The sequence below is a fragment of the Larus michahellis genome, chromosome 12 (assembly GCF_964199755.1).
Source record: "Larus michahellis chromosome 12, bLarMic1.1, whole genome shotgun sequence".
Classification (NCBI taxonomy): domain Eukaryota; kingdom Metazoa; phylum Chordata; class Aves; order Charadriiformes; family Laridae; genus Larus; species Larus michahellis.
In genome coordinates, this window is record NC_133907.1 from 6,338,728 (window position 1) to 6,471,706 (window position 132,979).

Genomic DNA, 132,979 nt, shown 5'->3' on the forward strand with positions numbered 1-132,979 from the left:
CTCCCTGGTACAGCGATCAATAAAAGTTGGACTGGGACAGATTTGTGTCTGTGTGTGTGTGTGTACAAGCCCACGTGTGTGCGTGGCAGGGAATCACAATGACAGAAACTACCCAGCGTGGGAATTTCAGGACAAGGGAGGGAAACTGGTAGAAAGGAACTGAGACAGGGGCATGGGGGTAGCACTAAAACCAAATGTAAAGTGGATGAATTATTTACTGCAAGAAACAATTGTAAAGTCACTTACTCTGGCTCTGTGGATCCTAAATGGGGTCTGCGGCGTTTCTCACACCTCCCTAGCGTGCTGAGTGATTTTTTTACAATTAGATGCATGAGGCTGGGGTAATTTTATAAGAGACTCCAGAAGATCAGTTTAGTATTGATCATGTGCTGAATTTAAAGGCTTTCCACATCCATCTGCTGCTGCTTCTCAGGTGACAGCTCAGCTGGGACCTGGGTGCTCACTGGGTACCTGCGACCCAGAGCCACCTCATTCAGCCGCAGCCTGTGGCTGGGCTGATGCACAGCAGCACAGGGGGCCCACGGCATCCATCACACTGGAGCCCAGTTTAGGAGCCAGCGGAGTCACACGGCTGCTCCCCAGTGAGCCTTTTGATGAAGTCCCCCCAGTGGATCAGTCTGCTCCGCTTCTCCCATCACGGGAGCCAGCTGGTTGTGGGTTGTAGTGGACCATACGCTCATCTAACAGGGGCAGCAACTGCCAGAGATGAACAGAAACGGGGTGACAGGGTATAGAGAGCAGTTTACATGGACCAGCACCTAATGCCAACACCCTGCACCAGAGTGGCAGCACCATAGCACCTCGACCTGCTCAGCACAGCCCCCCGCCAGCTCCCACACAGCCGCTGCCAGGAGCCATTGCCTCCTGCACGCAGCAAAGAGTTGGCCTTAGGAACGGAGGCTCTGAGCACCTGGTGCTACTCTGGATGCTGCGGACACGACTATAAACTGAAAAACCCTTCCTGAGCAGGCAAAGGCCCCTCATTTGGCAGGGTGTGATTGCACAAAGGGCCCTACCATGGGCAGCCCACGCCAGCAAGAGTCTGGAGGAGCTCCCACCCTGGGGAGACGGGGTGACGAGAAAAGGCACGCAGACAGACAGAGCGCAGGGGGGCATACACATGGAGCAGGGCCTCTGCCCCTGACTTGGAAGAAGTGTCTCCTGGTGTTTGCCTTGGCCTCTGCAGGTCTTCAAGGCATGGCATTGCAAAGGATGAGCCTGGACTCCAGAGGCAATGGCCCGGCAGCAGGATAATTGCTGTGACGTGCCCACAAATGTGAAAGGAAGAGGGAATTCAGGCATTATGGGACTGTTAAACATATTGCGTCATGATGAGGTTTTAGTTTTTTCTTTTAATAATATGCATATTTGTCCTGGTCTGAAGGCATGAAATCTGCGAGCCATGCTGTCCAAAAGACAACCTGCTTTATGATGCTAAAATGGAAACTTATAACGTGGTTTTTCAAAACAATACAAGTCAAATGTATGAGAAATCGACTGGTTTACCGAAATGGGGTATGTGCAAGGCAGGAAAAAATGACTCTTCCAGGCCCGTATTTACTCAACAAAAGACCTATATTCAAATAACGCTTAGAGCAGGTCACGGGCATTCTCACAGAGGTTGAGTGGCTGAAAGTAAGGCTACAGCATGAAGAGGCCCTCTTAATCAGTGGAGAGAGCAGAAATTGTACGGACACGCTTTAAAACACCGGGCGCTTCTTCAAAATCCCCAGGCAGAACTGTGAGTCCAAAAATCCGTTTTGCAAAGCCACCGACCGGGGTGAAGTGGGGCCGAGCCGTTGCACAGCTGCCCACAGGTGACAAAGTGCTGAGAGGCAGCGCCCTCGACACAGGGCACCAGCCAGGGAGGACCTCAGCGCACCGTACCTGGTAGATGCTTAGATGCACACCTTAAATCCAGGCATTGATAAGGCATCCGACTCTTTTGCTGTTGTTGTTGTTGCTGCTGTTGCTTTGTTTTCAATAGCTGCAGCTAAACATTTAACCTTTACATTGATGGAATGACCTAAACATGTTCTTCCAGGCTCGTCGGCAGCCAGGCTGTCTCGCAGCGAGCAGAGAAATGCCTTTCCTTTCAGCCTGGCAAATCAATACGCCGCATGGCTGGCAGGCTTGCAGGTGTCCCCTGCTCAGAACACACGGAAGGGTCTCAGAGGTGGGATACAAGCATTTCTCCAGATTGCCAGGTCTAACAGAGAGGTGGGCACGAACCTCCATTTTCTTGGCAAGCAGGAGAAGCGCAGCTCACGATTTGGAAGCCATGTAGTTGTTCCAGCTGGGAGGCTGGCTCTGGCTGTGGCTCTGCCAGCAGCTGAGGCACTTATTCAGCATCCTAGGATTTCAGATGGCACAGAAAGAGTTACAGGAAGGAGCAGCAGAGTAATCGTGAGTTAATATGGTCCCATGTTTTTTATTACTCTCAGAGTATTAAATTGATAGCCTGGTACCAAAGGCCAGAAGTGTCACCTCTCAACAAGATGAAATCTATGTAGCCCGTGGACAGGGGAAAGTGGCAAGATTTATAAAGGCATCCATAAGATTAACATTTGGATGAGTATGTGGGAGAGCAGCGCCCATGAAGTGCAGCAGCAGGTTGACAAGTACCTGCCGCCCCTGCATTTAGAGCCCAGCAGACACCGTTGACTGGGTGCATCCTCCCGCACCGATGCCTGGCTGAGCGGGGCCCCAAAGCCGCTCTACTGCCAGGACCGGGCTGCCAGGGAGCTTCTGGGAGATGGTGGCATTTTGGTAGTGCCATGGGGAGTCAGTGACAAGGGCAGGAACAGGCTACATCCCTGATCTCCTTGGGGGGGATCTCTCCCTGGCCCTACTGGTGGAAGCATCTCCCCTTGGTTTGGCTTAGACCGGACAGGGAGGCTCAGACCCTCTCTCCACCCTCAGCTTTCTGCATGGCTCAGTCTGTGCTGTCTGAGCAAGCACCAAATCTGGCAAGGCAATGGGACCTGGGGAACACGCTTTTCTACAGATCAGGGAGCCGAAGATATGTACTGTTGTGCCAGGAGCCATGAAACGGTGACCCCCAGGCACACCCCATTGCCCCAGAGAGGCCAAGAGGCCCTGAGAAGACCTTGTCCCTCTGTTGCTGCCCCAGGACTCCGTTGCACCATCCAGGTGACCAAGGGCTGTCCCTGGAGACAGCTCCAAGCATCTGGAGAAATGCTTGTATCCCACTTCTGAGACCCTTCCATGTGTTCTGAGCTGGGGACACCTGCAAGTCTGCCAGCACAGCAGAGACACTGGCCACCCAGCACCCTGGTGGCTTTCAGGGCGCACAACAAGGTGACTACGTCTTTGTGCATGGCACAGCATGGACACAGGGCAAAGGGAGTGCTGACACATGGGCTTGTTCGATGTTCTACTGCTTGTAGAGTCCAGGTCTTGGCACCTCGGGGCCTCTGCCCTTCCTCAGCACAGCGAGGGCGATACTCTGGGTCTGCCACAGAAGCAGTGACACCACAGATCTGCCGGGACAGCATGGTGCTCAGGGCCACGCGCTTACCCGGACTGCCTGATCCCGCACTGCACAGCACACACCTCTACGCGTAGACACCACGGCATGTCACAACTGTGTGTGCCCTCGGCCACGTGCCCCATGCACAGTGCTGCAGGCTCACGCACCTGGCGCTGTCTCAACACCCAGTGCAAATGGAGCCATTACCACTGCTGCCTGCAGTACGACTGCTTTGCAATTAAAGGAATGAAATGTTTATACAGGAATAAATCTGTGTTAATGAGGTGAATCCTGCTCCCGCCCTGCCAGGCTCTAAAAAAAGGCTGGGAACTTGGGGGAAGGGAGAAGGTTCAAATGCACGCTGCTCCCAGGCAGCAGCTGGGTCTGGGAAGGGAAAAGGGGAGGGAAAGGGGAGCAAAGTCGGGCAGGTTGATGGTTGCACGCAGGAAGCACCAGTTCTTTGATTTCCCTGTCTGGTTCCCCCCACAGCGGGTCAGCGGCAGAGACCAGACCGTTGTCAGGCTTGCTCAGGCTCAGGAGGTGTTTGAGCTGTTCCCTTCCCTGGGAAGAGGACTGCACCTGGCTCAAAGATTTAGGAAAAGCACAAGCCATACGGACAGCGATGCTGTCACAGAGTGGGGACACGCTGCTTTGGGCCCTTCCACCTCAACAGCCTGTCCAAAAAAGTCCTTTGCTGAAGCTAGCAGCAGGGGCTGTGCAGGAGGAAATCCCTATGCAGGTCATCCTCGCTCTCCTCTATTCCTCAGAAACACTGCGCTAATCCCTGTCGCCTGCCTACACGGGAAACCACGGAGACACAGAATCCAATTAGCTTGAAATCCTGCTCTGGCTCCCGCACAGCATCTCCCTCTGATAGAGCTGTGGAGCTGCAGAGATAAACGGTGCATTAGGATTCCAGTGGGGTCTGGCAAGCAAGGATGGCTTCGGAGCTGCAGCACCAGCCTAGGGAAGGAGCGAGGCACCAGTGCGCCTTCCCCAAGCCTCTCTCCCCACCTCTGCCTCATCCCAAGCCTTCCTTCTTCCCGGCTCGTCCTGCAGCTCCGTTCCCGCTGTGAGCCCGGCTGCGCAGGGTGAAAGCTGAGGACTGTGGCTGGATCCAGCAGGTCTCCAGGATGGCTGACCTGCCACAGGGCCTTCCCCCTCCGCACGGGGAGGTTTTCCTAAGTAGAACCTAAGAGGTTTTCCACCTCTTCAGGGCTGAATGGCATCAAAGCCTCTTGGCTGCTAGGGGTGGCCAAGGTGGCATGAAGCACAGTGCCAGGGCCCAGCTCCTCACCACTGCAGCTGGCATGAAGCACAGTGACAGGGGTTGCCCCCAGGGCATCTCTGTGCCCAGAGGTCCCTTAGGAACCAGCATGATACATGTCACCCTCAGCTCCCCTGTCCCTCCTCCAGCAGGGACTGTCCCTGTGTGGCCGGCTCTCCAGAACGACCTGGGAGACAAACCTGGTCCCAACGCCATAAAGACAGTGGGGAAAGGGACTGAAACAGGTGATCCTGCCCTGGCCAAGCTCAGCACAGCCTGTAGCCACGGCCAAGCAGAGTACAGGGGGAACTGTTACTGGCTGTGCTACACCCTGGCTGTGCCTGTGCCAACAAGTCTCCTGCGCCTGATGCTGCCACAGCCATGCTGCTGTACTCACACTTTTCCTTGCACCCACAGTAAATTACCTGCTTTGCATTTTGCAGCAGCAACTTCAGAGTATTAATTCATTGTGTTGGGTCTTTAACAAACACCATTATCATATCACCAGCTAGGATTATGCAAATCCTGGGAAAGGAATTATTTCTCTCCCCAAAGTCACCTTGATTTATCAGTTTTAGCCCAAAATGAAATAGAAGTTGCTTCGGATAAACTGTTAAACACACGATGACACCCAGGGGGCTGTGATGGCCCCATAGGGCAAAACACACATGCAGGCCAGGCACAGCCGTGCCCAGCTGGGTGACCCTCCATAGCCACAGGTGACACAGGAGCAGCTCTGTGCTGGCCCCCACCATGACTCCTCCTGTGGCAGAGCGCAGGTGGACCTGGACACTGAGGAACTGGGCCCTGGACAAAGTGCTGGGGAAACAACCCCCTTGCGCAACACTCCTGGGATAACACCATGGCTCCGTTCCCCTGGCACACGGCCGTGGGGCAGGTCTGAGTCTGTGCAGAAGCACGTGGGGCTGGAAACATGGAAACTTTCCGAAATCGCGTTAAGGATTGCTCTGGGTCTGCCCCCATCCCTGTCCCTGCTTTCCAGGCCACCACTTCAGGATGAGCCTGTGTCATGCCTAACCAACCGGTGTGTCCTCCCATGCAAGTGTGGATGCTGCTGGGGATCAATGAGCAAACGCGCATCCCACCCCAGCAACCAGCTCTTCAACAGGGTCCTCACATAACATAATGCCTGTGTCCATAATTTCCTTTGCTGCAGAGATAAAGGCTCCCCACCCTTCTGATGGGGCTAGACCTGGCTGCAGTTGCCCCTCAGAACGCAAGGAAGTATTTATCTGATTAAAGGAAACCTTTTTCCCATTATTTGTCAGCAATTTGAGTCAGTCCTTCAGCAGAGGGCAAGAACAGCACCCTCGTAAGAAGAGAGGACTCCTATTCTTTCTCAGGGCAGGCAGCAAGCCTCTGCGACCTGAGCACAGCCTGCTCTTGCAAGAGGAACCAGGCCCTTGGCTAGGGCTTTGTCCTGATGGCCAACAATTACTTTATGCGTTCCGGCTCAGTGCAGAGGGGCTATTCTGAAAGAGAGTTCTGCTTCAGATTCCATTAACCATGGATGGTAGCTCTGTAAGAGCAGCAAAAAGCTCCCCACCATTGACAGACGTACACTCAGCACCTCTTGTGCTTATCACATAACTCTAACAGAGATGGGAATTTCCCCCAAAAAACATACTGTGACAGTGACAAGGATGAAATCAGGCACTGGCGACCTATGGTAAAGTACAGCTCAGTGAAACAGAATTACCACCGACCCAAAACCTGCAAATAAACCCTAAAAAGAATTCCCTGGCACTCTGGCTGGACACCCGCAGGCAGCACACCCGCAGCCCTGGCTGTGGTCTGCAGACCGCACGGTGAGAAGGTGCTGAATCTGCCTTTGGCCTGACCTGCCCAGGCTCTGTGGGGACAGCCGGGGCCAACGCAGAGCTGGGTACAGGCTGGCTGGTGTTTGTGGGGTGGGAAGTTTCAAACCATGAACAGAGACTCTGAGGAGGAACTGAAAGAGCCACCTTGGCCACCCCAGGAGATAGATGCCTCCACCTGGCACAGCAAAGACCAGGGTTCAGGCTGCTCCTCATCTCACAGTCATTCTCATTCCTGCTCTGATGTGTTCAACCTGGTCTCTCCTTGATCTGTTCCAGCTACTCTCACCTTCCTCTCTGCCTCCCCCCTGCCTGACCCCCAGCCCCTCATCACCAGCTCTCATTTCCAGTTGTGCCTGATGTCTTCTGATCAACTCACACCTTCGGTCATACTGCCCTAAACCAGGGTCTGCCAGGCCACCACTGTCCTCGCAAGGTCAGAGGGAAGCTTGGAAAGAGGGACTACATCCTCCCGTCCCTGAGAATCCAAAGGATGAATCTTCCCAGATGTAGCCTGTGCTGCCCACCTTCCAGCTGGGATGGTCCCTCTCCACAGACACGCACCCTCTCAGAGGCAGCTCCTGCTCTGCTGAGGCTGGGACAAGGGAGGCCAGATGCTGGGAAGGTGGGTGCAAAGCTAGAGCGCAGGAAGAATGCAATGGTAGAGACAGAAAAAGGGAAGGCAATTCAATTTTCAGAGGCTGTCCCACCAATTCAGCTCAGAGAGACGATAAGAAACCCATTTCCAGCGATAGGCACCCTAATCCCCAGCCATCCTGCATTTCCATTTCCGAGAGGCGCTATTTCCAACAGGGAGGCATTTTCCCATCTAGGTTTGCTAGAAGGAACAGCAGTGGATTAAATACCAATTTTTCCAGCACTATTTAACTCCTTCGGTGCCTACTCCTGCCACTTACGCAAGCGCTGGAGGTCCAGGGCAAGGGAATGGCTGCTGCGCTGTGCCCCAGGCAGGAGAACAGAGCTGGCTTTTCCCTCACAGGCTCTTCCCAGTGGCCTGCAGCCTGAAGAGACAGGGAAGAGAGGAAAAACTGAAATGCATCAGCAGCGCAGGCAGAGCGGCTTAGATCAGGAATTTATTATTGCTCAAGGCTCGACCCTGAGACTCAACTGTGGGATAAAAGTAATGCAGTAAAGCTTACATCCAGCGACAAAACCATTAGACAGGTCCAAAGCGCTGCAAGACTGACTTAAAACTGCATTTGCAAGAACACAGGCCCACAGAGAAAGAAGGAAGCCAGCCACACAGTGATGGCCATGGCCCACATCTCCACAATGTTATTAGCAATGGCAATCTTACAAGAGCCACCTAACTTCCAGCATCACGCAGGACTCCTCCTGCCACTGGGAAGCCACTAAGCTATGGCATTCCTTGGATGCCAGCAGAGCCTTTCCCCAAATGCCTGTAGCCAGCCCTCTGTGCTTCTACAACGCATCCCAGCCCTCTCCCTCGTTCCACTGCCCTCTGTGCTGAGGATGTCCATTTATCCCGGTTTCCTGATGTCAGGGCTCCCACCCACTATCTGAATTGGTCCTTCAGGCAGCTGAAGGGCCCAAGACTCCCAGCCCTGGCTCCTGTAGCACAGCCGATTGCCCTGGTATCCATGCCACAGAGCAGCTCCCTCCCTCCTCCCAGACATCAAAGTCTCCCCGCAGTGCAGGAATAAAGCTCAAACATTCCAACTTAGCCCGTCCAAACCCCTCCCTTGACCCCTGCTATGAACCGAACCGGGGAGTTTTGCTTGCAGGAGGGAGCACTCTGTAGTCAGAGCTCTCCCCCCGCGATGCACAGCTCCAGCACCAACCACAACGGTCCATTCATCACCCACTAAACAAATGGAGATTTAAGGGCTCATGGCCCTAAAACACAGAAAACAATTCCCTGTGCGTTTTAACGGGGCTGTAATTTATTGGATGAGAAATGATGAACGGAGCAGCAGGGGGCTGGGCCCAGCGCGGGGAGCGCTGATGCAGTGGAAGCCAAAGAGGGATGCAGAGCTGAGGGGCGAGTCTGGGAAAGCTCCCAGGACTGTTCATTGTTGGGGCTGGGGGAACCCCACCATCTACAAAGACCAATTCCCCTCCCACGCCTTGCTACCCCCCCCTATTCGATGTAGGATTTGTAGCAGAGGCTTCTGTAAGAAACATCCAGGTGAGGAAGAAGAGAGTTGAGCACGGTGCCAGCTGTGCCTGCCCTGTGCTCCTCAGAGCCACGCCGTTCTGCAGCCCTTGCTGGTGGTTTTGCAGATTCAAGGCACAAGCAAGAAATGCAAAAAGAAAATGCTTCATCCCTGGGGGAAGAGGAGCACCTGGTGGAAAGACAGAGAGTAAACACGAGCATTACCTCTCCTCCCCCATGTAATCTCCCCACTCTGGAGTTTGAGCTGCATTCAGCAGTAATTGAAACCAGGCTCTTTAACACAGGTGCCAATTACTGCCTGTTAATGCAAGGAGCTCTGATAGATAAAGCAATTACCCAGCTCTGCGAGGCTGGCAAGCACAAGATGAGATGGTAGGGCTACTTATGCTAGCGTGGGGCTTGCAGGGCAGCTCTGTGCCCCAGCAAACCCTCCTGCAGTGCCAGACAGGGCAAGTGCTTGCCCTCTAGCTGCATACCCCCCACACCTTCACACGAGCTAGCAACGTGCCCTTGCCACAAAGAAGGGTAATGACATCCTGGGGTGGATTAGGGAAAGTAGGGCCAGCAGGTCAAGGGAGGTGATCCTTGTCCTTTATCCAGCACTGGTGAGGCCACACCTGGAGTGATGTGTCCAGTGCTGGGCTCCCGAGTACAAAAGAGTCATGGAGATACCGGAGCAAGCCCAGCAAAGGGCCACAAAGACTATGAAGGGACTGGAACACCTCCCGTATGAGGAAAGGCTGACAGAGCTGGGACTGTTCATCCTGGAGAAGAGAAGGCTCAGGGGGGGAACTTGTCAATGTATATAATACCTGAAGGGAGGGTGAAAAGAGGATGAAGCAAGGCTCTTTTCACTGGTGCCCAGTGATAGAAGCAGAGGCAATGGGAATAACCTGAAACACGGAAGGTTCCCTCTGAACACCTCACTTCTTCCCTGCAAGGGTGACTGAGCAATGGCACAGGTTGCCCAGAGAGGTTGTGAAGTCTCCAGCCTTGGAGATATTCAAAAGCCATCTGGACATGGTCCTGGGCAACCACCTCTAGGCGGCTCTGCTTGAGCAGGGGGTCAGACAAGATGACCTCCAGAGGTCCCTTCAAGCCTCAGCCATTCTGTGATTGTGATCTCTAACTATCCACATCCCTTGTTTTCTGTGCCCAGTTTCTCCACCCTTCTTGGCCAGCTGCCTTTCCCCCCCACTTCTCCGCTCAAAGCCCTGCCTTTGTTCACCTTTCTGGGAGTGACGCGGCAGTGAGGAAGGTGGCTGATCCAGGGGTAGCGTCATGATGATGGGGAGAAGACAACGGTAGGTGCAATTCCCAACAAAAACCTGCTGCCCCTTGGTCTTTTACCCTCCAGTAACTGCTGGCCTGGAGGGACAATGCCTTGGGAGAACCTCAGTGGGTGATGACAAGAGGGTTGACCTACCTGGGCCAGCATCAAATAGAGGGGAAATTAGTGTTTCATCGACGACATCAGAGTCTTTTTTACTCTACACAGAGCACCCTTTGCCTCCTGTATACCCTCAGGATGGGCCGGTGGCAAGCTCAGAGGCGTGGATGGGGAGCAAGGAGTGGGAGGAGGCTGGCAAGGTTCCCTCTGCATCATGCTGCGAGTCAGATATGGTGCCCACATCTCTAAAAGGATTTTGAAAAAAAACAGAGGATGCACAGAATAATTACAGATGTGATTTGGAGGCTGGAGAAAACACTTGCCAGGGACAGAATGAAAGAGTTCAGTCTGTTATCTCACCAAAAAGGGAGCCTGAGAGGCGATTTGACTATAAGCACTTCACAGAGAAAAAATACTTGGTGTGAAAGAGCTCTTTGCTAATAAAGGAGGCTGGAGCCTGTAGTCAAGCAAAGTGTGAATAGGAAACACAGCACTGGGCCACGCTACCTGAGAAGTGCCATCTGCTCTGCCTCCTCCCATCCTCCACCCTGTCATGGAAGATATATCAGCTGAGAGACACTGGGTTCGTTACATGCAAATCAGAGTAATGGTATTTCTTACTTGGAGTTACAGAGGGCCCTTAGATAAATGAATGGTTCCTTCAGGCCTCAAAAATCCATGAAATTGCAGGCACAAGCTATAGACAGTACTGCATAAGGAGGGACCCTCGATGCCTGCAAGAAACAGGGAGTTCTCCATCTCCTCAGGATCTGCAGAGGCCAAGAAGAGGTTAGAAGAGGTTCAGGACCTGCTGTACATAACCCAACACTTGGGAGTAGTCCCTGCCTGCAGAGCTCACTAGCAAGACCAGCCTGCGCCCGTCTCACACTTTGGATAACCACCAGCCCCGCTAGCACAGCGATGGAGCCGTGCACTGTATGCAGCCAAGACTTCCCATTTCAGTCCTGGCTCCAATGTCACCAGCCCGAACTTACCAAAAATTGCAAGTCAAATCCTCCAAAACCACATGAAGTTTCTAAAACTATGCCTGTTTTCTTTCCTTCCTAGGGGACTTAGACCCTTCAAGATCATTGGGATCTCTAGAGCCTGTTTTTCCCCACAACCCAGTTTCTAGATCTTCATTCCTGACCTACCTCAAAGGTGAGACTCTCTGTGGAGACCAAACTCCAGCACCTGGGGTTGAATGGTATCACTGAGGACTCACGAGCAGGCTGCAGTTCCTCCCTCTGGGGGAAAACCCCCTGCAGTGCCCGTGCCAAGGCAGCAGACTGAAACACGTACTGGGGCACCCTAGGGCTCTGCCCATGCGCCTCCAGGAGCATCTTTGGCTCTCCCTCTCTTCATCTGAGAAGAATCTGGGCATCTTGGTAGACGGCACATTGAACATTGTGCGCACTGGCAGCAAAGGCAGCTAGCAGCTCCCGCACTGTATCAGAGGAACACAGCCTCAAGGCTGCTCAAGGGGAGTAACTATCCCTTTATGCCAGTGCTTGTTAGTCCCCATGAAGTAATACTGCACGCAGTTTCTGCCGCCAATAAAGGAAAGACACAGACAAATTAGTGGGAGTTCGGTAAAGGACCACCAAGGTACTCGGGGCTTGAAGCACTTGTCCTGTAAGGAAAAGCAGAGGGAGGGAGGCTTGTTCAGCTTGGAGAAGAGACGGTTTTAGGGGGACCTCATAACAATCTCTCAGTACCTACAAGGAAGTTATTTGAGAAGACAGAGCCAGACTCTTATCCGTGGTGCTCAGTGGGAGGATGAGATGATGGGCATAACTATACAGACATGTTCAGACTAGATAAGGAAAATCCTCTTCCTCATGAGGACAGTCAAGCATTGAAGTGGGGGTCCAGAGAGCCTATACAGTTTCCCACCTTGGAGGTTTTCAAGACCTGACTGAATGAAGCCCTGAGCAACCAGGTCTGATCTCACAGTTGACCCTGCCTATGTAGAGAACTCCTGAGGTCCCTTCCCACCTTCCTATGATCTCTAACTCAACAGAGGAGAAGAAAGAGTATCTTAGCTCCAAACTCACAGGGCAGGATGTGGCATGGTGTCAGCTGCCTGCATCAGCTACGCAGCCCCCTCCCAACACACACTCCGCTGCCCTCCCAGACCCTGCCATCCAGGACAACTGAACACTTGCTTCCCCGCTCCTATACTTTCAGAGTTTAAGAAGCTCCTGCTTGGCCAAGGCTGATCCATCTCATCTTCTGACACAGAGGGAGAATTCAAGGCTGCAAGCAAAGTGCTGTGCAGCACATCGTCTCCAACACCTGGCACCAGCTCCACCTCGTTCTCCCTGGGGAGTTCCACTGAAGACCTTCAACAGCTAGAAACAAAGCAGCAGCTCCACAGGACGAGGGACATTAACATCTTCCAGCTCCCTTTATACAGTGAATTATGTCCACACGGTCTGTGCAGGGTGGCGGAGGAGGTGCTGAAACATGAGGTTAGAAGAATTACTGGGCTGAGACCAGGAGAGCGGCTCTTAGCACGTTCATGACGATGGCTCCAATTAGTGCAATTACAGGGCTTGGCTGCATCTTCCTGCTTGTGATTTTCATTAACAATCGCATGGTCAATTCCGCTACTTTTCCCTGGGCCAGCAGCCAGAAGCTGGCAGCAGCCTCTGCTGCTGGCAAGGTGCAGAGGAAGGGCAGGTACAGACTGCTCCCCGGGGAGGGCAGGCTGGCAACAGCGGCCCAGCCAGGCATTCACACCTCCCGGCTCCTGGCGGCACCACCACCGCTCGGGAGAAGGGAGGCGAGAGGAACAGCCACCTATCCCGTTGGAAGAGCAGACTCCTCACAGGAGGCTTCACTGCGCTCAGCACAGCTGGTCCCTCAGCAGGACACACCACCACCACCGCCACCCCTCCGAGCCCCAGACACAGCTCCGTTTTGGCTGCATCACCTCTCCTAATGCAAAGCAAGACAAACAGTTCACACCCCCAAAATACGACTCCCCAGGCAACTGCAGGACACAGAACCCTTCAGATTAGCATGACTCCAGAAAAGTGAGCTATTTCCAAGTACAGGGTGCAGCGAGGAGCAAAGGTGCTTTCAACTTCCTTGGACTGCAGAGACACAAGGCTGTGAACATCTGAACCTGCATACCCCAGTGATGGAAAAAAAAAAAAGAAAAAAAGAGCACAGACGTATGGAGTTAGGGGCAATTATTTGCCACGGCAAAGGTCGCAGATGAACATGAGCCCTTTACAGCCTTCCAGACGTCTGCACCCCGAGCTCCCCTCTCCCCACCTCACTAGGCACCAACCACAAACCACGTAATAAAAGAATCATAGAATTGTTAGGGTTGGAAGGGACCTTAAAGATCACCTAGTTCCAACCCCCCTGCCATGGGCAGGGACACCTCCCACTAGATCAGGCTGCTCAAAGCCTCATCCAGCCTGGCCTTACAAACTTCCAGGGATGGGGATTCCACCACCTCTCTGGGCAACCTGTTCCAGTGTCTCACCACCCTCACGATGAAGAACTTCTTCCTAACATCCAGTCTGAATCGACCCATCTCTAGTTTTGATCCATTCCCTCTAGTCCTACCATTACCCGACTTCCTAAAAAGTCCCTGACCGGCTTTCTCATAGGCCCCCTTAAGATACTGGTAGGCCACTAGAAGGTCTCCTCGGAGCCTTCTCTTCTCCAGACTGAACAACGCCAACTCTCTCAGTCTGTCCTCATAGGAGAGGTGCCCCAGCCCTCTGATCATCCTCGTGGCCCTTCTCTGGACGCTTTCCAGCACGTCCATATCTTTCTTGTAGTAGGGACTCCAGAATTGCTCAGCTACAGAGATGCTCAGCTGAAAGAAGAAAGGGAGCACAGCTTGAGGCAGCCCTGCTGCTGGGCACCAGGCCCCGTGCTGCCGCTCTGCCGCGCTACTCCCGTGTGGTTTGGAGCCAGGCTGGCTTCCCCACAGTAGGTTTGCTGACGATACCTTGTTTGCCGGGCAGAGGACCGGAGGAACGCAGAGGGCTTTACAGGGACACTCTCTCCTTGCCCTCAGGATGTTAACTGTATTGAAATTTCAGCAGGAAGCCAAGCATCTGTTCTTCAAATAAAGAGGTCTCCCAGGGGAATGGGTAGGGGGGCAAAATCAGCACACATATAAACACCTGGTCTTACAGGCAAGAGCAGAGTTTGCAGAAGGAGTGCAGCACCTCTGAGACTCATTCAGCTTTGCTTCCGCTGGTTAATTAATTCAAACACTATCAATATTCAATGACAGCCCGCTATTTCCTTCGTACGGCCGTGCGTCAGTGTGCGTGCGTGGGTCTGCACAGCAGGAACACGCGGGTGTGCGCTCCCCCCAGCAAAGGGGCTGGTGTGCCTGTGCTGCTGCGGGCACACGCGGGACCCCCCCACGCTGCGGCGCTCAGGAGCGGTTCCACGTGTTCAGCCTTCGCGCTCGTCCTTTGAGGAAGGGGAGGCAGAACCAAACTGAGCCACACGATGATTGACTGCACAGAAAAATGTTTCTCCCATCCCCTACAGCGGCCCCTGACTTGGGGCTCATCAGAAAACAGGCTGCACGACCAACGAGCTTCCTCACCCCTCTCAGAAGACCGCGGAGACCACACTGCGGCGCGCACAAAGGGACCTCTTAAAGGCAGGAGGCCTCACAGCCCTGCGCCTGCACGCAGGGCGAGGTTTGCGCAGCGTTTCCAGCCCCAAGCCCACTGCATCGATCCAAGTCTGAAACAGCTCCAGCAATGACAAGATGCCTTGACTACCTTCTGCACGAGGCCAGAGAGCTGCACAGCCACCCGGGGTTATTTCCAGAGGCAAACAGGATCCTACTGGTACTCCCAGCTCCCACTCCCATCCCCTCCGGACACCCATCCTGTCTCCTCAGTAGACTCCAACTCTCTCTCTTCATGCCTAGAGCCTGCACTTCACTGCTATCACTACAAGATTGTGCCTTCTCATTTTCTTTGTGCCATTGCTGCAGCACTCCTGCTTCCTCCTTTAAGTCCTTCATCCTTGCCCCTTTTTCTCTTTCTGGCATTTTCAGCGCACAGTAGGGTTTTTTCCTTGTATGAAAGAGGGTGGGCAGGGGTTCTTTCTTCTTTTCATTAAATGTTAGTGCCCATTCAAGTGAGACGGACAGCGTTCAACAGACAAGCTGTGCTGATTCTTTAACACTCTGCTGCGCTGCCCCGCACCAGCATGCAGTCCCCCCTCACCCCTCCTCAGCTTGCCCACAACTCCGCCATGTTCCCCAGAAGCCACCCAGCACCCTAGTCCTGCTCCTGAGCGAGCCCACCTCCAGATGTAAGGTGACTCAGCTTGAAGGCAGGACTACAATCTCAGCAAAAGTGAGGATGAGGCCCACCAACCTCCTTCATAGACCTATCCCAGGAATCGACCCTAGGAGGCAGGTAGCGACCTCTCAGCTAGGACATATCCCCTTGATCCCTGAGGCTTCTGGGGAGGAGAGCCAGGGAATATGCGGACAGAAAGGAGACCTTCACCATGCCACAGTGGAATTGCCTAGAGAGGAACACTGCCCGTTTTCCCAAAGACTCACAAAGCTTTTACCCCTTCCTTCTTGCCAGTTCCAGCATGGACCCCTGCCAAAGACTTTTGACTTTGCTCACTAGCTGAGCCTGCGAAATCAGGCACTCCTAACTTGCAAGCAATCAAGATTTGTTCCAAGAGCTCCAGGGCAGAGCTGGAGTACGGAGACTCCTCAGGCCATCAGGGGGTCAGAGTCCCAGGAAGGGGGCGCGCAGGAGAGCATCAGGCCCTTCAAACGGAAGAGCATCCCTAAGCAGCTTCATGGTGGATTCAAAGGGGCTCTCCTGTGGCTCTCCGTACAGCCAGTGCTTCCACCTTGTTTCTAAAACATTTCTTGCTGAGAGCACATACTAAAGCAGCCAAGAAGAGAGTGCTCTGCCCTGCACCACATGACCCTCTCCAGCAGAAGTCCTCACCAGGTGACCCTCAGAGCCAACACAGCTGCGCCCTGGTGAAGCTCCGGAGTACAGAGGAGCCTTGCAGACGCAGCAGTCGGTGAAAGTAAAAGCAGAGTGGAACAAGCAGCAGGGAAGGTCATAAAGTGATAGGAAAGCATTCATCACAGACAATTTATCCCTAACTTGTTGCCTGTCCAAATGTAGGGAATGGAAGTGCTTCTGGAAGGCTCAGAGGTGCAATGGGTAGGGGAAGAGAGCCGAGAAAGACAGCTCTGGCCAAGAGGAGAGCCGTGCCTCACTGCTTTAAAGTCAATCTTCGACCGTTTCACCAAAGTACCAACACCACTTCCCCGTTTTGTCATCCCTGTCTCACCTCCGCATCTCCTTTAATCACAGCCTTGACATTTGTGAGGGAGAACTGGTCTCGGGTCACTGAGAGTGGTGAGTTCCACTCACCACAAGTCGCAGGATTTGCCCATCCTCCATCACGGTGCTCCCGCTGAAGGAGCGATGCAGAGCGGACAGACACAGGGGCTGTGGGTGAGCCAATGCCAAGCGAGCAGATCTTGGATGAAGAACAGCACCGCTGGCAGAGGGGCTGTGGGGAACATACACACTGTGCTCCCTCCCTTGCAAAGTTACGGCTCTCACCAGACGCTGTTACAAAAGCAAGATAAACCCACAAACAATAGGATCCTTTCATTTTCCTTTTACGTTTCCCAGGCAACACCAAGCACTCAACAGCAGTTTAGAGTGCAACAGCCCCCTATGTTTGGTCAGTTAATGGCAGGAAGATGAAGAGACTTAAGCAGAGCTGCTCGCTGCTTATTGTTTGGTAACCCCAGTCAGGCAGCTGCAGCAATGACATTTATACCCAACACTACGCTGATTTTAAATGCAAACTTCTATGTTGGAGCTCTGAAACTCCAGTGAAGGACGTGCGTTTCCATTCTTAAATTACAGATCTACAGCTACCCCTGCACACATGGCTGGGAGCGCGTGACAGCACCATGAAGGTAGGTGCACATAGAGCTCAGCAGGAATGTTCCAGGCTAGAGAAAGCAATTTAGATCCAGGCCTGTTACTCAGACTAACATGCTGATGCGCAGATGCTAAAAGAACCCCCAGCTGCAGCAGAGAGGCCTCAGTACACCCGCAGCTGGTCAAGCTGCACAGGTCCTGATAGGACTCCAAGAAAATCCTTTCTTCAACCAAAGACGACCCCTGGTCAAAGACGACCCCTGCCAAAGCATGGGGTCTTTAATGGCTATGTCTTTAACGCATAGCTGGGCACATATGTTTAACATTCCTGCTGGGCACATGGTTTTGTTAGCATTCCTGCTTTGGTCACTTGTGGAATGAGGTGCTGAAGGGTAAACAGTGTCTATTCTCACCTCTTTGTAGCATGCTTGGGTGGCCCATGAGCCTTCACCTCACAGAGACCTGACCCAAGGCTAGTACACAGATGTGTACTCTGCTCATCACACAGTTCCTGATCTAGCCGTTCAAGTAGAAGGTAAAGGAACTGCGAATCAGTGGCTAAATCATAGGCAAGGTGACTTATAGACTCTTAGCACTCAAAGACTCACAAAACTATCAGGGCCCAAGAAGAAATTGCATTTTCCAATTATGCCAACCCAGGGGCTTGTGCCTTCTCCCTCTGATGAGTTATCATGCAAATTTTTCCATGCCTCAAATGACGCTTCTCTTACCTTTAATCTCTGAAAAGAGCAAAATTTTACTGAACAAGGAAACAGACATCTACCTAGCCTCGCTGGAAGCAGGCAGCTGGCCACCGTCCAGGGCAGGGGGCAGAACTAACCGCTTGGCCCAAGAGTGAGTGACAGTGCCGCATGCCTCACCAAAAAGTTGTGTCTAGATCAGAAATGCAGAGTGTGGACACTAGGTTCTAGGGCATCCCCTCTATCTTAAAGGGGAAAGGGGACTGGAAGCAAGAGACTACTGGGCTCCACAGTTCACAAGCGCTTGCATTGGCACAATCAAATTTCATCTTCAAGCCCCGTATGTGGTATAAATCCTGGCCTGTGAACAAAGTCACCTTTACCTTGGATTTACAGGGACCTGAGATCCCAGCCCGAGAGTTACACCGCAGAAGGATGCCTGAGGTTCAGCTCCAGGAGGGTGGGAAGTGAAATGCAAAGAGCAGCTGCAGTATCGCTAAACGCAGATCTCGTGCAGAAAGCATCACTGCCCCACATCAAGTACGGAGTATTTAGTGCTTGGGGCTTACACCTATCGCTGGGGTAAACAGCGTGAACCCTGCTGGAAGCATCACAAGTCCCAGCTATTGGAAAATCCAGCTAGGGACAGACCAAGCCATTCTCAGCTCCAGGTATCCTACTTGAGGCTCAAGATCCCTTGGTGTGCCAGCCCAGCCGGGAACTGCTGGTTCAGTAGCTTTACGTGAGGTAGTTGCACCACCTGCTGTCTGCTCTGAAGCAAGTTACCAGTGTCTATTAGAACATCATTAAAGATCATTATTAACAAAACTTTTCTTCTTCAGAACTAGTTTTTTGCAGGACATGCTCTTGATTCATCTTGAGTCATCAAGAAAGACTTCATATCTGAAAACTATGACGCAAGATCAACAGTGGGACAGTCTAGCCAAAACGGTTCAGGTTCTCAAACAGAATATGAGAAGTTCACTTTAATACCCAGGTCCTCTCAGGAGCGAGACTGCACTGCTATCCCTTTGGGAAGTGCTCTCAAGTTATTTCCACTCCAAAAACTCCAAAAGCTAGTCTTGAACAAAACTTTCAAAGAGGTGAAAATTCTGACATGCAAAAAACCAGCCACCTGCCCAACGCCACTTGTGGCTTAGCAGGAAAGAAAAAGACACGTCTTAAATCCCGCACCATTCCACTTTCCTGGATGAGGCAGCAGCACTAACTGATGCAATCCAATGGGGGCAAAGCGGTAAGATTCCTACAAAAAGCCACGATACCAAAAGTCGTCTTAGGATACGGTGTCTTGTTCACACATGAAGGCTGATGAGTCAGCCCTCTCTCTTGGCTGGCACAAGTATGACAGGTTACAGGAAGATGCCCCTAGCTTTAGAGATCAAGGATCCTGTTCATGGGCAAGTATTTTGTGTGCCAGGCCTCAAAAATAATTGGGCACGCAGTAGCAAGGTCAGTGTGGGACTAAAAGGAAAGGAGTTCAGAAGACAAATGACCTCTGCTTGATGAAGCATAGGTGCACAATATGCAGACAAAAGGGAATCAGAAAAACAGTTTATTTAAAAAACAAAATCCCCCCCTTCAAATACCCACGTACTTTCTGATAAGCTTATTGCTCAAGCTTGATCGCCTGTGATACCGCTCGCTCTCTCCTCGGCCTGTAGGGCCAGAAGTACTCCTGCATCCCTGTCCTTCTTCCAGCCAACATCATTTGGCTATGTTCAATTGGTCCCAAATACCAGCATTTAATTCTCTCCTTACTATGCACGCAGAACATGGGAGGTCACCAGGCACAAAGGCTCCTTCTCATTGGGACAAGTCTACGGATTTATATATATAGTCATCTGCTCCTACCAAGATGGGAGTTCCTACTTAGCAGAACCATAAAGGAAGTACGGGGAGGTATATCTACCTTCTCGTTTGAAGCCAAAGCCTAAACAACACTAAATCATCCCTGAAGCACTTAGCCTGCAGTCCAGACACGTCCATGCTCATTCTACTGCTCACGGTCTACACTCTAAACGTACAGCCTTCAGGATTCCCTAATAAGCTTTCTATAGCGTTTCCCAGTCTCACCACACCATTCTGCTTCCACTGAACCAGGGCTCATGTTCCAAATTTGCTCTCTGTGAAAGGGATATGGCCTGTTTCTTGTGCAGCATCTACAGACCCACGCCGTAGCAGAACAGCAGGACTCTCCCACCAGGCCCTGTCTCTCCTTTGGCTGGTCACAGACAGAGACGCTTGGACCTTCCTCCCAGATAGCCGTCGGGTAGGTTTGGTAAAAACAGAGCAGGGGGTTGTGTGCTTCATGTTCAGTCAGTGGTGTTGTGGAGTTTCAACATCCTCTTCCTCCTCCTCACCACGGTCAGTGCGGCGCAGCAGCAGCTCCAGGTCAGGGTTGGAGCTGGCCTCTTTGTGTGGCTTCAGAGCATTTTCACCTGTGTGCAGACAGCCCATTAAGTGACAAACTTGCCCGAGTACCCATCAAACCTGGCACTGGCAAGGAGCTGGAACTAGACACAGCTCCTCGTGACACTACGAGAATGCCTACAGAGAAACAGAAAGGGATTTAAAACAGAATCACCTTTGGAATTCATGGCTTTGAGAATGACATGAAGGGAGATCCCTGACAGACAGACAGCAAAGCCCAGCCAGTTCAAGAGACTGAGGCGGTCTCCCAGCAAACGTGTGGCGAGGAATAAAATGCAGATTTCCTGTGGAAACAAAAAACACGACAAGTGGCAGGGCACGACGTGAGGAGAAACGCATGGGATGTTTTACTGCTCAAGCCTAGATCAAGACGCCAGGCTGATAATTTCCATCAGCACATTCTTCCATGTGCAGAGAGTTTTTAGAAACAGAATGACCTGTTAAAGTGGGATGTGGGATTTTAAGTCCTCTGACTGCACAGCTTGGCTGCATGGGAATGCTGTGATTTGCGGTTCAGACAAATTTCACATGTCACCATTCAGCTCAAAAGTAGGCACGCTGCATTCCTCAAAGGAGGGGAGAACGTGCCAAACTAGGTTAAAGAGATAACTCAAACCAGTGGTTTGTTCATAGCCAGGTCAGATGCAAGAGTGTGCCCTTCTTACCCCTCCTCCCTCCCGCACCATGCATTGCTCATGAGGCCCACGTGTTTTAGCTCCAGATGCCACCAAACTTCAGACCTCAATGGTATTTTTTATAGAACAGCCACAAGTCTCTGCCCCTTGCCGTCAGGGACCAAGGGACTTCACTGCAGAGACTGCAGGGCAAAGCATCAAGCTCCCATGCAAGGGGAACAAAAATAACAGGAGATGATTTCTAAGGCCCTAAGGAAGTTCCCACCACATGAGGACCATTAGGGATGACTCAGTACTCGCCTTCTAGTATTAGCACAGGAACCATGCCTTACCTTAAAAATGCCAGCAATGGAAAGGGTGAGGCTAGATGTTCTGGAAACCAAGAGGAACTCAGAAAAGCCTAGACCAAAGGCAAGAATTCCACCCAAGAACAGCTTCCCTACCAGAGAGAACAGCATTCCTGCTTCATGGAAACGGAAGAGCTTCTCTGATACGGACAAAGGCAGGCCTAGGAACAAGACAGTGAGTAGCAGAGTACCTTTCCCAACTCCCAGGACTCCTCACAACAAGATAGGGGTGGGCTGCTCACATTCCAATACCAGGAGGATGTGGAGCCAGTTCTTCATGGCCCTTACTTCCACAAGTGTGGCAGGCAGTCTTTAATGTTCTGCCAGCATAAGGTACATCTGGGTCCTTACAATTCCAGGTCTCTACTTTGTCAAGTTCATAGCTGTTCACTCAGCTAAATGAATCATCTCAAACAACAAATTGCCAAGCAATCTCCCCAACCACTCTATAAAGCTATCCCTGCTTTCTCTAATTAACTCACGCACCCTCAAACACCGCAAAGAGTGGCAAGAGCCCCAGGAACATGAGCGGCTGCAGATGAAACATGATATCAATGGGATTCTGGAGCCCTGAAAGAGGAGAATCAACAACAGACCAGGTAGCAACAAGCTAGGGAATAACATAGCTCCTAGAGCCTTTATTAGTACCATTCCTAGACATACACCTTACTTGTAACGCCCACGCCTGCACTGCTGCAGAGGCCAAGCCACCTTCATCACCCACCAACAGATAACCCCTGCCCCAGGTTTAAACACTCCCTTATACACAAGATGTTCTGTTTCTGCAGTAAGGGCTACCACCTCCTTTTTCCCCTCCCCGTTACCAGCACCACCACCCACTTCCTAACACCCTACGTACCCAGGTCAGCCTTCTGCATAAGTATCTGCGTGAGGGTCCAGCGAATACCCCCAAGGAAAGACGCACACAGCACCAGCACGAAACCCTGTGCGTTGAACTGTGTGGACTTGTAGGTGAACATGAAGAGGCCCCCAGCGATGAGCAGAACCACCAGCAGCAATGCCACCCTCTGGATGAGAGCAAACACAAAGTCACCACAGACTCCTGGAGCTGAACAGAGACAGACACCTCCTCTCTTTCAGATTCATCCACGTAATTGCGTTCTTCCTCTGCTTATACGTTTCTGGTACGTGCACTGCCTGCTTCCCTGGGCATGAACTTCTCCCTCCCTAAAGCGTTGCGTGGGACCCTTACCAATTCCTCCAGCTTGAAGAGCAGTGAAAAAAGCAGGATGAAGAGAATGGCAGAGGATTTGGTCATCGTGTAGCTGTAAGGACCAAAACACACTGTCAGTCTCATCCAAATTAGTCCTTCCTAGCAAAGCAGCATTAGGAACCAAATCACCCACTTCTACATCGCTACCAGCAACCTATCACGGACCCTGCGTGCCAGCCCCACCACACCATGCACCCACTCAGGAAACTGACCCCGACAAAGCACTTTGTAAACCCCACCAGAGGGCTCCCAGGAAGACACTGTTTGTACTCACAGGGAGACAGTGACGTATAGGAAGCTCCAGTTACTCAGCCCAATATCCAGGGAAGTTGACAGAGCTAAAGCATCAAAGAAAAAAAAAATCCTGGAGTTAACTGTCTTCTAGTACATTAAAAAAAAAACCAAAAAAAAAAACCAAACACAAACAACCCCCCCACACACAAACACACAAAACCAACCAAAACAACAAAAAAGAACAATTCTGCTACTCGACCACAAACAGAGAGAGCAGAGCAGGCACAGAAAAAAACCCCCACGTTTCCCTCGGGTTAACTCATCAGTGCCAACGCAGCTCAGATATCCTCAGCTCTTTACGTTTCTGTCCTGTTGCCTGTGATTGAAGTTGGGCTCTGCACTGCGCTCGCTGAACACGTGTATGCAAAAGTGCAGGAATAACCTTTGCCCTCCCTGTAACCCAAAGCCAGCACAGGTTTGCACAAAGTGTTTTTTGAATGTATCAGCGCATGATAACTTGTAAGTCCGAAGGGCACTGCAAGAAGCCTGAAGAAGCAAGCCTGGCAACCACCCTCAGCGCACACCCTTAACGCTGGTGCAGCTCTTGCTACAGTCTATTCTCCCTCGTATACAAACTTCCTACCACAGGAAACAGTTTTACTGATCCATGCTGAATGGCAGCACTGCTACAGACGTGGAGAAAGCATTTTTCAAGAAACCACAGGGCGCCTTATGCAAAGGCATTGCTGGAGATCTTCAGAGCAGGTGCTGTCCTGTGGGACGCAGCGTGACGATGACGGAACGAGCACAACACACAGGCACAGAACTGCCGGAGCAGCCGGCGCTCTGTGCTCCGAGTGGGAGCTTCACCCCTTGGGCTCAGCTACAGCAGCTCTGCGTGTTGCGTGTGATGAACTTGTGGATCATAAGGACCAAGTTCCAACTAGAGAAAGATCCAAAATGCGCATGGCGTGATACTAACGCTAACCAGAAAAAAATAACTTGCAGAAACAACTTATGGCGGCTCTGTGACAGATTCTCATTGCGTGTTCTCGTGTGCCAGCGGCTCCTTCAGAACGATGCGTCCAGCAGGGCCTCTCCGCCTTCTGACTACTGTGTGTAACGGACAACACAGACAGCTCGTCTAGACCGGGAGCTTTAATTAGCACCTGCACCTGGTAAGGAAACGCTCTGCCGCCCGCAGCGCCGGGTCCCGCCGGCGCGATGCTGTCCCCGTCCCCCACGGCAGGCGACAGGGCCTCCCCCTTACCCCGGAGCCCACCCCGCGGCCCCGACCCCAGAGAAGGCCCGAGAGGCCGCCACAGCGGCGCGGCAGCCCCCCCCCCGCGCCCCGCCGTACCTGCGGGGGCCGCCCGGCGCAGGCAGTCGCCCCAGGAGAGCGCGGCCCGCGGCCGGCCGGAGCGGCAGCGCGCCAGGGTGCGGGCGATCGCCGAGAGGCCGAAGATGAGGAGGAGGTGCAGCAGGGTGACGAGCAGCGGGAAGGGGAAGCTCTGCGGGACCGACAGCCGCCGTCACTACTGCTGCTGCTGCCGCCGCCCACCCTCCATCCATCCCTCCCTCCCGCCTGCCCGCCCGCCCGCCGCCCCGCACCTTCATCAGCCACTTGTTGTAGAAGGTGATGCCGATGGAGAAGCCGTAGTAGAGCAGCACCAGCGGCGCCGTCAGCGCCGCGCCGCCCGCCGCCGCCATGCGCCCGAGGGCGGCCGTGAAGGGCCGGCGGGGCCGGAGGGCGGCGGGTAATGCCCGAGGTGGGCGGGGCCCGCGGCGGTGACGTGTCGGCGCGGAGGGGGCGGGGCCTGAGCCCAAAGAGGCGGAGCCGGCCCAGGCGGAGGAGCGCGATTGGTTATTATTGTGACGCGTACAAAAGCCTTGCGGCACCGCCCCGCCCCGCGCCGGTGGCCACGCCCCGCCCACCGCGGACTCCGTGCGGGGAAGGAGCGGGGGCGGACAGCCCGCACCCCCCGCCGCTCCGTCCCCGTCAGCCGTAGTGGTAGACGAAGTCGTAGCTGCTGGGCTCCTTGGGGATGGGCGGCGGCGCCTCGGGGATCTGGATGTTCTCCAGGTCCAGGAGTCTCAGCTTCATCTCCATGCTCAGCAGCGTGTCCAGGTCGCTTTTCGTCAGCTCGCTGGACATGTCCTTCCCCAGGAGAGCGTTCAGCCCATCAATCCAGATACAGTACTGTGGGGGGAGGGGGGATAAAAAAAAAAAAAAAAAAAAAGGATAATTCACAACTCCACGTTATGTTGAATCTTTCCATCCATGCAACAATTCCTCCTATACAGCTCCAAAATGGGAAAAGTGGGAGGGAGTTAACCCATGGGGAAAAAACCACCCAACCCCAAAACAGTGCCCAGACAGGTTTCCAGCAGAAGTCAGAAGCCTAGAGATAAACATGACCCCATTGCTCGAGGAGCAGGACATGAGTTTCTACTGTGGCGTAACAGCAAAAAAAGCAAAGCTATTTTAGGCACCAATGTCTTACAGAATGGGGAAAAGAGAACACCTGACTGCATAGAAGGAAAGAAAGTAGCAGTCTAGACTAAGGGAAATTAGTGTAGGAATTAATTTTTTTTTAAAAAAAAAGGTAACTGGGAAAAAAAATTTCACACTAAGCATCAGCAACATTTTCTAAGAATGAACCTGGTGGGAGACATCCTGCTCACGCCTTTAGTGAGAGGCAACTGACCCTTCTTAACCTCTGAAGTGAATTGCTTTATATTCTACTGCTTAACCACTATGTTTCTTACCTCATATTTATTAGGTGCAATGAAGTTCAAGGTCTCATCAGGATCGTATAATATCGAGAAGGCCAATTCTAACACTTCCTGAATGGAAAAGAATCTTTCACTCATTGACTGAACAAAACATTGCAGCACCTCCTGCCTGCTCACCCAACAAGAGAAGCTGCCTCAGTGCCCTTTCCCATATCAGTATTCTGATAACTCCAAATAGCCTACAGCACCATCACACTACGTTCACAGCATCCAGCAATCACAAACTGTACTAGGAAAAGGCCCGGGTACGAGATGGGTTTTATAAACAATACACCTGAAGTGTGGAAGACCATTTGCGCCTGTTGCTTGCTTTCACAGTCTTCAACTCTACGGCATTGGATATTAATTACAGGCAAAAAGGGAGCACTTACCTTGTTCTGTTTCAGTGCACTTTTCTCCTTCATGTGCGGACAATCCTTCCCTGTGACAATGGCTTTGATGTCTGCAACTGGAACTAACAGTGAAAAAGTAAAACTCACAAGCAAGAAATCCTGATCATGAAAAGACAGAACTTTGTTTTGTCCTTGCAACTGAGCACTGTTCCTGCAGCTCATTACAGCAGTTTTCCAAAACACATTACCAGTAACACGTCCCTACAGTAGGCTGTTATAAGAAATACCAAGCAATTCCAAGACTCAAAGGATTTGGGCAAGGACCAAAAGTTGATCTCATCTCAATCAGGGCTTCAGCCACAGCTCTTTTTCTTTCGTCTCTAGGATGGCATTCCTAACAGCCTCTAAACAGCAGAGCACAGAACATTGCACGGTGTGCTCACAGCAGTAAACAGGACTTACTTTTTTCCTGTAGAGATTCGAAGGTCACTTCCCCCTGGGCGTTATCTTCCAGATCTCCATAGTGTAGCACCTTGTGATTCAGAGCCAGACGACAATACCAAAATCTTTCTGGAACACGCATCAAGCAGACTAAGCTGAGCAAGACCATCCACATAAGGTCTTACAGCCACTACATTATAGTCACCCCACCCAACCCCTCCACTCCCCCAATCCCTCAGCACTGCTTCCTGCTCATGAGGGGATGGCTGTATTCTTAGAAATGCACATCTGCTCCATCCCAAACTACTGGCTGGTACAGACAGCCCAGGTAACCAGCTTCCCTTTCTAGCAACGCACCTGCTGACAGATTCATCCACTAGATCTTATTTGCCTACAGTTCTTCACTTAAAAGAAAAATGCAGTAGATGCTGTCAACTTACCTTGTCTTCTGCGATTTCCAATTTTTCGAAAGCTACTTCCCTCACAAAGCCTGTTCAGGCGCTGTTGCTTTATCAGCTCTAAGATCTCAGGTTGGATTTTCTCTCTCAGCTCCCTGGCAATCAAATATGGAAGAGTAAGCGAAAAATGGAGATAACAGCAAGCACAGAAGGCAACTGTTTTTGTTAGGCACTTACACAATAGGTGGTGACTGGAAGTCATCTTGGCTCATTCTCTCAGACTGGCGTAGTCGCAGAATCTCAGAATAGCTCAGGCTGCGCAGTTTGCTCTTGAACTGGTCCAAGGAGTTTGGTTTAGAGGGGAGAGCCCGTGTGATCTGTTCCCTCACAACCTGCATAACCTAAAGAGGTTGGGCAGGGAGAAAAGCAAGTCACATTCTTGCTGCTTAATGGCAGCAGAGAACCAGGGCACAGCTCAGTGGCAGCAAAGAACTGACATAGAATAACCGGGTCCAGGAGTGTCAACCTACTAGTGATTTTGAAGATTCAGAAGAACAAAAAAGGACCTCAGGTCATGCCAAATAAAAGTTGGACCATCCTCCCTTAAAGCCCATGTCAATGCCCTGTCACACCTTCCGCACCCTACTCTTTAACCAAGTGTGCCGGCCAAGTGAACACGTGCTGTTCTACAAAAGATTCGACAAAACACCTCTTTCTCCCCTCTGACCTTATTAAAATCTTCTGCCGTCGCCCTCATTTCTTTCCAGGTCTTGTTCAACAGCTGGATGCAGATGGCAAACAGCTCCTCGAATGCACGGTCATGGGTGAAAAACATGGGGTGATAGTCATTCCGGCCTTCATTGGCTTCAGGAAGAAACGGAAACCACAACCTTGTGAGCATACTGCACAGGAGCTACTAAGAGTAACTAAAAATCCACTGCAGTGACAGAAACCCGATGGTGTGGAATAGTACTAACTCAAAGAGATTAAGACAGTTCAATGCTTCGTCTCCCCATAGACAGTCTATACTGGGAATGGCAACTGTCCCCACACTTCACCATGCAAGCCTCTGACTCATGTGCCCTTTTCATAGTAGTCCGCCCAGATGACTGCTTGCAGTTGTTTCCCACTCTCCTCTGGTAGAATTTCTTATAGTGGTTAATTGTCTCAGAATGCTCTTTTGAGACTGTCAGAGCCAATAAACTTTTCTCAAGTTCATGATGGTTTCCAGATTCATTTTTTGTACAGCACCTTGCTGAAGCTTCAGGAGGTTGAAGCTTTCTGCTTATCTCAGTTTTTCAGGAAAATCAGAGTGCACACAACAAAATTTCTTACTTTACTTCGATACTGGTATTACCACTGGGACACTGGCAGTGCAATTCCAAGCTCCCCCTGTCCTTACATGGCAGAAGTGAGACTGAGGTGCAAATGCCTGTGAATATTGGGCAGCCTGTAAGCTTCATCCCAGCAACTTGGAAAGCTGGGGTCATAAACGGTACTTACGGAGTTCCCCAACCTGCAGGATCTCACAAAGCATCCTGGTAAGCTCAATGGCACTGCGCCCAAAGGGACACTCATGCTTATCTTCTCGACTGCTGTTCTCCAGAACAATCTACAAGAAGAGGATGCAACACATGCTAAGAAGAGCTGCTGAGGTGTTGGTATCTGCAAAAAACAGCAGCTTCACTTACCCTGATATAGGTGTCCTGATGAAACTTGGCCAAGTAGAGCATGTTGTCCAGTGCCAGCATCCCTGGAGGAGTTTGAGTAAAATCCATGGCTGGATTGATGTGATTCTGTGAAAAGAGTGTGTAGAAAGAACCCAAACAAATTAGCTCAAAGAGATTCTGTAAGAACCTTTTCTGAATGAATTTTACAACCACCTGTCCATCAAGCACCCTCTCACATCTATCCAAGAAGTAACCTTGGACACCCGCTGACATTATCCAAACTTTCTAGAAGAGATGCTGATTTCCAAGTTCTTCAAAGAACAGGTGCATACAGTAAGTAAATATCTCCAGAGACTGTGCGTAATGCGCCCTGGCGTTTAACAAATCAGCAAGTTCATAATGATCCTCCCTGGGAGTCCGAGTGTAGCTGAATTTCTACAACTCAGATACAGAAGTGTGGTAAAGCAAACAGCTATCTCTGTTCCTTATTTCCCCACAACTCTGATGGGGATGCTTAGATTGCCTTTACGTGCTCTACAGTCAGCACCCTCTCTAGATGCATACAGTGAATCCCAGCATCTTGTAGTCCTTGGTGTACATGGCTTTGCGTTTTTCTGTTCCACTGCCAGGGACGGTGTTGCTGTCAGACTCTGCATCAAAGGCAATTCTTCTCAACTCGAATATGATGTCTCTCTGCGCCTGAAGGACAGAAGGCGGGGAAATAGTAAACGCGATCAATCACTAGGGCAGTATTTCCCATAATGCACAGTTCCACCTCTCTCTCCAGAGCTCACACAGTGCATACAGAGAAATGCCAAAGGTCATTAACATTACGTAGGACGAGGCAATGCATTTCAAAATGGCAAGTTTCAGCATATCGGGTAAAGCAAACTATTTGTTTGCATTGCCCCAAGTTTAATTAAAGGCAATTTCCAGGCATTCAGATAATGCTAAGACTCAAGACTATAATGGATCTAAGAACCAAGTAACAGACACGTTAAAAATGCCCAGCTTCCTTGTATACTGCAAGGAAATGGATAAAAAGATGTGCCCTCCAGAGAGGTGGCGTAAACAGTTTTACAGCTGGCATCACACTGCTCAAGAAAGGAATATACGGCTTCCAGTGACCATGTGCATCTCTAGAAGTCCCACAGCATACAGCAGGACAGTCATGAGCATACCCTAGTCTCAAGAACTACAATGTGAGGGGTGGTTTTGAAACTTTATGCACCATCTACTTCAAATTCTATGGAGTTAAGGAGCTTAGGAATAAGGCCTCTTGTATGGCCTATTCTGTCATATATTACTCAGCTCTAATAGTGACCTGGTCATTGGGATCCATCTTGGTCATCATTCTTTCTTCCAGGAGATTAAAGGTCAGGACCTGTAGCACATACAGCTGATGTGCCATTTCTGTTTTAATTGGGCGGTTTCCTCTGATCACATGCTGCAAAATAAAGGATAGGGTAGAAATGTAGAGAATACAAATAAAAACTGAGGTATTAGCTGTAGGCACATGCTAGGCTACATGTACATCTCTGTACATAAGGATTCATCTGTTTAACCTTCATAGTCTATCAGAAGCATAAGGATAACGCTCTGTAATAGCAGAAAGAAGCATCCCAATAATCCCCATTTGAATAAGTGGCTCCAATTTCACCTTTGAAAGAGTCACTTTTCTGGAAGCGCCCTGAGGGCAGCAGAACTTACACTCTGCACAAGCGAAACCTCTATTGAGAGAACATTAGGAAGCGCTCCATCATTCTGGACATACTCACATTCAGGATTATAGACCTCAGGTGCTTCTGGGCAAATGCATTAGCCATTTCCTGTTGTGGAATTTAGAGATGAAATAACATGAGTGAAACATAAACAAAAATCCCACATTGTGCAGAGAGGAGAGAAAGGAGGAAGCCCATGAACTGGAGATAGCACTGGCACACAACAAAGTGCTTTCACTACAGACTGTCAATTTGGCATGGCATCTCACCACAAAGCAAGCATGAAGTTGGGATGCAAAGGTCATCTTTACCACGGCACAACTCGTGGACGGCTCCCCTACAAAACATCATTAATGTGGAGAAAAGCACTAAGGTTGTCAAAGAAGTGAAGAAAATTTAGCTGAATATTGGACATCTAATGACACTTTGATATCAGGAGATATGGCAGCAGGGAGCATACTGTGGGTTGCCCAGAAAAAGATATCTGTCACCTACAAGAGGTTCCTTCAATTAGCACTTCCCAACTTTCTGTACCTAGGTATACACCCAAGATAACAAGGGCTAGAGGATGTAGTTTTCAGGTCTCCTCCCTCTCAAAAACTGTCCTTCCGACATTTACATTTGCTTTTTCTCAGTTCCTAGAGAGATGTTTAGAAGTCAATTTAAGGACAATTTGCAGAAGCACTTCAGTTTACAAAAATAAAGGGTAAATAATTTTCATAGTCAAAGGAAAGCTTCCAGTTTCCCTCTTTACTGCATGGCTTCCTTCTCCAGCTGAGGAGGGTTTCCCGACCACCAAGTCATGACGACAAACAGTCACAGCAGATGCAAGTATCTGCTGCAAACCTTCAGTTCTGGGACCAATTACACATGCACCTGCAGAAATCTAACCTGTGCTTTCCTTGTAAATTGTGAAGATTTTTAAAATACCAGCAACCTCACTACAGCTGCAAGGAGAGTGGCAATGTCGAGATGGGAGGATTATCAGAAGTTCACTGTTATAAGCAAAATCTCTGGGAACGAAAAAATCCGGTAAAACATGTATATTAGCCTCAAATCAAGTCCCTATTATCACTTTTGCTCCAGACAGAAACCTCCTAAACCAAGTAAGTGATATGCTGGCTGATAGCCAAGCCATAGTGGCCGCAAATTCAGCAGCGCTCACGTTACAACTGAACTGAGTCAGTGGAAGATATCTGAAAAGCATCTAGATGAAGTAGGAAGTGGATTCAGAGAGTCATTATTTTTCTGAGTCATTATTTTTTACTATGATTCGTGAGATGTGGTACCGAGAATAGAACAAGGCCGGCTGTTAGGATTTGTTCATGCATGCCACACAAAGAATCCTCACTCTGAAGGAATTAGTTTGTACATGGGACGAAGTAACAGGAGACTGAAGCAGATAAACAGTGGGAAGGACAAAGACAATTAAACAATTCTAAATAGCAGAGTAAGAAGCACGAGCACGCACACAGCCTAACCACTGCTAAGGGATCTACGTTCTGCTGAGAGTCCAATAACGCCCACTTTGCCGCTTGATGGCGTTACAGAATCACAGAATCATTTACGTTGGAAGAGATGTCTTGAGATCATCTAGTCCAGCAACATCAGCCAGAGCAGGCTGCACAGGACCACATGCAGTCAGGTTTTTAATGTCTCCACTGCTGGAGACTCCAAAATCTCTCTGGGAAACCTGTTCCTGTGTTTGACCACCCTCATATTATTTTTTTTTTTTTCATTTGTGTGTGTGCACGTTCAGGTGGCATTTCCTGGGTTTTAAGCTGTGCCCATTGCCTCTTGCCACCTCAGCAGGCGCTATTGAGAACAGTCAGGCTCCCTCTTCTTTATTTCCTTCCATCGGATATTTATACACATTGGTAAGACACCCCTGAGCCTTCTCAAGGTTGAGCAATCTCAGCCTCTATTCATATGAGAGATATTCCAGTGCCTTAGTCTTCTTCCTGGCCCTTTGTGGTCATGTGGATTGTGTCCAAGGGCGGGGCAAAAGTGAAAGATCCGTTGGAATTTTGTTTGCTGTGAAGTTTAGTATCTTGGCCAAATTACCAACAGAGGAGGTGTTCTTCCTTATTTTCATGTGTTCAGCATATACATTCATTTTAGAAATTATGAAACATTTATTGAGACCATACTTTCCCCTCTGAAGGCTCTGCATCCTTGGCAAAAGGGGAGTATTCTCTGTGCCACCCAGAAAACCTTGCCACTAAGATACTGAAGGTCCCAAATCAACCTATTAACAAAGAGTGGTGATTCCACAGGGCAAAAAAACATTCTTATAGTACAATTCCCAAAGGAAGAAGTCACAGATTAGGCAGAAGGTATGCCCTAGCCACCAATCAGCACTAAATCTTGTGACTCTTCACAGACAAACAGCTCTACCTTTAGAAGGACGCAGCTGGATATGAAACGGTCATTAATGCAAGTGAGATTTGGGGTATAAACTCAGGCTGTAATAAGTTTAAGGAGACACAGACTGCTAAAGAACTGGTTCCGGTTTTAAAATCGGTTCACCTGGTCAGTCTTGTAGTAGCAGTTTCCTTTTATGATCATCTTTATTGTCTTTTGTGCACAATAAGTCATTCAAGATTTCTCCTGCTACTGATTCTTCTCCCCTTCACAATCTGAGTACATCCCCAGGAGTCCTCCCGCCCTTCTCCCTGGGCCCATCCACTACCTGAAGCCTGTATGCACCATTTCTGAGATACAAGGAGGCATAACTGGAGAAAAGCTAAACATGCCTACAGTTCCGCATGACCAGCCCCCAGGCTTGAGTTACTTACAGTGATGGGCAGGTCTAGCGGGTTAAGCAGCTTGTCCTGCTGGCAGAAAGCAAAAAAAGGCACAAAGAGAAGCAGACAGGATTTAGCTCGGAGTCCAGAAATAAGGCACAAACAGGGCACTAGAGAAGAAAGGCTTAACACAGCAAAGCTACACAATACAGACATATGCACATCTTGCACGTAGCTGAGATCTTGGGATTTTCCTCAGGCAGGACAGGTGTTTCATTTCTCTCATTTGCCAGCAGGAATATCCCCCTATGACCTCCGAAAGGTCCCTTTTTTGGGGGAGGTGGAGGTGGGGTGTTTGTTTAGTAAGTACATACAATCCCAAGGACTCTACCCAGCCTGCCTCTCCCATATGGAATTAACTTTCTTTAAAAAAAAAAAAAAAAAAAAAAAATCCATGCTGTATAGAGAATTACTTTCTGTCTCTCCAGGCCCTTCAGATTCCTTTCTGAGCATCTCCTAAACTTAGATGTGCTGCTCCAGAATACATTATTAATGGGATGGTACTTTTTCTCCTATGTTGCCAAGCTGGAACAACTACATAAGTTCTTGGCAAGGTCTGAGGTCTGCCTTGCCCAGACAATACGATTTCTGAGGCATAAAGTAAACAGCCAGCCAGTAACCATCGTTCAGGTTTAAAGACAAAAAGCAAGAACAAACCTGTCTCTTGTCCTCAGGTGCCTTCAGGAAGAGGGCATTGATAAGGGCGATTGCATATGTCTGAATCTCTTGGTTTGAGCTGCAGAAACAAAAATGTCAGCATCGTAAGAGAACAGACAGTATAAAACATTACAGCTTGCTGCTTTGCCTGCACTGTAAGGACATTTACCACAGCTCTCTTGCATTTCAACAGACAAGCAGGATTCAGGTAATCTACTTTCATGCCATCCAACACTTCATGAGACCCGCAAAAAGCTGTCAGAAATTGCTGACTGATAGCCCCATTATTCAGAAGCTAGCGCAGACTGCAGCCCAGCCAAGCTCAGAGTTCAGCACCAGCACGGTTTGTTTCCAATGCTGAAACTATCTCTGTAAAGCCTACTTATGCTGCAGTCTGTTATATGGATACAGTTAGAAACTTATAGGGAGCAAGTTATTTTTCTCCCCTATGTCAACGGAAGCCACTAAACGCAAATGGAACTAAGGGGAGGTATACCTCTCTATGGTGTTGCCTTCCAACCTCAGTAATTTGGCCCAACACACACATCTTTTTCTTATTTTCACTGAAAAGCTCCTTCAGGTAAAGGGTGCTCAGTCCCTTCCTAGATCGTGCACAGCACGTGGTTTCACGTTTGATACTTTGAATAAGCTTCCAAATGCCAATCACACCCTTTTCCACCTCTACCTTGACGCTCTATCAAATCCAGTTTTGTTTCTTGCTATACTATTACTCTTGGGAGACTTCTGCAGAACTTCAAGCTCTTCTGATTAACAGAAGTCCAGTGCATCACCTAAAAGAATTTGTGTGTGTATACTTTTTCTTTTAATATATATGAAAAAATTAAGCTTTTATAACACATCTAATGCTAAAACATCTTTTAGCTTAAATAGCTGTTTTCCCCACTTTGGCATTTATCTCTGGCATATCTGTGGATAACAACCATATTCTCTCTTCTATTGCACCTTTCCAAATTTTTTTTCATTTTGGTCAATCTGCCATACTTCATACATTCAAATATTCATGCATCACCCTAGGTTTTCCTTGGGCCTACACACTTCGCAGATCTCTGAAGTCTTGTCACTTCACCTCTTTATCCTCCTTTTTGGGGTAGGAGGCTACCTCTTTTCACTACACTGCTTTCTTTTTGGCACAGCAAAACAACTTTGAAATTATTTTCTCCTCTTCTAACTTGTCTCCATGGACCTGTTCTTCCAGAACCTGTCCTCTGTTAAAGATTGTTCTCTCCTGATGGTCTTGCCAAACAAACACTGGCAAATTCTGACTCTCCAACTTCCCTTTCTACAGCATTCCCTGCACAGATACTTTCTTCAGCAACCTTCTGTGTTCTGGAAGCACTTAAGCATATCGGTATGTGTCTTGAACAAAGATATTTTGCTTTAACAATTGCACAAGTGTGTCCAGTGTTAGGACCAGGCCTGTGTTTTACTAAAACAGAAATTATAAAGCTGAAAGAACATACACTCTTTGCAGAACAAAGTCACTGCAGTGTTCCTGAGAACTCGTTTAGCTTTTCTGTTAACCAAGTTCGAATGTAGAAACACTCTAAGCACCCAGTGACGTTGATGCCATACATTGTTTGCACTGCAGTTTTGTTAAATTACTGTTCATTGTTTAAGGAATATTAGTCATATTCACAAATGGTGCTTTTCCACCTTTCCAGAATTAAAAGGCTTGAGAGAAAACAAAAACGAAAACAAAACTACTTAAAGCTCTAAAAAAATGCATGTTGCTTTTTTTTTTTTTAATGGAAGAGTAGAACTGACCTAGACAAACAGCCTTAAAAGCTAGTTATTAATTTGTCAACTCATTTGGAAAGAGTGGAAGGGGAAGCGTGGGGGAAAAAAAATAAAACAAGAAAAGCCGTTGTTTCTTCCCTAACATGCAGGACAAAAACCAGAAGACGATGAGCTCTTAGATTCTAGTGGAGATAATTCAAAGAGGGTTGAAGGTGACAGCTGACTGGATGCAGAAGCTTTGGGAAGCTGTTTTAGTAACATGCACTGAACACGCTTGTGCAGTTGTTAAAGCAAAATATCTTTGTTCGAGACATATACTTATCTGCTTAAATGCTTCCAGAACACCAGGATCTCACTTTTTTTAAAATCTGTTAGAAATCCTAAAGTTCAAGTAAGATGTCATATCAGTAATACTTTAACAATAGCATCTTTAAGTTATTGAAACGTAAAAGGATCTAGTTTCAAATTAACAGACATTCATAAAATCGATTTAAATCACTCCACCGTTGGGTGGACACTCACACTTGCAGATGAGAAATGAGCTGCCCCACGGTGATCTCTTCTGCTATCTTCTGATACAGAGTCTGACTGTTTAGCACCATGCTTTCTAGAATGGCTAGGGATCGTTGGAGGATGGAGACATCTACCATAGGCTGACTCACATACCCTGCAATCTAAAAACAGATGAACCAGCAGGTCAAGAGACGCCCATCCAAGAAATTTTTGGCGAGTGAGACAAGCTAAGGGGAGACAGGGCTCGAAGCTGGGTGCATTGCGCTCTCAGTGAGTACCCAGCTTCTCAGAGTCATCCTGCTTTCCTAGAAACTGCATTAAAGCACAAAAATAAATAGCATCCACTCACCCCCTCTACCCAAACTCACCTGTTTGATGAAGGTTATTGAGACCATGTCCCAGGAGACGATACCATGGTCCATGAGCTCCAAGAAGGCAGTCAGGGTGAAAGCCAACATCTCACTGTAACTGAGAAAAAGAAGAATGTAGTCACGAAACATCTGGTAGCAAAGAAAAAACCCGTCCAAGCTGAACAAGCTGGATAAAAGAAAAATGTCACCACCTTCTCCTAATAAAATAGGCTACAGTTTGGCAGCTGGGGGAGCAATAAAGTATTTGCATTTATGAAAATAATTTTATTGTTTTCTGGAATCATATTTTATTTTTCCTGATGACAACTACAAATTAAAACTAACAACAAGAAGTCCCTAGTTCCGCCACCAGAGACTCTCAACCACCTGGATGAGTACCTGGCTAGTCAAAGGAATAACAGAAGCAGCAGCGATGCAGTATTTATTCCTGAGCAGCGCAAAGTATCACTACTCAAATTCAACACTTTCATGTGAGGCGGAAAATAAAAATAATCAAGCCCAACTAAAAACCATCAAACCCCAGAATATTCAGTACAATGACCATCAGTTGAAAAAAAAGATCAACTTGAAAAGGGGAAAGCTTTTTAAGCTGATCAACTGAAAAATTACACCATCTGCAAACGCTAGGTTTTTCAACTGTTGTCACATTTGAGCTCCAGAGTAAATCTATATCACACAACATGCAAAAATCTTTGAAAATTATAGCCCCTACACACACAAGAAAGCCAAACAAACATGTCTTAACATCAGAGAAAAACAAAGAAAAATTGTCATCCTGTAAATACTGGGGCCAGGCTTGAACCAAAACGAAAGCACAGCATGAACTGTGGAACATGTAATACATAACCACAAGACAGAAAGGTAAAAAAGACGGAGGGAAAGATTGCAAAACATGCTGAAATCATATTCGTTGCTAATATGCAAGAAAATAGAAGACCTGTAAGTGTTACGATGATAAGTTATCAAGACTTTAAAAGTACTTTTAATAGAACAACTACAGCGGTAAAGCCAAGTGAATTATTTGCATCAGAGTTCACTGTGAACATGCTTAGGGAATCCCTGAGATCAGAGTTTGGGATTTTTTTGGTTTTCAAGAGGGAAGGAAAGTCTTTGAATCTGTCATTTGAACACCACCAGAAGACATTCTGGAACAAGGCATTGGTATGAAAAACAGACCTCCAGGACCAGATGATATTCACTGAAGAATTCCAAAGTTACCATGGTAAAACAAAACATTGTCAAACTGGTTATTGTGCTCTGCAGAAAGTGGCCAATATAATGACAATTTTTGGAGAGGACTCAGGGAAGAATCTGAAGGACACATCAGGCATTTAGGTATTTGTAACCAGAACGATAGACAGAATCTACAATAAAAGAATAATACCATTAGAAGAAAAAGAAATATTTAACAGGGCGGAATTGCTACGGCTTTTATAGATGTTTCTATCTATATGTGTATTGGATTTATGTGGCAGGGTTTTGGTAGCCGGAGGCTGCAGGAAACTTACTGGGACAGAAGCTTGGTCCCACTCTCCACAAGCCGTGTCAGCACTGTAATTCCTTCCATGTTGATGAACTCTGTGGCAAAGGTCACATCTGCTGAAAGTTTAGCCAGTTCCTTCATGGCATCCAGTCGGGCTTCCATACTGTGCGACTGGATCCTCTCCATCAGCTGTCGGGCTGCCCTAGACTGGGAGGAAAGAGGGATGATGCCAGTTACAGACTGGTCACCTGCAAACTGAGTTCTGCCAGCATCAGCATTCTGTCAGAGGTCCACGGGTGGGCAGAGAGAGCACAGCGAGGGTAGGGAGATACCAGCAGTGACAGGATGAGTACCAGCAGTCAGCAAGTCTAAGACAGACTACAAAAGGCTGCGCTCAGCAACAGTTACAGCCAAGCAGGAGGCCACTAAAATGCTATTTTACATGTTAGAGTAAATGCTTATTTTTCTTCTTCGTGAGGTGAGTGGAGGTGGATATAGAAATACGGAGTGAGACTATGAAAGAAATACAATGTCAAAAAAAAAAAAATATCTCTCATAGATTCAAAGAAATGCACAAGCTCATTTTGTGTATCCACACAACTTTCTGTAAGATTTCTCAGACATAGATCAATGACATTCCCTCAACCATCTCTTGCCCGAATAACTTCTTCCTGTTCTACTCAATCTCAGCGATATGCCATGACCCTTGGGATAAAAAGGGTTTAAGAATTTCAATAAAAAGGAAGCTGTGGCAAGTCTGCAAAAGACAACTGTGAGGTCACAATAGCAAGAATTCACTAGGAACAACCCCTTCTGTATCAAATTTGTCTCTTATGTTAATTTCTGCATTACGTCACCAGTACTGTTACTTTCCGACTGATAATACTAACTGCACTCATACTGAGGATGTGTCTGTCAGGTGCTTTACAATATGCTAATCTAGGAGATACAATAAAAACGTAGACGGGATTTATTTACAGAAAATCCTATAAAAGGGCAGAGCATCCAAAGGAAAGACATGCACCACAACCACGAAGGAAAACAAGAGTGTGTGCCTCATTGTGCAGGATGGCCCTCAACAAAGGCAAACAACCCCCCTACAATTTAGGGAGGAGAAAAGAAAAGCTGAGAGACAAGGAACAGCGTGTCATACAAGGATAGCTACAGTGAAAAAGGGACGTGAGTAAGCATTTACCGGGGAGACTGCCAGCTGTAGGATAGTTCCATTCTTGATGTCACAGCGAGTCTGAAAGAAAACATAAACTTTAAACTGCAGAAAAGTGGGGGGAAAAGAATGCAACTGGATCTACAGCACACATTTGTATGCAGAAGGGGTTCCTATACCACACAACCCTACTGAGGGTATTGAATTGAGTCACTGGGTCCTCGCACCTATGGGCATGCAAAGGGAGAAGCGCAAGGCTCCTCAGTTGAATGACACCATTCAAGTCTGGGTATTTTTGATGGCAGAGATGTTGCCCCTCAAGGATTAACGACACTATTGTTCCACGACACTACTCCAAGGCATTCTGCACTCCTGCCCATGACATCAGCAAATTGCTGCCTCTCACACTGACCTGCTCTGTGATGTACAGCTGAGGACCATCAGCATACCGCAAGGTGTAGTATTCGGGGTTTGGCAATGACCACCTGGCAGAGGAAGAAGAAGGATACATAAGTTTCTTTCCCTTCTTTCTTCTGGCTCTCAATTAGGAATAGGAGCTTGATCTCAGGAGGGTGGAAAAGAACTTTCAAGCAAAGCTTTGTCAATGGAAATTAGGTTTCCCAAAGAGGAGAGAAAACACCTTCCTCTTGAGGGGAACGGAACTTCAGCCCAGTCTAAGTCAAGCTCTGTGGAATATCTGAGGAGGCCGGCACTTCAGAAACAGCAAGACGGGCCAATCCTTAGAGATTGACCCTAGGGGCATACATATGCACTCACTCAGAATTGGAATAAAGATGCGAAGCCTCCGTTTTCCAGTAGATCCTTTTCTTCCCAGTTTAAAACCTGGCCCATTCCACGGCCAAAACTAGCAGCAGGCAGCATGGATTGTGCTAGCAGCACATTGACAATCAGCAGAGACTTTCCACAGTACTCGAGCAAGATTTGTCCAGGGGACAGACTCTCTCCGCAAGGGTTCACAAAGAACTACTCACCCATCACAGACCTCCTTGATGATGGATGCAAGAGGCCTTTTCTAGAACAGAAAGAGAGAGTCCTCAGTAGCCATGTTCCTCTCAACCAGAAAGGAATACTGCCAATTTCCATGCTTCCCACATTCCAGTATCAAGGTTGTGTGCATTTCCTTCCCATCTGGGTACCAGGTCTCACCTGATCTATTTCCAGGAGCTGGGCATTGGCACCCGGCCACTCAACAGCTACTTTCACAATGTCCGAAGGTGGTGGCATTGCTCCAGACTCCTCCAGGTGCCTTTACAACAGCATACACCCCCACACCTGTTAAGAGAAAGGACAGCGAGCAGCTCTCTGAAAATTATTTCAATTGCTACATTGCATCTAACACCAAGCTTCAAAACACTACATAAGACCAGCCTTATGGTTTGCTGGGCCTGCTAGGGACAAAATATCCAGAGTACCAGAGATCAAGGCCTCATATTAAAACAGCACATTTGAAATTGTATGCCCAACCTTATCACCTAAGGAATATTTCCGAGAGCTTGCTGGGGTACCCACGCAAGGAGAGTCATTCTGACGAGCTAAGCCCCATCTACCCCCCACCGTCTGTACTGCCAGGTCAGTTTACAGGACTAGTAAAGCAATAGCTCCGTAGGCTCAGCTACCGTCTGTACGTGAGTGAGGGAATGTACTGCCCAGCTAACCTCCCTCCCACGGGCTGGTGTTTACTGATGCCCCATTCATATTTCTCGGAGACCTTGATCCACTCAGGACACCCAAACAGGCTCCTAGGCAGAGTGGCGGCAGCTGGCTTTATCCCATTCCCTTCCTATAACATCATAAATCCAAAACATGAATATCCATCACAGAAGAAAAGTTAATTCAGCATTTACTCTGGAGGTCTACCTTTCACTCCTTTATCTGCCTTAGAGCATAAGCTTGTGCTCAGGGTTTGGTCCCAGAGAGTTGTCAGACATGCTGGTTTGTGCTTCATCTGGTAGTAAGAGGCTGTAAAGAAATGTACTTGTTCAGTTCCTTTTTAATCCTCCCCTGGATGGAGGGTGTAGCCCTGCTCTCTCCCACAGAGCCATAGGGAGAAAGTCACATGGGAGCGAGACAACCCTCCCCATCAGCAGTTCTCAGGAGCAAAGGCTTCAAGCTGCCAAAAATGAGATCTGACCAGACAGAGAAGCAGTCCTGTCCTTAAGGGCTCCTCCTGAGACTCGATTTCCAGCACGCCCTGAATGACATGGTAAGCATCTGAAGAAAAATTTCCCAGCTCCTATGGAAACTCCTATTTCTCCTACTGGGGAAACCCAATCCCCCTTTCCCAGAACAGAGATGAGATAGTGCTGAGCAGGGACATTGTTTCATGATCAACGTATTTTCACAACTTCCTTGATCCACTAGGAAAGAGACGCTAAGACAGGCTAAGATCTGAAAGGAAACCAGCAGCCTTTGGAATTTTCCTGATGCAAGGCAAGCAAAGAAGAGAGAACCTTCCACAGATCAGCAAAGACCAAGCAGCTGAACAGATACCTGGCCCAGAAAACTGGTCTACATGACTGTCCTGGAAAACGGAACTTCTATAAAATTACCTGAGTCTACCACAAAAGGTGTACGTGCCTGGCCTGTATAAGATGTTGACCATCCACTGACGATCTCAATTAATGAAGCTCATCTGCCTCTTCCTTCCCTCACAGAGACTGGTATCGCTGCATGGAGGGATATGAAAACTCAGGTGCATTAATGTCTCTCTGCATTTGTACACGCACAAATCCCTTTATCAGCCCCTGTGACTATCTTCTCACTCCAGCTGAGGCAGCTTCCTCACCTAGGAAAACAGAATGCTGCGATCTCATGGTGCAGCCTTCTGAGATGGTCGCAACATTATCACCACTCCTGCCTGCTGGAATTGAGGATGAGGGGTGCAAGTTTAGCGTTTCTTTCATAGCATCTTCTGGAAACGCTCAGTGTTATCATTGCAGCTAGCCTTGCCCTCAAGTCTCCACCAGATCAGAGACACTTGCTTTACAATGAAGGCACTTGCTGGAGAGAGAAGTTGGCCATTCCCCTATTAAAACAAGCATTGGTTACCATGAGAAGCCCTTCTGAAGCTGCCTTGCTCAATTTCCTCTATTCTCAGCGTGTGTATGGTCTTTGCAGTTCCTGCAGGAATCCAGGAAGCCTGAACTCCAAAGGTCTCTGGGGCTTCAGCCAACCGAAAAGGGAGACTGATATTGCACGTGCACAGGAACACCATCCTCCCCAACTCCGACGACAGCCAGACTTTGTCCGCTCTGCCATCCCTCCCCTTGGAAAGCACCTGGCAAGCCAGACTCGGAATTTCATGATATTCTGAAAATGCAGCGCTTACCCCAACTGACAGAGATGATTACACTCAGTACTCCTGGCCATCTCTTTCCTTTTTAGCATCAATCCCAAGAGCAGCTTAAAACCCATAAAATTATTGTCAGAGTAAACACATCTCATGCGGAGAAGTGCCAGTCAAGTCAGGTTCAGCTTTGCCAGTTTCTTAAAATAACATCTCCGACGTTTCAGATAAGCAGCACAGCATTAGCTCCGACTAACATATCAAGAAAGAGCTGACCTCGGAAAGGCAACAGACTCAGTGCATCACTCAGGCTGAGCAGGTCTTGGGGGCGATGATAGAAAAGCATTTATATGATTCCTATCATGCAAAATTGCAAGTTACAGTCAAGCAGTTACACAAACAACCCCTGACATTTTACTCCCTGATCCTGGAGGAAAGACAACCAAGCCAACTCCCGCTGCAAGATTCACTCTGGATAAAAATTTTACCACTCTCATCTTAAAAACAAAGCGGAAAGCTTGTTCTTCAGAGAAGGTGCATCAGGTGAAAATCTCCAGCTTGGACAAGGTGAAGTCACAGAAAGGAAGATTGCTCATGTAAGAGCTCAATTAAATCAGTGTTTCAAAGAAGCCTTTGCAGCCTGCAGAGCTGGGCTAATTCACAAACAGAAAGCACTGAGCGTATGGCGTCCTATGGAAACGCTGTCTCCAAATCCCATGAGCATGTGTTAACATACTCCTCTTTCTTCACAAATTTTGATTATCAGTATTCTGTTCTCTCACTCCAAGACAGAAACATAAAATCTACTCTTTGCTAAGAAAGACATGTTAACTTGCTGCAAATACATTCTCAAGAGGCCTCTCACCCGAAAGGCGTACACAGCTGCTAGTGCTATTTTCATACCCATTACAATCAGTAAATTGGACTCTAATCCGTTCTTCTACGCTCAAACTGAAGCAGCTGGTCTTCTTTTGTCCAAAGTAAACTAGGAAATCAGGCAATAAAGCACAAGGAACCCAGGATGAGAATAGCACCTCGCCTCATTGCATAAGCAGAGCAAAACACTTAGGAATCTGCATAAAGACAGGAATGCTTTGAACCCAGATATATTTAGGAGACCGCAGCCCCCTGTACAGCACTCACCACTGGGGTCAGTATCCATAGCAAGCCTACCTATACCAGTTATCCTCAGCCTGTTCACAAGTCAATGCCCAATACCTGATATTTCTAAGGACAGGAAAAGTCTGCCAAGCATGCTACGCTGCAAGTCAGAAGAGTCGCCTCCTAGTTCTAAAAATCTGACTTCCTCTTATGTCCAAGTACAGTGTAATACAGAGACAAGGCAGAACCAAGAAAGCCTGCTGAACCAATGCAGTCTGTAGCACCAGCCATGAGACTTCAGAGCTTACCCGATCCTTCTGTCTCGCAAAGAGATAGATGAACCCAATAAAACTACAAGTCAGTCTTCCTCGCTTCCTTTTCCTGAATTACACACGCTAAAATCAATAAATAAATTTAAAATAATTTATACTTTCAATTAGCAATAGCTCAAACCAGACATAACTCATCAACTAAATCTTTAAGCACACTATGGCAATCGGTAGTATACAAGCAGGAAGCAATTTTCGGTTTTATACAGGGAGACAGCAGCCGAGCTGAAATCCATCAAAGATGAATTCACTCCGCTTCTGCAGAGCGAGTTCCTTCATACAAAGTAGTGGTGCAGGGGGAGCTGCAAGGCAAGGAAAAATCAGCAGAGCCACTAATAACACACTATTCAAGAGACTTCTGAGAAGCTGCAAGCTAAAACAACTACAGTATTTCAAACAGAATTTCCCTATTCACCAACTCAATCTTCTTTTCATTGCAGATAGCGAACAACGTGTGCTGCACACAGAATGAAAATGAGGAGGATGAAAGAACGTTCCATGAAAAACAAAAGCCGCCTGGTAGAATCCCCCGGTCAACAGGCGAATAGCTGCCGCTTCTGAAACCTGTAGATGTGATAAAACATCCCAGTCAGTTCTCGGCAAGTTCCCAGCGGTCCCAGCAGGCCAGAGGAGAGGTGGAAGCCCCGTCAGCGGAGTGACCAACTGGACAAGCGTGCGGAGGCGGCAGCTTCCTTGGCCAAGCAGCGTACGAGGGCAGCGGAGTCCAACCTGAGGGCGACGCGGTTTTCTACGTTACCTCACCGAACGAGCAAAGGGAACCATGCTTCCCCAGAGGAACCTCAGAGCCAGGTGGCTCAGACTGTCAATCTCTGGGATCCTACATTTCTCCAAAGGCCTTCCACGGCCACACTCTAGCTGTAAACGCTACCCTATGGTGGGACTCTCACCTTGCGCGTTCCAACACCGCCGGGCAGAGATCACCTCTCAGCAGAGACAGAAACCGATAGCAACAGGCAAAAGGAGAGAACTGCTTTTTTATTGTTTTTAATCAGTCAGGGGAGCTGAGAGCAGCTCAGCAGCTCCCCAACCTCGGGCCAAAACTCAATTTACGGCGCTAAACAATTTTTTTTCCCCTGACCAAGCGCTGCCCGTTTTAAGCCCGGGGGCCGCTGGGCGCACCGCGCCCTCCTCGGCCCGACGGCGGTCCCTTCCTCGGTCCCACGCCTAGGAGCCGGGCCGGGGCGGCGGGCCCCGCGCCCACCCAGAGCTCCGGGAGCTGCGGAGGCGGCGACGGGCTCGGAGTCGGCCCGGCGACCCTAGGCCAGAGCCCGGCGGCGGGGCGGGCCGCCGGAGGGAAGGGCCGCAGCGGGCCCGGGAAGGCAACACGGGGCCCGTCAGCCCCGAGGCCGGCGGCGCCTGTGCCGCCCGGCTCCCCGCGGTGCCGCCCGCTCACCCCCCGCCCGCCGCCCTGCGCTCACCCAGCCCCGCCGCGGCCGCTCCGCGCTCCGGCCGCCCGGCAGCTCCGCCGCGGCCCCGACGAGGCGCTGGCTGCCCATTGGTCCCGCCGGCTGTCACTCAACCGCCTGTCCACCGCCGATTGGACGCCGCGCGCGCGTCACGCTCCCGCAGCGCGTCGCCGTGGAGACCGCGGGCGGCCGGCCCCGCCCCGCCGCGGCGCCCAGCGAACCCCCGTCGAGCAGCGCGCCCGGCCCCCGCTACTGGAAGCGCGTCAATCGTGCGCCGGAAGGGGCGGGGGCGCGGCGGCCGCGTGCGGGTGGGCGGGCGGAAGTGGCGGCTGCCGCGCGTAGGAGCTTCCGGCGGGAGCGGGCAGCAGCGGGAGGGAGCGAGCGAGCGTGTAACGGGAGCAGCGGCGGGAGGGACCGTGGAGAGCCGCAACCATGGTGAGCCGGGCGCCAGGGCGGGCCTGGGGAGGGGGGTCGGGTCGGGTCCATCCCGGCGCCCGGTGTAACGGCGGTCTCTTGCAGACGGTGGGGAAGAGCAGCAAGATGCTGCAGCACATCGACTACCGCATGCGGTGCATCCTGCAGGACGGCCGCGTCTTCATCGGCACTTTCAAGGCCTTCGACAAGCACATGAACCTCATCCTCTGCGACTGCGACGAGTTCCGCAAGATCAAGTGAGCGGCGCGGCGGGGGCACCGGGCCGTGCTCCCCTCCCCTCCTCCCCGCCCCAGCCCCGCTCCCTGGCTGCCCGGCCCCGGGGCCGCCTGCCCACCCGGAGCGGAGAGCCGGCCCAGCATCTGGGCAGCGGCTGCTGCCGGCTTCGGCAGAAACAAGCGATAGTTTTAAGTCTCGTTTGTCAGATCCCCAAAGTGCCATGGTTCAGGGACATTTTGTTTCAGTTCTTTCCTAATAATACGTTGTTGACATCACGTGAAGGGCTGTTTTGACCTTTATGTGATGCCAGCGTAGCCACTGTAACAGTTAATCATCATGGGGAAGACGCCACAGAGACAATACGCATCTTGTCTTTAGTATTCTCTCTGCACTTAAGTTGAGGCACACAAAAATGTGGTTTTTACAGTAGGTTCTCCCCTCTGGCATACACTTGTCATATATTGTATAACAAATTCAAAGAGCAGTATTGATTGTTTATTTTTTTCCTATGCCTTGCACTGTTTTCTTTCTCTTTCACTAGACCTAAAAATTCAAAACAGCCAGAGCGGGAGGAGAAACGAGTCCTTGGTCTTGTTTTGCTGCGAGGAGAAAACCTGGTGTCCATGACAGTTGAAGGACCACCTCCAAAAGATGTAAGGAGAATGGGCACAGAACTAAGGAGAAGGGGAAGGGACATCTGATAAATTTGCTTCCTTGCAGGGGAACACTGCTGCGGTATTGTCCTAGACTTCCAGATGCTGTTGTGACTAGGTCCAATGAATTTCACTGCAGGAAATTCTAATCCCGTTGCGGGCTGGGACGTTAATTGGACAGAGGAGGGCCGTGGGCATCCCTAGGGTCTGAGGGCTTCTGTTTTGATCTGTCTTTCTTTTGGGGGGGTCCGTTTTCAGACTGGAATCGCCCGGGTACCTCTTGCTGGAGCTGCTGGAGGACCTGGAGTTGGGAGAGCGGCAGGAAGGGGAGTTCCGGCTGGTGCCCCCATGCCCCAGGCTCCGGCGGGATTAGCTGGCCCTGTCAGAGGAGTGGGAGGACCGTCCCAACAGGTGAGTGGCTACGACCTATTAAAAAAGAGTTGTCTGGTATATTCTGGGGTGGCTTTTAATTCTTGATGTGATGTGAGAAATTGGCGGAGTGGAAGAACTGTAATTTTAGTTTCTGTTACCAGGGAGTTTGAGCCTAGCGAAGCTTTTCTGGTACTAGATCCCCCTAGGAACTCAGATGTGATGGAAGAGGAGGCTTGAAAAGTGCAGCTTCTTGCACAGAATTCAAGTGGTATCTGTTGAATTGTATTGTAAGTTTGTAGTAGCGTGTAATACATGAAGAAGAGGCTGGTGTAATTTTCTGAAGGGATAATAATTTAAATCTTGCTTATTTTTAATTTATTAATGTAAAGTAGATGATGTGCCGTTTCTGTGAGCCTGTTTATTTTGTTTACAGGTGATGACACCTCAGGGTCGTGGCACAGTTGCAGCTGCTGCTGCAGCAGCCACTGCGAGCATAGCAGGAGCCCCGACTCAGTACACACCAGGGCGCGGGGGTCCTCCCCCACCCATGAGCAGAGGAGCACCTCCTCCAGGTAGGAATTACTCTGTAGCTAGAGTGGGGCAGCAAGGAGCTCATGTTATGTGCCAAAATTGGCGATAAAGGGGTTTCTGTCTGAGTCTGATGAAGATCTGATGTTGTGGAAGGTTATTGCGATATCCAACTCGTGCCTTGACTATTCAGCTGGATTGACATGCTTGTTCTTTCTCTGGCATAAGGAATGATGGGACCCCCCCCAGGCATGAGACCACCCATGGGCCCACCAATGGGGATGCCGCCTGGCCGAGGTGCGCCTATGGGAATGCCCCCACCGGGCATGAGACCACCACCCCCAGGAATGAGAGGTGAGCAGAGGTTATCTTCTTACAGCCCAGAAGCTGTAAGAAGCCGTAACATAACTCAAATGTTTGAAGGGTGCTACGTTTCAATGCCTCCCTAGCTATGCTAGTGGTCAGTAAATGCATCTGTGTCAAAAACTGGGTCCTGAGGCCACTTAGAGCATGGTGAAAAGGCCTGGTTTAGCCCTCCTTCCTCATTCCTCTTCAATGTTCAACTCTTGCCTTTATTCCCAGGACCCCCTCCACCCGGAATGCGTCCACCAAGGCCATGATACTCTATAACGTACCTTTGACCTGTGAGAAGATTGATCAAGAGAGTACACCGAGCAGTAGCACCTGTCAGAACTTTGTTATGTATAATTTATGTTTACTGCTTGTAAAATTTGCCCTTTTTAATAAAGCTGAAAAACCCACTGCTTTGAGTCACTGTTGCACCAGTCTGTTTCAGGAGTTCAGCCATCACTGTTTACTCTATTGCACTTCAGTCACCCCAGAAAGAGAGCAGGTTTGAAGCAAAAAGATCAATTTGTATTGACAGCTCTGAACTTAACAGTTGGTCTGTACCACTTAGGTCTATATTAGTCTGTGCTCCTTACAGGAATCAACTTCACCAATTTTAGAAATAGGCTCTAAACCATAGAACTCCTTTTCAGCCATATTAATTGAGATCGCAGAAGCGTACGAACAAAGCAGTAAGTGTTCTCCAGTTTTTGCCCTACAGACGACTTACATGAACTAAAACTCTGACAGAAAGATGTAACATATCCCAGCTCTCAATTGCTCTAGGTAGCCTATAAAACAGAGCAAACTTTTTAGAAAAAAAGTAATCTTTTATTGCATGGGCTGATGAAGATGTTTTCACACAGGGTCTTCAACCAGGTCTTAACGAGCACCCCAAAGCTATTCCAGAACTTGAAGAAAAACTTCAATTTTACTGAAGTTGTCTCCTTGCAGTACAAAGAAATCCAGACCCTGGGGAGAGCATGCCTGAAATGCATGCATTGTCCAAACTACCCCCCTTTGGTAACTGCCAACAGTTCTTACTTTCTTTTGTACCTGAAAGAGAAGATATCTGAAATTAATTACACCAGTCCAACTCTCAGCACTAAGGAACAGCACTGAGCATTTTCTAGTAGCCTTGGAACGTGCTATTAAAGGAGTATCCTTGATTGCCCCCAGCATCAGACCTGCAGTAGGAGGGTAAACTACTGCAGAACCAACAAACCTTTTATCAAGGACCTTTAAAAAAATCACAAGATGAGGAAAAAGAAAGCAGGAAAAAACCCCCACCAACTTGAATGAGAAGGTAAAGGGAGCTATACCTGGACTTGGATTTGAAGTTTCCTCCTTTCCTACGTTGGGCCACACCCAAGCGTTTTCGGTCTTCAAATGATGGGCTTTTAAAGAGAGAGGGAAGGGGGGAGGTAAGACAAAACCACTGAAGTATATCAACAGCACAGGTACTTCTTGCAAGAATCCCTTCTCTGCTCTGCCCACCTTTTCCCCCAATATCAGTCGAGGTATCCCCAAAAAAATCCAGAGGTGCAAAAAAAATCCCACCTACGAAAGTCTGGACTCATGTGCTACTGCTAAGACATTACCCGGCACGGTACTGCTTCAGCGCCTTCCTGCTCGTGTTGGTAAGCTCTTCGTCAAACACAGACTGTTTTTTCTTCCGCTTGGGACCTAGCACAGAGACAAGAGTCAGAACGTCTGTAAAGAGCTGTAAAGAGAAAGCCATAGCATCATCTTGTTTATTACAGCCCGTAGCCTTGACCACAACAATTAGCCAAACCATCAGGAAAGGCAGTGACTCCTCCCCGCAAACACACAGCCCAGCCATTCCTCTATACAAATTAGTTTAGTTTACCTATTTGTTAGAAAGCGCCTGACAAAAGATAAGTCAGCTGTAAAACAAAAGTCTCCACCTGCTGGTGCTGCTGCTGGTTCCTCTTCTGGCAAGGCTCTGGCTCGTTTTGCTCGGCGATTCCTTTTTGCCAGCCGCTCAGCATACATTTGAGATTTCAAGATTTCAAACTGTGACCTCTCCTCTGGCTGAAAGGTGTTAAAATGCAAGTTTACAGTGACGTGAGGTTTTGCTAAGGGAAAACTAAAATAGTCCACCGAGGGTCCCATTTGTCTGTGAACGTACTCACCGTCATTTGGACTTTTTTCTGTTGGTCCTGCATAAATTTCTTCCTTTTCTTTTTGCCTCTTAATGCTAGGTCAAACTCCTGCAGGGCTTTAGCCACTGGAGAGACAAAGAAAAACATCGATTAAAGAACCTCTTAAAGTACAGACCAAAGTCCAGTTGCAGCTATGGAATTTAACGTGGCAGCAGTGTCACAACTCACATTTTTCTTTCTTCCTCTCTTCACGGGTCTGGAACCAGCTCCGCTCCAAGCCCTCACTCGCAGTCTCTTGTTTTCCTGCCTCCAGCTGCTTCTTTGCCCTATTGATCTGAGATAATTCAGGCAAGAAGTAAGCTCATGGTGGCTAAAAAATCTCTCTTTCTTCCCTTTCTAAAGCAGGTAGGTTAAGTACATTAGGGTAACCTCCTTACGCACTATATCTACCCCAGATCCTAAAAAAACTAAGGTAAAAAAAAAAAAAATCCTAAAAAACCCCTTACCTGGGCCTCTGACTGCTGCATCTCACGTTCCTCACGCTCCAAGCACAGAACCGCATAGACATCTTTTTCTAGATTCTCAATCTTCTCCCGAAATTTTAGTATGACATCTGAAAACGATACAGTGTGAACATCAGAAGCAGCTCATGTAAAGTCCATCTTGTTTTTCCGCACCTCTTTTAGTGTCCCTCTGTACCATGATATTCCCTGCCTACTGCTCTCCTGCTTTTTACCTCCGTGAAGCACATACCTTGGGGGAGAATTCTGGCTTTCACTGGTGTTTTGGCAGTTTTCACAATATCCTTCAGCATCTTGCGCTCTTCCTCCCCCACAAGTGAAACTGAACGACCAGCCCTGCCTGCTCTTGCTGTCCGACCCACCCGATGCACATAGTGTTTGGTGGTGTTGGGCATGGTAAAATTGATTACCTGTAACAGAAACAGTGTTAGTAGGGAAACAATTTTAAAGGACTGATTAAAAAGCTCAGTACTGCAAATACTCACTGTTTTAACACCTTCAATATCAAGTCCACGTGCAGCCACATCTGTAGCTACCAGAATATCAATCTGCTCATCCTTGAAGCGCCTAAGCAGAGATAGCAAGTGCATTAGCAATGAATACAGCAATCCCTTTCTGCCCTAAAACTTCCAACTCTTAACTTCTTTTTTTGCCTATGATTGCCAACAAAGCCTGCTAATACCTGAGTGCTTCCAGCCGCTGTGCCTGAGAGAGGTTCCCATGAAGCTCCCCAACCCGCAGACCCATCAGCCCCAGTAGGATGTGCATACGGTGAGCCTGTTTCTTGGTCTGGGTGAAAAGCATCACATGATCTGGGAAGGTTCGTGTCAGTAGAGCTGAAAGAAAAAAAAAAAAAAGTCCTCTCAGGAGCCTGCTTCATAGTCACCTACCAGTTCCAGCTTGTCTTTGCTCATCACTAACCTGATACAATGGCCTCACGGTCCCCCTCTCGGTTGGGTCTGATCCGGATAAATTCCTGACGCAGGAAAGGGGCAACATCTGTGTTGCTGTTCACAAAAATTCGGACAGGATTTTTCAAGGAAACAGAAGCCAAATCTTTCACCTACCAAAACAGGTTAAGAAAAAAGAAGGCCACACAATCTGTTAAAAGACTAGACAAACTTCCATTCAGCTTTCTGCCTCCATAAGCTTCTCAGCAGCCTGTCTTACCTCCTCTGTCATTGTGGCAGAGAAAAGCATTGTCTGACGGTGGTGGGAGCACAACCTGATTATTTCCTTCATCTGTTCCTCAAAGTATTCATCCAGCATCCTACACAGGAAAAAGAGCAAGGTAAAGCAGCTTCATCTGGTTCTAGCTAAGAAACGTTACTTCAGGTAGGGCAACAAAGACTGCCCTATAGCCCGGGAAAGCAGAAAACTACCACCTCATTTTTCACCGCTGTCCTGCTTAGCCTACCTGTCCGCTTCATCCAATATCAGCACCTCGACACTGCTCAGGTGGAAAGAAGGGCAGTTGTGGAGATGATCAATCAGTCGCCCAGGAGTGGCGATAAGAATGTCTGGCCCAGAGCGCAGAGCTGCTTCCTGAGTCTTCACATCCAGGCCACCTGAAAGAGAACGAACACGGACTGCTGACTCCCTGAGCAGGCTGCAGCAGAGTACACAGATCCAAATTGCCTGAGGAACGGGAAACAACTCAGATTAATACCATGTTCGCAATCAGACCCCACCTTTTCTTTCTCAGAAACCAACAAACAAAAAGTACGGCATGGTATTGGAAAGTGAGATTTTAAACCATAGCACACCTGCCTTCAATAACCATACAGCCTCCAGTTTTATTACAATTTCCAGTTCTATACAGCAGTTTACAGCAAGCTGTACAGTTCACAGAAGCAACTTAATACTCACCTACAGCAAGGCAAGTTGTGACGCTGCTGAACTGCGCCAGCTGTTTTGTGACAGAGTGCACCTGAATACCCAGTTCTCGTGTTGGCACTAGAACCAACACCCGTGTTATTGGAGCCTGACGAGGTTTGTAAATCAGGCGCTCAAGGACAGGCAAGATGAAGGCAGCTGTTTTACCTAAAGAAGAAAATTAAGAATTACCACTTATTCTGAATAGCTAATTCTCCGTGTTTCCCGTGCCCTGCTCAATCCCTACCTGTCCCAGTAGCAGCACAGGCACAAATATCCTTCCCCAGAAGACCCACCGGGATACAAGCCTTCTGAATTGGGGTTGGTTGCTTGAAGCCAAGAGCTGTGATTGCCTACAAAGGAGACAGAGAAATTAAACTCCGTCTCTGTTACAGCCACAACTGCAGTACTGCATCCAGTGCTGGGCTCCCGCATACAAGAGACATGAATGCACTGGAAAGAGCCCAGCAAAGGGCCACAAAGATTATGAAGGGACTGGAGCACCTCCCATATGAGGAAAGGCTGACAGAGCTGGGACTGTTTACCCTCGAGAAGACTTGGAGAGGATTTTGAAGGGAGGGTGAAAAGAGGACGAAGCCAAGCTCTTTTCAGTGGCACCCTGTGACGGGAGCAGAGGCAATGGCCACAAACTGAAACACAGGAGGCTCCCTCTGAACACCAGGAAACATTTTTTCACTGCAAAGGTGGCTGAGCACTGTCACAGGTTGCCCAGAGAGGCTGTGGAGTCTCCATCCTTGGAGACAGTCAAAAGCCATCTGGACATGGTCCTGGGCAACCTGCTCTAGATGGCCCTGCTTGAGCAGGGGGTTGGACAAGATCACCTCCAGAGGTCCCTTCCAACCTCAGCCATTCTATGATTCTGTGACAAGTCTCACTCAATATAGTGTTGACATATTGCAAATCAAAGAATGGCTTCCATTATTTGGGAATAACAGCTCCTAAAGAACTCTCACACTAGCTTCCATGTAATTTCTTTTTCAGAGGCTGCAAAGAGAAGAGGAATTTACTAGTTCAGATTGGTGGAGGGCAGGCTGTACAATATTCTTCAGAGTAACATATGTAATAACTAAACTAGGAAATACCTTTAGCAAAGGTCGTGAAAGATTCATGTCCTGGAATGACAAGTTATCATCATATTGAGAGGCATCTTCAAAAAAGCTCTCTGCTTCCTAGAAACAGCAACGATAACAAAACTGGAACAACACAGGCAGCAACACAAAATGTTATCAAAAGGCTCTGGGCTGGTTTTGAGCTACAGTTTGCTAACCAACGTCAAATTCCTCCAGAAGAAATGCTGGGGAATAACAAAGTGTCACTTACCTTTTCTCCCTTTTTTGATCTCTTACGTTCCTTCACTTTCACCGTATCTACAGAGAAAAAGAAATGGGACGAGAATTAACAAGCACAGCTAAACACAGAACAAGATACAGTGACTACCTTCATCTCATACTTTTTGCTCTGAATGAGTTATTGAAGGAGAAACCTCAGAAACAAGTACTGGCATGCAATGGAGTAAAATGCCAAGCAAATGTCCTTCCTCAGGGACAAGTTCAATTAAAGCACTACATTACCATTCAAAATAAACTTGACCAAAATCAGAAGGAATGTTGTAGAAGGAAGATAACAAAAAATAAGAGGTTCTTGCCCACTCCCAGCAAGGCTTCACTACGGAATTTTCTCTGGTGAGCCAACAGTCTGTAAGATTCTTGCTCCTGACCGTCTGTCGTGATTCAGGCCCAGGCTGCAACTAGGACCACGCAGCCGTTTACTTACTGCTCTCCCCCAGTAGGACAGGGAGAAGAGGGAGAAAAAGGAAAACAACCTCATGGGCTGAGATAAAGACAGTGTAATAGAGCAGTAACGGAAGAGAAAATAATAATAATGATGATGATAAAAGAATATACAAAATGAGTGATGCAATACAATTTCTCACCACCCGGTGATGATTGCCCAGCCCATACTGAGCAGCAAGTGCAGACTTCTGCCCCACCGGCTAGCCCCCACTTCTATACTAAGCATGACATTTATGGTATGGGATATTCCTTTGCCCACCTTGTCCTGTCTGTGCTCCCTCTCAGCTTCTATGGGAAGCTGAAAAAGTCCTTGACTTAATATAAGCATTACTTAGCAACAACTAAAACAATATGGGTTACCAACATTGTTCTCACACTAAATCCAAAGCCCAGCAGCTACTAGAAAAAAAATTAACCCTATCCCAGCCGAAATCAGGAGGCTGTCTCTCTATGTACTGCTGATACCTGCTTTTGTGAAGATAGTTTCATCATCCAGTGAACACTGAGACTCCACATCTTCTTCTTCTTCTTCATCCCTACTGAAATCCTCACACTCTGTCTTCTTGGTCTTATTACCCTCAGTCTCCGCATCTCCATCTTTCGCTTTTGCTTGTTTAGCTTCTCTTTCCTAGGAAAAGATTTTTTAAAAGTTTTTTAAAAAAGGATAAAAAAGAAGCTTCAATCCTTGGTGACCTTTTGTTTGTTGTTATTATAAGGCCATTCACATATATACGGTTTTGCATAACCTTAAGCATTAACAATTCCGCATTCTTATGAGTTCAGCTACGCATCAGGTTGATGATCAGAGGGCTGGAGCACCTCTCCTATGAAGACAGGCTGAGAGCTGGGGGGGTTCAGCCTGGAGAAGAGATGGCTCCAGGGAGACCTTAGGGCCCCTTCCAGTACCTAAAGGGGCTCCAGAAAAGCTGGGGAGGGACTCTGGATCAGGGAGTGGAGCCATAGGATGAGGAGTGACGGTTTTAAACTGAAGGAGGGTAGATTTAGATCAGATATCAGGAAGAAATTCTTTACTGTGAGGGTGGTGAGCCCCTGGCACAGGTTGCCCAGAGAGGTGGTGGCTGCCCCGTCCCTGGAGGGGTTCAAGGCCAGGCTGGACGGGGCTTGGAGCAACCTGGTCTGGTGGGAGGTGTCCCTGCCCAGGGCAGGGGGGCTGGAACTACGCGATCTTTAAGGTTCCTTCCAACCCAAACCATTCTACGTGTGGCTGCACACCGCGTTGAGGTGCTGAGCCATGGTTTGAGCTCTGCAGCTCAGGGCACTTTCAGAGCTGTGCCGCAGCAGGGAACGCAGCAGAAGCCCAAAACCCACGCCGGGATTTTCAGCAACGGGAGAGAAAGGCTCTGACCTGGAACTTCCTTTTCTGTCTCACTTTCTCAATCTTCTCATCAAGCGTCGTGGCCGCTCTCTAGGCAGGAGATCAGGGCAGAGGAGCGGTGAGGAGCCCGGCGGGGCGGCCCCAGGCCCCGCACCCGCTCCCGGCCCCAGGCCTCACCTTGCCGCGGAGCTGGCGCAGCGCCGCCGCCCAGGCGCCTTCCCCGCCGGCCTCCGCCTCGCCGAAGACGAAAGAGGCGCTGAAGTCCCCTCCGGCCGAGCCCCGCCGCCTGGGGCCCGGCGCCCGGCGCGGCTCCTGTGGTAACGGCAATGAGCAACGATCGCCGAACGGTCCGATCGGACCGGCCCAGACCGCGGCCCGATCCGCCCCAGCCCCCACCCCCGGCCTAGACAACAGATCCTGCCCGGCCCCACCTCCTCATCCTCGGAGCCCCCGGACTCGGGGTCCTCGGGACCCGCGTCCCCCTCCGCGATGGTGCCCACCAGGCCCAGGCCCTGCAGCATGGCCGCCCTCCCTCACGGAACGGCCCGAGCCCGCGGCCGCGCGTGCGCCCGGCCGGCCCAGCCCCGCGCCGGGGGCCGGAGCAACGGCTGGTCCCGCCCTTGGGCGGAAAGGAAACCGAAAGCAACGGCGCTGGGTGGGGACGACGGGACTAGGGGAAAGGAGCAGTGTCGGGGGCGCTGTCCGCCGGGGACGACCGGTACTGGGGGACGGTGGGGTGTGCTGCCCGTCGGGAGTGGGGAAGGGTGAGGAGGGGCTGCCTGCCAGGGACGGTACCGGGGCGAGGGGCGGGGGTTGCTGCCCGCCGGGGCCGGGAGACGGCCGGTAGCAGGGAAAGGAGGGTGGGGGTTGCTGCCCGCTGGGGCCGGGAGTGGGCCGGTATCTGGGGAAAGCGGATCGGGGATTTTTGCCCGCCGGGAGCGGGCCGGTACCGGGGCGAGGGTGGGGGTTGCTGCCCGCCGGAGCCGTTACCGGGGACGGGGGATCGGGAGTTACTGCGAGCCGGGGCCGGGAGCGAGCCGGTACCGGGGGAAAGCGGATCAGGGGTTGCTGCCCGCCGGGAGCGGGACGGTACCGGGGAAGGGGAGCCGGGGGCCGGCGGGGCCGCTTATGGGCCGGTACGGCGGAGGGCTGGGGCCGGGCGGGGGCAGGAGGGGGCCGATACCGGAGGAGGGCGGTGGGCGGCGGCGGGGCGGGCCTTACGGGGAACTGGAAAGCGAAACTTTCGGCGGTGGCGGGGCAGTACCGGCCGGTCCCGAGACGTGCGGGAGCGCGGCACACCCGAGCACGACGGCGGCTGTGTCGCGGTGCAGGAGCCCCGGGGAGCCCCGACGCCCCAGTGAGGAGTCGCCGGGCCGAGCGATGGAGAGAGCCGGGCAGGAGCCGTGTGGGCGGCAGCCCCGAGCTGGAGCCGGGAGAGGTGAGGGTCGGCCGGGGAAGGCTGGGCAGAAGGTCTGGGGGATGGGGCTGGTACAGGGGGATCCGCTCCTTCCCTGCCTCTGTACAGTGACATTTCCTCTCAAGCCTAAATTCCAGCATTTACGTATTTGCCCCCGGAGTCTGGTTGGGGCATGATGTGCTGCAATAATCTCTTTGCTGGCTGTGTGTGACGGCATTCAGCACTTCCCTAAGTATTCTGTTGAGAACATGATAAAGGCTATATGATCTATGCTTTCTGCTACTCTGAGTGGTCGGACTTTGTCCAGAAGGTCTGCATTTTAACTATACTATATACAGTCAAAGTCAGCTGCTGCCTTTGTCATTATTTCAGTGACAGCTAACTCCCGAGGAAATCCTGCCCTGTGTGGGAAACTTCACCTCTGTCCTTTCTTATTTCTGCTTTCTGTTCTGTGGAAAAGGGTTTCATTTTTTTAGTGTCTTCGTGGCTTAACAGCTTAAGTGAACCCTAGGCACGGCACTCTTTTTAGCAGTTAGAAAAAGGGGTATGAAGGAAACCCCAATTTGAAAGGCTGGGTGCAAATATAATCGTGGTTTTCTAATTTGATTCCGAATGTCCAAACCATGCTGACTATCAGGCCAAAATGCTCATGCGTTTGTGTTGGGAGGCAGGTTAATGTGGTTGATTTATAATTAAGGAGTGTCTTATTTTATTTATTTTTTTTCTTAAGGGCACACAGATCACTGGGATACTGGCTTTATGCGAAGAGGCAGAAACAGAATAAATAATGTTTCAGGTCAGACAGCTCAGTCAGGGGAAAGCCCCCAAGCAAGTAATTATACTCTTTTACCTCAGCAAAGAGAGGAGAGATTTGGTGGTACGACTTGGAGGGTTCCTCAGTCAAACAAGAATAAACCAAGAAACCAAGGTGGACTGGCCAACAGTGGAGCCACAGGACACTGGAATGAACAGGAAAATGAAGGAAGGAGAATGAGGTATCAAGGTGGACAAGCACACGAGAGGGCCAGAGGACCCTGGAATGCACAAGATGAGGGTAGGGGAAGGAGGTATCAAGATGGACAAGCACATGAGAGGGCCAGAGGACCCTGGAATGCGCAAGAAGACGAGGGCAGGGGAAGGAGGTATCAAGATGGACAAGCACAAGAAAGGGCCAGAGGACCCTGGAATGAGCAACAAAATGAGGGTAGGGGAAGGAGGTATCAAGATGGACAAGCACATGAGAGGGCCAGAGGACCCTGGAATGCGCAAGAAGACGAGAGTAGGGTAAGGAGGTATCAAGATGGACAAGCACAAGAAAGGGCCAGAGGACCCTGGAATGAGCAACAAAATGAGGGTAGGGGAAGGAGTTATCAAGGTGGAGAAGCCCAGGAAGGAGCTAGAGGACTGAGGAACGAGCAGAAAAATGAAGATAGGGGAAGGAGGATGCAGCCTCGGGAGAATCCTCATTCCTACCAGAACCCTATGCCAGGTCGTGCCCAGGTCAGTGAGCAGCCTCAGCAAGGCAAAAGGATTGGCTATAAATTCCTAGAAAGTCTCCTCCAGAAAGACCCTTCAGAAGTTGTCATCACACTTGCTTCCAGTTTGGGTTTGAAGGAACTTCTTTCCCAAACAGCTATGAAACCAAATTTCCTTCAGCTCGTTTGCCAGGTGCTTCAAAAAGCATGCAGTTCCCGAATGGACAGACAGAGTGTCCAACAGCTGCTTGGAGTGGTGAAGGAGTCCAACTTTCTCAAGGTCTGTCTGCCACAGTATGTGTCTGACATGATAACAGAAGCAGTCCCTGCTGTACGTCATCAGTACCCTGTGCATATTAGCAACATCATTTCACTTCTTCAGGACCTAATCAGTATTTTCCCAGCCAGCTCTGTGCAGAAAATCTCTGTTCTCTTGACAGTCTTGCCAGCATCCATAAATGCCCTGAGAGCTTCTGGTGTGGACATCCCAGAAGAAACAGAGAAGAATCTAAATAAAGTCCAGATGCTCGTGCAGCATCTACAGGAGAAGAGACGTGAAGGCACGTTAAGGGCTGATAACTATACTCTTATGCAGCCTCAGACTGATGGTCAAGAAGAAACCTATCGTACAATGACAATATATCCCACATATAATGAGGTACATCGTGATGAGAAACCCTTTCTACGTCCCAATATTGTTTCTGGAAGATATGAGAGCACCAGCATTTATCTTGACACCCATTTCCGGCTTCTGAGAGAAGACTTTGTAAGGCCTTTAAGAGAAGGTATCTTGGAGCTTTTGCAGAGCTTTGAGGACAAAGGCTTGAGAAAAAAAAAATTTGATGATATCAGGATCTACTTTGACACACGGATTATTACCCCTGTCTGTTCCCCAACTGGTATTGTTTACAAGGTCCAGTTTGACATAAAACCATTGAAGTTTGTACGATGGCAGAATTCCAAACGGTTGCTATATGGATCCCTGATCTGCATGTCCAAAGATCACTTTGAAACATGCCTTTTTGCCACTGTTTCTAATCGTGATAATGCAGATCTTGCACATGGGATTGTGCAGCTATGTTTTAATGCACAGAGCCAGGCACTGCTGGCAGAGGTTCAACCCTCAGACTCCTTCCTCATGGTAGAGACAACTGCCTACTTTGAGGCCTATCGGCATGTGTTAGAAGGGTTACAGGAAATCCAGGAAGAAGATATCCCCTTCCAGAAGTACATCGTGGAATGTGATGCACAGGTGGACAAGCCAACATATCTGACAATGGATACTGCCTACAACTTTGCACCCTTGATGGAAGATCCCCCGTCAGATGAAGAGACCAACCCTGATCGTTTGACAAGGCAAAGTGTCCATGTTCTAGATCCCATGAAGTGGCCTTCAATGGAAGCCTTGAGATTAGATGAGTCTCAGATGCAGGCATTGAGTCTTGCACTTACCAAGGAGCTGGCTATTATCCAAGGACCTCCTGGGACTGGTGAGAAATATTTGCTTTAAGTTCCTGTCATTTAAGTTCATTGAGTTCTCCTGGATTCCCCATTTAGGGAAATTAACTTCAGAAAAAGCCACCTGTACTGTCTCCATATCTTTAGTCTCATGCCTGATTGATGCTTGAGTAGCCCAGTTAGCATGAGCTGTGGAGAAGAGCTTTAAGTATCCTGATACCCGTATCTGATCTGATCATTGCCAACCTAGTTGCAAGTAGACACCAACTGCACTATTGGCTCCACTTATGTATCGGGGTGAAAATATTTTCAACCATCTTTGATAACATGATACCTCTTGCTGTGCAAGAGCCCTACTTGTCTTCGTAGCATGTTAGAACACTGTGAGTGTTCAGCCATGATCCTCTGGGTGAAAAAAGCATTACAAAATTAACTGTAATTGTTTTGAACGGTACCTGAACTCAATAAGCACCACTGCTTGAATTCCGCTAGTGTGCAGATGTTTCCTGTGCAGCCAAATGTCATGTGTGAAGCTGCTATTAGAGTGGGATGGGGAAAGCAGTGGCAGAGGAAACCCTGGGTTCAGGTCCAGCATATTAACCAAAGACAACATTCTTGCAGAGTATGGCCTTGCTCAACTACAGGCCAGAAAGACAGTGTCATGCTTCTTCATTTACATTTTGTAAACTAGTTACCTCTGGGGTCAGCTCTCTTGGCACAGGTCAGATTTGCAGCCTAGAAGGAAGTCTTGTATCTGTTTTTGATGATTGCTGTTTTTCAAGGCAGCCCTTAGAGGGCGGATTACCCTTGTCTGATTCTGAGCTTGTTTTGCAGGGAAGACTTATGTGGGTTTGAAGATTGTTCAGGCTCTCTTGACTAATAATCATGCGTGGCAAAGCACCGTCCAGAAGTCTCCTATCCTTATAGTTTGCTACACTAACCATGCACTGGATCAGTTCTTAGAAGGTAAGAGTACCTGGCAAGTATGATGGATAGAAATTACAGTGTAACTCTTACTCTGCCCATCTTGTGGGGTGAGGATCTGCCCTTTTGGCTTTTTCTAGTGACTCTAGCCGCGTTGATACACAATAAGAAAACTTCACTCAGACCAATCCAGGGCAGCATTTGTAGACAAAGGGTGTTCTCCCTACCCCTTGTCCTACTGCAGAAACAGAACTTGCCTCTTTAGTACTAATATTTCTTCTTCATTCCCAGGAATATACACATTCCAAAAACATGGGATGGTGCGTGTTGGGGGCAGAAGTAGCAGTGAGGTCCTGAAGCAATTCACCTTGAGGGAGCTGAGGAAGAAGTGTGGATTCCGATACAACTTGCCAATGCATCTCCGCAGAGCCTACGTGAACGTATGTGCAGAGTTCACCGGAGATGGTGGGACTGGGTTGCTTGTGCATTGGAGAAGCTAACTGAACTAAACTTCCTCCACACCTGTTCTTTCACCTTGTCTTACACTGAAATCAGCCTCTTAATTCTTCCATCTGTTTTCACTTTATCAGTTTCTTGTCCTGCAGTTTCTGAACTTTGCTTCTCTGAGTATGATGATGCCTCTCTTCTCTTTGTTATGAGTAGATAACCAATGAGATGAAGCAGGCTGAGCAGGAGCTCCATGAAGGAGCGAAGCTCTTGGAGTGCACAACATATGGAGTTCTGCATGAGCGCCACTTGGAATCATGCATTGCACCCCAGCACTGGGACAGTCTGATGAATGGTCTGGTAAGAGAGGTCCCTTTCTTCTCAGTCAAGCAGATCCAATGTATACTTACTACCCTTTCTGCTAATGAGTCTGAGGTTCCCCAAGCACACTTTTTTTCTGCTAAAAAAGGACTGAACAGCAAGCTGTACAAGTAACAATAGTCTAGACCAGGCGGGGCAGGCAGGGGCTTTAAATTTTACTTCTTTAAACTGCAGAGATTCTAAGTAATCTTTATCAGCATAAAAGTACAAGTGCCCAAATGAAAGCCTCCTAAACGGAAGGCGAGGAGGGATGCTCTCTCTGAAGATCTGAGGCTGCTCAGACTTTCTGTCTCTGGAGGTCTCTTGGGGATTTGTCCTAGTTATCTGCTGCTGCGAGGTGCTGCTTTGGCCTCATCTGAAGACTCTGAAGTGCAATAGGACTGTCTGATTTGACTTTCCTTATATTAGGATGACGATGAGTTTTACTACAGTGCTTCACAACACTCGATGATGCTGGAGTGGCTGGGCCTTGGTGTAACTGTCTTCACCCAGAGTGCTGCAGAGAATATAGGGGCTGAGAATCCAGGTAAAAAAAACCCAAACCAACGAACCAGACATTTGCCCCCCACCCCCAATCCTCTACAGGTGTGTTTGCCTAAGCAGTACTTATGTGCCAGAAAAGAGACACTGCTACTTAACAGACACTGAAAGATGCAGGGTACTGTAAGGTAGTGGAAAGAAGATTAACACTAATTTCCATGTAGCAATCTGATTGCTGTGCTGTGATTCTGCTAGAGTGGCTGTGGCTTACTGCATGTGACTGGTGACTCTCACAGGTGGTCAGCAGGAGAGAGAGGAGGAGTGGGAAGGTGAAGCAGAAGAGGAGCTTTTGGAGATCCCAGAGGAAGCTGACCTGATTCAAGCTGACAGAGTGATTGAGGATGAAGAAGCAGCAAAGCCTCAGGGAAGGAAGGAGGAAGAGCACAGAGCTGTTGATGAACTAGCCAGCATGATATTGGCTATGAAGCTGGAGAATGAGGAACGAGGAACAGCCCAACCACAACAGAATACTACGCAGTGGGAGGTAATTGTGTGCACTAGCATGCTCTGGCTCTGCTTGACCGTGTAAAGAGTAACACGGGGATGCTAATAAAGAAGAATCTTTGTGCTGTAACTGCCTATTGGGGAGTGCTTTTTTCTGCAGGTAACTTCTGGCCAGAGGAAGAGAATGAAACACAAGATGAAGGTTGAGCTCCGTAAACTGAGCGCAATGACAGAGTTAGAGGCCAAAGCTATTCAGAATGTGTGGCAGCTGGACCTGAGCTCCCGCTGGAGGCTTTACAGGTGACAAAGCTATTTTGCAGGGTCTCTCAGGCAAATGTTTCCTTTGACTATTCCAGTTTGCAAACTCTTTCTGTCAAGCCATGGTGTTTCTGTCTGTATCGATTCAGCTCCTTATTGGAACATGCTTGGTCTGCTTCCCTGTATTGTTTGGACAGTGCTGTCATCTCCACTGTGTGTATTTGGGACTAAGTACAGATGCTAATAATCTCTTGCCCAAAAGACACAAAGGAAGTTTTGAAATGAATCCACTCAGAACTTGTGGATCACTATCCTGTTCCCCTTGCTGTATGTGATAATGGCACTTTCTTCTCAGGCTTTGGCTGCAGACCTACCAGGGCTTTATTCGACAGAGGATTCTGCAGCATGAACGGCAGTATCAGGCGGCAGCAGAAAGACTGACAGAACTGAGGCTGCAGGAAGATCTCTGCATTCTCAAGGAGGCCCAAGTTGTGGGGATGACAACTACAGGTGCACAACAGTTGGGAAGCAAACCAGTATTGCACTGGATCTAGTAATGGTTAAAGGACCTTGTTGCCAAAAGATCGGTATCATGTGCTGCTTGACAGCCTGGGTTAGGCTTCCTGTTAGTCTGCAGCCTTCTTAATCTCTGACTCCATTTGGAAATGTGGCTATTTTGCGAGTTGTCAAGTAACTGCGTGAGCAGTTTCTGTGCATTCTTGCACTGCCTCCATTCTGAACCGCATTCTTCTAATAGAAATGCTCCACTTCTTGTGCTCAGGTAAAGCACAGCTAATATCTGCACTGCTACCCCCACATCACCTTCTGGTGATGGTAGTCTAAAGGTCACCGTAATACGACCCTTTGGAAAGACAATTTTAGGTTTATTTATGTGTGTTGATCAATATATTGAGTAGGCATCTTATGTCTGAAGAGAGGGTTGGGTAAGGGCCAAGGCAGGCACAAGATTATAATCCCCATCCGCCTTCCTTAATAACTCTTCACGCAGAAGCCATTCTTGGTATGGTGCTGTTTTAAAGTTTAAAAAGCTGAGTCTTGAAATGGGGAATCTTGGGCACAACCTCAGTCTCTTCTGGGACATGGCCTACTCCCCTGCCTGAAAACTCTTGTCATACTGCCTGCGTGTAATCATTCTGCTAAGGTTTACCTTCTCTCCTTGCTCAGGTGCTGCCAAATACCGTCAGATCTTGCAAAAAGTAGAACCGCGAATTGTCATTGTAGAAGAGGCAGCAGAGGTCCTTGAGGCTCACACCATTACTACCCTGAGTAAAGCTTGCCAGCATCTCATCCTCATTGGAGATCACCAGCAGGTAACATCCGTGACTAATGCCTCTAAGTGTTGTGCAGATGAACTAGAACCTTTCGACCAAACACCATATGTGAAACAGGGGCCAAGACTTACTGTTCCCCAGCCTCCACAGATAGCACAGGTCCTGTCTCCTGTAGTTTTGGAGCAGAGCTCAGGTGGAACTTGTCTTTCAGTGTGATACAATTTTACATGTACTTGTATCCACTTTGGTTGTGACTGTATTTAACTTTGATAATTTAGCACTTCTGCAAGAATCCAGCCTTCCTATGGGGAACCAGTGTCAGAAAAAGACAAGTGAAAAAATCTTACTAACACACAGGAAAAGTGCTAAAACATGAACCTCCTATCCCTTCTCTTTCAGCTGCAGCCTAGTGCAAACGTTTATGACCTGGCCAAGAACTTCAATCTGGAAGTCTCTCTCTTTGAACGGCTGGTGAAAGTCAATTTCCCCTTTGTCCGTCTGAAATACCAAGTGAGGAAGAGCTATAAAGAAACTCCATTGCATTTGCATTTAGGTTGTTTTAAGTTTGTGGTACACTTAAGTATGCATTTCTACTCTCAGAGCAGCCTAAAAGAAAAGAATGTGCTATTAAATTCCCAAAAAGAATGGTAAGAGCTGTCAAGCTGCCACAGTGTACCGGTGTATTTCCAATTACTCAGTGATGTTGTCCACAGCACTGTGGTTCCCATATGTTTTAGTGCCATGAACGTGGCTTATTGCGGCATCTGAAACTTCCAGAACTCTGGAGACTGACAGCACAAGTCTTCCTAAATTGCTTTAATCATCTGTCTTGGTGCCTGGAGAAGTTAATTCTACTTCCATCAGACCTGTATTCAAACCACCTTATGTAGTGGTTAGGGTCAGGTGCTGGCCTTTGTTATCTATAACAGTGTTCTTAAATTTGCACTGAGACCAGTGTTATTACAACAACCTTCCCAAATTATTTTCTTGAAGATACTCTGCTACTACTGCCCCTGTAATTGCTGGTGGTGGCAGCGATGGGGCACGGGAGGATGGGGAGTGGGGAGGTGCTCCCTTCTTGACTCTTTCTGGGAAAGCATACTTGTCTGGTATTCAGCCACAGTCTGTACAGTGGAACAAGAGAATATTGACAAAGAAATATGGTGCTTCTTCCTCAAGACTGATACAGCTGCTTTGTGTTTCAGCACCGCATGCGACCTGAAATTGCCCAGCTTCTCACTCCTCATATATACCAGGAGCTGGAGAACCACCCCTCTGTCCTGAAGTATGAGAACATAAAAGTGAGTTTTTGGCAATCTAAGCAATTGGTTTTGTCCCCTGTTACTGGCTAAAATGAGTTTCTGTAAAATGTAGTGTTCAAGGATTTCAAATTCTTGATTGAGAATCCAGATCAAGTTCAGTTATTGAAAATCATACCTGAATCAAGGAAATGTGTGATATAGATTTAGGTAAGTAATTAGGTAAGTAATGCCAGAGTTGTTCTGGCATTAGCAATGGTGGACACTGGAAATGGATCCAGTACTGAGGACTTTAAAAGAACAGTGAAAAATGGACCAGAAGACCTGTAGGAGACTGAAAGCTATGAGGAAGCTTTAAATGAGAGACTTAAAGCATAACATGTGAAACTCCAACGTAAGATAGATGACTTGATTACTGGAATCCTCCTTCCTTGGGTCCTCTGGGCATTTGACGAATACACAACATCTGCAAACAAGATCTATTCAGCCTAAAAATAGAAAGCATTCACTTACCGGCTAACACACACAATAAACAGCTAGAATTTAATAAGTTATAAGCATTCGTATGCTTGCCACACTGTAAGACACTTGGAGAGTCTCTGCTGTAGTTGGGCAGGTACCAGTCAGAAGAAGCATCAGCCTCTGCTTCTTCCTTAACGTTACTGAGTTTCTGCCTTAACACTAACTCCCTGTTTTCTGATTTGTATTTCCCCACCCTAATTAGGATTTCATATCTTTCCATGTTGGTGCTTTTCTTGCATCTTTGAACTATTAACAATCCTATCTCTGTCTGTAAATTTTACCTTTCTTACCTTGCATAGCCCCGTTCTGCAGACTTGCTCACAGCTGTCTGTCACAACTGAACTATTTCCCCAGAAGTCTGAGCCAAGGTTACAGTGCTGAGCTGTATCAGAGCTAGGCTTTGGATCTCTGGAACATGAGCGACTGAATACCCTGGGAGAAAGAGTTGCAGGTAGTTACAGAAAGAGGATTACAGTAGCTTAGCCTATGTAAATCTCTCTTCATGAAAAGACAGTACTAATTAATTAAAAGCTCTTTAACTGCGTGAGGAAAGCATACTGAAAACTATAGCAGAATGCTGAAGCCAGATGAGAAAACTGATAACTGAAGACGATTTAATTACTAGAATAACCTGTCTGTGAAAGTGGCAGGCCCTTGAAATCCAGATCAAGTATTTTGTAGAAGATGCTTTAGTTAAACAAATAAAAAAGTAAACAAAAAAACCCCAAAACCAAACAAAACTCAACCAATCAAAAAAATAACCAACAACAAAAACCACGCAACCACTTAGGAGACCACAAAATTTTACCCCATTTCTCCTATGGGAAGCTACTCTGGAGAATCTTATGGTTCCATCTGGCCTTAAAACCTCAAGATACCAAAAGGCACCAAAACTGAATCTTCCCATCTAGTACAGTAGCCAACATAGGTGATCACTGAATTAAACCGTACAGCAGTGGGCACTATGGACACCTTGGAGAACGAGAGATCTGTGTTTGATCTACAAAAACTGTTCTTTGCTGATCAAAAGAGTCTCTGGGGTTTGGCACGCAGCCCAAGAATTTCTTATGGGTAGAAGAATTCCAGTTAACAGGCAAAAAATAAAGATCCCCACTAACTCAAGGCAAATGGCATCTTTGAACAGGTAAGCAGACAACTCTATGCCCCTTGAGCTGGTGAGTGACCACTGGAGTCCCTAGAGTTCCTGCTTTTCCTGGTGGAAAAGCAATTGTCCTTCCTCTCTGTTTTCACTGTAGTAACAGAGAAGGCATGTTTTTTTGCTAGACGGTTTTAGGCACGTGCTAAGCCCCGTGCACTGGTAACTTACTATCTTTCTCCCACATGGCCAAAATGAGACAGTGTTCACACCACAAACCTGAAATGGAACTATGATGCTTTGAGAAATGTTACTAGCACCTTATCTTCCTTTTCTATAACCTGAAAAGATACAGTAGAAACAACTCTGAAAATATAGGGAATAAAACCATCCACAGAACTGATTTCATATTAGGATACTGAAATACTACTAATAAGCTGAAATGTGATTAATAAGCTTAAATTCCTATCTGATGAATATGCTACGGAAATCTAAGAGGAAATCACCTAATGTAGTCTTCTCCTTAAGAGTCATTTTCTAATTGGGAACATGGAAACAGGCTGCAGTGAAGGAAGCTAGAATTCTGACATTCCTTTCTTTTGTTTCAGGGTGTCTTATCTAACCTCTACTTTGTGGAACATGACTTTCCTGAGCAAGAGATCCAGGAAGGGAAAAGCCACCAGAATCCACACGAGGCCCAGTTTGTAGTGGAACTGTGCAAATACTTCTTGTGTCAGGATTATCTACCTTCTCAGATTACCATTCTCACTACTTATACTGGACAGCTTTTCTGTCTGCGTAAGCTCATGCCAGCCAAGACCTTTGCAGGTGTGAAGGTTCACGTAGTAGATAAGTACCAGGGGGAGGAGAATGATATTATTCTGCTGTCACTTGTGCGGAGCAACAAGGAGGAGAGAACTGGATTCTTACAGATCTCCAATCGGATCTGTGTAGCATTATCCAGAGCTAAGAAAGGGCTGTATTGTATTGGAAATATGAGAATGCTTGGCAAGGTTCCTCTCTGGAGCAAGATCATTCACACCCTTCGGGAGAAAGGTCACATTGGCCGCTCACTGATGCTTTGCTGTCAAAACCACCCTGAAACCAAGACCCTGGTATCTACAGCAGCAGACTTCAGCAAAGTCCCAGAAGGAGGCTGTAGTCGTCCCTGTGAATTTAGGTTGAGTTGCGGACACGTTTGCACAAGGGCATGTCACCCATATGACACTCAGCACAAGGAGTATCAGTGCCTGAAGCCATGTCAAAAGGTGCTTTGTGCCAATGGGCACCGCTGTCCACGGTCGTGTTACGAGCCCTGTGGACCATGCACGGTGAGAGTAGAGAAAACTATTTCTAAGTGTGGCCATCTGCAGATGGTGCCATGCTCTACTCCGGAGAGTGAGTTTCTTTGCCAAGAACCTTGTCAGAAAAAGCTGGACTGTGGACACACGTGCAACAAATTCTGTGGGCAGAAATGCACTCAGTGGTGTCCTGAACTGGTTACAGTCACACTGAAATGCGGCCACAACCAGCAAGTTAAATGCTGGGTCACTGAGGAGATGAAACATGAGAAGCCTGTGGAATGTAAGACAAAGTGTTCTGTCATGCTGCAGTGTGGTCATGCATGCTCGGGTTCCTGTCATGCCTGCTTTGAAGGAAGATTTCATCAGCAATGTAGCAGCCCCTGCAAGCGCTTATTGGTCTGCTCCCACAAGTGCCAGCAGCCTTGTACTGCAGAATGCCCTCCCTGCCAGCGGGAATGTGAGAACCACTGTATCCACAGTAGGTGTAAAAAGAAATGTGGAGAGAGCTGTTTTCCATGTGCTGAGCCATGCGAGTGGCAGTGCCAGCACTACCAGTGTACCAATCTTTGCTCTGAACCATGCAATAGGCCTCGCTGCAATGCACCATGTGCTAAGCTTCTCAGCTGTGGTCATCCTTGTATTGGATTGTGCGGAGAGCCCTGCCCAAAGAAGTGCCTTGTTTGTGACCGTGAGGAACTCACCCAGATCTTTTTTGGCTTTGAGGAAGACCCAGACGTTCGATTTGTGCAGCTTGAAGACTGTGGCCATGTCTTTGAGTCCCAAGGCCTTGACCATTATATGGATGAAGATGATGGTGTCATCAAGCTGAAGGTGTGCCCTATCTGTCAGACACCTGTCAGAAAGAGTTTGAGATATGGCACCATTGTGAAAAGGCGGCTGGAGGAGATAGAAAAGGTGAAAGAGAAAATCCAAGGCCCAGCCCAGGAAATTGAATCTAACAGACAAAGGCTGCAGGTGGCACTGACAGGGAGTGCTGTTCTGCAGAAGAATCTACCCCTTAAGTATCTCATGCTAGAAGATAAACTTAAAGCTTCTGATCTCTCCACAAAGAGTATTGGACTAATTGAGAACCAGCTTAATCTATACAACCACATAGCTGACCTAACCAACTCTATGAGCAAAATCAATGCAAATGAGAGAAAAGGGCTGAGAAAGCGGCTGGATGAAGTCCAGGAGTGGCTGGATAAGCCGCGTCTCAGTTTCACAGACCAGGAGCTCTCTGACCTGCAAGCCGAGCTCCAGAGACTGACCTATCTGCTGAGCCTCTTGGCAAGGTGCGAGGGGGCAAGGGGGATGATCACCCCAGCACTTGCAGCAGAGATCACCAGCATGCGTCAGATCCTGGAAGGGACGAAGAAGTTCACGGAGCAGGATGAAGCTGCGGTGAAGGCAGAGCTGGAGAGGGTCTGCGCCGCCCTGCCTCTGTCGGGGCTGGGCGTCTCCGAAGCTGAAAGGGTGCAAATTGTCAGTGCCGTGGGCTGTCCCCGCGGCCACTGGTTCAAGTGCAAAAACGGGCACATCTACGTGATCGGGGAGTGCGGGGGGGCGATGGAGAGGAGCCGGTGCCCCGAGTGCCATGAGGTGATCGGGGGCACCAACCACGCGCTGGACAGTACCAACAGCCTGGCCCCCGAGATGGACGGGGCCACCCATCCCGCCTGGTCCGAGACCGCCAACAACCTCCTCAACTTCGAGGAGCTCCGCCAGCTGCAGTAGCGGGCCCTTTCCCTACCCCTCTATCTAATAAAGTCTATCGCAGCGCCATCGTGGCTCTCGTCTGTCGGGGCGGGGTGGCGCCGCTTCCGCCGTTGCCCGGAAGCGGATGTGACGCGGGTGCCGGTGAGGGAGCGGTGGGCGCCGGCCGCAGCCATGGAGGCGCGGGAGCCGCTGCGGGAGCTGGGCGGCGCGCTGCGGGCCGTGCTGGCGCGGCTGCGAGGTGGGAGCCGGGGCCGGGCGGGGGCCGGGCCGGGCCCAGCCGACTCTCCGCTGGCTGAGGTCTCTCTCTGCCGTTACAGAGGGCGAACCGAGCGAGGGCCGAGAGCCGTTCGAGCTGCCGCGCTTCTGGGACGCCCTAGGTACGGGTGGGGGGGCAGCGGCCGGGGTCGGGGCGGAGCGGGGCCGGGTCAGGGCCGATAATGGAGCGGGGCGGGCCGGGTGTAGGCTCCGGGCGGAGGGAGGCCGGGGTACGCCGTGCCGGTGCCTGGCAGGGCTCTGGCTTGCAAGCGGGATCCCCGGAGGGTCTCCAGCCCCTTGCCAGGGTGTTGGGGTTGGTAGAGCAGCCGCCGTTATCGAACAGTCGTCACGACTCGGTTTTTTTAAAGCCTTTGGTCCCTGTTGGAGTCTCGCGGCATGTCCTGGTGAAGGTGTCGCGGACCAGGGCACAAAGCGTGGTTGTGGATATCAATGCCAACTAGGAAAAAAGCAGATGTAGGACACACCCAACGTGCATGGCACAAATACACCATGGAATTTTGTCTTCTGTAGTGGGATTTAGTTTTATGTCTTCATATTGCTTGGAAGGAAGAAACGGTAACCAAGCGGTAGGGCAGAGTGGCATCAGAGATGCTGCTCATCCAGCTGCTCTGTTCTCTTCTCTTTTACCCAAGTTCCTTTCTGTCCTTTTATTCCCATTGAATCCTTTCTAGGTCAGACATTCAAAGTAACGTCACAGGAAGCTACAAAGCTGAGTCTGGCGTTCTCAGGGCCTCCACTGACTTCTGCCGAGGTGAGCGAACAACCCCCCAGACTGTGATGTTGCAGAGTGTGAGACGAGTTTCAGGTATCTCCTGATTCACTTGTCTAAACCAAAGTCATATTGTGCAGCACAAACAAGGGATGTCGGTATGGGCTATGTATTCTAGAGTGTGTTAATCCAATTCAGGAATTGCCCAGAGAACTAATTTCTGTAAGTTAGGGAGACATGCCAAGTAGGAGTATTCTTACGTTCTTTTCTTTAGCATCTATAGCTGGTAAGAGACAGCATATTGGACAATACAGACCTTAGATCTAACAAAGAACATGCAATATTTGTGCTGTTAATTGATCACACCTGTGTTTGGAGAAGAAAAAAAAGACCTGCAGTTCAGAATAATGATCTAAGCTACTACTTCCTCTCTGATGCATGACCACCACACCAGGGCATGCTTTGTTATCAAATCATGAGGTGGCTTATCATGTATACAGCTTGCTTACTGTATCTTCCTGTTGCACTGTATTTGTTTCTCAAGCAAGATAGGTGTTACCGTGCTTCCCTTTTCTCAAAGCAATCCGAGTGTAAGTGATTGCTTGTGAGACTTTCTAAATGCAGTGCAGCCATGTACTACTCACGATTAATCCTTTTGCCTATCCATTTTCAGGATTGCCGGAAACTGAGTGAGGATGTCCAAAATGCCATTCTTGCAGTTGCCACAGTGTACTACTGGCTCCCCAAGGGCCAAGGTGAGACAGTGACAGCAGGGCAGTCACCACTACACAGAGTGGTGGGTCCCTCACCTCTGTATGAAGAAACCAAATATTTCAGAGCCTGATACGAGATCTGGTATCTGCAGGGAAGCAAGTTATCATGAGCAGGTAGTCCCATTATCAGCTGTTCTGTGGAATTTGCAACATGTTTATGAATGAATCACTTCTGTGTCTACTCCTGTAGATTTCCATCTGTGAAAGAGTGATAACGTAGGCAGTTGTATCGTTGACTGGACATTCGTATTTATAAAGTATTGAGATTCTTGTCCAAAGTCCTTTTGGAAGTGGGAAGCACATTAAGCATGTTGCTTCCTTAAAAATATCTTCCTTAAAAAAAGTATCTGTGCAAACAGAGCAGTCTGTGTGTTCATCTTTGGCAGTTGCTTCCTGTTGGTGCTTTGTGTCAACTTCCTTGCTTTTTCTCAATCTCAACCAGGTACTACTCTTCGGAAGATGGTACGAGATGCTACCACCGAAGTCGTGGAAGGAATGATTCAACTCACAGAAACAATTCTCAGTGCTCCATTGGAGAGGTAGTAATTTTCCAGAAAAAAAGGAAAAAAAAGTTAAAATTATACTTGTTAGGAAGCAGCATGTGCAGACTGCTTCCTAAGGGAAGGGGCGAGGCAGAAGCAGAGCATCATTATGAGGCATGAAGAAGCAGTGGCCTCATCAGCAGAGGCCCTGTGCCCCAGTGCCTGAGTGAGCAGAGCAGTGCTGGTGAGGGTGGCGAGGTTCACCTGAGAGTCCAGATCATCAGACAAGCCCATAGTGATGATGTCAAGCTGGAAACACAGCCCAGCAAGTCAGGGTCGAGTCCAGAGAGAGTAACCAGCATCAGACACCATCCAGTGATCACCCAGCATGACCATTACGATGAGTCGGGTCTGAGGTCAAGGCAGGAAGGTCAGATCAGTGTGTGTGGATCCACGTCAGAGTCAAGAGGGTATGAGACTGGGTGCAGACGTAACTGCTACACATCTGCGATGTAGCACAAACCCGGCCCAGTGAAACAGCCTCTGGGTAAAAGCACCTCGTAGGGTAAGGAGGGGCTGGCCCACACTTCTGTCTTTCTTCACAATGCCTCCTGTCAGCAGAGGAGCTGACCTTGTATTTAAGCCAACTAAACTCTTCAGCTGAGCTATCTAAACCTAGGAAGGTGAAATACACTCAAGGCCCTGACAGTATGCTGTTGTCCCGGTGACTGAGTCGGGTACATTTGCCTACGTGGAGAATAGATTTTCCTCCTGTCTGTGGCAAGGAAAGATGCTGGGAGCAGGATTCCCATGAAGGTGCTGGATAGCGTTTGCACTGTTTGGCAGTTTTTGCCCTTGGAGTGGACTGTTACACACAAAGATTGCACAACTTTATAAAGGTAGTAATTGGACCGCTATGGACTGCTTCCTCTCATTATGGATTGTATGCTACCGCCCTTAGGCGGAGGTCAGCAATCTCTGATACAGACTTCTGATTGGCATGGATTCTAAAAGATAAATAATATGCCTAAGCACCTTGAGAGGCTTCTGTAAGAGGCTCCCGCTTCTTGTTCCAACACATAATTAAACTCGGTAGGAGCCAGCACTCTCTGCTTTACACAGACATGAGATACTAGTGATAAGTTGGTTGGTGACATCTTTCCAGCAGAGCTTCTACTAGCACGCATCATCTTTGGTGCAGAAAATAATAACACAGTCTATCAGAGTGCGGTTATTGAGTCTAACTTTGGGTGGCTTTGTTTTGTTTCAGCTTGTCTCAGGAACAGCTCATATCAACTGGTGGCGTGTGGGAGGCATGTGAGCAAGTGTCTAGCCTGCCACGAGGTGAGCATTGTACTCAGTGAGACTAAGACGTGTTGTCTTGGAATGTCAGTTGCCTTTGCAAGGGCATTCTAGCTTGTACAGTGAAGGCTCGCTCATTCTACAAAACCCAGCTGTTCCTAAAATGTATAAGCTTGGAAGCCAGGCCAGACTCTGCATGGCAACAATGCACCTCTGAGCTCTGCAAAAAGTTCGATCCTATAATCTCAAGATCTAGTCATTGCAAACCTAGCTGAACATTGTTGCAAGCTGATCCGAATCAGTGCAGTGACACAGTTTTCGTCCTTTTGCTCTTGCAGATAATCAGGCAGCAGTTGCGTCAGCTCTGGCTGCATGTCTAGGTGTGGTCAAGGATGCTCTGGAGGAGATGGAACACGTAAGGAAGCCCCTAAGCCTTTGAGGAACCTGCAGTGATGGTTCAGGGATGGAACACAGGGGTTGTTTTATACACAGGCTTTGATTTAAACTTGTTCTGATATGAGCTAGATTATTATATTCTGTCTGGATCTTAATGAGTTTTTAAACTCAAGCCTGGTTTATTTTGTATACGGTTTCTATAAAGCCATGTCCTGAATTGGGTGGGGAGCGGGAGGGGGCAGTTTAGGTTGATGTAAGAATGGCACTATTTGCCAGGTTCTTCTTGTTTGCTTTGTTGGAGTGGGGGATTAGTTTTTCTTAATCCAGTCCTGCTCGAGTTAACAGAACCTGGCAACTGAGATGATGGTTGGAGAGAGATTCCTCCATAAATTATTTGTATGATTTCTAGATTATGGTTTCCCTTTTCTCCTGGATATTGCTGGAATTGATGTCAGGCTCTGAGCTTTCAGTGCATCTGTGTTCAACAGGCTCTGGTGGAAGGGCAAGACCCCTACAGTGACATCATGGAAGACGAAGAGTTGGGCTTTCGGGGCAACAGAGACACATATTGGTCAGAAGCTGACCGGAAGCTGCTTAGCTCCTGCGTGGGATTAATGAAGGCTTCTAAAGCTTGCCTGAAGAAGGTCTTGGGTGTAGTGAAGGCTTATGGCAAAGTTGATTCTCCAGAGCAGATCGCTCAGCTGGATGATCTTGCAGACATTGCTAATGAGATCAGTCCAAGGTAAGCAGGTCTCTCCCCATGCTGCTTTCTGCTCCGGAGCAGTCCTTGTCTTTCTTGAGATCTAGAGAATGGATTAGGAAAACCTTTATGATATCGAAGCTGTGAGCAGGTGGTGGAAGCAGGTGTGGTGGGAAAACTATTATGGCATAGACTGTTGAGAGTTGTGCAAGTTAGGAGAGGAACCTATGTTGCAGCTTGGGGTGGAGCTGTGGCCATGTCTCACACTAAGGTGTGAGTGGCACGCGGATGTCTGAGAAGGCAGTGAGAAGCACCCCATGGGTATGACTGACTTTGTCTCCTTGTCACACACGGCAGTTCCTGACTTACATTCAGGGTGAGTGTATGCTTTGACAAGGATCCGTGAGTTGTGCTATCATGACCTTTCTTCCGTTGCTCCCCTCTCTTCAAGTGTTGACGAGCTGGCACTGAGCATGTATCCACCTGTGAACGAGTTGGCTGTGCGACTCAACGTAAGTATCCGCAGCCTACATGCGGGTCTACACACTTGGCTGTAGAGAAGGGGAAGAAATTGAATTGTATTATGTTACTGTCAGGGAGAGGTAGGTGTTAGTGATTGTCTCAGTAACAGGTTCTTAGGGATGAAGAGTCCGCTTTGGTTCTTGCACACTTAGGTTCATTCAGAAGGAAATGCGTTCGTTGTCTTTACTTCTTCAGGGAAGAGCATGGCCGCTTGAGCTTTGGCTCTGAACTGTAATCCATAGAGACGTACAATGGCAGTACCTCAGTAAAGCGAGCTCTGAGGCTGTGGCATCTCTGCTTTATTCCTTAGGTAATGTAGACTTGCTCAAATTAAGTTATCTAAATTAAAAATACAAATTAAAAATTCTCACAGTGAGCGTGGTTAAGCACTGAAACAAGCTGCTGAGAGAAGCAGTGGAATCTCCATCTTTGGCAATACTCAAAACTTGTCAAGGCTCTGAGCAACCTGACTGAACTTTGAGGTAGGCCTTGCTTTGAGCAGGAGGTTTTACTAGATGAATTCCAGGGGTCCCTTCCATCATAAATTAAGTATGTATCTTCTCATATCTGAGGTTTTTTTTATACTTAATTCTGATTTCATGCCTTTGGCCAGTGGCTTGGTTTTTGGGGGGTAAAAAAAGAAAGTATTGCTTAATATCAGATTGCATTACAGTCTGTCACTTATACTTCATGCCTTAATATCAGTTACCAATTTCTAATAGGCTTGTCTTTTTAAAGAAAAAAAACATTTTAACGTATGCTTTAAAAAATAGCCTGTCTTTATTTTCATCTGTCCCAGCCAGCAGTAGGCTCGGAGACACTCCGAGCATGGCAGTGATAGATAATGTCTGCATCAGGATCTGTGGCAGTTTTACTCATTCTTGGCTGTGTTGGGCATTCCTGCACCCCCCTTTCTTTTCCAATACTGCTGAGCCCCCTTCTTTCCATGTTTGGCTCACTTTATTTTCCTTTTGTTTCTTTCTAGGCTGCTAAGTTGGCCTCGGTATTAAAGAAAGTCTTAGAGATTACAAAGTGAGTATGAGTTACGGTTTTATAAGCATGTGTTCCCTGCTATGAAGGTTGGTATCTTTCTGCCTCCAGTCAAAGATGAATCATTTCTAGACAGTAAATGGTGGCATTTTGGAGTAATTACGATGTTATCCAGTCACAAAGGGATGGGAGTAAGAAAAGGATGGTAGGGGTGAAAGTGGTTCCCACTGAAGACACACACATATGCATTAAGGTTTGGGACTAGAGACATGGATGTGGGTTCTTCCTTGCCCGAAGCGCTCTGGGGCTGTAGCAGTCCTGTCTTAATGCTGTGGTAATTCAGCACTTCACAATACCCATGTGTTGTCTGGATACATAGGTATAAGACACCCAGGAAGGTTTCCTAATGAATTTCCTCCACTTTTGCAGGACAAGCCATGTATGTCCACCATCAGAGGAAGGCTGGGTGCAGTTTCTAACTGATGCAGTAGATCACAACGTGAACAAAATCAAGAACTTCACACAGGGTCAACTTTAGCTCTTCCATCTCTACATGTGTTGCTGCCACTGGCTCTGGCAAAAGCTTTTCCAGGGAATCTCGCTGTTCTTCAGCTACTGAGATAATGATGAGAACAATGTTTTTAGGAGAGAACTTTAGTGCCACTTGGTAGAACTTTGCCAGGAAGTTGCTTTTTGCTGTTGCAGAAGGTGTCATTTTGCTCAGATTCCTGGGATGGTGCAGTGCTGCATATTAATGCTGTGAATGTGCCCCATTCTTCAGACATTACAACTGCTATGGGGTTCAAAGAACAATAAAATATTGCTAGATTTGCATGAGTGGATTTATTTGTTTTCAGGTGGCAGAGGAAATATACAGAAGGAAAGGGTCTTGCTTCTTTTGCAAGCAGCCCGATGAACCATTAAAAAATATGCAGCACTGCTGCTATTTCCTGTCTAACCTTAGAGAAGAGTGAACTATCTTCCTCTTTTCTATTTCCTCAGAAAGTAGTAGAAAATATTATTTACTACTTTACCAAAGTGAAGGATCGGTATAAGAGTTGATCTCTAGAGAAATGCTACATCTATCATCACTTTAAAGTTCTAGGATATCCTTTTTTTGCCACGAGTAGGGAAAAGTGATTAAGCAGGGGTGGGTTCAGCACGTATGTGTGGTGAGAAATGCAACATCTGCTCAAGCATTTAGCCCATCTTTGTCACAGTAAGGTTCAACTCCTAAAACTGGAGAGGACATAGTGACAGATGGGAGATAGTTGAGTTTGTACAAATAATCAGTCAGACATGGTTTTAAATATAACTTTAATTAAACTGTTAACATCTATACTTGCCTAAGATCAGGGCACAGATCATGACCACTCTTGTAAGCAGGACAGCAGGACCTGTTCTAAGTTGGTCATCAGGCAGCTGCAACGTCTATAGTTTTGTAGCTCTTCAGGTTCTGGAGTTGAAGGCAGGTAAGACGTGCAGTGAGTCTTCGGGGCCCTGCTTGGATGGGGGTGAGTGGTATTTGCAGCTCTTGGCTGCTCTCAGGTTGCACAGAGCTCAACCTGAAAGGCAAGAAGGGATTATACAGGAAGCGCGCCTCTATATTTCTAGTTCCCAGGGACCAGGAGATGCATTTGCTGGGCAGGAGTGTGGTGCCAAAAAAAGGAAAAGAAAAAAAAATAATAGAGAAGGCTACCACAATGGAACTGTGATCTGACCGTAGTTTGGGAAGGAGATATGACTGGAGGGTTGAACTCCCCGTGGAGGCATCTAAGGTTACTTTATCCTAATGCAGCTTCTTGAGAGAAACATGGAGTTTTTTTCATGTGAAGGGGAGCATCCCTTTTTGCATGACTCTTGGCTAAGTCAGGTTTGCCTGGTTCTTCAATACTTAAAATTGTACCCAGGGGCTGTCGTTATTGCCGACAGTGGGTAATGGGTGGAAAGATATGTCACAAACAGTATAGTTTTACCCCACTTACGGATGTTCAAGTGGCTAGCTAAAAAGCAATTGATTTCTTGACAGCGAATAATTTCTAAATTTCATCGCTCATTTCAGTGACCTGTTGTCTTAGTTAATGTGTATTTCTGCTGAAGCCTTGTGGTACTTCTCATTACACTTTTTGGTGGCAGGCGGCTTTCTGCTGTCTAGGCCTTTGGGGTTGAAGCTTTCACGAATGTCATACTGGCGTCAACTTATGTATTACACGTCTGTTGAAAGTTCTGTTATCTGGCTTTTTTCCTTTTCGGTGTGAAAATTTGTATTATCTGTAAATAAAGGATGGGATGCCTGGGGCTTTCAAGCTGTAGCAGTGCCTTCCTGCCATGTTTTGCCTGCTTATTTTTGGGGAGAGCCCTTCTTGTGCAAGAGTTTCTCTGGCTTGTATTGTGTCTCTTTTTCCATTTACCGTTCTTAAATCAATCCGTTTGCAATTACCTGTACTTCCTTTGTCTGTAAATGAGCCCTCGTCCTGCAACCACTACCACACACTTCTCCAAAGGTTCGAAGAGAGGATTCAGGAGGCTGATCTTCACTGTGCTTGGCTGATACTGTACCATGTTTTCTGGAAACTGTTGAAAGGAAATGAGATGAAACTGAGAGAAGGAAAAAGATTCTTCTATGATTAAAGGGAGATAAATGATCTTTTTCGTGCCAGAGGTCTCAGCCTGAGATGCCAGAAGAGGCAAAGTCCAGCTTACTTTCTTCTCAACTACAGTATGCTGCTGTAGTTTCCTTCTTCAGCCACTGATTTCCAGACTGGTGAGTGAGTTAAGAGTCATCGGGGTTTCCTTATGCTCACACATAGACAAGGTAGGAGTGGGAGTACTGTATACGACAGTGTGGCACAACTTGCCTTTCCCAAACTGATGTCTCCGTGCTTTGAAAGAAGACAGCATGAGGAGAGCCACTCAACCCAGCAGAACTTTTTTGCTGCTTGTGACTGTGAAAGCTGTTTTCTCACTACTGCAGTAACAGAACGATAGACTGGTCTAACCTCAATAGCGAGAGGGGGGTCACAAATGCTGATCTCTTCCTGTGCGAAGTAGACGTAGAAGGAGTCCTCGTCCTTCAGCACGGCGGTCAGCCTGAGCAGATGGTTCTCTCCCAACTCTTTTCTGTACTGTGAGTAAGGCACAAAGACCTGCAGGCTGTTAGCTGGAACACAGAGGAGTGAAACACAGATGACAATGCGGATGATAAGGACAGTCTGGACTTAGCCTGCATGGTACCTTACGAGTGTGTAGTGCCCAATTTTGTACTAAAAGCTGCAGCATTTAAAAGCTTAAGTGATCCCAACTGGATTTGCAGATTCAAAATCTCCAAGGTGATGTTGCCGACGTATTTTATTTCAATCACCTACAACCAACTATTCAGCCAGCCTTTTGTAAACTTGTGGCTAAGTGCATTTTTCCTGAAGTGGGAGAACTAGATATACTGTTCTAGCTGTGCACCCACTAGAGTTCTTACCTTCATTGCTTTTGAGGGTAAAATGAAACTCTTCCTTCCAAAGCTGAGTAATGGGCACACCATTATAATGTAGAGACTGGGCCCCAACTACCAGGTGAGTAGCCTTTTCTCCACCACTGTGGTTAAACACGTCAATGGAAAGCGGAACATCTTGTCCCAGTGTCAGAGAACTCTTCGACCGGAGGTGGATGAAAAGGTTAACTGGCTCTTCAAGGGCAGTAGGAATGAAGCTAAACTGTGTTTCGCTGCTGATGCTGGTTGTCTCAAGTTTCTGTATCTTTCTGTAGGCTTTGTCAAGTACTTCTTTTTCCTGAAGAGAACCTGTCACAAAAAAGGGAGCACATATTTTAGTAGTCTTTCCTGTTTACTAGCGTGAAGCAGTAAATGCAGAAGGAAGGCGTTGAATTATCCTGGCAGTGTTGCAGATAACTGTTTCTAAGAGCATAGCGAGAGACGCTGTTGTGCTTCTGGGTGGAGCAGTTCGAGAATTCCAGTTGACAGGACATTCACTAGATGTACCTGAAAGATTTGACTTGGAAAGATTTGTCATAGTTTTTAAAGCACCTTAGTGCTAATGTCTGTCAGAAAAGAGAGGCAGTTGCCTCTAACTATAGCTGTCGCGGGGCTCAGGCCTGTGTTCCCTTGTGATGGACGGCAGCCAAGGAGACAACATGCCGTAGGCTAAGATAAGGTGGCAGGGTTGGGTCAAGGAAACAGCACTCAGTAATAGATTGTGAAGGGGGAGCTGCCTTTTGGGGGAGGGATTTAGTATCTGGGAGCACAACAGTCCTTTTCAGAAAGCTGGAGTCTGAAATACATCTTTGTATGTTACAGGGGTAACGGGAGGTGAATGTTCAGAGTATACAGGTAACAGAAACCAGGAAAGAAGGTTTTCCAGACAGGAAAGTGCCTGGTGAAGAAAGACCTGGCCTTCTTGAGAGCTGGTTAATGTAATTGAGCAGGATGAAATTTGGGGCATGACCTGCGCTTTGATTCTGTAGACAGCAAGAGTAAGGTGTTCCTGTGCCATTCAAGAATGGGAGGTAGGGACAAGCGGATGTCGCGGATGCTCTGGGATGGCTCTGCTCTCTAGCCCTTTGCTCTTTGCGTGTAACACTGGCAGGGAATGTGCTCAGCCACTTGCCTACCCCGTACCTTCAGGATGCTTGTAGTTGTGTGTGATATCCTCACAGCGCTCACTGCCCACACTCTTGGTGCTGATGTTGTTGCCAGTGTACTTTTTGCCACCAAAAGCTGGCTTGAGGGTGTCATCTGTTTTTTGTATCCAGACCTGGCACTTGGCATTGATGGCAGCAAAGAAGTAGCAGACATCATAATCAACATCTGTGTCCCCTTCCTTGATGGCTTTAACAGGGGCTGGCCCACAGAAGGATGCACCTGAAGAGAAAATGTGGCCCAGTTAAGATTCAGGTGCTTTACCAACTAGACCTGTGCCTAGTTTAGATCTATACTGGGAGCGGTGAAGTATTTAGTTTAGGAGGACGTTAGGGAGCGGTACTGTGATAGAGCTCTTAGGGCTACACAAGCTGCACAAACCAAACAGATGAATGATAATTTAGTGCTTAAAGTCAACAGGTTGAGTCCCTGTCTTTTTGCATCCTTCCATTGGAAGTTGGGGAAGGGAGGAATATTGAACTGCTTTATTTGCTCCTTGCTCCACTCCCCCCGCCCCCAGCCCATCTTTGATATCTTGCCTTTGCTTTTTTCCTGGCAGGTGGCATCCAGTGCCTGCCACCCATTGTATCCCGGTGGCAAGTCCGCTCGAGCCATCCAGCATTCGTTCCAAACGTGGAAGGTCCTGCAAGAGACAACATCACTGCTTATGCCGAGGGACTGAGCCCTGAGGTACAGTAAAGTTTTAGCCAAACCACAGGCAATTAATGCTCCTTTGAAGGAGCTCAGTGTGTGTTGAGGACAGCAGAGACCATGGCTTTTGACACAAGTGGAGTTTCTCCAGCTGGACTGGGCTATCATTCTTCCTTTGTGGGCCCTAGTAATACGGCACTTTTCAGTTTGAGTTGTGACGATGTCTCAATAACAGGTCATGTAGACAGGTTCTCAGCTGAGGTGTCTCCTGTCCACCTCCCTGCAGCTGTTCATCTCTTTCTTTTCCCCCTTCTGTCACTTCCTAGATTAAGGTATTGGCTCAAATTCCTGCTTGGGCCCTGCCACGTTTTCTTACCAGACACGGGCACTCTTGTCTTGTGGAAGCAGTGTCCCATCTTCATCATAATACTCATCCACACTCAGGTTGCTGTTAGTGTTGTGAGCCCACGTAAAGCCTGTGACCACCCTGGTAGGAATTCCCAGGCACCTCAGAACTGCGCAGAAGAAAGAGCTGTGAATCAGTTGTGCATCCTGCCCTAAGGGTGCCTCTGCTGATAACCGTAGGGCCTTTTTTGGTGCTAGGTCTATTAGGAATGGCACCAGGCCTGCTGTTTGGTCTTTGCAAGAGGCATTGCCCCCTCAGGAAATAAGGTGCGTTAGGTGAATGGTGTGTACTGACACTCTTTTATCTCAAAGCTAGCAATGTTGATGAGGAAACCCTGAGCATCTCACCTCAACTAAAGATTAAAGGTTATGTTACTGGGATCTGTGTTAATCCAGGAATTTAGGGGTATGCTAGAGGTTCTGCAGACCAAATAAGGCTTTGCTCAATACAAAAGTCTTTGGCCGCCGCTGTACCTGAGCACATGACTGCAGCAAACACCCAGCACTGCCCGTAGCGGACTGGCTTGAAGTGCGATGCAACCCACTGCTGGAGGATGGGGCTGCTTCCCAGCCACTTGGAAGGGGGTGTCCCATTCGCGTATTGCCCGGTCCCATATTCTGTCAGGATCCCTCTAAACTCATCGCAGTTCAGCTGCAGGGAAGGAGGAGAGAAAGATGGATTAAGGAATTGCCTCTCTTTGGTAGGTACACCTGATGCTGTTTGAGGAAGCTACTCCCAAGGCAGATGAAACCAAAAGGATTTTTTGTGCAAAGCGTGAAGGTCACAGCTGAGCAGTACAGGTACAACAGTCTCCCCTGAGATTTATTCAGTAAGTGTACTGTCACTGCTGAGAAACTCCTGCAGCACCACTTGTCTGCTGCAGGAACATCAGGAAGGGCTGGAGACGGGCAGGAGGAGCTGTTTGGAGCAGCCCTGGGCAGGCTTCCTCTTTGGTTGCTGTAAACTGGGATTGAGAAGCTGCTGGCCTTCGCTCTGCATTCAGGTTTCCCCTGCCAGGGTCGGGGCTGCTCTCTGCTCTCCTTACCATGGCAGCGACTGTGCGGCAGATGTAAATAGGGTTCTTGCGCTGGGTGTGATCCTTGTCTCGTTGCTGGCGTTCGCCTACATCCAGCAGCATGAAGCAGATGTCAACAATATCCTCCTCCAACTGAAATAAGAACACATCATTTTAGGAGATTTGGCCTGAACATTTGTTCTCTGGACTCCCTGCCAGGGTTTGTAACCGTGCAGGTGATTTCTCCCTTTCTTGCGTAAGTGGGCTGCGGAAGAGAGCTCCAGGCAGAGATTTGGAGGGGGAGAACAACATAGTAAAGGCAGACCTACAGCTTTATTGAAGCGAGGTGGGAACGTATTAGCCTGATACTGCATCCCCTGATTGAGGGAAAATGATGCTTTTCTGGAGCACTCTCTAGGTTGGCACAGAGGTGCTTCTGTGATCTGGTGGCACTAAAGTGGAATAAAATCCCGATCTAATCGCTGGCTGCGTCAGGTGGCCTTGGGCAAATTGGAAGATCTACTTGTCCTCACTTTGCCTGTAAAATAGAGACAGTATTACTAAGCTCTGTTAAATGCTTTTATATCTGTTGATGAAAGGAAGGCACACAAGGCCCAGATAGAGATCAATGCATTTCTTCGTACATATTACATATATTGGGTTATAGGACTGCATACACAGGTCTCTGTTCTCCTGTACAGTCTTAGGCAAAGACAGTGAGTGTAGAGAACAAGTTCTTTCATCAGAGTCACAGTATGGAAATGGATAGTGTCCTGTACACACGGGAGATATGCACCCTTCCTCTGCTGGTGGCTGTGAGACAGCACGGACATATTGGACCTCTTGCTTACCTGACTGAAGTCCCAAGGTTGTGCTAGGACTGCATTTTCAGTCCCCCAGTAGATGATACCCTCTTGGTTTAAAATATATTCCTGCCGCTGTGCCTCGTTAGCCAAGAACACCTCATCATCTAGATTAGAGGAAAAAAAGCATCAGGAAGAAAGCATTCCTGGTCCCAGATGCACTTGCATCTCTCTCATATCAGCAGACTCCACTTCACTTCATGGATTTCATCAGTCCCTGGCATTCTGCCCTGGAAAAATACCACAGATTCTGAATTGGACAGGAAAGAAGAGTTTCCTTGTCATCTCTGTTTCCTTATTCAAACAGTTCCTCCAGAGCTAGACCATTGCGCTAGCTAGCTCTTTTACTTTCCTGCCTCTTGTCTTCTCTATTCCTAAGAAAGACACAATGGCCTTAATCAGAACAGTCATAATCTTGACTCATCTTTAAATCTTTATTATAGGAAACACTTTATCAAACCTTTTTCCCATAGCAGGAGGACGGGGCTCCGGCAGTGGAGTATTCCAGGAAGGAGGCAGAAGTGCGGAGGCACTTCCAGCTTTTATTAGCCCCTGCCTCCTTGCTAAGGTGCTGTGAGGAGCAGGGCAGGAGTGATGGGGAGCACTAGGTGAGTCAACCGCCGCGGAGGCAGAGTGCCAGAGCTAAAAAGCTGTGTTTGTGAAGTGACTGATCCCAGCCTTTCTGCCTTTCTGTTTCTGACCACGTACCTTGGCACCAGGGATTAAAGAGAAGGGTGAAGTTGCCCAGGAGGCGGTGAGACTTGGAGGCATGTAAAAGCAGAGTGTACTGGCCGATGGGAGCGTTGGCAGGCGTGTTCACAGAGATGATCCAGAAGCATGGATCTTGTTCTTCCACTGCTGCGCTCCACTGCTTCTTGTCTCCCAGGCTGGAGATGGGAAATTCAGTCTGGGTTCCATCTGCTTTGGAAGGATGTGATCCTGCAGCCAGAGAGATCTGTTTGTGGCCATTCCAGACATGCATCCTCACCCCGTGCAGCTTGCAGGGACCTTGTCTTGGCTCTCTGGAGCCATAGCTCTCCTTTCTTGAGAGAGTCGTAACTCTTTAGCAGCTTAATGCCTAGTGGATCTTCTAAGGCTAGTACTGCGCTCAGGCCTCCATGTTTGAAAGAGGGATGTGTATTTCATAGATTTGTAGAAACCAGGAACAGCCAGAACGTTGCAGACCTGCTGCTCCTGGGATTCAGTGTCTTGTAACAATGCTCAGATTACGGTAAAACAAGCTGGGGCTGAACGCTGCTGCCCTTCTCAGGGCACCCACAAGAAAACACTCTGTTGCAGAAGACACCTGTAACAGGCTAGCTAAGTTTCAACACTCCTAAACCAAAAGGATAGAGAAATCCCGTGAGAACTTTCAAATCACAGAGTAGTGAACCTGCCTGGGTTGTTGTGCTGCAGTGTCTCTTCTGGAAGGAGACCTAGTTTTGACCCTGCGGTCCCAGCAGCAGGAGACTCTACTCTGCCTTAGATGAACTGTTTGTTCACTGCCCTCACACTTCTCAATGTGGGCACCTTGCTCCAGCTCTGGGAGATGGCTTTTGCCACCAGCTCTGTTCTTCCAATGGGTGGAGGACCAGAGGTATGGTAATGATGTTACCTGTCTGTACTATGAGGGAGGTCCTCTTCAGCTGCCGCAGGTAGTTGTGTAGTGGAGCTGAGAAGCTCACAGTGATGGTGAACGGCTGCCCCCGCCTCACAATAAGCCTTTCAGTGCTGATTTCTTCTGTGTGGTGGTTACTGTTGTTCATTGTGATCTTTAGATCACAGTTTTTGATGCTCACACCTGTAGAATGAGACAACATAGAATGAGTTTGGGGTTGAGCTGCCTACAGTCTGGCCTGGGGCCACATCCTGAGACACACAGTCAGCAAATCGTGTGTTTCTCCACTCAGACAGTGCCCCCCTGCCTTTCAGATTTTCTGCCCAGTAACTGTAAGGACCTTCACTGAGCTTGGTTGCTCTTGTGTCAAGTGGCTAACGAGCTGCCTTTGCTTGTACCTTAGCATCACCAAGTGAACCAAGTGATTATGCAAAAGCCCAGGAAAGGACACGGAGCAGACCTGAGCATTCAAGTGATACAGATGTTGTGGTTAGCACTGAGCATGCACTGTGGCTGCACTTGGACTCTTACTCTGTGTACTCAAGGGCACCAACGGCACTCAAAGCAGCATCTCTCCACATGGATACATCATTGAAACTGTGCACAGGAGTCAAACTATTACACCCCACTTGCAATGTGGGAGCCGGCAGTTACTGCACTGTGTACGTCTGATATGCACCAAAGACCAGCCACTGGTGCGAACTTCACTGCTGGTTCCAGCGCAACGTGGCTGTGTAGTCCTGGAACTATGCTGGATCGCAGCAAATCAAACACCAGTTGTTCCTTTTTTGCACCGTGTCTCACACCCAGAGCTGCAGGAGACAGAAGATCTCCTCCTCTCTCCTACACAAGCATCATACACATCATACGCATCATACACATCGTACATACTATACATGCTTCTGTCCGGCACCAGAAGAGAGAAGAAAATTGTCACAATTTCAAGCACCCAACTGCTTGCTCGATGGCTGTAGTGAGATCGTATACTTGCGCTTTTCTTCTGGTTTTGGTGGTGTTCTTAATCTTTCCAGACTTCATGCTGAGAAGCGGATAACACCCTAGATTTTTCTCAGTTTTGGGATCATCCTGACCTCACTTATGTCTTCAGCTCCCAACTCCTCACTAAGATCCTTGAACCTGTGTGTTGTCACTGCTGCCCCTTATATGACTCATGCTGTCACCTGCCTCCCCTTGCTAAACCAGGCTTCTCCCTTTGTTCCAGCTAAAAAAAAAAAAGTATAAATTCCAGAGTATTCCCCTGCAACGTAAAGCCATTGCTCCTGTGCTGAAGCCACAACTACTACTCTGTGGAGTTTTCACTGGTTTGCTCTCTCCTTATGTCTAACTGTCCTTGTCCTCTGCATTGATGCCTTCTCCCATCGCTCTTGTCTCTTCTGTGTTTGTTGTGGGAGTCCCACTGGATTCTGTGCCTTGTTTCTTTTTTTCCCATATGGATTTTGTCATGTGCTGTTTTCAGTGAGTGATTCTGGTCTGGCTTTCAAATCCCTTTGCGGCTGTCCCAGTTCATAGCCCTGCACCAGTTCAAGCTTTACAGAGCCAGCTCTGACCTCGTGTATTTTCTTCTCTGTGATGAAGATGTCTGTTCTGGCTGTCATGTAGACCGGTGAGTCACGTGCAGTCTGACTCCCTCCCCTTCATATGACTTCTCATGGATCTTATTGTCACTTTGTCAAGGTTGCTTGGAACCCAGACCCTCTCCTTGCTCAAGTGGCTAAAACTCGTCATCTCTCTGCTTCCGTTTTGTAGCCTGGCATTCCTCCCCCCACCCCCATGTTAAGGATAACCCTCTTACCTTTGCTCCCAGACTCTCCATGTCTGCCTTAGCAGCCTCTCGCTGCTTCTCTCAAGCTCCAGGTAGGCATTGATACCTGATTCTCTTTACTGCCCCTTTTTGTCCGTTCCTCCATGCAAATTGAACTCCCTTAGCCTTTAGAGCACTCTGCAAGAAGCCCACCTCTTCTACAAGCCTCGCAAACACTGTCTCAGAGCAGGGACAGTCGTTCTTCCTGACAGACAACTGGCAAATGCTTGGGGCTAACCCAAGTGATTTTTGCTTACCTTGGCCCATGTCTAGTTCCCTGTACCGTGGCAGTCTTCAGCTCCTGCTTGCTCTGGTGGGCAATGGCTCCTTTCTTCAGCTTTCTTTAAAAATTATCCACTTGCGAAGTTGTTTGTTCGATTTCTTTATACAGGGTGGGACGTGATGTTGCCACTTCAGCTTATCTTGCTGGCCTGCTGTGCGGTTGAGGACTCTCTTATCTCTCGACCACACTAAAGAGCAGAAAGGGGTGACTTTTCCTAGCTACAGATGAGGTTAAATTCCACAGTGGGATGCGAAGCCTTTAAAGACAGCCGGTGACAATTTCTTCAAAGAGCTGTGCATTGGGGACCCCAGAGAAGGAAATGCAGATCTTAACTTGGCTCTAAATAACGTACAGAATGTAAGCGTTGAAGGGCTGCTCTCCAGCGTTGTCCCTGAGCTACTTAGATCCTAAACCCTTCAAGGAGTAAAAAATAAAGGCCAATACATTCATTGCCTCTGTGCCTGACTCAAAAAAGTGAAACCACTTCAAAATGAGGAAGCTTGTTAAAAGCAACAACTAAAAAAAGTAGAATTTCTGTAGCATAATGCAGACTGCAGATTTGGACTAACTATGTTCTTAAAGTTGCCGTAATATAAAAGGAAGGTCACTGCGTCGATAAATAATTGGTCAAAAGACAGGAAATAAGGCAGCAGAAATACACAGTTTTCACTGTGGAGTGAGTCACCAGTAGTTCTGCAGACATCTACGATCTTCCACAAGTTCATAAATAATTTGAGAAGCTGCTAAAAAGCCAAGAGGTGGCAAAGGTTGCTCAGTTATTCTGAGCAGTAAAGATGAGGGAGGCAGCTATGGAAAAGTTGTCGAGGAACCTGAAGATACTGAATGTCTAGGCCATAAAATTGCAAGTAGAGATCAATGTAGACACATACACAATAGGAGAAGGGGACCCGTATCTTACCTAAGCAGTGATGCATTCGGAGGTAGTTGTAGCCACTCCAGAATGAGATTTGTATTGAATAAATATTCCAGGATTTATACTAGATAGCTGCTGCACAACATGGTCCGGTGAGCTTGGTGTTTTTCTTAGTATTTGCATATTAAACTCTACAATTGCTTGCTTACACGCGTCGTTTAAGCTAAATACAAACTCTCGCAGTTTTTGTCATTTACAGCATATATTCGCATAGATCTACAGTATAGATTCACCGTCACAGAATTGCACAGTGGCGGAGGTTTGAAGGGACCTCTGGAGGTCGCCTTGCCCAAGCCAGGTATGTGTCCCGTCACCGCTGCCTTGTGATGGCTGTGTATACGCGTAGTACCATCTCTTGGCCAAATTGGAAACTGCACGTAATATTTGCTACATAGGATGCACTGATGAGCACTTTGTAAACTGTGAACGGAGAACTACTTATTGTCCCTTTGTATCTTTCATTATACCAATATGGGCTAAAAAGGCCCATTAAAGAGGTTAACACCCAAAAGAGACTGTCGCGTGCGGTGCCCAGGTGCTTGCCCTGGCGTTCTACCTGGTGAGAATTTGCGATCGTAAACTAGATGCCTGAGATTTTCCATCTGAAAGAAACAGGAATTGGCCACTACAGAGGTTGAAACATTCAGCAGAAGTGCTGAGATTTCCTAGTTGTGAATCACCTTTCTTTCTGCCTGGAATATGGGTTTCTCATATGTTGGTTTTCTTTCAGCCGTCAGTCGTTGCATCTGTTAGTTTAAATGCCATTCACATCTGATCCAGCGTTTGGTAAAGGCAACCCCAAACCACTGTCGGCATTACTGATGGTACTCGGATGCTGCGGCTGTTTCTGTATATTGCGATTGTAACTGCGCTGTCAAAAAACGCGTTTGGATTGTTCCGCTATTTTACTGTGCGCAGCCAGCAATTTGCATGTCTCTGTGCAGGTGCACGTAGAAGTATTTGCGTTCCTTATATTTGGGTGGTTAAAAGGCGGTTACGCTAACGCTTTGGAGTAGTATTTCTTCCGTGCACTCAGCGTAACTGTATTTGGAGTTGTGCACAAAGGTTCTCCGCTCTTCCCGGCTGCCCAGCTCATCTCTGCTGGTAGCGGTGTGTTCTGTGTGAGGGGGCGGGCAAGTGGACAATCCTTCAGATACAATGACAAGTAGCTCTACCGTACGGGTGCTCCAAAGGTGTTGCCCTAAGATCCTCCAGCAAAGATCAGACACTTCAAAAAAATAGTATTTTTTTCAGCAAATTCAGTGACCTTTGACTTACTTTGTCTTGCAGATTTGTTTTGAGGGTGGTTCTTTCGTATGCTTTCTATATGGCTATTGCTTACATGTTTCTGGCTCCAAAAAGAGAAAGTCTTTTCAATAGGAACAGCTTATCTTTGCTGGAGCTCCAGGAACAACGTTTGTTATGACATACTTTTGGAAAGACTGGGTTTGGTTTTTCCCTGCAAAATCCACCTCTCCTCTAAGTCCTTCTCACTGATCTCTCCAGTCACAAAGTCAGCTTGATACCAGGTTTGTTTTTCAGGCTTACTCTTATTCAAGAAGTCAAAGCGTGTGAGCTTAACCTGTCCTTTGTTATAACACGTATTCCAGCCCATTGTCCTGTACAGTTGCTAGCTGTGAACATAATTTGCTCATTCATTTAACACACGTTAATCGTGCTGCTGAGATGTACCACTGTTTGTAAAACTACAGTTGTAATAGATGAGCATTCTGCTTATGCTGATTTCAACCTCTGAACTAGAGGCTGCAATGTTGTTAACATCAGTGTTAGCACGCGTAACCTCATGTGCAGCACGTCCATGAAATCACCCCAGTGAATTCCCTTCTTCATTGTAAGGATTTGGTAAGAATCACTCACAGTTAACCGCGTCCAAACCTATACTTGTCTCTAAAATGCAACAAAAGCATAAGCCTGTGCAACTTGCTGGACCGGATCAGAATGGAGGTTCGTCCCATCTCACCTGGTCTCTGGCAGTACACAGCGCCAGCTGCCTCGCAGCAACGCGCATCAGCTTCACCCCAGCAAGTGAGGCGTCATCTCCTAGTTGATGATTTTCAAGCCTGAGTGTGTCACGATACGCAAGATTTAATACCACTCTTGAGAGTTCTCGTGAATGATAAATATTCTTTGTAGTCGCCGCCTCCTGTCTGCTTTGCAGTCTAACGTGTCATTAGTGGGAATCGCCGAAACACAAGGTGCTGAAATCTCAGCTGAGCTCCCTGTTTATGCTGAGGTCTCCTTCTGCACGTGATATGGCTGATGTAAAACTCTGCACGATGACAGACTGAAATGGCTTTCCTACTGTGTGTTTACCAAGCTGGATCTCACCGAGTGCTATATTGTCATCCGTTTTGCCTTGTTTGGGGCCCTCTGATGTTCCTCATAGTTTTTTAGTCGTCAATAATTTAAATGGCTTTATGAGCAGATTTTGTACCCTTTTTGCGCTCACTTCTTGCATTGCTTCCTCCAAAAAACTTCATCCAGGTCTAGGCAAGTGTTGTCACTCTTTTGTATCCACCACACCCCTTGCCACGCTCATAGAAATCTAATGGAAAAGTGATCTGTAGAATCCTTGAAAAGCATCCATCCTGCCTGGATATTACTGTATTGCTGTCTTTATAGTGCTTGGGGATTCTCGTTTTTTTACAGGTCTAAGCATAAATCCATAAAATTCTTTTGTCATCTTTATTACCTGTGAAAATAGAAGCTTAAAATGTTATGTGAGCATCTTTAATAACTGGGTCTCTTTCTGAATGTTGTGATCAAAAAACACGTACATCTAAGTTTCCCTTTTATTGTATTTATTTCCGGCTCTTACATGGCACATGCATGAATTAGATGTGAATTTTCCTTTTCGGTGCAATTTCGTGTTCCTTTAGAGCAACAAGAAATGCTGACACCGTGCCTTTTGGTTTGTCTTGTATGGTGAGCAGTGACCTCCGCGCTGAGTACACAGGAGTGATAGATACCAAGTGGTAAAGCAACGCAGCTTTGGTGACAGCCGAAAGAACCAAGGCATTGGAAACCACCAACTTCGGCAATTTCTGTTTGTTTTGAATCTGTAAAAGGTTAGTAATTTAATTGACTGCCTGAATCAAGCCTCTAAAAACTTAGATCAGGAGAATGGAACGACGGGGGGAAACGATCACCATCCTGGAAACTGATTTTATTGTCTTTCAAGACCAATTCATAGTATGAATGTGTCGTATCAGCTCGTGCTCACTTAATTTTTTTGGAGTGATCAGAATGCAATGAAGGCTGGGTCAGCCTCTCGGGCATGCTCAGATTTAAACTGCGTACTTATAAAGAAAAATACTGATAATTAGCCATATTTTACTCCCAACAAGTCCCATTGACTTCTGACTAAGGGCCATGTAAAGATTGTAGGTTTGTCGAGAGCTATTTAAACCCTTCCTTGGGCACTTACACATTTTTCTCTGTAATAATCATTAGTCTAATTGAACGGTTGTCTTACATCTAACGCAGGAAGAATGTGGATTTCTTGTACATGGCACCGGCCAGATCTGCATTTTGACACTGGAACTGAGCTGGGTGTGGGTGCCGCGGGCGGTCAATAACGCTGACACCCCGAAAAGCCAGCGCCCCCAAGTATTGCAGAGCTTGGAACCTGGCACGAGCGCTAGGGCTGATTTTCCTTTGAACAGCAGGCGTCCCTTTGCAAAGAGTTAATTAGGATGAGGTCATGCCAAGCTCGTGTGACAAACACTGTCTGAAATTTCCTGAATTGTGTTTAAGAAGAAGCACCGAAGGGATTTGAATGGCTTGGTTGTACCGCGTGTTAAATGTAATAACAGTCTGCATTCCTGCAAGATTTAATGACGTTTTGTGAAATATCCTCACTACCTCAAGGCCTTTTCTGAGGCCAGTGGGGGATGGTATACCCTGACTTTCCAAGATCCTGCAAGAATTAATTGATAGGTGCAAAGCTACCTGTTCCCCTCTCCGGTGCCTGGAGAAATCTGAATTCCTCTGTGTGTGTGTGTGTCTTTGTGTGTGTGTTTGTGTGTGTGTCCTTTCCAGTCTTCATTCCAGTCTCTCTGGGCTGACGAGTTTTCACAAGCTTCCGCATCCCTTGTAACTATATGCGTGGGTGGCAAAATATTGTAATTGATGTGATAAAATAGGAGTTTACATGTTTTGAAGGTTTTCTTGGCTTTAAATCAAAGGCATTTAAATGAGACCTCGGTTTAATCTGTGTCACAGAGTCAGTTTGTGTCCGGGAAACCTTCATTCTGGGGGACGTCGGGACTGCATTGCTGGACAGTAGTAGTTGTCAGGAGGAAAAGGGCAAATTATCTCTTAGAAACATTCAGATCTTTGCTATTTTTGGCTTGTTAACTCTGCAAGGCATAAATGGACACAGTGCTGGGATTTAGATATGGGCGGCATAACGCCTTCTTCATGGAGGACGATGAACTACTTTAAGCACCTTTGTGGAATGAAGATGTGTGACTGCTAATTGTGCATTTTCGTACATGCTTCTGATTATATTGTCCTGAGCCTTTTCTTCCCATCCTGTGCTTTCTGAGCACTTCTGGAAGTCTTGCAAAGCATCTGCCTTTGCAAACAGAAAAAATCAGTCTTTTTTTTTCCTGCCTGCCTTATGGTACCTGCGTGAAAGGAAACAGGTGGAGCTTCTTCTGGCAGAAGTTAGGAGGGCAGATGCAATGGCTTTGTAAGATCCGGTAAAAGGCTGGGTGAAGTGTGTGGCAGCAGGCGTGGGCAGGCAACAGCCTTGAAGGCAGCGCCAGTACAAACCGAAAATACACGTCGGAGGCTGCTTTTTCTCAAGTGGTCTCGTAGGCAAGTTTGGCCAATTCTCCCGGTAGTACAGTCAGAAGTTTCTGACCTGGAGCAAAGTAAAAACACCCAGCGTTTCCCCCAGCTCCCCCCTCCAATTTTATCAACATAATTAGGACCGATGCATTGTCTGATTGCCTGGGTTGGTTGTGGCTTCCGATCACGGCTACTGGCTATTAGTCCTAGAGCAGATTCAGACTAGTAGGGGATGAGATTACGAAGCCAGAGAGCACTGAAACACACACATTCATTTTCTCGTTGGGAAATTGCTGGTGTTTATGCCTAGCAAAGCCTTTGTAAATGCTCGAAGGCAGTTGCTGCATATCCTTATGAAGAGGATACAGTTTGTGGGCCAGTAGGATAGCTCAGTCAGTTTTTCCTGCAATAAATCTTCCAAATTGGCACCTTTGTCCTGTCCGTCATTTGTATTTAAAATGCGATGAAACATAGCAGTCAGCAGCAGAGTCACATGTAAGTCCCAAAAGCTTTTAGCTGTGCTTAAGTTAGAAAAGTTACAATAGAAAGTATTTAGGTAATTTCTATACACAAAACAGTATAAGTATCAGTTTGGGCTTTGTCTGAAACTGTTTCTGGAGCTACTTTGCGAAACTGAGAACCTAAGTAGGCAGAGTGTTGAGAAATTTACTTATTCATCACATCAGCTGCATTTTGTTCTCTCTTTTTGCCTAATGGGAACAGGAACCAGTTTTTCCCCCTCCTGTAAACTCTTTTTAAAATCAACTTTTCTTTTTTCTTCCTTCTTTTTTCTGAGTTGTTGGTCGCCATTCTGGCATTTGTGGCTCCACCACTGCATAGCACCAGTTGCAGTCATATTCTCTTAGCTGAAATGCATTTTGTTTAGATGAAAACAGAATGATTTCTTGAGTTCAATATTCTCTTTTCCTATGAATTCTGAACATTTCTCATGTCCTAACGATCTAACCACCTGTAAAAATAAAAGTTCTTTATGTTTTCCTTTTACTGCTCATTAAAAAGAATAAACTGAGGCAAAGACTTTTTCTTGCCATATCTTCTATAAGAATGCTGTGTATATCTGTGCAACTACATAAATAATATATCTCTAAAGATTATATCGGCTTAGATAAAACTAGGAATGATACTTTTGCGTATGTGATTGATAGAAGAAGGAGGCTTTAGCAAATGAAGGTTTAAGATGTGGATAAAACAGTATGGTCTGGAAGAGAGCAGATTTGGAGATTTTATTAGTGCACCTGCACTGCTTCCGAGTACACTTGCTGTGACATCTCTAATTCCCCAAAATATTTTGTGACTTACATGAAAATTTCCATGTATTCTTGCCTCTGTGGCTTTGTCATACCCGAATGCTGTTTTATCCAATAAGAAATTTCATAGAATCATAGGGTCGGAAGGGACCTCTGGAGATCATCCAGTCCAACCCCCTGCCAGAGCAGGGTCACCCAGAGCAGGTGGCACAGGAACGCGTCCAGGCGGGTTTGGAATGTCTCCAGCGACGGAGACTCCTCCACCTCTCTGGGCAGCCTGTGCCAGGGCTCTGCCACCCTCAGAGTAAAGAAGTTCCTCCTCATGTTGAGATGGAACTTCTATGCTCAAGTTTGTGCCCATTACCTCTTGTCTTGTCACTGGGCACCACTGAAAAGAGCCTGGCCCCATCCTCCTGACACCCACCCTTGAAGTATTTATAAGTGTTGATAAGGTCCCCCCTCAGCCGTCTTTTTTCCAGACTGCAGAGACCCAAATCCCTCAGCCTTTCTTCCTAAGAGAGCTGTTCCAGTCCCCTCACCATCTTGGTAGCTCTCTGCTGCACCCCCTCCAGCAGTTCCCTGTCCCTCTTGAACCAGGGAGCCCAGAACTGGACACAGCACTCCAGGTGCGGCCTCACCAAGGCAGAGTAGAGGGGGAGGATGACCTCCCTCCACCTGCTGGCCACGCTCTTCTTGATGCACCCCAGGATGCTTCATGGAAGATGCTGTTAAAATATCAATTGATTCAAATACAATTTTGCATTAAAATGCCAAGTTTATTATCCAGAAACTTCTTTGGGAGAGAGTGATTTTAGAGATGTAGCCAGCTGAACAAGATTTGGGGTTGAACCCATAGTAGAGGTGCTACAAGACATCTCTTGCATTATATTTTACTTGTTAAATACCTTTTTCCCCTCCCTCCGGAGCCAAATGCTTTTTTTTCTTTCCTAGTAGAGCCAACTAAATTAAGCGATAATTAAGGCTGTATGAGGAGGTGAATTTGTAAGATGTGTATACATGAAAATTTGCATAGTGCTTAACTATAGTGTGTCAGTGGTAGAAATGCAATGTGTTTTGGCCCCAGTCAGGTTGGCTGTGGCGATGATTTATCCTTTTATCTTTGGAGAAGTTTCATTCATTCCTTTAGTTCATCCAGAAAGAACCAGTTTGAGACAGGGGTGCATTGTGTGAGGAGCTGTGTGTGTAAATAAACGTGTCTTAGTCCAGGTGACGGATCACCTCTCTACTGCTTAATGATGTTCTGCTTCATTCCTGTTTTCAGGAACAGCCGTTCCAGCCTGTCGTTACTTCAGGTGCTCTAGTGTTTGCCGCTCCTTAGTCAAGGACACGTCTCTTTTATCTGCTTTTGTACTGTTACTCCCAGTCATTTCGTTGCCAGCTATTTCATGATTTATAATTTATCACGTGATTGAATCATGATCTGAATAGGGAAACTGTGAACTGAGTATCGTTTATTGAATAGCTTCTCATTTTTTCCAGTCGTAAGAAGAGAGTTCTATTGTAACACTGCCATATTTTATTGCTGTATTTCCCTCCTAGTAATTAGATGAGATGATTAATTTAATTATACAATTTAATTATGTCAGCTACTTGGAGAGTACTTTGGCTATTACTGAATAAAACTTATATTTAGTGAATATAATTAAATTATATTCCATGAAGCCTATGAAACCAGTGATTTTAAGTGGTGTTCCGTGGAAATCCAGCTGCTGTCATTGCTACAAACTTTAACGCTGAAAACCATCGCACTTGATCTTCTCCTTCAAGTTAAATTATATAATGATTTCCACGAGTAATTCTATTCATGAAGGTCCATAAAGCAGGTTAGGGAATGAAAAAGATGACACTGTCTTTACAGTAGAGTGTGTAGTACCTTTTTATTAATTTCCATTCGTATTACATCACTTTACTTTGGTTGAGTAGTCTGCATTTCTGCACTCCCCGTCAGAACGTATGAACACTGCGCCAGGCTCGTGAACGGAGGTACAGGCTGTATCACTGAGCAGGAGCCACATCAAGCATCACAAATCCCTTGATGTCTGAAAAACGCTTGCAAACCAAGTCCACCTGAAGCTGCCTGGTTCCGCTCTTGTAGGGAATGATTTCAAATTCAACTGTTGAGCTCTCCATGGGGGCCATTCTTGCCACGCTAAAAGAGAGAATACATGTGTAAGTTCAAGCAGGTGAAAAATTCTTGCTACGTATTCTTCAGAGTCCCCAAATCTGACAGTATGGAAAGGAAGAGCCAGAGTAAGTGGCTGCTGTGTTTGTAGGCTCCTAGCACTGGTGGACATAGCCTTCCATGTTCACAGCCCACACAGCACTACCCTTGAAGAACTAATCAAGCTGTAACGGATGTGGTGGAATAATTGCAGTTCTCAACCTGTGATAGAGAATTAGGGGTTGTATCATGAGGGCAAAAGGTACTGAGCGCCTGAGGAACGATCAGAAGGGTGATCTTTAGAAGAGCCCAAATCCTGCTGCACGTATTACCCTCAACACTCACAACATTACAGTACTCTAGATACAATCACGCTGTGTTTTGGTGTGGTAAATATAATTGCCTGTTGATTTTATGTCCATAGTTAGAAATGACTCTTGGCTGTCCAACACAAGGAGGCTGATGGTAGCACCAAGAAACAGAGAGAACGGGGGAAAAGGGCCTCTCTGCTCTAAGGAGGTACTGAAGCTGAGTGCTCCCGATGCTGGTAGGGCAAGTTAAGGTTCAAGGTCAGGATCTAGACCTGAATTTTGTATTCAATGGAAATAAAGCCTCAGTGATTCACATCATTATCCATATTTTGCTATCTTTTTTTTTTTTATTTTCCCTCTCACAGGTTCTTGGTGCTAACTCCCCCTGCATAAATATTTTGGAGACTTTAAAAAATGTTTTTAAACTAATAACCATGGAGGAGATGGGAGAACAATTTCTTATTGGTACGATATCAGTGGACACATTTTTAAGACATTTCATTACAGTGCATGTCCTGGCTCTTTAGTAATTTAATATCTGAAGGCAAAAGGGATCATCATTTTCTCTCTTATCCTTCAGGGATTGATTGGTTTTCCTTTTGCAAACCACAAAAAGAGGAAAGTTTTAAAATTTTTGGCCTTTATATAATCCAGTCACTAAATACAGCACTTCGGGTTACATGCTGTTAAAAGCAGGCCATCTCTCCACTCCCTGAGCATTCTGTAATTCAAAGCTTGGCAAAGGAGGTGTGAAAAACTCCAACTTGTACACAGAGAGTACTTACATGATGGTATTTTGCCTAAGGTTGGTGCAAACACAAGTCATGGGGTTAACAGAATCTTTTTTAAAAAAAACCACTTTTATTCCAGATTTCCCACCAAAGGGAACGAGCTATTAGCTAGAAATAGCATGTACGTACTTGATTCTGAGTTGTTCTTTGAGCAGGCCACTACCTTCTGCTCTCAGCACGCAGTCTGTCACCACCTCAGACAGGGGGTTGGTGAATGTCACCTGGACGTTAACAGGCTCGTGTACCACCGCTGGACCAAGGACCTACAGAGAGAAAACATTCTGCTCAGCCGCGGCATTAGTCTCACTTTTTTCTCATGGTTTTCTCTTTTCATTCCCATTGCAAACCACTTACCCTCTTGGGATCTCCTGGACAGGAAGGAGCCAGGAATTAACACATGTACATATTTTTGGGCGTCAGAGTTCAGGCTTGGATCAGCCATCCAGTGTGGCTGAGAAAGAACAAACTACTGTAGAATCTGCCATTTCGTCTTAACTTTTTAACTAGGTCAGCGTATGGTGTTACGTGTAACACCGTGTATGGTACTTATCAGAGCGAGAACAGAATGAGAATGCAAATATGAACTTGGCATATACGGTTAACTACTGTAGGCAGCTTTAGTCAAATTAGCTTCAGTTAGGCTAAATGAAAGGTTTAGGATAAGAAAACATTGGAGGTGTGAGACAGAGGCGAATTGTGGTGTCTCAGGCAAAAAAAAATAGAACGCCAAGCAGCAAATAAACATACTCATTACCTTATTTTGACTGAGATAAAGTGGAATTGGTGAATCTTTGTAGATAATGTAATATTAATTAGCATAATGGAGAAGTCCAGCACCCCAGTTGCGTTTCTCTGTTATTGACTGTATGTTTATACAGAAGTTTCAATCAACAGAAACATAAACCCTTCCTGAAACTTAGTCACCGAACTGAAGTAATTTAATTGAGGTGCCAGCCCTATATGAGCCGACTCTGCTACTTGCATGATACAGCGCAGAAGGCTTTTTACAAAGTCTCACTAGAACTTGGTATTCAGAAATCGCTGGACCTACAAAAATCCAGACTTTTTATTCCTGTGTGTAACTTTGCTTTTCCTGTATGGTGCTAGCAGAGTGGTTTGGGTTAGCTGATCTAGTCCGGAGGCTCTGAAGGACTCTGCGAATTATCGTACTCCCTCTGTGTTGTTTACACTGCAGTAGGTAGATGGCACTTGATGCCATCTCTGATACAGCGCGTGAATGCGCCGAACTGTCCGAAACAAGTTATGTGAGTTGGTGTGGACGTGATGGGCCAGGCAAACCCCCGACTGTCCCCGGGCAGACAGAGCGCGAGGTCTTTCGTGTAGGCTGAGAATTGCTTTTTATCCACTGTACAACATTGGCCAGAAGTAATTCTGAAGCAGGGGAAAAAAAAAAGCCTTCAGTTCTAATTATTAAACATTTGTGAAGATGTTATAGAAGGTGAAAAGTGCCACTTTTCCTGATAAGGTGAAAGAACTTCCTTGAATATCAGTAATTAGCCTCACAGCCCCAGGTATTATCAGCTAGTCAGTGAAGATGTCTTTGGTAAAAATCAGGCTTTCTAAATAAACTGGAAGAGAATGATCATACTGCCCTGACAAAGTGGAGTCCTAGATGTGGACTAGACCTGTCTCTCTGTCTGTCTCTCTGGAGATGATCTTACCTTGTACCCCTGAGAACTTTATCAGCGCCAAGGATACCACAGCACAGCTATGCCTTGGAAAGGTTTGCTTTTCCTTCGTGTATTTCATTTCACTTGTGTCATACAGGCGATTACTAGAGCAACAAGGTCAAATCACCCTCAGGCATGATTTCTCTTCCCACACTCCTTCCCATGAGGAGCAGCTGGAGTAAGGATCCTTGTTGCTTCTTCTCAGCACGTCTTTCTAGGGACACAAAGGGGACCGGCTTTTACCTTGATGGTGAGAAAAGGATCCTGAAGTACAATATCCTTCTCCACCAGAAGCGAGGCTCCCGGCTTGGTTTTACACACAGCAGTCACTAGGATCTTCCTGTCATCCATCAGAGAGTTTTTATACTGGGAGTAGGAGATCTTAAATGAAATCTCTTTCACTGGAATGGAAATAGAAATAGAATTTCCCCCTTTTTTTGTGTCTAAGTACCAGCTATCTGTAATCTACCCGTGTTTTCAGGAGCGAGGATGCTATTGCCCTAGGGCTGTCCATTTGTGGGTGTTGACAGCCAGTAGACAGGAATGATGCTTGTGGGTGACTTCTACTTACATTCACATCAAACACTAAATGACCAGGTACAGTTCGGTAGCTGGAGAGTTCTGGGGATGGATGTATGTGGTAACCCTTGCTGGTGGCTTTTTCATTTATCTGAGGAGCTTTTAATGCTCCTTCCTTGCAAAGAAAGCGTAAGTGCAAAGATGGGTTGGTTGAAATGCCCGTGCTAATGCAGCCGTTCAGCCTCTGCCTTAAAGCCTCTGCTGCCAAAGGCGTGGGCTTATGGCTCCCCATTAATTTGCCTTTTTACTTTGCTTCTGGGGAGCTGGTAGCTGAGTAGTCTCCGGTGTGTGCCTCTTAGTTGTTCTCTCTTAACAAAAAAGGTCATAATGTAGAACTAATAGTGGCTGTGCTGGGTCAGACAAAAGGTCACCCAGCTCAGTATCGTTTCTGACAGTGCCCCAAAGCAAATGCTTAAGACAGGGCAAATATGTATGTTTCTCTTCCCCTGAATACCCTTAACCTCCAACCTGTGCAGGTCACGTACTTCTTGAGCCGTTCATTATTTCTATGTGATTTGGCGACAAAACAAAGCTATGCCTTGTCCTAAGCTGTAAGAAAATTAAAATTACCTTCTTCAGATCCAAGTTTAATAGACCTCGACAACTGCAAAATCTCTGCTTTTGGTCTTCTGGTGTAGAGAATGGCTGAAGCCCTCAGTTTAACCTTTATGGTCTTGACATCTGAGATCAAGTTCCTGAGTGCCAACGTAAGGAGAATATCCTGGCCGATTACAGGAGATGCATCAAGGATCAGCTTCCCTGAGATAGTGGGTTTTTGTGCAGGCTGTCTCAATGCTGCTGAAGGTCGTCTTCCAGGTCTTGTAATTTTGGCTTTTTTTCCAGTGCTTCTCACACCAAGCAGCTTCAGTGCTTTTTTATACACCCGCCTTTCTTTCAAGGATCCTGCTTTGAAAGATGACATGGTCAGAGATCTCACGCATGCTGGAGAGAGTACAAGGCAGCCACAATACGGTTCAGGAAAGCCGGGGAGGACAAAGATACACAGGAGGAGAAAGTGAGGTCTAACCGAAATGCTAATTTTGACACAAATGCAAACGAATGCCTGTCAGCTTTAGCTGGCTGTTTGTGCGCACCTCTTAGAAGCCGTGAGCAGTAGAAAGATAACTCCTGGGAGAGCGCAGTTCTGCAGAGGCTGGGACAATTGCCATCTCTGCTGAAATTAAGATGGGAAAAAAAATCCTTTTGAAGAAACTCTCCCCAAACAAGTCTCCAGAATGGCTATTGCTGCATGTCATAACAGAAATATTCTCACCAGTCGATCAGAACAGCTGGGACAGAATGTTTTACAGAAGTAGCTTTGACTTTGTATTGAATAAGTTAGTATTTCATCAAGGGCCACAAAGGCCATGGTGAATCACTGTCAGCTGGCAACGAGCCCTAAGATTTTGAAAAGTCACAATTACTTTGCTCCAGAAGAAGTAAAGAAATTAAGTCAGGGCTCGATCCAACAAAGGCCTGAATTCTTTTCACTTCCGACCATCAGTAGCAAGAAAACTGTAATAAAGAATTTACCTTCTGGATATTTGTAATTAGCAGTGACATCCACACGGGAGTTGGTGCCCACTGCTTTGGTGCTGATAAATTTTCCAATCTTCTTAGTATCAGAATAAATTCTCTCTTTTCTTTTCTTGCTATAGTGAATCCAAGTAACATAGTCAGCGTTTACTGCTGCAAACGCAAATGAGCTGTCATAATCCAGGTTCACATGCCCTTCCTTAATGGCTCTGGTGGAGGCAGGACCACACTGATAGATGCCTGTATTAGAGAGAGGGAGAAGTTAAATGACAGCCTATTGCGAAAGAACACAAATCCTCCTGCTGACAGCAAGAGGGAGAGGTAGTCTCTCCAAAGACGTGTTTGAATAAAGTGCATTGTTTCTATGTGCATTACGGTAACAGCATGGCCAGAGATTCCACATGCATTTTCTATCACACGGCAGGAGCAGAGAGGAGGCTGTGAGGCTAATAAGGTGTAGGGAGAGCTAACACTTCTTATGATGTGTGCTATGCCAAATGTTCTAACCCTCCGAAGCTTGCAAGGCTGTGTGTAAGCTGGCTGGAGAAAGGAGAGGGGAGGCTGGGAGCCGTCAGAAGTACCATCAGACTGACGAGATGTGAGTCATCAATGCTGCACGTGCGTTGAGAAGAACCAGGAAGCTAAATTCGGTAAAGATAACAGTGGGGAATGAGAAGCAGTTTATCTGGAGTTTGATGGGATTTAAATGGGCAAGTAAATGAATCTTTCGATGGAGCTCATCAAACTAGATCAATGGAGTTGTGTCTGTGTTAGTAAATAAAATCAGAGCCAAAGTGTGAACCATTGGTCACCCACACTGTTTACTTGCTAGCTTTTTCCCCCCTTGTCAATGAGGAAGTTTTCAGACAGTGGCTGTGAAGAATTCAGGGAATGGGGCAGACCAGGGTTTGTTCCCAGCAGGGTGTGCTGTTATTTTGGTCTGGGAGAGGGAATTGAAACACAGAAAATTCCATTTAAATATAAGAAAAAAAACCTTTTTCTACGAGGGTGGTCAAACTCTGCAGCAGTTTGCCCAGAGAGCTTGTGGAGTCTCCATCCCATGAAATATTCAAACCCAACTGGACGTGGTCCTGAGAAACCTGTTCTGATTGACCCTGTGCTGAGCAGGGGGTTGGAGTAAACAAACTCTAAAAGTTCCTTCCAACCATAGCTATTCTATGTCATTTTATGAGTCTGTGTAATGCTAGGGGCTAAGAAAAGCAAGGGTGAGATAAGTGAATTGCTTTTGAGGAGGCAGAGAATCAAAAGCAAGGTAAGAATTAGTGTGCTGTTAGGCAATCCAGAGCCTGACAGAAAAGCACCCTACTGGAGACTGATATGGGTGTTGCTTTTCTTGCGCGCCTGAATTAATCCACATCTCCAGGGAGTAGATAGAAGAAGGTTGTCCTGAAATTTCAGTAGCAATCTTCAGGAGTAACAATATCTACAGCTTTTTATATTTACAGCAGTGTTACCTTTGCTTTTTTCCTGGGGCGTTGCATCCAGAACCTGCCATCCATCATAAAAAGAGCCAAGATCTCTTCTAATGAACCAGCTTTCATTCCAGACGTGGAAATTCCTGTATGGGAGGTAGAATAGGGAATCTATCATTCATGCAATTAATTTTATATTGAAAGATTTGGATACGTTTCTCATGCAAGCAAAAAATAACCCTAGTCAAGGGAAGGAAAACTCCTCTGTGGAGAGACTGTCTCCTTTCTCGAGTACCTCTTTCCACCTCTTTGCCAGCTTTTTGTGTTCAGATCTCTGAGAAATGTTGGGATGTTATGAAAAAAATAATGTTAAAAGGAAAATAATTAATTGCCGAGTCAAGGATTAAATTCTGGATGTTCCAGAACAACATGCTGTACAGCCCAAAGCCTCCTGCGCACATTGCCATCTGTGGGTGTTTATCCGCGGTTGCTTTCTACTTCGTGTCACCCTTGTCGCATTCAGTCCACATGGCGCGAGGTGTTTGGTGACTGAAGCACTGATGCATGTGGTATGACACACATGTGCACTTGTTGGTCAAAAGCATAATTTTTCACAGCTTTTCTGAGATGAAGCAGCATGTTCTTCCTAAGGGATGGGATGAAATTTTTCTCAGCTGCATTAAACATGTTACCTTTGTTTTAGAACCTCTCGCTATTGTGCAAGGGATGTATAATGGTAATGATGAAAGCCTGAGACAATCAACCCCACGTAGCACGGGAGCTGGGTCTAAAACTTTTGGGCTCCTGAGAGTGCTCTGCTCCAGGAATCGAGGGACAAGCTGATATCAGTTTGGGGCAAGAGGTTAATCACTCTTCAACTCTTTTTGGAAAAATTTAAACTTTCAGACAGTAGAGACAGAATTAGCAGTTATATTTTCAAAATACATGCTGAATAGCAATGGTACAAATATCTCCTCAGTTAATTCTTCAGAATGATGAAACTAAGCACGAACTGTGTTTCTGAGCACTGCTGATTCTTTGTTATGGGGTTTTATATCACTGGGAGCATGAGGTTGGGGTGGTTTTTCAGGAGCATGATTCTAGATCTTTTAATTAGAGGAGAATATAATGGAAGAAATACTAAGAAAAAAAAGTTATATTTACCACACACTGTCTTCACTCAAGTCCAGGGTCTTTCCGGAAACGTCAATGTACTTATCAATACTCAGATTTATATTCGTGTCATGGGCAGAGTTGAAGTTTGTAATAACACGAGTAGGTATTCCCAAGGCTCTCAGAACTGCGATACAGAATACCATAAAAGTTCTGTAAATCTATTTTACAGGTATGTAGAAAGTATTTTTCTGTTTCTCTTGGCAAAGCAGGCTAGTGTGTATGTTTTCAGTGGGGAAACAAACCCTCAGAAACTTCTTTCTCAGACACGATGTGTCACAGTCGTTGTGCCCAATTGCTCTGAAGACAGTTCTGCTCACAGGACATTCTTAGCTGCCATGTCCTTTTTAATAAGAGTTAGATTAACCCATTTATTTTAATCCTTCGTTCTTCATCCTGTTCTCTCTCCCATTTTCTCCCTGAGTTTCTTTCTCTGTTACCTGCTTCATTTTCCTCTTCCTCTCCGAGACGTACCTCTCCATTGCATTGGTTTTCCTTTGTATTTTCCCCAAAGTGACTCATGTCTCCCAGAGCAGCTCTGAATGGAAACTGCTAGGATGAAATGCTTTGCCCGACTTGCAGCTCCCTTTACAGGTCTTCAGACCTGTGATTTGTTTTTGCGTCACCAGTAGGTAAGGCACAACAGTAGAAAGCTGGCATTGTGAGGAGACAGACTTAAAAGAGCACTGATTTTCTTTGAATCCTAACTTTGAAACAGGAAAACTCGCTCTTTTCACCATCCCAGCCTGGCAAACCACTTTGCATTTTGTTTGATGACTCACAAGACTGGGGTACAGTATAACTCAGGCTGTTTAAAATGGAAGAAAATAACGCTTCATGCATGGAGAGCACAGGTTCTTCACTCTCTCTGCCGAAGCTGAAACAGCTTCAACAATAACATCACAAAGTTAAAACTACAGAAATTCTAGTAAGCTTCCTTTCTGATAGTGTTCTTCATCCCTTCGTGTTTACCTGTGCACATTACTCCTGCAAAGACCCAGCACTGGCCATACCGGACAGGTTTGTATCTCCCCCTGTACCACTTCCGAAGGATGGTCACGCTGCCGCTCCACTGCAGGGGGTTGGTTCCTGAGCGGTACTTTCCGTTCCACTTCCCTTCCACTACTCCTTTTTCGTCATTGCTGTTAACCTGAAAGAGGTGAAATTGCCTAAAGCGAGTGCTGTCTAAAAGGGTGAAAAGGACCACAGCTATAAAGGAGGCATCTCAGATAAGGAATGTGTTAAGGCATGGCTTATCTATAAAATGGAAAATTTTTCAGTTGCCTAGTTGTGCATTTCTATGTTTGTGAGGATGGGGGGGTGTTGAGGAGGTGTAACTATTTGTGGAAGGGAATGCACACCAGCCTCGCTGAACGAATCCCCCTTAAGTGAAGAATACTAAATACATATATTAAGTGCAGCCGTACCAACACCAGTTTTCCAAAATATTTCATGCTTCTTTTGGTGTTCGAATGAGTTAGCAAATGATTTCAGAACGGACACAGGCTTTCAAATTTACTGAAAAGATCTAATGGACTGATAATCTATTAGGAAAATACATCTGAGATTCAATGTTCCCCAAAAGTTCTTGGAAGTGTTCCTTCAGTTATGAGCAAACTTTTGGGAAGAAGGTAAATTAAACTTTAGGGGTATTTTTCCTTGAGAATAAATCTCCATTTTACCTCTTCTGTAGCTATTTTGTCGAGGAAAATTAGCTACTCCTATAAAACGTTGAGGCATTCACAATAAAGCATTGGGGTTTTTGTTAGTAGGTGCATTGTACAGCCGTAACTAATTGATGACTTTACCATAGCACTGATAACCCTGCTCACGTAGATGGGATTGTTTCGGTTGGATACATCGACAGCTGGATCTTCGTGGTGGTTCAGGCTTCGATCCAGTATAGACAAAGAGATATCAAGGATACCCTCTTCAAACTGAAATCAAAACAAGCGATATATTAAAGGCTAATTCAAAAATAAACCCAAGGATAGACTCCCCACCTATTTTCCTTCTCCTGGCACAATAGGATGATGTTGGTGATATACGCATTTTCTGTACTTTTAAAGAAAATAAGGCCAAGAAGAAAGCATAAGCACTGGGCTGCTGACTCTCCATAGTATTTTAAAGACAGCATGTTTATGAGCATGGTTTGGGGCCACAGCTACCAGCGTTCATGAAGACATTGTGTGACCTGGTGGAAGGGACAAGACCACCCCAGGTCTGTCTCAGCAGGCTCCGCACCGTCCTGCATCCCACCATGCCCCTGCAGGTACCCTTCTGCTATGAAACCTTCACTCCGATGGGCTGCCTTCACTGTGTATCAGATGATCTGAACTGAAAAATACCCCACAAAAATAATTATTGTGGATGAGGGTCACAGAGGCACTGTGTTGGGCCCAGAGAACACCAGAGTGAAGCGCTGGGCTGTATGGATGTGGTCAGGCAAGGACGCCACTTCGCCTCCGAGACAGAGAGCAGATCTGGCCCTGTTTCCTTCATTAGTGTAAAAGTAGCCACAGTGATCAGGAGGGCTAATGGAAGTGCTGTTTGTGCAACTGCTGGTGCAGGTGTAAGGCATGAAGTGGTGAGGAATGGTTTTGACTGGCCCGGGGAGTTGCAGGATGGCTGTAGTTAGGACTGTAGTTGTAGCAGCTGTGCTTAGAAGGCCAAACTGATCTTCAAAAATTCCAACTCATGTTGTTTCAGTTGAATAGATTTGGGATATCCTTTTAGCGTCTTCTGCCGCATTACCAACGAACCGTGTCAATATTTAGATGTACGAGCCTTGCAATACCTAGAGGTTAATATTGGAGTGGATTTCTTTGCCCTTTACCAGGGTGAAGAAATGAGTAGAATTTTACCAGTTCGTGTAATAGGCAGAAGAAAACTAAAATTGTGCTTTGTTTCTTTTATTTCTGTATTAGCACATGCCAGGACAGGGGAAATGATCCTGATGCTGCTGTAATAAGTGAGACATACATCTGCAAGAAAATAATAAGTGAGAGCAGAATACTGAACTCTTATACTATGAGGTAATGATTCACTCTCCTCAAGAGCCTATTTACCCACTGTTCTTATTTTCAAAGTTCTGGAATAGGTGATGCTCTTTACCTGTCCATAGTTCCAAGCTTCTTGTTGAATACGTTTTTCCAATCCCTGAAATATGATTCCACTGTCATTCAGGACATACTCCCGTCGCTCCTTTTCATTAGCCATATAGACGTCATCATCTAGAAGCAGAATGAGACACACTGGCTGAACGGGGAATTGTTTTGCTGTAACTGAAAATCTCACTTCAAGGGGAGTTCTAGGGAACAGGTCGGGCTGTCTGCGCTTTCAGGGTTAGGACTCCCTGCTGTTCCTCTGTAATCATTTAGAGAGAGAATAAAATAAGCACGAAGTTCCTTTGAGGCAAACTCACTATGCTCCTGTCCCTTCTCTAATCTCAGTCTGTGTCTTACTGGTAGATATTGCTTGGTTTACAACTGAACCCAAGTATCAGAGGGGAAAAAAATTATAGAATAAATATTTGGAATGTTCCTTGCCCCCGATTTCTTATTCTACAAGCAAGAGGCTGGACCTTTGATGCATTGCAACACTGAAGAAGGGGCAAAAACATGATCCTTGATGCTGAGCTTTACTGTGACACCCAGATTTCCTGGCTGAGACAATGAGTTATGTGAAGGACACGACACATCAAAACATACTTGGACACCAGGGATTGAAGAGTAGCACAAACTGGCCCAGGAGTGTTGAAGAGACCTTGTGGTTCCCAGAAACCATCTGGAGTTTGAGTTTGTATCGTCCGATGACAGCGTCGGCTGGGCTGGATATTGTGAAGTTGATGCATCCGGGCTCGCTGGGCTCCCGGGTTGCACTCCAGCCGCTGGCACTCTCCTCGGAAAGGCTGAATACGGCCTTGGTCTGCTGTGATTCCGATGGGGATGGTCCTGCCAGAGGAAACAGGGACAGCAACTCTGAATGACAGCTGTGGGTGACGAACTTGGGGTCAGCGATGATCTCCGTTCCATATTTTTTTTAATGACTACATTGAAAGAGTTTGCAGCTTATCAGCTTGAATGCTTATTCGGTGTAAACTAGCTGTGCTCCCATCCATAGGATCGGACTATGCAGCCCTCTGCGTCGTGTGCAGGGCCCAGTAAAAGTGAGTACACCTGTAATCATTCTATGAGTGAGGACGCCTGCTCTCCTGAAAACCTGACAGTTCAAAGATATGTAGTCAGGATGAGCCACGCATTGTAATACACATTTCATTAAGAGTTAGCAGCTACCTGGAGAATTTTTTGGAGAAGGCTTTTGGGAAGATACAGATAGGAGTCTGATAAAAGGGGTCGTGTAGGCTCTTCTAGTAACAGGGAACACATGAAGTTAATCAAGGGGAGTTTAAACTGGTGAAGTAGAGTCAGGAGAGGAGACAGATGGGGGATGATGGTCTGGGGGAGGCTGAGCTGTGAAATGCTCAGGGAACTGCAGAACGAAGACAACTTGCAGCGTTGCAGGTAGGTCTGCAGGAGCAGAGACAAGCTTGTTTTTAGAATGGGGCTGGCGCCTAACTTTCTATTAATTATTACCTTAACTGTCTATTGCCTTAAGGTACAGATTGAACTTTAGAATGGGAACTCCTAAGCCTAAAAAGACAATGAATCCTGAATGAAAGAGGATAAAGCTTAACGATGTGGGGATGGACCACGCAGAGCTGTAAGGCATTGGTGTTTTGGAGCTGGAGCGACTCGGAGGTGAGGTGAGTGCCATGGGGAAATTACCTGTGCTTGCAATAAAGGTGAAGTTGTCCCCAGGTTCTGCTGTTGTTTTGAGGTTCAGAGTGATGCTGAAGGCCTGTCCTCTCCTCAAGATTGCTTCTGTGCTGCTGTAATCAGCGGTATGGTGTGCAGCTTTGTTTAGTTTGGATTGCCAGTTGACGTCGGCTACTTTCAGGGCTAGAAAGGACACAAGGCAAGTTAATTAAAGCGTTGTTCCTTCAAACTTGTGCATCTCTTCAGCTTGTCTAATGCAGTCATTTTTGTTATATTTATATATACGTTCTAGGAAAACAGGAAAATCCACTGTTGTTATTAAAAATTGCAAAATAAACAACAACTTAAATGACCAGCTAAAATATCTTTTCTGCAGGCGTCTTTCAGAGACAGAAAAACCACCTCTTCAGAGAATTAATCTTTGATTTAATAAAATAAAATAACAAAACCCTGTTGTACTTCCGTAAGACTTTGTTAAAGGTTGAAGACTGTTCTGTTCCACCGTGTTCCCACTCTTTTTCTGTGGGAATCCCTGGTTCCCAGAATGCTTTCTGGCTGTACAGAAAGAAATATCAAAAATGTCACGAGCAAGTGCGTGTCTGATCCTGGAAATACTGTATGACAGATGATGGATAGAAAGCTACTATCTTCATTGTCAAACTTGCATGTTATCTTGTTGCGTATCTTGTATCTCAGTTAATTTATAGTCTCGTTGCTTGAAGCTGGGTGCTGTTTCTCTGTTGGGAAAAGATAACCAGCAGAGGACAGACGGTAGGATTAGGAGTGGTGTTTCTTGAGGCAGTGCTGTGGGTTGCTCTCTTGTATCATGATAGGTTGCCCACTATTTAAAATGGGACACTGAAGCACAGATTGCAAAAGCTTTCAACTTTTCTTGTTCCCCAATCAATTAAAAAACCAAACAACAACCAAAAAACAAACAAAAGCAAAGCAGAAAAAATACAGATCCCTCTATGAACACATGTGTTTGAGAAGTACTCTTCCCAAGTATGATATTCCAGAGGAATTTCATTTGAAGCACATCTCCATGGAAACACCACATCCATGGTTTCACTGAACTAAGCTCACGGACTTGGTTTTAGCCACACCTTGAATCTCTCGCAATGAGATTCATACCTGAGGGAATCCGTAGAGTTCTACTATAGAAGTAGAGAATGTGGGATTTGAGTTTTCTGCTGTGTTTGCAGCACAGAATTCTATTCTGCGAAGCCTTGATGTAGCCATAATTATACTAATTTTTCAGATTTTTTGGAAGAAACATGAATGTGTACATGCAGTTCTGAGGCTGCAGTAAGTGCCTGGAGCGAGTTGCTTTCCTGTAGTCTGAGCATAAATATGTTTGAAATTTTTCAGTTCAGTGGAGGGTCATGTTTCAGACATGTCACCTAGAGAAAAAAAATTCCATTGATAGGAGTGTGATGTTTGAGGCATGTGATGTAAAATGTCTAGAAAGTTTCTTGCTTGCATCATCACTTTGTTATTCTGGCTTAAACATGCTTAATTGAAAAGGACCTATAGAAAACAGCATTCTTACTATCAAGTGCTCTAATTTAAGAGGGAATTAGAACATGTTTCTGAAGGGCAGTTGGGTTCAGAGTTTGGAAAGAAATTAGTCTTGCAACACTTTGCCCATGTATGTCCCACCACTGTGTGTCCCGAAGCGCTCCCTGAGGCGGGCAGTGTGAGCATCATTGGTTGTGCAACGACGCAGATAACAGAGAGCATTTTGCATGTCTGCAAACAGAAACGTAGCACATATAGGATTTAATAGCAGCTGAGCCATGGGTTGGATACTGGTGGGACTCTGACTTTAAGGACCTAAATGGCGCCGCTAAGACTTCGAGTGGAGTGTCAGAGGCAAAGACAAGATGTACGACAGAGTAAGAGCAGAGAAGTAGGAAGATAAAGGCGGCAGTGGTTATCGTTGGTTAGCTCTAAGGATTTACTGTGTTAACAGTTTGGTTTGCCTTGCAAAGTCCACGGTTACACAAGCATTTCTAGTGAATATGTGCTGGAGATCAGCAAAAAATGGCTTATGTATGTGGCAAGACCACAATAAAGCCTAATACCAGTCTTTTGTCTCTGCGTACTTCCAATTTCTCGTTGTTTTGATCTTCATAGTTTCAATTTAAATCTTATAATTTCTCTTTCTGCTTTCAGTATCTCTCCGTTGGAAAAAAATATTTTTAATAGTCCTGTCAACATACAATTGGACAAACTTCTTAAAAGTTGTTGTGTGTGTGTTTTGTCTGCTAATGGATAACGTTGGCAGCATGCTCATAAGCCAGTCTGCCGAATCGGTGATCACGGCTGAAAATGCCGATCGTTATACACACAGGGTTCTTGCTGTTGCCTCTGACAGAAAGCTGAAGCTATAATAGAAAAAAATCCTTAGGCTAAATTGTAGATAGACTCTGTGTGTGTGTGTGTGTGTCTATTATATGACCCTTCTTTCTAACTACAGATCTTTCCGGTCAGCTTGACAGCGAGAGCAAGTGCTAGAATATATACATAGAATACACAGATATTGGGACTGCACTTCAACGAAGCAGCGCGCAGGCTAACGCCGCCACTTTGTAGGGAGGTGAATGTGGGAGTCCAGAGGCCATGAAGTGACCCGTCTGAGGCCAGACATCAATTTGACATCAGAGAGGGATTAGAGCCTGGGACTTCTGTGCGGCAGTCTGATGCCCAAGTCACTAGCCAACAGTGTTGATTAGGTGGCTGCGAAAGCACTGTATAAAGTAGTTAATAGCTATATAGAAAAGAATATGTTCAAGAGCCATGATATGAAAAGAAACAAAAATAAATCAGTTTTAGTAGAACAACCCAAAAATGCATTTAACCTAAAAAGGGCTAAATTGCCAAGGGAACAACTAAATGTAATTTATCCTGTTTCCTCAGCAAATGTCACTCATCTGTATTGGAAGAGTGATGTCTGGAGCAATGAGGCTATTTTTAACTTACCCGCCATGAGGATTCTTTCTTCTTTTCCACACTTGTGCGTAGTTCAAGTTATGGATACAGAAGTGTGCAAGAACATTCTGAATCCTCTTCCACCAGCAGGAGCAATGAAAGACTTAGGACTCTTGACTTCACTACATAAAATAGAGTTTATACAAGATGGGTGTGACCTGTGGTTGCTAGTTACTGTTTTGGTAGTAATATCCTACGTAAGCATCTACTTATGACTACTTTAATTGCACAATCTTGAATCTAATTATGCTTATTTAAAACTGGTGAACAGCTGAGGAAAGATGATAAACACTATCCTGGTGTCTTAACTGCTAAGAGGGGAAAACGTTCCAAACTTGATCTGATGAAGGAAATATAGTCTGAAGTAGACAGAAGAAACTTAATTTTGGATGGTTTGGTTTGTGTCAGTTTAGGTTTTTGGAGACTGTGCAGAGGGCGGGTACAGACAAATGTACATATTGTACAACGTGGATGTATGGGATGTGGAGTGATCGAAGTAGAGTTGTAATAATTAGTGTTACTGCTGCTCAGTACCATCATGGCTTTGCATAGCATAAACCACTTCTTTTTTTTTTCTTCTTCTTTTCTTTTTAAGGCAGGTCTGCCTGAAGATCTTTCACATAACTGCATGCAATTCATGCTTTCTTGGAAGTACATAGAGTTGTGGTGTGCTCATCCTCTGTTCCTGCCATGATTACATACAATACGCATTTCTTACGCGTGAAGCAATACGTCCCCCTGAGGGGCCATTGCTGTGCAGTCACCTGCGCATCAGGGACTTCTGTGAAGTACAGAGGAGCGTTTAAGGCTGCCTCTGCTTTTAATCACTCTTGTGTGTAGTTTGGCGTTCATAATACATGTTTCTCCGTAGCTGTTTGGCACGGCAGCTTGAGTTGGGCCCTGGAGGAAGCTACAGAGCTGTTGTGCTGGTGCGAGCCCTGCCCACTCTAATTACAGACACCCTGCTCCGCTCTGGAAACTGCCTCGCGCTCGCTCCTCCCTCATCCTGTATCACAACTTATCTAGAAACAGGCCCTGCCAATTTGTCCTGAGAGGAGGTTGCACGCCGAACTTCCCCAACGTCCAGTGGACTGTGACTGAGGAGTAAGGGGAAAAGGGATGATCCCTCCTTTTCCTCACCTCTACACTTCCATGTCGTATCTCTTTTTTTTTTTTTTTTTTGTCTGTTGCTGTTTTTTGGTTTGTTTCCACGTTCAAGACTGCCTGCAACCGAAAAGGCAAATTAATTACCTGCCACTTAAATTTGTTTTTAAAAAAGGGATCTAACGTTTTGCTATGGCTTCTCGTGTATTCTTTTCCGTAAGAATTTGTGATCGTGTCTGGATGCACCAGGCTCTCTGACCCAAACTATTCTATGAAATGTTATCACCTGTCAGACAAAAGGTGTCCATGTTGAACTCCTGATGACTTTGTGGTTCACAATTGTGGCCTTAGTAGTTCTGCTTTAAACATTTTATAAGTTGGAAGACAAAAGTATTCCTTGGTCTTGAGCGACCTTGCATTGGCGGGCAAAAAGCATTAGTTCCCTTGTGCTGCTGGCCTTCCTTATTAGTGCAGGACTCTCCTGTGCTCCGTGGTGCTCGGGGCTCTGTCATGTTACATAGGAATTAACTTACAGATTTGAATATGTAGATGTGTCGTCTGCTCTGTGGCAGGTCTAAGCCCACAGGCTACAAAAATATTGTTGTCACGAACCCCGAACATTCACTTTTTCCAGCCTTCGTAGGCTTTTTTCCTCCCCGTTCACAGAGTTATAGGTGTCACAAATCACAGACATTAAGTGAACAGTGGAGGAACTGTTCTACTTCTTAGGTAAGAAACTTAAATGAAGGAAAAAGAATTTTCCTCAGTCTTGTGATGTCGCATATTTCCATGGAATGTACAATTCATTACAAAATAATACAGTTATGAATAGTTTTTATTTATTGCTGACAATTAGAATGTGGTCACAAAGAGACTGTGTTATCTGATGGAAAAGTTAAAACCAGGAGCTTAATACAATAAGATTCGATAAAACAGTGAAACTATTTCTACAAGGAAGGAGCTTCATTTTTCTAGACAAGGAGACGACAAAAGAAATACAATTAGAGAGTAAATAATTAAGCACTGCGAAAGCAGGAGACTTGATTCTATTGCAATGTAAGAGGTCACCAGTTTTTGTGGGAAGTTTCTTGCAGTCATCAGGGTCCCTATACGGAGGAGAACATCTTGCCATGTTAATGCTGAAATAGGAGATCGATTCCATCACATTATGCAGGTGCTACAGCAATGGTTACAAATCCCTTGACGTGTGAAAACTTGTCACAAGAGAAGTCTACTTGCAGCTGTAAGGGCCCAGACTTGCGAGGTGTGAATTCAAAATAAATTTTTGATCTCTCCCTTGGTGCCAGTCGTGCCAGACTGAAAAAAAAAAAAAAAAAAAAAAAAAAAAAAAAAAATTAAAAATCAATTAATTCAGGCTTGCATTGTCTTTCTGTGAGATTCCCAAGAAGCAGAACTGCATGATAGCTAGGGCACCAACAGTTACTTGAGACCCAGCCTTGGCTTTTAAGAACTGCTTAGGGTTTGGGGCTTTGTGAAGACTAAGAAATGAGAAAAGATAATACCATCTTCATTTACTCTTGCAGAGACTGATGGAAATGAGGAGTGCTACACCATGCCTCCATGTTAGGGCTGGGCACAAGTTTGGATTGTCAACACAAACTTAAAATAGGAAAACTTGGATGTCAAAGGCCAGCGCTGTCTTGGATGCCTGCTTGGTTCATATCCATTTTGGCAATAATATGATTTTTTTTTTTTTCTAATGGCCAGGGTGCTTCTGGTTTGTGTCTCCTTTTGGCCTAAAGTGGCTCAGTCTTTCACTGGAATAATGTTTCCCATATTTTTATGGATTAATACATCCAAATTTTTCCAGAGCCACAGAAAGTCAGGCTGTTTTATGATAAAACAGGCTTTAGGAAATACGAACTGCTCAACGCTGAGTTGATCCATAAAGCACCAGAGTCCAGAGGAAAAGAAAAAAAAAAAAAGTAATAGAACATTTTGCTCTTATGTTTTGAAAAGGCATGATTTTCTCCAACTTTAAAGGAGAAGAGAGCAACTTCTTGTTTGGGATGAAAGGAGGGAGCTATGGCAGTGTCTTACTTGCTTTAGCTCAGACTTGTTTTTGTAGTATTAGGGTACCCTCTATAAAAATAGAAACATAAAGCCAAGCTGTAGAAGAAATGTCAGAGAGACGAAAGAATTTGATGTGCCCATTTGCTTTCCCAGGAAGGAAGAATGCTGGCAGTTTTTAGTTGTTAAGGAAGTTCCTATATCTCAATATGTATTTAGTGGCATTTTTATCTTCATAAATAGCAAATATGAAAAAGACAATTCAAGCGTGATTTTTTTTTTTTTTTTCTTACTGTGGAATTAGACATGCTGTTGGTCATGTTAGAAGCACTGAGTAAATGCGGTGGTTTTCACTTACTGTATCTTGACCTGTTGATTCATGAGAGTCACCAGCAGCACGCAGCGGCTCACGGGCTCCGGCAGGGGGTTGGCGTACGAGATCTCCAGAGTAACAGCTTTGTTCACTACAACCCGCCGGGGCATCTAAATGACAAAGACACGTTTCTGACCATTCCCCGTTTTACTCTTTTCTGGCGCCAGACCTCGGTGGCGCTGGAAGCAGAGCATCTGTCGCGTTTGAGGATGAACGAGGCATTTTAGGAGCAGTGAATTTAGGTATGCCTTCCCTAATGCTTGAAGCGGGATTTGGATTAGCTGAATAGTGCTGCCAAACTGTGTGCAATATTTTGTGCACAATTTCAGTGAAACAGAGCCCTGACTGTACAGACACATCTCGTTAAACCTGTCTGATCTTTGGGTTGCTGAGCAGCATTTGTTGTTTTGGGGGTTTTTTTGGCACATCACTGATTAGGATTAAAGCATTAAAACAATATAAACTGGCCCTAGCAGATTAGAATTAAGGGATTAGGGCTGCATTTTGGAAGTAGGCAAAGTTGTTTAAAGCGCTTGCCAATACCTAGGATACAGATGAAACGAAAACAAGTTCTGTGACCATGAAGCGGTGGCACGTGACTAGGAAAGAAAGAAGGTAATGGAGCGGTTCTGAAGAACGGGGCAGATTCAGGCAAAGATTGAAAATTGGTCTTTCGGCTGCTTACTTCCTCAACTTAAGCAGGCAGAATTTTAGAGCAACATCTGAAATTGCAGCCTGAACTAACGCATTTAGCCCCAAATTCCCATCTAAAGATCTGAGCTCCAAAAAGACTCTTTAGTTCTTTCTGCCTGTTTGGGACATCAGGGAGAGAATTGTTTACCTTAATGATAATGTTTGTGTCCTCTAAAATGATTGTCTTCTCCACCAGCAGCTTTAGCCCCTGCCTGTGCAGGACTTCACACAGAGCAGTAACCTGGATCCTTTTGTCGGTAGTCAGGTATTTTCCATAATAGGAATAAGGAATCTTTAACCGGATGTGTTTCCCTGGAATGCAGACATGTATTTAGGAACCATTACGTTCTCAAAGAGTGATTAAAAAGAAAAGGTAGTAATTGTGAGGGGTTTTGAAATTATTGAAGAGCACAGAAGCTAAGACAGCTGGAGTCCGTTTCTATTTCTTCCTTGTGAGACTGGCTGTGTATTTCTCTCTTCTGGTGATCCTTTTCTGCTTTAACTCCTTTGACCCTTACAGTTGTGAATGCAGGATTTTGGCCTGAAACTGAGGGAATCTGGTCATCTGCATTTCACTGGATTCCTGTACTTCTGTATTTCTTATAATTTAAATGTATAACGATTTTTACCTATTCCCTCCTTGCATCCTATTTGTTTTACCTCAATAAAGAAGAAAGTTTGGGTCAAGTGGCACAGAGATCCTGTTCAAGTGACCTGCTCAGCTGCTTATTGTTGTAATCCTACAACTTTTCTGCTAGGTATGGAAAAAAAATGTGTCTCTGCAGCTGCTGGGGGTGAAAAAGATCTCTAGAACAGTTTTAATAGCCTTGACTCTTCCAAAGAGACAGTTTCACTATAACTTTTAACCTTTTTCCTAGTTAACTTCTATTAAAGTGATGCCTGTTGAGTGCCAGAAAGCATACATCAGAGGTTTTTTATTTGTTAAGAGTGCAAGATGTGTTCCCATACGTGTAATAATCACCACAGACACACACAGGTGTGTGTGTATATGTGTATGTATAGGCACACATGACACACACATAGGATCATAGAATGTGTTGGGTTGGAAGGGACCTTTAAAGGCCATCTAGTCCAACCCCCCTGCAGCCAGCAGGGACATCTTCAACTCGATCCGGTTGCTCAGAGCCTCATCCAGCCTGGCCTTGAATGTCTCCAGGGATGGGGCCTCCACCACCTCTCTGGGCGACACGTATCTATAGTGTTGCTTCTGGAGCTATAACATCAATGTAGCCTTCTGTAAAACATTTCATGAGACCTTCAATTCCTGGTCGAACTAGGGAAGGTTTTTGGGGGGAGGGAAATATCTTGTAAAATGTAGTCATAAACAATGCTATTAAGAGAGGGAGCAAGTAGATGGGCTAGGAGGCTGCTGGAGGTATGATACTGATGTTTCTTACTTCCAGTTGCCTTCGTGTGGCTAAGAGGAGGGCTATATTGGCTCCTTAGGGACATGGGAAGTTACCTTGTTTAGAACCCAGATCCACAGAAGTGGTTGCCTTCAAGATCTCTGTTACTGGTCTCCTCGTATATAGGACGGTTGATGCACTCATGTCCACCTTCACAGTCTTGCGGTCAGAAGATAGGTTATTGAGAATTAAGAGTAGGGTAATGTCTTTGCCGAACACCGGAGGTTCAGCCAGCTTGAATTTCCCAGAGATTCCAGGGTTTCTCATTGTTTCTGATGGTCTTTCACGCGGAGATTCTGTGTGTCCTTCTGTGACGTTTGATCCAAATATCTTTGCCAAGGCCTTTTTATAAACTTGTCTTTCCTCAGAAGAACCTGGTCGAAGGAGAGAACCGAGTAAATTTCATACTTTTTGTTGTCATCGCGCCTTCTCTGTGTAAAGGCTTTGAGTGATACAGGGCGTCAGCTCTGCATCACCCAGAAATACGCAACACCTAAAAGTTTCCCCATGTTTTTATAAGCCTCTGTTCAGGTGTCTCACAGGAAAGTAATAAACACGTGTAATAAGGTGAATAAGGCACTAAAATGAAATACGATGCATTTGTATTTGTTAGGATGCAAGAATTCTTTTTTCCTTGGTCAGAACATGCAGTAGTGTGGTAAGTGTTACTCGCCTGATCTGATGATAACCAGCCTCTGTATTAAATATGGTTGCACTGAAACCTTGGGGAGTGAAGTACTGAAATGTGGCCACTAATTCTGAATAGCAAATACTTTTTTTTTTAAAAAAAAAAAAGTTAAATACATTCTCCTCCTTTTTTTTTTTAAGACTTTGAGCCACAAACATTAAGCAAACTATTATGAAATCCATAACCCTAAACTTAAAAAAAAAAAAAAAAAAAAAAAAAAGATGGAAAGACCTAGGTACCAAGTTTTTGAGGGAAGATAAAAACATTCCCGCAAACATGCAGCTATGCAGTTCTTAACCTTTGCTGCTTTGTTTGGTAATCACAGATGAGTGGCACTTAGTCCCTTTACTGTTTCCTAGTAGTTTTGTTTCCTGAATCTGATAACGTGGAGACTGAGTCCGCATTGGGGAGCGCAAACACATACCAACTGAATGGCTGGGTGGCTGATGGTGGGATGTCGGAGCAGAAGCGGAAGAGAGCATAACTCGGTGAATTTATATGGTCAGAGAGGGAGACGGAGTGAGTCACCCCTCTTGGGAACGGGGTGTAATGGGGCCTTCAAAAGGACAGATGAGGAGTTGGAACGGACACAGCAAGGAAGAATTTATTTGCTGACAGAGACTGAGCATGGAGATGAGCATCTCCGCATGGGAGATGGATATCTGGTGTTAGAGGACTGGAATTTAAGGTTTTGGAATAGTAGTTTGATTGTTGCCTCGCTCCCTCTGCCAGATATGCCAGACAAATAGTACTTATTAATCTGTAACTTCCCCCACTACAGACCTGTGCACAGTTCGTGATACGTGATGGACTTGGCTTTAAGACTTTCTGGTATGACAGCTTGAGAGTTTGCCTTGGGTAGTAAACCATATTTTATAGCCCTGTTTTGTGTATATATTACACTTTGTGCTCCTGTGTAAAGGACTAAAGTATATTTTGTATTGTGTCTTAATAAGGAAACTATTAAATACACAAACCCAGAAATATACAAATACCCATTGTATTAAGAAAATAGTGTGAGAATACTGACAGAAATATTTTTCTGAAGGAAGGGGAGAGATGCTCAAACAAAAGAGGTTACCCATCCTAGCTCCCTAGCACCAAGAATTCAACAGGGGATAACTGTGATAACAAGAAGAACAGTCTGTGGTAATTCCTTTACCTTCTGGATATTTGTAATTACAGGTGACATCCACACGGGAATTGCTGCCCACAGCTTTGGTGCTGATAAACCTGCCAATTATTTCGGTATCACAATACACTCTTTTCTTAGTTCCATCGCTGTATACAATCCATCTGTTGCAATCGGCATTCACCTCCGTATACACAAACAAGGTGTCGTAATCCAAGTCTACATCTCCTTCTTTGATGGCTCTGACAGACGCAGGGCCACACTGAAATAATCCTAAAACACCGGGGGGCAAAAAAGGCAAACTTTAGTCCTGCTCAGTTTAGAGAAGGGATGTGAAGTCATGCTAAGAATTTACCTTTGCTTTGTTCCTGTGGAGTCGCATCCAAAACCTGCCACCCATTGTATGGTGTTCCCAGGTCTGGGCGAATGAACCAGCTTTCGTTCCAGACGTGATAATCCCTGGAGACAAAGAACAATGTCTACAAAACATAGTAATATAGAGTCATATGAACTTCCAATTCTAAAGGAGAAGGAAATTTTTTTTTTTTAAAGACTGTCTAACATGTGACAGGAGCTGGCTAGTTACAGCAACCCACTACTACTCTTTCAAAGGGTGGATTTACTGCCTGCTGTTGAGGTGTGGACCTCAGGGCAGGGAGGGAGAGAATATAGATGGCAGCAGCTTGCTTTGGGAGCGATATAAACTGTAGGTGAAAGATTTAAGCCATGGATATAGGCAACACTTGGTGATTGTGTTCGGTAACCCTCCAATGTGGGAAATTCTTCATTTAAATAGGCACTTAAAATAGCTATACTGGGTCAGATAAAACGCTCATGAAGTCCAATACTCCACCTATAGCAGTGTGCAGCAGCACGTGTTTAGAAAAGAGATGAGAACAGCACGTGAATAGAATGAGCCTCCCCCAACACAATTTCTTCCAGTCAGAGAATTTGGGACTTTCTGAATCAGATGTTACATCAATGCCGCTGGGTTTAATGGTCATTAGTCATCTTATTCTCTATGAATCTCTCCTGACCTGTTTAAAAACTTTTTATAGCTGTGTTTTAAACAGCATCCAGTGGTAATGAGTTCCACAAACTCTGAAAGGAAAGGATAGCACGAAAGACTGGTAAAAGGTAGGTCACAGGAGAACCCAGAAAAGATCCGTTGGCTGAATTTTGTTCAGAGGCTAACGTTTCTAAGGAAGTTCAGAGGTGGAAGACTTCCATATCCTTCAACCACATACACTCAGTGAAAGAAAGCAGACCAAATAATGCTGACATTTTGGTGAAGCCTGGTGTGCACAGGGACTTTGAGCTGGATGATACGCCCTTGGGCCCAGTTAGCTCGCTTCCTGAAAGGTGAAGTGGCTGCAGAGTAAAGATTTTAAAACTGGAGGGCAACTAAAACACAAAATGGTATTATTTAAAGAATATCGTGTTTCTTTGGCTACTCAAATTGTGAGGCTTGATTGATGATCACGGATCACTTGCAGTTTACGGCACCGGACTTACAATGTCCAGTAACCAAGTCTGGAGAGTGTCGGGATTGTTCTCTCTTCAGCTCCCACAAAGGGAAGGTCTAGTTAAGGGAGTGCTGGAAAACCTCCTGGGGAGGCTCCCATCTACCTGGGGAGGCCAGGGGCTGAGGAACACAGGCTTTGGATGTTTGATAAGAGAAAGTTATGGCAGCAGTAAACCGTTAAGAGCACGGAAGGTACACAGCTGCATTGTCGGGAACAAAGTGGTTTGGTGTCAATAATCAAAACAGCCTCGGGAACTGGTACATCGTCAATGGAAACATACTTTTTAAAGAAAGTTGCAACTTGTTTGAGGCCAGGGACTGCAAAAAATTGGGTTGGTTATTTGCAGTAATTTTTATCTCAAAACCATGAAGTACGTTTCCGTCCAAATTGCTGTCTAGTGTATTCATTTAGATATCCGTATTAAATTTTGTGCGCTCACTTCCTTTTGTACTACTAGCATTCATGGTGTTAAGTCTTATAAATCCTCTCTCTAATTTTTGGTGAGATGCAAAATTAAAAAAAAATCATATTTACCATGTGGAATCCTTGCCGATATTAAGACTCTTTCCAGAGCTGTCATAGTACTTATCAATACTCAGGTTTCTATCCACATCATGGGCAGAGTTAAAATTTGAAACCAAACGAGTTGGAATCCCCAAGCACCTCAGAACTGGAATATATTTAAAAAAAAACAAAACAAACACACACATACACAAACAAAAAACCACACACAGCTTTAGTTTAGTGATTAGAAAAACATGTGAGAAACAAAGTGAAGTGTCTCAATATTTTGTGAATTCTTCAGCATTTGCAGTCTTCAGAGCACTGTTCCTCTTGCAGAATTAATTGCTTTGTAGTTTTGATAAAACCAGAGGTCACAGATGCCTCCATTTCACCCCCGTTTCATAGTCCTCTATTCGGAAAGCTTACCTGTACACATCACGCCTGCGAAAACCCAGCACTGGCCATACTGCACAGGCTTGTAGTTGTCCTGACGCCATTTCTGGAGGATTACCACGCTGCCGTCCCACCTGGAGGGATTCTCATGGGAATGGAAACTTCCTTGCCACTTTCCCAGGAGAACTCCATTGTCATTATCATTTCCATTGATCTAAAAACAGGCCAATGGACAGAATGCACAAAATCTGTTGTGTGTAATGCAGCATATCTAGTTAATTATTGCTGTTAGTTATTGCAACTAGTTAATATCTAGTTGCTTAAGGTGCAGGCGGCTGAGGCTCAGTGGTATAACTAATGCTTTCTGCTTAAGCGTGTGTAATTCAGATTGTTGTCTGCTTCTTACCATGGAACTGATTACTCGGCCCACATATTTAGGATCTCCTCTTCGGGATACATCAATGGCTGCGTTCTGACGATAGTAGAGGCTCAGATCAAGCATGGTGAGACAAATGTTTAGAAGGTGATCTTGAAACTGTGGTCAGATAAGACAATTTTTTAAGAAAATAGATAGTTTCACAAACAGAATTAGAGGAGATTCTACTGCAGTTCCTCCTTTTTAAGATATTCTAGCCCAACAGCGATAGGGGTAGTGAGGCATAAAGACAGTAGTGTGCAATTCACGCTTGAATATTGGCTAAAGATGGGACTAACTAATTAAAATAATAATAATAATAATCTGGCAGGATGCTTTTTGCCATCAGAAGAGGTGACAGCAGTAAAACTAAAACTGCCAAGCTTATTCTGACTGCAGTTATTAGATTCTCTTGAGTTATATCCCTGGAAACTTTCAAGGTGAAGTTGGATGTGGCTCTGAACAACCTGATCTAGTTGAAGATGTCCCTGCTCGTGGCAGGAGGGTTGGAATAGATGATCTTTAAAGGTCCCACCCAACCCAAATGATTCTATAATTCTATGTCAATGTCAGTTCTGGCACGTTATAGGAAAAACAGTGGGTGCGTTGGAGCCACACAAGTATGTTGTCACTTGTGCTATGGATGCTTTGGTCACAGATGAGGTCCACGCTTGTACCGTGAGCTTCAAACACCTGTAGAAGTCAGTCCTAGCTGCAGTGCTGGGCTAAATCTTCTCTCACACTGAGCGAACCACAAATAAGCCTAGCCAGGTTTGTTTGCTTTTCGTATAAATAGGCATATCTATCAGAGGCAAATAATGAGAAGAGAAAATGCTATTGGAGACCGAATAAGAGCTGAAATGAATTCCTTGTGGCTTACCTGTCCGTAGTACCATCCTCTTGCTTCAATGTACTTTGCATTGCCCACAAAGATTATTCCATTTTCATTTAGAACATATTCTTGTCTCTCATTTTCGTTAGCCATGTAGACGGCATCACCTGAAAACCAAGTTGCACGTGCTTTTACACTTAAATCTGAGAATATTAGCAACCTTTCAAAAGCATTTGTATCTTGATTTGGCAAGGGGAAAACTACTATTTGGGAAACAGGTTGTTATAGCTCCCTGAACACGTGCAGCTCAGTGGAAAAGCCTGCTATTGTGTATGGCTGGGGGGGTGGGGAATCCATGTTATACCGCTTTAACTTTTTTCCCCTAATTTTAGCATAGCCTTTGTGTATTTTTGTGTATTATCTAAACGTCCCCTATCTGTCCATTGCATTTTTGTGAGAAAGATTGAGAAAAGTCTAGGCTAGCTCACTGGCTTACTCTGCCTTCTCAGGGTAGTTAGAAGTAGAATAGACATTTGAAGAGTCACACAGATGACATTTTTCCGCTTTCCATTCATGTTTAGACTGGATATTAGGAAAAATTTTTACACTGAAAGGGTTATCAAGCATTGGAACAGGCTGCCCAGGGAAGTGGTTGAGGAACCGTCCCTGTAGGTATTTAAAAGACGGGTAGACATAGAGCTTAGAGATATAGTTTAGTGATGTTTTTTGTCAGAGTTAGGGTTGATGGTTGGACCAGATGATCTGAAAGGTCCCTTCCAACCTAGGCGATTCTATGTTTGTCTTGTTTTAAGATTCCTAAATGAAGATCTCTACTTGCCTGATCCAAAGTGCTATCAGAAATATTATTAGGATAGTCTGCTCTCAACCATTCTCTTTGATTTCAGTTCCTCTGAAGTTCTCAGTTACCCTGATTTCCCTAGTCTGAGGCCCAGGAAACAGCTGCTATGAAACCATTGGCTTCCCACAGATGTTTAGGCTGTTTTGATCACTCTTTAGGTAGCAATATCTACTTAGCGCTGTGTTTAATTTCATAATGTTTAAAATTATTTTCTGAAAGCTTCAGGATTTCAGGAGACACGTATAAAAATCAGCTTTTCTATTTTGTTGAGTCAGCTTCTTTACCTTCCTATATGAACTTCCCATCCTTCCCTTCCTGAAAATAAAAGATCGTGTAATTTAATTTAAATACTATATCATATGATATAAGTATCTTTGTAGCTGTCCACGCTATTTTTTTAAATAATATTGTCATTTTTGATTCCCAAGTTTATGGGCCTGGAGAACTGTGTGCAGCTCCAGGTGCTGCACTTCAAGTTGTGGATCACTTGGAAAGAGTGAGAGGAGCACTGAGGATGCTCAGCAATCCTGAAAATATACTTATGATTTAATTCTAAATTATTTGAGGTAGAAAAAAAAAATAGGGGTGAGGACTGGGCCAAGTGTGGTAATCAATGCCAGAAGTTTTGGTGAAGAGGATGGGGCAGAGGGGTGGGGGAGCGGGAATCTGTCCTTGGTGTCTATTGTATGTAGGATGAGAAGTTACGTGCTGAAATCAAAGCAAAGAAGATTTGGTTAGTTAATAGGACAAAATTCTAATGGAAAGGCTAGTGTTTTATTGGAGTGAATTGCTGGGGGAAGTACTGGAGCTTCCCTTGTGGCTGGTCATTAAGAAGAAATTCAAGATCTGTCAGCAATGACCTACGTGCTAAACTGAATCTGCCTTAGAACATGGTGTGGGACTAGATAACTGTCTAAGATCCTTCTGGTGTTACGAGTTTATGATTCTGAGTGATCTAAATGTCCTTCTGTAATCACTTGAAGGACATCTTTTTTTCTAAGGTTTATACGCTCTCAATTAAATGTGCTAGAGCCAGTTCTTTGAATAAGTATACTTAGACTTTTTTATAACAACACTATTTCTAGCAATAACTTGGAACAAAATTAACATTAGTTTAAAAGGAGGGGGAAAAAGCCCCACAACACACCACAACACATCTCTTCCTTTCAAATATGACTAAATAGTAAGAACCCCTTCTTCTATTACTCTCAGCAGGCAAGGAGAAAAAAAAACACAATCAGCCACAATAGTCCTCTCTTTTTTAACAGTTATAGAAAGACACACCACTATAGACCTAATCCTTTATTATATTAGTGCCTTTTAATACAAAAATGCGAAGTTGTTATCTCTTCTGTCCTCTCATTCTGGAGTTAAAGTTTATCCTGGCATAGTGAGAACCAATCAGGATGTAAATTTCTATTGATAGTTTTTAAACGGTATGTAAGTACACTTTCTAACATACATATACTTCTAGTAATTTCTTTATATAACCTTTGCCACTGAAACAAGTGGCAAGTACCAGACATCTAGGGAAAGAGATACCTTCTACAAAGTTCGGACATACATATCCTTTTATCCCCTAAAGCTTTACAATTGATGTTTTCACTTGTGAGCTAGAGATAAGCAGTGTACGATCATTCGTTTAATTCATGATTAGCACTCTTTACTCTAGCGGTTAACTGTACGTTTCTTCAATAGCACTGGGATTGAATGCATCATTCTCAGAGGCTGGCTTGCAAGTATCTTAGATTTCTCTTTAAATGTCCTTGAGACGCTTTAATAAAGTCAAAACATCACTTTTGTTTCACTGACAGGTTTGAAACAAATACATTAGTGAATTAATAAGCTTATTGGTTTATTGGTTTGTTATCATTATGGTAAGATCAGTATTTTCTGTGCCCAAGTTCTGTATTTATTTCAGATATACGAACTCTGAAACTAATTGCTCTCGGCTTGCTAAACTAGGAATTTTCTCTTGTCCAAAAGGCTTTTCACGTGTTCAGTTATGCTAGTAACCCTTCGCTGAGCATGTTCGAATTCACAATTCCTCGTCAGGAAAGATTAACCGGAAGAAAATTCCAAATGAGATCTTGTCACCTCCTACAATGACATTAATATTTAAATCTGAGTGACTGTTCCCTCTGATACAGTTTAAGATTGCGTTTGCCTTTTTCAGGGCCATTTCACTTTGGTTCTCATTATTTGATTAACAAGTACTTTAATATTCTTCATGACTTCCAGCTGGTAAGTCTGCCATTGAAAGTATTGTTATTTCTCTGAAAACATACGGTCTTTTATTTTGTATTATCATATCTTATCCCTTCTCAACTACTCCAGTCTCCGAGGCCAGCCAGCTGTGTCTATGTGGCGTCCCAGCCCATCTGTGTCTGGACAATGGGGCTTAGTGTCAGCAGACCAAAGTCACTAATGAACCATTTGATGGGAGTGTTTTTTTCAGGAGCCACTTAAGGATCCAACCCAATACTTTTCGTTTAATCTCTAGACCTGGCTGTTTCCTTGTAAGCAGTTCTTTACTGATATTACAGTTTATGAATTAATTCCTGCCTTCTACAGCTTAACGAATAAGGGCCCATGTGGAGCCGTATCTACAGACCAGATCTGTCATTTATCCTCTGAGAAAATAATTTTTCTCTTTCCCGTCTACTGTGACACTTACTACAGTGGTAACGTACCCTCAAACTGAATCTGTTCCTCTTTGTCAGGATCAGGGAGCTGCTCCGCTCTGCAGAAGCTTATTCAGCAGCATCCAGCTTTAAGGACACTCCCCTTTGTTTGTCAGCGGTCCTTGCATCATCTGATAAATCTGGAGAGCTCTTCTGCAAAAGCATTAGTTTTAAACTGGAATGGCACAGCCTAATTTTTCTCAGCTTTCATTTGAGAATGATTTGTCTGGTCTCCTGAGTGCCACTGCTACTCTGGTGTTCCAGTTCAGGAGCCGTCAAATATTTCAGTCCCTGCAGTGTGGTTTCCGTCAATTAGAAGTTACACCACAAGTGATCTTTCAGGAGGTTCTGGGAAGGGTTTTCCCCTCAGGACTGTCTATGCAGAGACAGTCTGAGTTTCCTGAACATGCTTCTATAATTATTTCTGTCTTCCAAGACATCCTGAGCTAATTAGCAGCTTTTTTCACATTGGCTCTCGACATATTTGTTAGTGACCTTTGACTAACATATGGTCACAGAAAATAGTGGATGATTGTGGTCACTTTTCTCTTCTGTCATAAGCTGTTTACTCACTTGGCTGGCGAAGAGCTCCCTTAATTCTAGAGCGGTGTAGTTTAAGTCTAACCTAGGTTTCTAGACTATTGCGTATTTGCAAAATCTGACTTTAGGAAATTGCGTTCCTTCTGCAACATGCTGAGGCTGCAGAAATAAAAAACGGAGCAGCAAGAGATGTCCCTTTTCAACCCGTGACGAAAGACGTGGGAAATGCCAGTCTGCTTCACACTAGCCCTCTCTCAGTTTTTATAAAGTTAGTTGAGCTGCTGTCTTTGCAGGTAACATCTACAAGAGCACTCTTGCTCGGATTTAGGTGCAAGTCAAGGATGTTGCTGTATGTTTGCGTCAAGTTCTGAGAAGTACGTGCACTTAGGAAGGTCTGTCAGCCCTTGTTTACAGAAAAAAGTGATCTGCTCAGTCTTGAAGAGAGTCTGATATCGCCCCGCGTAGCACACTTCATTAGGATAAAAGGGGGAGGGAGAGATGCAGCAGCAGCTTTTAACGTAGTAAAACCAGATCTCTGAACAGATAGCTGAGCTTGGGTCAGCAGTGGCAGCAAAGACACAGCTTGAGGGAGCAAGCTCCCTGTGCGGATATGAAAGCAAATAGGTCAGTTAAGTGCAAGAGCAAAGGCGTTGGTACCTACCTGAGCACCAAGGGTTGAAGAGTAACACAAACTGCCCCAGGAATCTGGAGAAGATCTTGTTCCCCGAGGTTACCAGGAGGGTGAGATTGTACCGTCCGATGACAGCATTGGCTGGGCTGGAGATTGTGAAGTTGGTGTAGCCGGACTCGCTGGGTCCCTGGACGGCACTCCAGCCGCTTGCCCCTGCCTCAGAGAGCTTAAAGACGGCCTTTGTACGATGAGATTCTGAGGGGGATGGTCCTGCCAGAAAGAAGGGGTGGTTGGTTTCCATTCCAGAGTGTGGGTTCAATGTTAACTTCACACTTGAAACGAGCATGTCGCGGGGGGAAGCATTAAAAATACACGAAGAAAAATTGCATCTCTAAATAGAATAAGGGGAAAGTGCCAGGGATAAAGATTATGCTTCTATGAGAACATGGATTAAACGAAGGGAGCATTACCTATTTCAGTGACAAATGCTAGGCTCTCCCCGGTCTGCCTTGGTCTGTTGAAGTGGAGGGAAATAGTGAAGCCTTGTCCTCGCCTCACAGTCAGCTCGGAGTTGGCATATTTGTCAGTATGGTGCGCGCTTGCGTTTAGTGATGGCTGCCAGCTGATATGTGTTGGTGTCAGATCTGTAAAATAGAGGAAAAGACACGAAGCAGCAGCATGGAAGGAAGTCATTTGCTGGTAAATGGCATGATGAGGTTGCTAAGAGCAGTTACCTTTTACCGGAGGACGGACAACTTAAAAATCAGAGGCTCCATTAAGTTGATTAAATCTGGCGGTCAATAATAGAAATTTTTGCCTGGAATTTGTTACAAGGCTGTCATACGCTGAGGACGTAGATACTTTCTGTGCAGTGCTGGATACTGTTTTATCATCGGACTTAAAAAAATTTACAGGGGCAAATCAGTGCCGTTTCATGGTCAGCACCAAATAAAATGGCCTGTAGCCCCTCTACATTTTCAACATATATTTTTTTTTAGGATCTCAGAAATGGCTATCTTGCCTTTCCTGCTGACATCCTGATGCCATTTGGCCTGGCGTAGGGAGAGATACACAGTGAGAGATCATCTGTCTTATATGAATGATCAAGGGGTGTTTCAGGACATAAATTGGAGCTTTTGTCAAAGAAATCAGTCTGACAGAATTTAGTTCTGTGCGAAGTGAGAACTGGACCACTGGGATTCCCGCTCTGGTATGCGTTACCTTCATTTCCTGGAGGAATTCTGATGACTTACAGTGTGCTTGGAGTTCTCTGATATTGAGTGTCCTGCACACATGCTGTTATTATGGTCTGTGGTGTAAAACCCATAAAGTGGCTTTTGGGGCCTTAAATGCTAAGCTTGACTTTTTGGCAAGTGAGTATGTATATGATCTTCCTTGTGAGATTGGTTTCCCTTCTAGAGTTCCTCTTTTATTGCCAGGCTTACACTTGAGCAGTTATTTTTGCCTTCGGGAGCTCCGAGAGGCACCCTGCCCTCTGCGACTCCACAGAGCCCACCCGCAGCGTCGTGCTGCGCCTTTTGGCGTATGCCGAGGGCAAGAACCTTAGTGAAGATTCTTCCAAATCACCCTTATTAATGCTAGTATCATAAATGCCATGAGGTTGGGGGGTAGGGAGGGACAGGATGGGGGCACATGACTGCCACCCTTTTAAAGGGAATTCAAAAGAAAACAATAACAACAACAGAGTGGGATGGAAAGGATGGATTAAGGCCCATGGCACCAGGCACCATTATAGTAGGGATCTTCACACAAGCTTCCAAGTCTATCTCATACCATATAGCACAGCAATGAAACGCTAAGGCAGATCTGAAACGATACTGCTGCACTTTAAACTACAATTTACTTATAATCTTTGAAGAAGAAGCAAAAATAAAATCTAACTTACGCGAAAAAGTGCCATAATCAAATTCAAGGAAGAATATATTTTTTTTTATTTGTAGTCTAAGAGCACAAAGTAGTAATGTGAATAAGCATTGATGGGCTGAAAGAGAGACTCTTTAGTACGACTATCTGGGACAACAGTGAACTGCAGTAGGCTTTCCCTGCAAAGCAACACTTCAAAAACTGATTTGAAAATGTTTGTTTCATCATTGAACGAGAGAGAACCCTGCTTTGCAATTGCCCAGTTCAATAATAACCTTCATGGAAAACTTTAAAAGGAAACAGATATTGCCATTACTGTTTTCCTCTGGTAGGGTTTAATGCCTCCTCGAATTCCCATCTATAGGCTCCATGCTCACAGGATGGATTACACTAATTCTGTTAATACAAAGCATAACGCATCTCTGAAATATCATTTAAAAAATGAAGGGGTTAGATGGAATTCCATATGGTGTCTTTGGAAGTAATGGGAATTTCTTTTCTTTTTATTCCCCCCAAAACATCCTCTGCTTAGTTCCAAAGTTATTCTCAAAGAGGTCTTAATAATAACAACAATAAAACTTTGAAAATGAAGTGCAAGAACAAATTACCATATAAAACTTCCTTCAGATAAGAAATCTGAGCAGATACCTACAGGGCACGGATCCTAAGGAAACAGTCCTGAATAAAGTTAGGGTCTCCCTGCTCAGGGGAAGCAAATGACACGCAGAACTCACCTGCCATTCCCTCAGCTTATGAGAATTGCATGCACCTTCTACTTTGTTCTTCAAGGATGTCCAAGTCCCATTAATCATAAGAAGAAAAAACCCAGCAATCTTTTCGTGCTGCCAGATGAAATTGGAGAGAAGGGAGAGGTACTTAGTTGTTATTAATACCTGCAGCCTTGTCAAACGAATTAACTAGTTCCTATAATATATGTATGTCTAATGCCAATGTTCCTACTCAACGTGGGTGTAATTATGGGAGGAGATACCAAAATTATTTACTCAGAGGAAATGCGTTCTCTTGAATCCCAAGACAAGAAGAACTTCCTACAAAGGATAATAGGTGTGCCATGAATAAGTTATCTTTAAGGATGAGGAAACAGGGAGTGTGGTGGGATGTAAAAGCCATATGAAGGGAAAAGGAGCATTTCCTGATTACTTAACTTCCAGATTGGTTAATGTCACTTCTGGTACGCTGTGAGTTGGTTTGACAGGGGGGTTTTTTGGGTCTCAAACTATCTCCAACACCCCCTGACTTCTGTGAAATTACAAACTCCCACCAGAAACAAATGTCTGTTTACCTGTGATGGCAGCCAGCTCCATACTACTATTTCAGCAAAAGTTTTATTTCGCCCCCCTCCCAAACTATTAACCATGAGTAGTTTTTATCACTGCAAACTCTAAGCCTTCACAACTGTGAATATATTTCTATTTATTTCTGTACCTTTGCTTACAAGTGTACAGATAATAAAGTGACATTGCTGTTGGGAGGAATATTTATCTGTTTAAGATTCCACAGCTCTTGTTTTAGCACCCAGTAAAGACTTAAATTAGTCTGAATTTTGCTACCAAAAAAAAAAAAGGAAAAAAAAAAAAACTGAAAAAGAAGCATAAGTTAAATTCCAATACCTGTTAGAAAGGTTGATTTTCACCAAAAAAATAATGGCTTCTTGCACTTTTTTGAGAAACTTTGATACCACAAAGACTAAAGGAATACTTATGACACTCGTGCTAGTCCTGTCCTGAAAGAAAAACACTAAAACTTTTCCCACTTGGCAGCAGTATATCTGGAATGGTGTATCTCCACTTACATTATAATTCAGAGGTCCTTCCTCCTCTTGGAAGCTTCCCGGCTGTTCAGGCTGTCAAAACTTGTTCCAGGAATCTCCTCAAATGGATTTGATTGCTGTTCAGAGCTACTTTACTTGGCCTTTACTTGGCCTTTTTCTCTTTTCCTTAATTCATATTCCTTGGAAACCATAAGAGCCACAAGCCTCTGATGTTACCTGGTCTTCACACACAGCCCTAGTGACAAACCGCATCGACCAGTTCTTAAGTTCAGGCGTTCGGTACTTAGAGTGATTGCTTCAGACGTTACACATTGCTCCCTCTGGAGTATGACTGTTTCCTTTCTTCTTCTTTGCTACTCACGCAAGTAATTAAATCTCAGAGCACTTTTTCTGTCTCAGCTGCAACCACCTCCTTTACCTCTGGATGTCACGCCCACGGTGGTGCTCTCCAAGCCACCAGAACCTCTCTCAGGCTGGCCTACATCCCAACCGGCACCTGCTGGTCGCACCTTCACCACAGCAAAGCATCAGCAGCTGCTTTTGCAATCCCTTTGGAATGCAGTGGTCATGGTTCCTAAGTGACTAAGGACTTAACACTGTCACAGGTGTTTTTCCTAGCTCAGTTCCACCCACCCATCAGCCAAAAGGGTTCAAAATATTTGGTTCCTCCTTTTCCCTTGTTTCGGAGCCTTAGAAATTGCAGTGCAGTTTGCTAACTTTCAGAGAAAAACATACACTTTTTTTCTTTCATTCGCCTCCTTAATAATATTGTCTGTTGTTTGCATTGTGCTATTGTGTCCTTAGGGTAACCACATCGTACCTTACGCTTGTATTGCTGCTAGTCTTTACTAGAAAGAGGAGATCAGTACAACTTCCACATAAAACCTTGCAGAAGCCCTTCTGTGAGTCTGTAGCCAGGTAGGCACGCATTTAATTAGACACAGACACGTTAACTCCGTGTGTGTGAAAAGTGTTTCAGGGAAAGGGTGTTGCCTTCCTTTTAATTCCCCTAGAGATCCAGTTTACAAGCTGCTCTCATTTCAGCTAGCGCGACTCACTTGACTTAAGCATACTCCAGTTGTTTCCACGCATCCATGAGGTGTAAAAAGAAGTCATTAAGTCTATCCACAATCTAAATCCAAGGCTATGCTCGAGCTTGAACTTCTATTGTTTGATCTACATGATGAGAGCTTTTGGCTCTGGTGAGCCTTGAGGAACACCAGGAGGAAAAGACAGGGTACCACTGTGGGCGACTGGCACATCCTCGCTGTAGCTCATCTCGTCCTATGTCCAGGACAGTCTCATACTGACGTCACGTGGGTGGCAGTGGAAAACCAGGTGGCAGCAAGTGCCCTCCTAAGGCAATTTTGCAGGCTACAAGCACGAAAGGGGTTTATAGCCTGTCCGAGCTTGGGCTGCTCATGTGAGAGTGAGGAGTCCCTATGGCAAGTCCCAGGTACCCGGGCTGTGTGGTGGAAGGGGGAACACAGAGGTGGCTCCAGGCACTTGTGAGGTTGTTAGTGGCTTCCTGGCCCAGCAGTCCAAAGCGCAGTAGAGCAGAAGCTTGACTTCCCATTCACTTCACCAACACGGTTCATTTTCAGTCAGAGACTGAGTTACTCGTGTACAATTACTGGCCATAAACCAAGTCACTCACTGGACTACACCTACTTCACTTGTTGCTGGAGCCCAGCTTTTGGCCTGTACCTGTCCTCCTATAAAGGGTTTAAACAAGCTTTACTAAACTTGAACTCTGAAAGATGACTTCCTGACGCACTATCTCT

General features: G+C 46.4%; 9 protein-coding genes and 1 long non-coding RNA gene across 26 annotated transcripts in view; 3 read left to right on the forward strand and 7 right to left on the reverse strand.

The window, feature by feature from the left end:
* Window positions 1–845, reverse strand: part of LOC141750491 (uncharacterized) — a 3,130-nt gene extending 2,285 nt beyond the window's left edge. Inside the window, exon 1 of the long non-coding RNA XR_012589679.1 lies at window positions 1–845. This exon is cut by the window's left edge and continues 385 nt beyond it. This is a non-coding gene — a long non-coding RNA (uncharacterized LOC141750491).
* Window positions 846–19,363: 18,518 nt separating this feature from the next.
* On the reverse strand, window positions 19,364–24,491 carry SLC35H1 (solute carrier family 35 member H1). The gene is made up of 9 exons (XM_074605685.1): window positions 24,319–24,491; window positions 24,068–24,218; window positions 22,748–22,811; window positions 22,453–22,525; window positions 22,099–22,267; window positions 21,726–21,809; window positions 21,225–21,400; window positions 20,412–20,541; window positions 19,364–20,265 (listed from the first exon to the last, which is right to left on the reverse strand). Exons 1-9 carry the CDS (start codon window positions 24,415–24,417, stop codon window positions 20,144–20,146), a joined length of 1,068 nt encoding a protein of 355 aa, XP_074461786.1. The 5' UTR covers window positions 24,418–24,491; the 3' UTR covers window positions 19,364–20,143.
* ELMO2 (engulfment and cell motility 2) lies at window positions 19,364–45,237 on the reverse strand. Of its 12 annotated transcripts, none has more exons than XM_074605675.1 (32): window positions 44,996–45,090; window positions 41,390–41,506; window positions 40,698–40,799; window positions 39,987–40,112; window positions 39,812–39,852; window positions 39,232–39,304; window positions 38,850–38,900; window positions 37,680–37,861; window positions 36,169–36,268; window positions 35,810–35,961; window positions 33,530–33,608; window positions 32,864–32,899; window positions 30,123–30,173; window positions 29,669–29,791; window positions 28,909–29,043; window positions 28,366–28,470; window positions 28,178–28,286; window positions 27,402–27,538; window positions 26,912–27,075; window positions 26,717–26,829; window positions 26,298–26,405; window positions 25,875–25,957; window positions 25,477–25,554; window positions 24,319–24,907; window positions 24,068–24,218; window positions 22,748–22,811; window positions 22,453–22,525; window positions 22,099–22,267; window positions 21,726–21,809; window positions 21,225–21,400; window positions 20,412–20,541; window positions 19,364–20,265 (listed from the first exon to the last, which is right to left on the reverse strand). In XM_074605675.1, the coding sequence occupies exons 4-24, from the start codon at window positions 40,062–40,064 to the stop codon at window positions 24,707–24,709; spliced, it is 2,199 nt and encodes a 732-aa protein (XP_074461776.1). In that variant the 5' UTR covers window positions 40,065–40,112; window positions 40,698–40,799; window positions 41,390–41,506; window positions 44,996–45,090; the 3' UTR covers window positions 19,364–20,265; window positions 20,412–20,541; window positions 21,225–21,400; window positions 21,726–21,809; window positions 22,099–22,267; window positions 22,453–22,525; window positions 22,748–22,811; window positions 24,068–24,218; window positions 24,319–24,706. The 12 variants fall into 12 exon arrangements, with proteins under 12 accessions (XP_074461776.1, XP_074461775.1, XP_074461781.1 ...); XM_074605674.1 differs by lacking the exon at window positions 41,390–41,506 and adding an exon at window positions 43,972–44,285 and having other exon boundaries at window positions 44,996–45,052; XM_074605680.1 differs by lacking the exon at window positions 32,864–32,899.
* A 19-nt stretch (window positions 45,238–45,256) lies between these two features.
* SNRPB (small nuclear ribonucleoprotein polypeptides B and B1) lies at window positions 45,257–47,951 on the forward strand. Its single transcript, XM_074605694.1, has 7 exons — window positions 45,257–45,418; window positions 45,503–45,654; window positions 46,176–46,287; window positions 46,546–46,698; window positions 47,093–47,231; window positions 47,416–47,541; window positions 47,770–47,951. The coding sequence occupies exons 1-7, from the start codon at window positions 45,416–45,418 to the stop codon at window positions 47,805–47,807; spliced, it is 723 nt and encodes a 240-aa protein (XP_074461795.1). The 5' UTR covers window positions 45,257–45,415; the 3' UTR covers window positions 47,808–47,951.
* A 393-nt stretch (window positions 47,952–48,344) lies between these two features.
* DDX27 (DEAD-box helicase 27) lies at window positions 48,345–55,793 on the reverse strand. The gene is made up of 21 exons (XM_074605690.1): window positions 55,639–55,793; window positions 55,385–55,519; window positions 55,238–55,297; window positions 54,337–54,499; window positions 53,399–53,445; window positions 53,161–53,247; window positions 52,305–52,410; window positions 52,052–52,225; window positions 51,600–51,750; window positions 51,353–51,452; window positions 51,104–51,245; window positions 50,865–51,018; window positions 50,668–50,749; window positions 50,415–50,592; window positions 50,168–50,274; window positions 49,890–49,995; window positions 49,692–49,786; window positions 49,464–49,590; window positions 49,137–49,221; window positions 48,858–48,932; window positions 48,345–48,591 (listed from the first exon to the last, which is right to left on the reverse strand). The coding sequence occupies exons 1-21, from the start codon at window positions 55,726–55,728 to the stop codon at window positions 48,576–48,578; spliced, it is 2,280 nt and encodes a 759-aa protein (XP_074461791.1). The 5' UTR covers window positions 55,729–55,793; the 3' UTR covers window positions 48,345–48,575.
* Window positions 55,682–69,809, forward strand: ZNFX1 (zinc finger NFX1-type containing 1). 4 transcript variants are annotated; one of them, XM_074605686.1, is made up of 14 exons: window positions 55,682–55,925; window positions 56,469–56,645; window positions 57,355–59,589; window positions 60,392–60,523; window positions 60,773–60,921; window positions 61,145–61,288; window positions 61,718–61,835; window positions 62,086–62,333; window positions 62,454–62,593; window positions 62,907–63,061; window positions 63,737–63,882; window positions 64,243–64,353; window positions 65,049–65,144; window positions 67,329–69,809. In XM_074605686.1, the coding sequence occupies exons 1-14, from the start codon at window positions 55,697–55,699 to the stop codon at window positions 69,759–69,761; spliced, it is 6,513 nt and encodes a 2,170-aa protein (XP_074461787.1). In that variant the 5' UTR covers window positions 55,682–55,696; the 3' UTR covers window positions 69,762–69,809. The 4 variants fall into 4 exon arrangements, with proteins under 4 accessions (XP_074461787.1, XP_074461788.1, XP_074461789.1 ...); XM_074605687.1 differs by having other exon boundaries at window positions 55,834–55,925; window positions 56,539–56,645; XM_074605688.1 differs by having other exon boundaries at window positions 55,836–55,971; window positions 56,539–56,645.
* CCNDBP1 (cyclin D1 binding protein 1) lies at window positions 69,788–78,205 on the forward strand. 2 transcript variants are annotated; one of them, XR_012589680.1, is made up of 12 exons: window positions 69,788–69,981; window positions 70,061–70,120; window positions 70,691–70,770; window positions 71,402–71,483; window positions 71,944–72,040; window positions 73,254–73,327; window positions 73,624–73,700; window positions 74,170–74,423; window positions 74,833–74,893; window positions 75,099–75,213; window positions 75,889–75,935; window positions 76,323–78,205. XR_012589680.1 is itself a non-coding variant. In XM_074605693.1 (11 exons), the coding sequence occupies exons 1-11, from the start codon at window positions 69,915–69,917 to the stop codon at window positions 76,429–76,431; spliced, it is 1,008 nt and encodes a 335-aa protein (XP_074461794.1). In that variant the 5' UTR covers window positions 69,791–69,914; the 3' UTR covers window positions 76,432–78,205. The 2 variants fall into 2 exon arrangements, 1 of the variants encoding a protein (XP_074461794.1); XM_074605693.1 differs by lacking the exon at window positions 75,099–75,213 and having other exon boundaries at window positions 69,791–69,981.
* Window positions 77,194–88,330, reverse strand: LOC141750494 (protein 4.2-like). Of its 2 annotated transcripts, none has more exons than XM_074605691.1 (14): window positions 88,119–88,330; window positions 87,174–87,386; window positions 85,092–85,277; window positions 84,185–84,415; window positions 83,465–83,583; window positions 82,644–82,766; window positions 82,072–82,249; window positions 81,569–81,707; window positions 81,081–81,184; window positions 80,521–80,763; window positions 79,366–79,686; window positions 78,752–79,053; window positions 78,334–78,467; window positions 77,194–77,458 (listed from the first exon to the last, which is right to left on the reverse strand). In XM_074605691.1, the coding sequence occupies exons 2-14, from the start codon at window positions 87,181–87,183 to the stop codon at window positions 77,308–77,310; spliced, it is 2,241 nt and encodes a 746-aa protein (XP_074461792.1). In that variant the 5' UTR covers window positions 87,184–87,386; window positions 88,119–88,330; the 3' UTR covers window positions 77,194–77,307. The 2 variants fall into 2 exon arrangements, with proteins under 2 accessions (XP_074461792.1, XP_074461793.1); XM_074605692.1 differs by having other exon boundaries at window positions 78,893–79,053; window positions 88,119–88,315.
* Window positions 88,331–96,235: 7,905 nt separating this feature from the next.
* Window positions 96,236–111,685, reverse strand: LOC141750454 (protein-glutamine gamma-glutamyltransferase 6-like). The gene is made up of 14 exons (XM_074605510.1): window positions 111,679–111,685; window positions 109,153–109,248; window positions 108,703–108,897; window positions 107,626–107,868; window positions 107,030–107,148; window positions 105,724–105,852; window positions 104,888–105,065; window positions 103,907–104,042; window positions 102,785–102,888; window positions 101,307–101,549; window positions 100,344–100,676; window positions 99,438–99,595; window positions 97,633–97,766; window positions 96,236–96,389 (listed from the first exon to the last, which is right to left on the reverse strand). Exons 1-14 carry the CDS (start codon window positions 111,683–111,685, stop codon window positions 96,236–96,238), a joined length of 2,229 nt encoding a protein of 742 aa, XP_074461611.1.
* Window positions 111,686–113,734: 2,049 nt separating this feature from the next.
* Window positions 113,735–131,428, reverse strand: LOC141750161 (protein-glutamine gamma-glutamyltransferase 6-like). The gene is made up of 14 exons (XM_074604818.1): window positions 131,217–131,428; window positions 130,138–130,245; window positions 127,990–128,163; window positions 127,550–127,789; window positions 122,854–122,972; window positions 121,965–122,093; window positions 121,592–121,772; window positions 121,196–121,331; window positions 119,491–119,594; window positions 119,166–119,408; window positions 117,372–117,689; window positions 116,037–116,200; window positions 115,181–115,305; window positions 113,735–114,108 (listed from the first exon to the last, which is right to left on the reverse strand). Exons 2-14 carry the CDS (start codon window positions 130,142–130,144, stop codon window positions 113,958–113,960), a joined length of 2,091 nt encoding a protein of 696 aa, XP_074460919.1. The 5' UTR covers window positions 130,145–130,245; window positions 131,217–131,428; the 3' UTR covers window positions 113,735–113,957.
* Window positions 131,429–132,979: the final 1,551 nt, after the last annotated feature.

What these genes read in the sequence shown, in the direction of transcription:
- CCNDBP1 (XM_074605693.1), top strand. Translation starts at nt 69,915, where the DNA reads ATGGAGGCGCGGGAGCCGCTGCGGGAGCTGGGCGGCGCGCTGCGGGCC. An exon ending in GCGCTTCTGGGACGCCCTAG is followed by an intron (nt 70,121 to 70,690) that starts GTACGGGTGGGG and finishes AATCCTTTCTAG; the next exon opens with GTCAGACATTCAAAGTAACG. An exon ending in CTGGCTCCCCAAGGGCCAAG is followed by an intron (nt 71,484 to 71,943) that starts GTGAGACAGTGA and finishes AATCTCAACCAG; the next exon opens with GTACTACTCTTCGGAAGATG.
- SNRPB (XM_074605694.1), top strand. An exon ending in GACGAGTTCCGCAAGATCAA is followed by an intron (nt 45,655 to 46,175) that starts GTGAGCGGCGCG and finishes CTCTTTCACTAG; the next exon opens with ACCTAAAAATTCAAAACAGC. An exon ending in ACCACCCCCAGGAATGAGAG is followed by an intron (nt 47,542 to 47,769) that starts GTGAGCAGAGGT and finishes CTTTATTCCCAG; the next exon opens with GACCCCCTCCACCCGGAATG.
- ZNFX1 (XM_074605686.1), top strand. Translation starts at nt 55,697, where the DNA reads ATGGTGCCCACCAGGCCCAGGCCCTGCAGCATGGCCGCCCTCCCTCAC. An exon ending in CCAAGGACCTCCTGGGACTG is followed by an intron (nt 59,590 to 60,391) that starts GTGAGAAATATT and finishes CTTGTTTTGCAG; the next exon opens with GGAAGACTTATGTGGGTTTG. An exon ending in AGAATACTACGCAGTGGGAG is followed by an intron (nt 62,334 to 62,453) that starts GTAATTGTGTGC and finishes TTTTTTCTGCAG; the next exon opens with GTAACTTCTGGCCAGAGGAA.
- SLC35H1 (XM_074605685.1), bottom strand. Translation starts at nt 24,417, where the DNA reads ATGGCGGCGGCGGGCGGCGCGGCGCTGACGGCGCCGCTGGTGCTGCTC. An exon ending in TCTTCAAGCTGGAGGAATTG is followed by an intron (nt 22,268 to 22,452) that starts GTAAGGGTCCCA and finishes GCTCTCATCCAG; the next exon opens with AGGGTGGCATTGCTGCTGGT. An exon ending in TATGCAGAAGGCTGACCTGG is followed by an intron (nt 21,810 to 22,098) that starts GTACGTAGGGTG and finishes CTCCTCTTTCAG; the next exon opens with GGCTCCAGAATCCCATTGAT.
- DDX27 (XM_074605690.1), bottom strand. Translation starts at nt 55,728, where the DNA reads ATGCTGCAGGGCCTGGGCCTGGTGGGCACCATCGCGGAGGGGGACGCG. An exon ending in TGCGCCAGCTCCGCGGCAAG is followed by an intron (nt 55,298 to 55,384) that starts GTGAGGCCTGGG and finishes TCTCCTGCCTAG; the next exon opens with AGAGCGGCCACGACGCTTGA. An exon ending in AGCCAGAATTCTCCCCCAAG is followed by an intron (nt 50,275 to 50,414) that starts GTATGTGCTTCA and finishes TATCGTTTTCAG; the next exon opens with ATGTCATACTAAAATTTCGG.
- LOC141750494 (XM_074605691.1), bottom strand. An exon ending in CTTTAATCCCTGGTGCCAAG is followed by an intron (nt 83,584 to 84,184) that starts GTACGTGGTCAG and finishes CCTCTAATCTAG; the next exon opens with ATGATGAGGTGTTCTTGGCT. An exon ending in TACAGACAAAGGAAGTACAG is followed by an intron (nt 77,459 to 78,333) that starts GTAATTGCAAAC and finishes CTTGCCTTTCAG; the next exon opens with GTTGAGCTCTGTGCAACCTG.
- LOC141750454 (XM_074605510.1), bottom strand. An exon ending in AAGCTTGGAACTATGGACAG is followed by an intron (nt 105,853 to 107,029) that starts GTAAAGAGCATC and finishes TTTTGATTTCAG; the next exon opens with TTTGAAGAGGGTATCCTTGA. An exon ending in AAAGAACAACTCAGAATCAA is followed by an intron (nt 96,390 to 97,632) that starts GTACGTACATGC and finishes TCTCTCTTTTAG; the next exon opens with CGTGGCAAGAATGGCCCCCA.
- ELMO2 (XM_074605671.1), bottom strand. Translation starts at nt 40,064, where the DNA reads ATGCCACCACCTTCGGACATTGTGAAAGTAGCTGTTGAGTGGCCGGGT. An exon ending in CACCTGAGGACAAGAGACAG is followed by an intron (nt 32,900 to 33,529) that starts GTTTGTTCTTGC and finishes TTCTGCCAGCAG; the next exon opens with GACAAGCTGCTTAACCCGCT. An exon ending in AGATGGATCCCAATGACCAG is followed by an intron (nt 29,044 to 29,668) that starts GTCACTATTAGA and finishes TCTGTCCTTCAG; the next exon opens with GCGCAGAGAGACATCATATT.
- LOC141750161 (XM_074604818.1), bottom strand. An exon ending in GAGGATGGTACTACGGACAG is followed by an intron (nt 122,094 to 122,853) that starts GTAAGCCACAAG and finishes ATCTGACCACAG; the next exon opens with TTTCAAGATCACCTTCTAAA. An exon ending in AATCAACAGGTCAAGATACA is followed by an intron (nt 114,109 to 115,180) that starts GTAAGTGAAAAC and finishes TTTTTTTTTCAG; the next exon opens with TCTGGCACGACTGGCACCAA.